At 46.6% G+C, this 142,339-nt stretch overlaps 1 protein-coding gene across 1 annotated transcript; it reads left to right on the forward strand.

Annotated features, from left to right (window-relative positions):
• The first annotated feature begins 15,957 nt into the window (after positions 1 to 15,957).
• Positions 15,958 to 121,631, forward strand: LOC142257602 (NACHT, LRR and PYD domains-containing protein 6-like). The gene is given in 10 exon segments (XM_075329739.1): positions 15,958 to 15,979; positions 27,605 to 27,777; positions 36,880 to 37,051; positions 40,546 to 40,611; positions 41,010 to 42,468; positions 42,470 to 42,700; positions 70,117 to 70,287; positions 87,694 to 87,864; positions 121,154 to 121,452; positions 121,594 to 121,631. Coding segments are annotated over 10 exon segments (2,802 nt in total).
• Positions 121,632 to 142,339: the final 20,708 nt, after the last annotated feature.

Below are 142,339 nucleotides of genomic sequence, written 5' to 3' on the forward strand. Positions count from 1 at the left end.
GGTCAAAATAGACCAGTATTTGGACAGTACTTCCGTCATCCTGCCCCAGTGCGAGTGATATTGAGTAATCATTCTTACAATATTGTCGGATATTTGCGTTTTCCCTCCGAACAGTAGAGCTACTCGTGAGGCTTTTCTTGCCCTATTATAGGCTTTCTTAATAGAGCGATTGCTATAGCCCCGATCTTGGAATCTTTTTTTCAATTCAAGAGCCCTCAGTTCAAAATCGGATTCCGATGAACAGATGCGACGAATACGCAAGAATTGCCCTACTGGAATAGCGTGCACAGTATGGGCAGGGTGAGCAGATGTAGCATGGAGAACAGAGTTAACCGAGGTGGATTTACGGTACAAATCTGTTGGTAACAGTCCGTTCTCGTCACGTGTAACCAACCCGTCGAGGAATTCAAGGGACTTCTCATGGAACATATATATTAGATGTAATTCATATTATTGTTGTTCAAGCCCTGAAAAAATAAACCTAAATCAGCGGGGTTCCCCTGCCAGATAAAGAAAATATCGTCGATGTACCGCGTCCAAAAAGGGACGCGATCCATCGACGGCACCGAATCTGACAGGAGAAGGTCCCTCTCCCACAGCCCCAGGAACAGATTTGCATAAGAGGGCGCAAATGCCGCCCCCATTGCTGTCCCCTGGAAATGAAAAAATGGCTGCACAGCAGCACCATACAGAAATGCCCACCAAACACCGCATATAGAGTTATATGTAAATAGCTGCCATAAGGCGTGCTCTAAAGACCATATGTCCAAGTAACAACAAAATATGCGGTGCCAGGGGACACATCAGCAGGCGCAAGTAAATGAGATAAACGCTCCTCAGCACAATAATAAATGAGTCATGTACCTGAGTTGTGGAATGAGGATCCAGGAAACCTCGACCTATAGGTTTCGATCTAATGCCTTCTTCCGGGGGTGGCCTCATGTTCAAAAAGAGAGCCTTTTTATATCAGAGTGCACCAATGAGAGAGCGGGAAGGGGATGCCAATCAGACCAGCCCTTGAATTAATAAGTATGTCAGATTATAGACCCATCTCCTGATTGGCACCTAGAGGGGCGTGCATTTCAAAGGGGCGTGCATAACAAATGACGTATTGTGTAGCTATGGTAGCAGCAAAACGTAAAGTTAAGCCACCTACACTTCTCCCTAACTGCAGACAACGTAAGCAGAAAAGGGAGTGTCACATATAATAGCCAATCGAAATCTCTAACAGGGACTAGGCTGCCATGATCAAACTACACACTCTTTTGAACGGTGCTTTGGATGATGGGACTATTGAGAAGACCTTATTTGATTCCCTGTTGGTTTTGGAGCCGACGGTACTGACACTGTACCTATTATCCAAGGTGCACAAAAACAGTAATACACCTCCGGGTAGACCTATAGTGTCTGGGGTGGGTAATTTCTTGGAGCGGATTTGTGTTTATATCGACTCTCTGCTTAAACCCCTGGTGGAAACTTTACCATCTTATATAAGGGACACTAGCAGTTTTTTGCAGAAAGTTCTTTGCACGTCAGCGGCGACTCCCTGCTGGTCTCTTGCGATGTCGAATCGCTATATACTAGCATTCGGCATTGCGACGGACTACGGGCAGTCTCATATTTTCTGTCCATGTCCAACTTGTCTGGGAAGGAAAGGGACTTCGTCATGGACCTTTTGGAATTCGCCCTGACCCACAATTTCTTCTTTTTTGGGGGGGTCCCTGTACCTACAGCTCCAGGGGACAGCAATGGGGGCGACATTTGCTCGCAGGCGCTGGCCCGTTGGATCTCTTGGCCCTTGGCGGTGGCCGTTATCCGGAATCGGGGGGCTGTTGCCTTCTTTTGGGACTTGGGTGGGAAAGGACCTAGAATCCAGACCTCAATCAGTTAATTAACAGGGTCCGGTAGATTCGGGACCGCATTTCAGGGTCTGAGTACCCCCACTTGTGCTCCGGTTTCCAGTCGGTTCCCTGGTTCGGTACCGGCGGGCCACTACCCTGTCCCGGCTACCTACGGTTCCACCAGGCTGTCTTCCCGGCTCTTGCAGATGGCCTCCACCGTCTGCCTCCTAGCTAAAGTGCCCGGGCGCCTACCCAGGACGCTGACAGACTTTACTCCTAACTCCTCTCTTAAAACTGGTCTCACGTCAACTGCACTGTTTTTCCTACCTCTGGGCATGTGAACTCCTGGGGGGACTGGCCAACCACCTGGCTCCTCCCCCATGGTGTGGACATAAAACTCAGAGGAAGGCGACTAGTTTTTAATAGGTTGGCTGCTGTCACCTTATTTGGGATGGGTGTAATGCAAGGGCCTAACTGTGACTACCTGGCTAGTCCATGGCGTCACAAGAGCAATGTCCAAAAAATGGTCCAGGACATTCAGCAACAACCGGCGACCTCACAGCAGGGGCCAGGTTGTTGCTGGATGTCACACACAATGACAGCGACGACGGCGTCGTGCTACATCAAAGAAAATGGTGACTTAGCAGCGACGTCGTCATCGCTGCCGTTGTGTGTGACATGACTCTAAGTATTGTAATGCTACCACCATGGGGCGCAGGTGCACAGGAGAGATGTCCTAGGTGTAATGCAGCGTTTGCCCACTAGATGTCATCAGTATCTAGACGGGGAGGTAACAGAATGGTCATACAAGCAGAGAGTCAGAGCCGGGAGATCACGTCAGTGCAAAGGAGGAAGAGGAGCTGAAGTCACATGGAATCCTAAGATCGGTACCCGGGAGGTAACATCGGATACAGATGGCGAGCAGAACCGTAGTCAGAGAGCAAGCCGGGGTCAGAAGCCAAAGGGGAATGTCAGGACAAAACAAGGAAGCAGGGCTGATTGAAACAAGACAAACGGAGGGTCCGGAAGTCAGGGAACACAGACAAGACGGACGGAGCGGTGGACAGAGAGGGAAGTCAGGATAGCGGAACAAGGATCAGAACAAACTCACAGGATCCAGAAGCGCGCACTGCAGAGCAGGAAATATCACTGAAGACGTTCCAGTGGAAACAGCCCAAAGATAAAGCAATTACCGGAATGAGGCACCAAACAAACCCCGCCCACCGTCAAGAATCCTGGGAATACAAACAATCGAGCAATAGACGAAACCCAATGGCTCTACAAGGAGCAGAGCCAAAGGTGAATCGTGACAATTGCAAATAATTATTTTCTGCAAATCAAAACTAATTGTGGAATAATAAATACTCCAATACCATAGCGATAAAATATTTTATATCTGAACTATATAGTGAGTACTTGTTGAGAAAATCTGTGCATGTGCTTGATTTATGTCCTCTATTATTGATTTTTGTCTGGTTTAGTCCCATGTGTTTGTTAATTAATTGATTTTGAGACTGATATAGCAGCGGTATTCTCCAACACAAATCAGGCAGTGACCAAGGATTACATAAGTCTGAAACGCATTGTTTGTTTTATTCCACATTATGCTTTGTAGCACTGTGCTGAAGAGATTTTTGGGGGATATTTAAATTGTATTTAACCCCTTGACGACCTTGAACATATATGTACGTCCTAGGTCTCCTCCCCACGGTTACCGCGGTCATCCCAGCACACATCTGCTGATCTGATAAGCTAAATCTCCGATCCACCAGTGCCTCTTAACCCCTTAGATCGTGCTGTCAAACTCTGATCTATCGCACTCCGGCGGGGATCGCCCCATCAGCGGCCCTGTGATGTGATCATAAGGCTCCAACATGTTGGCATGGCATCGCAGCCTCAGATGGTGACCCCTGTCACTGCCATGAGGTGTTTCCTGTGGATCCTGGCAGAGTGCCGACACTCACAGGACAGCAGCATTTCTCCTGATCAGAGCTCGGGTGATGAAGGAGTTCATCACTGGTGTTGTTTTCTTCCTTACAAAATATCTATGAGTCACCACTTACACGGGAAGCTGGACAGTCTGTGGAATTCCAGGTTACCAGGGCAGCAGCCACTTAGAGTTATCCCAAGGGTGGGGGCACTGAGTAAGGAAGAGAAACATAAACAGTTTTGACTTCAGAACGGTCTGAGATAGCGAAGGAACAACAGGTCCCCTGGGGGGAGTGCTACACTCGGCTCTTCTCAGTGGGACCGCCCGGGATGTGTGCTTAGGCGCAATCTCGGGGAAGGAGGAGAAAGTGCTAGAACACCATGGGACTTGTAGTACCACAGCTACTATAGAGAGTGCTTCACAGAGCTTCTATAGCTATGATTGGCCATACTGGAAGAGGGCGAGAGACGGAGGTGACCGGTGGAGATGGTGCAACAGAGGAGACATGGCAGCTGGATGGGAGCTTAACCGCTTTCACAGTGCCAGTACAGTCGGGGTGCAGAACCCTCGGTTGGGGACACCTTCATGGACTCTAACAAATCTGTAGAGGTTGGGGATTTTATGTCCCATCGCCCACCACCCACTTACCCAGAGCACAGTGAAATATAGGATCCTGGGTCGGGTTTACAGCCATACCCCACGGCGAGGACCCGCGTCACCTGCATACAGGACGGGACACTTAAGACGGACAGCGGAGTCCCCAAGTTGCATCAGGCCACGGGGAGCCGCGAGTCAGGGCAAGGAGGAAGGTCTAACACATTTCCACAGACATCGGTGATTGCCTCTTATTCACCCAGGACCAGTTGGAGTTCATCCATGGTGGAGAGAGGGCTACTGGTAGTGCCGCCTGAAAAACCACCTAGGGCCAGGAGGGCTGAGAGGTGGTGGAGTAAGGGGACTGCCTAGTAGACTCTGCCCACACGGGGTTACAGGTCCCCAGAGCAGGAACCTATTTACTAGGTCTGCTGAACCTGCTGCTGGGGGCACTCCATACACTTCACCAAACCACCACAGAGTCCAGAGCCACGTAGCAACGAGAGGGCCCATAGTTCACAGGAGGCAAGCAGCCGGAGTGACCTGGTCCAGGCTACAAGCAGACGTGCCGAAAAAGGGGAGAACAGCCAGAGAGCAACTTCCCTGGGTGACCCCGTAGGACTCCAAGTCTGGGTCACCACAAACAACCCACACTTGGGCCCTGGGGCCAGCCCTACTCTCGGGGGGCTATACCACCTAACTGCACCTACCACCAGCCCCAGGCGCTACCCAATCTGCAGTGGTGGTCCCCACTAACCGCAATACCGAGAGTGGCGTCACGGATCCCATAGAAATCAACGTACTCGTGACCAGAAGATCCAGCACTGTGGCGTCCCTGAACAGGATCACCGCTCCTGGGGCGTCACATCCAATTCTGGCGTCACGAACAGGATAAGGACTAGACCTGTTCAGACAGGTGACCATGTGCTTTGGCGGTCCGTTCGCAAAATTTGAAGCGCTGCCATATTGCCACCATGAAAAGCGCGCTAAGAAGCAGCAGCGCGTGAAAATAGAAGTTACCGCCCACGAAGAGGTGTGGCTACTGAGAGAACCCCTGCAGCGTTCTAACCTCGTGCGTGATGGAAGCAGAGTTGTCAGGAGACGGCGGGAAGAGTCACAAACCTGCAGCAGGCAGCGAAGCTGTAAGATCTTGCAGAGGAAATGGCGTCTACACGCAGCGATCCAGAGCTAGGCTCCACTGCCTGGTGAGGCTGGGAGCTCGATTAGTGGTGTGAACGACTGGAGGCTCGGGTGATGCAGCAGATCCGGGAAGGATGCGCAGAGCTCAGAGATGGCTGGAGTAGTCTGGGCCCACAAGAAGTGGATGGTGAGGCTAGCGACACGCCAAGCGGCGACCACTGAGACGCCGGTGATGCTGCCAATGGGTGAGTCATGTTGCCCCTGCTCGCACGAGTGCACCGATCCCCGCTGCGAAGCCCACAGTTCCCGCGGAGGCCCTAGAAGTAGCGACGCCCAGTCCGGCCCGTCAAGCCCTGGCCGTCGCCATGCCAGGCCCGGCCCACCAAGACCACGCCGCAGCAGCGACGCCCAGCCCGGCCTGTCAAGCCCAGGCCACCGCAATGCCAGGCCCGACCCGCCAAGACCACGCCGCAGCAGCGACGCCCAGCCCGGCCCGCCAAGACCACGCCGCAGCAGCGACGCCTATCTTGGCCCACCAAGACAAGGCCGCAAGGCCATCTACCCCGGCCTGCAAGGCCAGAGCAGACGCTGATCCCCAGTCCAAGGAACTGGGCCCCACATCCCCGCTGGGAGAAGACCCTGAGTACTTGAAGTTCAAGGCGGTTCTGGAGGCACAGTTCCCAAAGGAGATGGTGGATCATTACCTGCTCCCCAGACTCTTATCCAGAGCGACCCCAGTAACGTCTGCGGCAAGGAGCCCACCGCCCTGGCCTGCTGATAAAGAGATACCCCCAGCGTTGCAACAAGGGGAGTGCTCAGAAGAACTAAGGGGGAGGGGAGGCCTGGAGGCTGAGGAGGACGCAGCGCCATGTGTGATTGAAGGGGGCCCCGAGCCAGAAATGCTGCCGTACTCCCGCTGGGATGAGGAGAGACTGACACCCCCTGAAGACGAACCTCTGGCCATAACAATACCGCGCGTTTACGTGACCTGGGAACCTGCAGTACAGAAGAGCCCCACAAGCAGAGCACAGTGTCGCGCCTGAGCAAAACAGGCCACAATGCAGCAGTCTCCAGATCGGTATAGGGAAGATGTTATATTCAGAGATCTCGAAGACAAGCAGTACCTATGAAAGACTCGCCACCAGGAAAAAGGACCCCTTTGCCGTGGTGTTGTAGAAGACTTTAGTTTGAAATCAGGATACGGCTTTATCGTTGCACCTGGTGTCAGAGAAGGCATCTTTGTGTGCAGAAGAGATGTGAGAGCCCATTTGCCCAGAGGAAATCCTGGATGAAATCTGCATATGGGAGACTTGGTGGAATTCACAAAGCATCAGGGAGAATGTAGCTGGTTTGCACTCAATGTTACACCATGCCCCAGAAACCCGTCTTGCAGCTCAGCTGTTTCCACCCAACCTACCTCAAAGTCAACAGAAAAAAGTACAGACAGAGATACAGATGAACAAGAACAAGACAGAGACACAGATGAACAAGAACAAGGCAAAGACACAGATAATAAAGATAGAGATGCAGAAACTGACAGCACAGACGACGACAGAAATGTGGAGAATGACAGGTGCCACAGCCCTACAGGCCAAAGCCCTGGTAAAAAGGAAAAAGAAAGAGAAGAGTCCATGTAAAGCAAGAAAAAGTAAGAAGCAGTGTTACCAGTTTTTTTAAAAGTTTTGCAACGTTTGAAAAGTTTAAGTGATGTGCCCACATAGACTCATGTGAGAACCCTGTTTACAAAATTCTTTGCACCTGGCTTTGTGCACTTTGAAACTATGGACCATTAGGCTATGAACTGGCTATAGCCACAAACTCTCGCAGTGTTTATAGTTACCTTGAATGGTACCACCACCAGAGCCAGCATGTTTAGGGGCCTGGCTCATCTGCGACCAGAGAGCATGCCTGTTTACGGGGCTTGGCTCTCCACCACAACACAACAGCCTGACCGAGAAAGCCACCTCTACATCCTGCCAGAAGTGGCCGAAGACGCAGCGCAGCAGAGAGGGGCTTACTCTAACCACCAGCCCTAGGAGAGGAAGATTAGTGGAAAGGTCTGGGGAAACAGATGGCCAAGACCTGGTTGCTAAAAGGACCGGTGACCTGCCTCCTGAGAGGGTTTTGGCTGGGTTAACGGACTTGGGGGTGGAGGGTGGTGATGTATGGTACCTGGTATGTTTTACAGTGTTTTATAATGTTTTAAATGTTTTGCATTTTTAAAATGTTTTGTCTTGCAGCCCAGGGACGTGCTGATGATAACTAAGGGGGAATGTGGCACCCCTGACCTGGTCAGGCACCACTGAGTACAGCACTCAAGCTGAGTGAGTACAACACAGGTAAACCTGAAGGCTGACCAGGGTGTAGACACACAGGCACATAATAGCCAGGTCTCCCACATGGACCTTTTAAGGGACCCCTGGGAAATCCAGGAGGGGGCGTGGCCTCCATCTCCACTTCAAGGACTGTGGTTGAGAGGCTGGTTGCTAGGGTTGCGGAGGCAGGCACAGTGGGGAGAGGAGTAGTGAGCCAGTCTGAAGTGAAGCTGAGGGAGAGCGCGGTCGCAAGGAGGCTCCCTGCAGGCTGTCACTAGTCAGACACCGCAGGTGCAGTGACTGCTGGCAGGGGAGAGAGGGCTACTGGTAGTGCCGCCTGAAAAACCACCTAGGGCCAGGAGGGCTGAGAGGTGGTGGAGTAAGGGGACTGCCTAGTAGACTCTGCCCGCACGGGGTTACAGGTCCCCAGAGCAGGAACCTATTTACTAGGCCTGCTGAACCTGCTGCTGGGGGCACTCCATACCCTTCACCAAACCACCACAGAGTCTGGAGCCACGTAGCAACGAGAGGGCCCATAGTTCACAGGAGGCAAACAGCCAGAGTGACCTGGTCCAGGCTACAAGCAGATGGGCCGAAAAAGGGGAGAACAGCCAGAGAGCAACTTCCCTGGGTGACCCCGTAGGACTCCAAGTCTGGGTCACCACAAACAACAGAGGGCTAGGAAGGCGAGTCGGTAGTCATCTGTGTATCAGCCTGAAGGTACCTGGTTCCTCTGCAGCCTATCACAGCATCGCCCGGGTCAGCTCACCCTTGCCATCAATTGTGGTTAAAACCCCTGAAAGACATTACTGGACTGTGAGTGAATTAATCTGCGACCTGCTGCACTACACTCCCACACTTGGGCCTTGGGGCCAGCCCCACTCTCGGGGGGCTACCCCACCTAACTGCACCTACCACCAGCCCCAGGCGCTACCCAATCTGCAATGGCGGTCCCCACTGACCGCAATACCGAGAGTGGCGTCACGAATCCCATGGAAATCAACGTACCCATGACCAGAAGATCCAGCACTGTGGCGTCCCCGAACAGGATCACTGCTCCTGGGGCGACACATTAACGTCAGCCCCGGAGGAGAGCAACATCTCACAGCGGCGGCCGATTCCTGGATGCGCACCACGGGTGGCGCTGCAAAGCATCCCCCATTCCCATCTAACATGCTTCCCAGGGACCCTTCACCCTCCTTCCATCCTCCTTCCATCCTCCTTTTACACCTTGCACCTGATCGTGTGTGTATGTGGAGAGCTGTGGGGTCCAGTATGCTGTGTGTGTGTGCGTGTGTGTGTGTGTGTGTGTGTGTGTGTATATATGTGTGTGGAGCTATGGGGTCCAGTGTGTGTGTGTGTGTAGCTATGGGGTCCAGTATGGTGTGTGTTTGTGTGTGTGTGTGTGTGTGTGTGGAGCTATGGGGTCCAGTATGATGTGTGTGTGTGTGTGTGTGTGTGTGGAGCTATGGGGTCCAGTATGGTGTGTGTGTGTGTGTGTGTGTGTGTGTGTGTGTGTGTGTGTGTGTGTGGATGTGTGTGTGGAGCTATTGGGGTCCAGTATGGTGTGTGTGTGTGTGTGTGTGTGTGTGTGTGTGTGTGTGTGTGTGGAGCTATGGGGTCCAGTATGGTGTGTGTGTCTGTGTGTGTGTGGAGCTATGGGGTCCAGTATGCTGTGTGTATGTAGGAGCTTTATAAAGTTTGTAAAAATCAGTAGTGTCTGTTTTTTGATATGTTGCTCCAGCTAAGAAGGCTTGTTACAATAGACAGTCTGGTAACATACAGTATAGCAGTGAGGCAGCGTATCTGATTCTGCTCAGTTTTAAGCAATAAAAAGTAGTAATGATAATAATCAGAATTAGGTTCATCCTTTTGGTTTAGTCGCTCACGAGCTGTTGGAGTAATGCAGGGGTGGGGAACCTCCGGCCCGCGGGCCGTATGCGGCCCGCCATGACCTTTTCTGCGGCCCCCGGGCACATTCCACAGTCCACAGAGCTCGGGAGGCAGCAGCGTCTTGCTTGCTGCTGGCCCTTTAAACCCTGTATGGCTTACGTCCTCATGCTAGCGTGAGGACGTACTTTGTGGGTGGAGTAAGCGCTCAACTCGCTCTTTTTCCACAGAAGAGAAGCTACTACCTCAGCGTCCGACAGGTGTGTTTGTGCTCCCATGCCTGTGTGTGCCCCTGCACATCCCCACTGCAGCCTGTGCTCCGTGCAGCGTCTCATCCTCCTCACTCTCCCCCACGGCAGCCTGTGCTCCTCACTCTCCCCCACGGCAGCCTGTCCCCCTGTGGCCTCCCCACGGCAGCCTGTCCCCCTGTGGCCTCCCCACGGCAGCCTGTCCCCCTGTGGCCTCCCCACGGCAGCCTGTCCCCCTGTGGCCTCCCCACGGCAGCCTGTCCCCCTGTGGCCTCCCCACGGCAGCCTGTCCCCCTGTGGCCTCCCCACGGCAGCCTGTGCCCCTGTCGCCTCCACACTGCTGCCTATGCCCCTGCGGCCTCCACACTGCTGCCTGTGCCCCCCTGGTATGTCAGAACCCCTAGCAATGTCCTTATATTTCTCCCAGCCCTCCCAAGTGATATATAATCCTCCCCAGTGATATATAATCCTCGCCAGTGATATATAATCCTCCCCAGTGATATATAATCCTCCCCAGTGATATATAATCCTCCCCAGTGATATATAATCCTCCCCAGTGATATATAATCCTCCCCAGTGATATATAATCCTCCCCAGTGATGTCTAGTCCTCGCAGCCCTCCCCAGTGATGTCTAGTCCTCGCAGCCCTCCCCAGTGATGTCTAGTCCTCGCAGCCCTCCCCAGTGATGTCTAGTCCTCCCAGCCCTCCCCAGTGATGTCTAGTCCTCGCAGCCCTCCCCAGTGATGTCTAGTCCTCGCAGCCCTCCCCAGTGATGTCTAGTCCTCGCAGCCCTCCACAGTGATGTCTAGTCCTCGCAGCCCTCCACAGTGATGTCTAGTCCTCGCAGCCCTCCCCAGTGATGTCTAGTCCTCCTAGCCCTCCCCAGTGATGTCTAGTCCTCCCAGCCCTTCCCAGTGATGTCTAGTCCTCCCAGCCCTCCCCAGTGATGTCTAGTCCTCCTAGCCCTCCCCAGTGATGTCTAGTCCTCCCAGCCCTCCCCAGTGATGTCTAGTCCTCCCAGCAATGTATATTCCTTCCAGCCCTCCCCAGTGATGTATATGCCCTCAGCATCTCCTGTGATGTATATGCCCTCAGCATCTCCTGTGATGTATATGCCCTCAGCATCTCCTGTGATGTATATGCCCTCAGCATCTCCTGTGATGTATATGCCCTCAGCATCTCCTGTGATGTATATGCCCTCAGCATCTCCTGTGATGTATTTACAGCAGTCCCAGCTGACACAAACGTGGAAAAACAGTTGTGAGAAGCAATAAGATCAATATTGAATAATATAGCCGCACCAAAAACAAGAAGCTTCAGCCGCCATGATGAGTTAATTGTTTGACTAAGTATAGCAGGGTAATTTTAAGTTGATAGTTTTGTGCGGCCCCCGAAGGTTGGTAGAAAATTCCAAATGGCCCTCGGCATTAAAAAGGTTCCCCACCCCTGGAGTAATGATTACCCACTGCTGGTGTATGGAAAGTTCTGTACAACACTACTGAATGTCTTTATATAAACATACCTCCCAACATTTAAAGATGAGAAAGAGGGACAAAGTATGCGGCGCGCTACACGCGCCGCGGCAATTTTAAGCCACGCCCCTAACCACACCGATTTTGCAATCTGTCACGCCCACATCCAATCCTTTTCAGCACTGCTGATCACATTGTTTAGGCTGCGTGCCCACGATCAGTATTTGCAGCATTTTGGATGTAACATGTTTTTGCAGTGTCTAAAACGCTGCATTGTACAGTACAAGCAGAGTGGAGGGTTTCTAGAAATCCCGTGCTCACTGTGCTTGTTTTTTCTGCAGCAAACACTGACCTGCGGAGCGTCTTTCCAGACTGCAGCATATCAATTGTTTGCTGCAGTTGCATGCGTCCTCCATAGGGAGAACACAGCAGGAGACCGCAGCGCACTGAACGCTGATCGTGGGCACAGGCAGCTGCGTTCTCCTGCAGAGGAGACGTGCAGCCCCGCAGGTCAGGACCCGATGCCTCCAAGACACAGCGAGTCCTGATCGTGGGCACAGGCAGCTGCGTTCTCCTGCGGAGGAGACGTGCAGCCCCGCAGGTCAGGACGCGCTGCCTCCAGGACACAGTGAGTCCTGATTATGGGCACAGGCATACACACATATACAGTACATATTTGAACACAAATTCCCTAAAATACATATAAACAGACAAATCTATACACAGTCATCTGCACTGACAAACATAGATATATACATCATACATATACACACATTGGAGGTAATAATATGGGGAAGCCGGCAGCAGCCACACTCACCTACCCCTTCTTGTCTCTATCCAGCTCCTCCTCGGCATGTGATCACTTGGCATCACTTTAACAGACCTAGTAGCCACGCACAGTGCACACTGACACCACTGTGTATGTATCACAAAGGAGGATGGGGGGGTTTAGATAATAAATAATATATATATATATATATATATATATATATATATATATACATATACACAGTATATACAGCACAGGAGTGGCCGGGGGCTACAGTATATACAGCACAGTAGGGGCTGGGGGCTACAGTATATACAGCACAGGAGGGGCTGGGGCTACAGTATATACAGCACAGGAGGGGCTGGGGCTACATTATATACAGCACAGGAGGGGCTGGGGGCTATAGTATATACACATCACAGGAGGGGCTGGGGGCTACAGTATATACAGCACAGGAGGGGCTGGGGGCTACAGTATATACAGCACAGGAGGGGCTGGGGGCTACAGTATATACAGCACAGGAGGGGCTGGGGCTACTGTATACACAGCACAGGAGGGGCTGGGGGCTACTGTATACACAGCACAGGAGGGGCTGGGGGCTACAGTATATACAGCACAGGAGGGGCTGGGGGCTACAGTATATACAGCACAGGAGGGGCTGGAGGCTACAGTATACACAGCACAGGAGGGGCTGGGGGCTACAGGATATTCAGCACAGGAGGGGCTGGGGGCTACAGTATATACAGCACAGGAGGGGCTGGAGGCTACAGTATACACAGCACAGGAGGTGCTGGGGGCTACAGTATATTCAGCACAGGAGGGGCTGGGGGCTACAGCATATACATCACAGGAGGGGCTGGGGGCTACAGTATATACACATCACAGGAGGGGCTGGGGGCTACAGTATATACAGCACAGGAGGGGCTGGAGGCTACAGTATATTCAGCACAGGAGGGGCTGGGGGCTACAGTATATACAGCACAGGAGGGGCTGGGGGCATAGACAGTACTTGAGGGGGCATACATATTAGGCCTGTTTCAGATGTCAGTGATTTTGGTATGTATGTGCTACTTTTTATACGTACCAGAATCACTGACCTATGCAGACACATCATAATCAATGGGTCTGCACACACATCAGTGATTTTTCACTGACCGTGTCTCCGTGCGGCGTACATGCGTATCCATGACTGCCGCACAGAAACAAGTCTGGTTTTTTTCTGGCACCACTGATGTCCCACAAACCACACTATGGTGTGATCCGTGAAACACGTACCAGAAAAACATGAACATTTAAAATAAAAAGCTTTCTCGACTCACCTTCTCCAGTGATGCTGAGTTCGGCAGCTGCTCTCTGCTTCTTCCTGTCTGGTTCATTATGGCATGCATATTCATTTATGCACCCAGAGCCGACCCGGAAGTAGCTGCAGAGGTGACAGAGCGGTGGCTGGATGCTGAATCGCGGGACTCTTCAGCACCACAGGGAGCAGGAGCGGGGGCAGGTGAGTACATGTCCATGTGCAATCACGAAGTACGGATCCCGTATCACGGACTGCACATGGACAACCACTGTGTGCCGTGAATCACGGAGTATGAAGAGACATATGCGTGTTTAACACATCAGTGAAGAAAGTCTGTGTTTTTCACTGAGGGGCATACACGTTACTAAGGGGTACACACATTACTGGGGGAAATACACTTTACTGTGGGGCATACAAATTACTGGTAGCATAGATATTACTAAGGGGCATATAGCTCTGGTGTTGGGGCTTATACAGCTCTGGGGGCACATACAGCTCCGATGGGGGTGGTGGGGGGGTGGCTGGAGGCATATAGCTCTGGTGAGGAGAGGGCTGGGGAATACAGATCTGGTGAGGAGAGGGCTGGGATACATATCTGGTGGGAGGGGGCTGGAGGCATACAGAGCTGGTGGGTGCTGGGGGGCATATAGATCTGGTGGGGGGGCTGGGGGCATACAGATCTGGTGAGGGGGGGCTGGGATACATATCTGGTGGGAGGGGGCTGGAGGCATACAGAGCTGTGGGGTGCTGGGGGGCATACTAATCTGGAAAGGGGGCCAGTTATCCACATCAGACTGCTCAGAGTATATGGTGCTAGCAAGGAGTCCTCAAGTCTAGTCCATCTGGGTCTCCCATCACCCATCTCAATAGTAGAAATCTGCGCTAACATTGTGGCTTTATAATACAGGTCGAAGTTGAGTAGGGAGATACCGCACCAAGTTCTATGGCGAAATAAAGCTTGCTGGGCTATTCTGGCTCTTTTGTTATTCCATATGAACTTAGAGACTTGTCTATGGATTTTTTTAAATACGCTTTGTGGCAGCAATATGGGGAGGGCTGTGAATAAGTACAGGAAGCGGGAGAGGGTGTTCATCTTTATTGCGTGTGTTCTTCCCAGGAAAGAGCTGGTCGGTTGGGACCATTTGCTAAAGTCTTGTTGCATTTGTTGTATGAGGGGGGAGAGGTTCCATTTAAATAGAGAGGATCTATGGTCAGTGAGTTTCACTCCCAGGTAGGAGATGAAGTGGTCTTGTTTTTGAAATTAGAGAGTATATTAGTTTGTGTTGGTTTTGGTGTGTTAATGAAGAGCACTACCGTCTTCTCTACATTTACTTTAAGGCCTGAGACTGTTTCGAATTGGCGCAGTAGTGAGAATAGATTAGGTAAAGAGACATGGGGGTTTGTAAGCGTTAGCAGCAGGTCATCTGCGAAAAGGCTTAATTTGTATTCTTCGGTTCCAATTTTATAACCTTGTATGTCTGCATGTTCCCTGATTGCCTGGGCCAGTGGTTCCATTGGCAACTCGAAGAGGGCGGGCGAGAGTGGACATCCCTGCCTAGTGCCTCTTTTAATTTAATTTGATCTACAGTCCAAATGTCACAATGCCAAGTTAATTCCGAATGTGTAAACCTGCTAAATCTGCATGGGGTTGAATACTACTTGTAGGCACTGTAGCTCTGGTGAGGAGAGGGCTGGGGCATACAGATCTGGTGAGGAGAGGGCTGGGATACATATCTGGTGGGAGGGGGCTGGGGGCATACAGATCTGGGGGGTGCTGGGGGGGGCATATAGATCTGGTGGGGGAGCTGGGGGGGCATACAAATTTGGTGAGGGGGGCATACAGATGTGGTGAGGGGGGTGACTGGAGGCATATAGCTCTGGTGAGGAGGGGGTTGGGTAGGTGGGGGGGTCACATACAGCGTTGGTGCTGCAGCTCCTCTTCCTCCAGTCTCTGCATCTGTGGACAGAGCTCAGCATGTTGCTCGGTAGCTCCGCCCACAGATTTACTTCCGTATACAAGCAGTCCACAGTGAGCAGTGAGTGCACTGGGCTGAGCTGCAGGTGCCGATTTAAAGCGCCAGCATCCAGGAAAGTGCTGCTGCCGCCCACCCATATCAGCGGCAAAACACAGAGCCAAAGTCAGACAGGGAGAGAGCGGGTGGGCGGAGCCACGGGATAAAAGCCTCCCGATCGTGACACCGGGACACCAGCAGAAATCCGGTACAGTCCCGCTGTATCCGGGACAGTTGGGAGGTATGATATAAAGCACAGTAATAAGAAGTAATGAACCTTTGAAATCTCCTCTAATTTGTAGTGATGTGAGCGTTTCTTTTGACCAACACTGTGTAAGTGTAATCTTCATATTTGTTTTACCGTAAAATTAAAGGTTAACCTTGAATCTCATTTCCTGTGTGTGTCTGGACCTTAACTCCTTGAGACGTTACATAATAAGTGAAGATGGCTGAACGCAGGAAAACAGGTAAAGCTTTTTTTTAATAATAACCAAATCCTCTTGGGACCTCCTTGTCCTTCCTGTGTTGGGCATTTCCTTTGATCTTAAACACATTGGAAAATAGTCATTTTGGTCCCAAAACGTCATGCCTGTAGTGATGCCAGGAAAGTTAATGAGTGATCTGGTGTGGCGCGCACCTTGAGTATTTTCTCCTTGCAGATTTGGTGTAGAAAATAATCTGCAGCGTGTCAATTCCTTCAGTGTTTTTGCAGCGCTTTTTCATCCATTGACGTCAATTTAAAAAACATCAAGAACAGGGCGCGTTTTTGCAGCTGCGTTTTTCCTGCCAAGAGATGCAGAAATTTCTGCAACCAAATACTCATCATGTGCACGTAGCCTTAAGGTAAAGCTCCCTGAACACTTAGAAAGAATGAAAAATGTATACAAAATATATATTTAACCCCTTCCTGACGTGGCTACCTGTACCTTTTTGAATTTGTTTTTATTTTCCTCCCCTTCTTCCAAGAGTTAAGAAAAAATTAGGCTGCTCCTTACTGTCCCTGTATAGCCCTGCAGTTTTAATTAATTGCCAGAAATAATGACATAAAGGGGTACTTTTCACGTTGCGACAAAGCTAGCCAATGCTAGCGATGTGCGGCGCGATAGCACCCGCCCCGTCGCACATGCAATATGTGGTGATAGCTGCCGTAGTGAACATTATCGCTACGGCAGCGTCACACGCACATACCTGCTTGGCGACGTCGCTGTGACCGCCGAACAATCCCTCCTTCAAGGGGGAGGTGTGTTTGGCGTCACAGCGACGTCACTAAGCGACCGGCCAATAGAAGCGAAGGGGTGGAAATGAGCGGGACATAACATCCCGCCCACCTTCTCTCTTCCGAATTGGCGTCGGGACGCTCGTAAGGAGATGTTTGTCGCTCCTGCGGGTTTACACACAGTGATGTGTGCTGCCGCAGGCGCGACAAAGAACAACGTACCCGCGGTCGACCCGACATTATGAAAATGACTGATGCTACACAGATCACCGATTTACAACGCTTTTGCTATCATTTATCTGCGCATCTGGGATTTACACGTTGCGATGTTGTTACCGGCGCCGGATGTGCGTCACGAACAACGTGACCCCGACAATATAACGGTAGCGATGTCGCAACGTGCAAAGTACCCCTAACTCCTTCACCCCTGGGCAATTTTCCGTTTTTCATTTTTGTTTTTTCCTCCCCTTCTTCCGAGAGCCATAACTGTTCTTATTTTTTCGTCAATCTTGCCAAATGAGGGCTTCTTATTTTTTGTGGCACAAGTAGTACGTTGAAAGAAATCATTAGTTTTACCACATAGTGTACTAGAAGATAGAAAAAAAATTCCAAGTGCGGAAAAGTTGCAAAAAAAAAATTCACATTCACTATATGTTCAAACTGATACGTTAGTATGATTGCCCAGGTCAGTTTGAGTTCGTAGACACCAAACGTGCAGTTTTACTTTTATCGAAGTGGTGAAAAAAATTAAGAAGTTTGTCCAAAATAAAAATTGCGCATTTGTCACCATATTCTGAGACCCGTAGCGTTCTCAGTTTTTGGGATCTGGGGCTCAGTGATGGCTTATTTTTTGCAAAATAGTCGAAAAAAACTCCGGCACACTACAATAATGTTATGAAAAAATCCTAAATGGTGCTTAAAAAATAATATTTTATTCAATATTTTAGAGTGTAGATATAGTCCGTCCAATGTTTCGATCCTAGGGTGGATCTTTCTCAAGGACCGTGAGACTATTGACAGAATATAAAGAGATAAACATAATAATGTTACAGTAAAGAAAAAAAAATTCAATAAATAGACTTCTAATGAAGAATAATATGTTGCATGACATGAGAAATGCTTTGAGATATGGGAGTGTAATTTCACCCATATGTGTTATAAACACTATTGCAATATTTACAAAAACAGTACACATTATTATCATAAGCATCCTGTGTGTTAGTCATAGGAATCTCCTTAAGGGGGCTTTACACGGTAGCGATATGGATAGCAATTTCTAGCGATAGAGATCGTGTAAGTACCCGCCCCCGTCGCGCATGCGATTGTTTGTGATCGCTGCCATAGCGAACATTATCGCTACGCAGCGTCACACATACTTACCTGGTCGGCGTCGGCGCTGTGACTGCCGAACAATCCCTCCTTCAAAGGGGAGGGACGTTCGGCATCACAGTGACGTCACCGCAACGTCACTAAGCGGCCGGCCAATCAAAGCAGAGGGGGGGAGATGAGCAGGACGTAACATCCCGCCCACCTCCTTCCTTCCTCATTGGGGCCTGCGGCAGGTAAGGAGACGTTCCTCGCTCATATGGTATCACACATAGCGATGTGTGCTGCCGCATGAGCGATGAACCACAACGCTAAACAACCCTTACCAATTTTTGACTTTGGGACGACCTCTCCATGGTGAACGATTTGCACCATTTTTGAGGTCGCCTAAGGTCGCTGGTAAGTATTACACGCTGCAATATCGTTAATGACGCCGGATGTGCGTCACTAACAACTTGACCCCGGCGACCAAACATTAACGATATCGTAGCGTGTAAAGCCCCTTTTAGTGTTACATAAGATCTGTTGAGACATGTGTGACGCCCTGGCCTATCAGGTCGTCACAAGGGTGCCGTGCAATCTGCCCTTCTGCATGGTACCCGCTCCTCCTTGGTTACGGGTCCTGTCAATTTTGTGTTGCTACCAACAGGTGTACACAAATCCTGAGGAACACTCTGCACCACACCCACAAACCACCCATTGGGCAGCCTGAGGGGAATAGGGCCACCCAGATGGAGGGATGGAAGAGGGACGGCAGAGATGTCAGTAGAGAGTAGTAGTTGAGCAGTGAGACAGCAGTGACAGAACAGGTCACGCTGTGGAGCTGGGCTCCTGTACCCATCCCAGGTGCCAGACGTTGGTCTGGCCTAGAAGGAGCTGGGACCCCGGTCGCAGGGGGTAGTAACAGGGGGCACGGTGCTGCTACAGAGAGCAGGCTGGCTGCCTTGTGCTACAACCGGGCAGGGGCCAAGGCACGACGGGTTACGCGGACCATAGCCTGGGAAGATGCTTCACGCAGCTCAGTAATTCACCCGACAGGAACGGAGTCTTTAGGAACCGTTCCCCACTTGCTGCAGAATCGGGGTACTAGCGCAACGAGGGGGATAGGACTTCCCACAACCGTCCAGAAAATCCCAAGCGTGAACTCTGAGAGCAAGCTCACCCTGCTAGCCACGCAGGTGAGCGTGACCCGAGTCATTTCAAGTGAAAGGGATCCCTACGAGAGACACAGAGCCAAGGGACAAGGCTTCAGGCCAACGAGCAACACCAATGGGGCACGGACCAAGCGGGCTCCAACAAAGGAGACGGAACATTACAGAGTTTGGTTTACCTAGTGTCAGCATCAGTGACTTTGGACTGAGTACCTGATATCCCTTTACTCCCGACGGGTTCCCCACTCCATCCATCACCGAGTCCCGGGACACCATTCCGCCTGCCCATGGAGGGGCTAACATCTTGAGCTGCCACACCATCGTCACCGGGCTCTTCCCAAATGGCAGCGGTGGTCCCTCACGTTGCCACACACCGTGGGTGGTATCACGAACATTATCCCATTCACCACCCAAAACATCCACCCTTTTTATTCCGGGTAGCCGCGCGACCCCGCCTTGGATCCGGAGAACCCTTGAGCCACTGTGGATCCGGGTCCGAGCAGCCCGTCAGCTGTCGCGGGGGTGGCACACATGAACAATAAGACAATTAATGAACATGACTGGTCAAAAGAGTGGTACAAAGACATACCTAAAGCGGGCTTTACACACTACGATATAGTTAATGAATTATTGTCGGGGTCACGGTGTTTGTGACGCACATCCGGCGTCATTAACGATATCGCAGTGTGTGACACTTATGAGCGACCTTAAACGATTGCAAAAGCGGTCAAAATCGTTTGCCGCGGAGAGGTCGTCCTGAAACAAAAAATCGTTTTCTGCTTATTAGCGATGTTGTTCGTCGTTTTTTGCGGCAGCACACATTGCTATGTGTGACACCGCAGGAGCGACGAACATCTCCTTACCTGCCTCCATCGGCAATGCGGAAGGAAGGAGGTGGGCGGGATGTTTACGTCCTGCTCATCTCCGCCCCTCCGCTTCTATTGGACGCCTGCCGTGTGACGTCGCTGTGACGCCGCACGAACCGCTCTTTTAGAAAGGAAGCGGTTCGCCGGCCAGAGCGACGTCGCAGAGCAGGTAAGTGCGTGTGATGGGGTAAGCGAGGTTGTGCGGCACGGGCAGCGATTTGCCCGTGTCGCACAACCAACGGGGGCGGGTATGATCGCTTGCGATCTCTCTAACTAGATTGCAGCTTGTAAAGCCCGCTTTAGTATTATCAAAAAAAATCGTCAATTCACACCAAAGGAATTATAAACAGGCGTCTTTTTCTGGAATGACTATACAACCAGTCTGTGGTAGAAGGAGACGAGAACATATATCAGGAAAGAGTCATAGATTGAGTCTATCAGAATACGGTGTGATATGGGGTTAAAAGGCGTACCTTTGTGTATACCTTCATATGTATGATACAATATCTGAATAGCCAATGGTGCTTTAATATTAAACGTTCAACGTAGGAGCTTTCTTCTAATGGATTAGATATGGAATAATAAATGTTTGTATTAATATACATATGACTTTTAGGGGTTAATCACCAAATATTGCCCATTATATATGATCATATGAACATACCATGAATAATATTAATATACGAGTAATGTAGTAACTGTCTCTTCTTCTGTTAATCTGCAGTGGGGAAAAAGTATTTAGTCAGCCCCCAATTGTGCAAGTTCTCCCACTTATAAAGATGAGTTTTGCCTGTAATTGACATCATAGGTGACCACAACTATGAGAGACAACATGAGAAAACAAATCCAGAAAATCACATTCTGTTATATATCCTTTGTTGGCAATGACAGAGGTGAAACCTTTTCTGTATGCCTTCACAAGGTTGGCACACACTGTTGGTGGTATGTTGGCCCATTCCTTCATGCAGATCTTCTCTAGAGCAGTGATGTTTTGGGCCTGTCGCTGGACAACACGGACTTTCAACTCCCTCCAAAGGTTTTCTATGGGGTTGAGATCTGGAGACTGGCTTGGCCACTCCAGGACCTTCATATGCTTCTTACAAAGCCACTCATTTGTTGCCCTGGTGGTGTGCTTGGGATCATTATCATACTGAAAGACCCAGCCATGTTTCATCTTCAATGCCCTTGCTGATGGAAGGAGATTTGCACTCAAAATCTCATAATACATGGAGACATTCATTCTTTCATGTACATAGATCAGTAGTCCTGGTCACTTTGCAGAGAAACAGCCCCAAAGCATGATGTTGCCTCCCCCATATGTCACAGTAGGTATGGTGTTCTTAAGATGCAACTCAGCATTCTCTCTCCTCCAAACACGACGAGTTGTGTTTCTACTAAACAGTTCTACTTTGATTTCTTCAGACCGTATGACGTTCTCCCAATACTCTTCTGGATAATCCAAATGCTCTCTAGCAAACTTCAGACGGGCCCGGACATGTACTGGCTATAGCAGGGGGACACGTCTGGCACTGCAGGATCTGAGTCCCTGCCAGCGTAGGGTGTTACTGATGGTAGCCTTTTTTACGGTGGTCCCAGCTCTATTCAGGTCGTTCACTTGGTCCCCCCGTGTGGTTCTGGGATTTTTGGTCACCGTTCCTGTGATCATTTTGACCCCAGGGTGTGAGATCTTGTGTGGAGCCCCAGATCGAGGGAGATTATCAGTGGTCTTGTTTGTCTTCCATTTTCTTATTATTGCTCCCACAGTTGATTTCATCACACCAAGCTGCTTGCCTATTGCAGATTCAGTCTTCCCAGCCTGGTGCAGGGCTACAATTTTGATTTCTGGTGTCCTTCGACAGCTCTTCGGTCTTCACCATAGTGGAGTTTGGAGTGTGATTGTTTGAGGTTGTGGACAGGTGTCTTTTATACTGATAACAAGTTCAAACAGGTGCCATTAAGTGTGTGTGTGTGTGTGTGTGTGTGTGTGTGTGTGTGTGCACGCATGTGTTATTTGATTTTATTCTTGGTTCTATTGTTAAAACATTAAACCTAATTAATATATTTGAATTTGAAAAGCTTCACCACTCAAGATATTCATAACTGCATTCTCAAAAAGTTTAAGGTTTCAGGTGTTTCATAATAACTAAAATGCATCTATCAGTAGGATAAACCCTCCTTAGCTGTCTATATAGTCATTTAGGTCATAGAAAGCTGAATAAAATGATACCACGATACCTGTAACCTGATTCCAGAGAAACCCACATTTTGCTTAACAGGTTAATAAGCTGTTAACCATTGGTTCCCCATGATTGTGTTGTGTAGTACCAATGGGGTGACAGAGGGAGCAGTCTCCTTCTGGATGTTGAGATCACTACTAATTGCGGGATCTAGAGGGTTAAAGAGCCTGAGGTGGTGCTGGAACCAGCCCTGGCTGATTAAGCAATAACTCCTGATGGCGAGTGTGGCAGCACATCTCCTGGACCACATAATTGCCATAATGTATAACTGCATGCCTATTTGAAGGAACACCTTCCTGATCACAATATACAGCTACGTACTATGTCAGAAAGGGGTTAATATCCTCATTGATAGCAGTCAAGGCTGTAAGTGTCGGGATCTCTGCACATGGCTTAAACTTCATACTGAAGAAATAAGCCAATTTGAGTGAAAAAAGTAAATAGTTTATCTTCCACATCAACTTGTTCTTTTTCCTTGAAGTTCATAAACTATTTACTATAAGGAAAACATTGAGGAGAAACTGTCAGCTGATTCATGATGTCTCAACCATTTAAGAAACTATTTGAAAATCTGGCTGAGGACTATTGGTAAAGTCCTGACTAGTCCAAGTGAATTGAGAGTGGCCGGATAAGTCTAGCTGGAATGTGGCTGCAGGTATACAAATCCCAGTAGTACGGTACAAACCATCCAGTGAATAAAACAATTATCCTTTATTCCTTAAGTATAAAAACAATCTGTACTGATAAAACAAACAAAGGTGTTTTTGGTGCAAAATTTTAATGAAAATTAACATTTGCTGGGACATGACTCCCGGCATTGGTGACTCTTAGCAGTGCGCACTTTGCGCACTATGAGAATTCACAAGGCTTCAGTCAAATAGAGTGACTGTAGACTTGGACCCCAAGCCAGGACAACCGCTTTATTGAATTAAACAAATATTAATCCACCAGTTTCATTCATTAAGACTGGAGTTTACAATGTCCATGTTAATGAATCAGGCTATGTATTTGGCCCTCACTGAACGAAGTTGCACTTATTACACCAACACAATTAAAATAATGGAATGATTATTAGAAGGTTCCTAATATTTAGAGTGGCTAATCTTGTGGTCACATTTCCTATTGGTGACATAGTGATAGTTTAGACAATGTAGCAATACGGAAACACATTAATTCAATTGTCTGGATAGTAAACCATGAATATGACAATGTTCCTGATAATTTTGAGGCCCTGATAAACATTATTCTGACACATGCAAACAAGGAATTATGCATTACAATATTCATTCAAGATTACATTTTTAGCATGCCTTTCCTGCAGATTCTTGGCAAAATCTGAGGAAGAAGCAGGTTAAGGAATTAAAGGTGTTTATATCTTGCAGGTGATTTTCCTGTTTTTCACGGACCAGAAAAGAGTGAAACTGCCAGTGATGGTAAGTATTACTTCTCTTCTTCCTCCAGGATTCCTCCTCTTCTTCCTCCAGGATTCCTTCTCTTCTTCCTCCAGGATTCCTTCTCTTCTTCCTCCAGGATTCCTTCTCTTCTTCCTCCAGGATTCCTCCTCTTCTTCCTCCAGGATTCCTTCTCTTCTTCCTCCAGGATTCCTTCTCTTCTTCCAACAGGATTCCTTCTCTTCTTCCAACAGGATTCCTTCTCTTCTTCCTCCAGGATTCCTTCTCTTCTTCCTCCAGGATTCCTTCTCTTCTTCCAACAGGATTCCTTCTCTTCTTCCAACAGGATCCCTTCTCTTCTTCCTCCAGGATTCCTTTTCCTCTTCCACCAGTATTTCTTCTCTTCTTCCAACAGGATTCTTCCACTTCTTCCAACAGGATTCCTTCTTTTCTTCCTCCAGGATTCCTTCTCTTCTTCCTCCAGGATTCCTTCTCTTCTTCCTCCAGGATTCCTTTTCTTCTTCCAACAGGATTTCTTCTCTTCTTCCATCAGGATTCCTTCTCTTCTTCCAACAGGGTTCTTCCACTTCTTCCTCCATGATTCCTTCTCTTCTTCCAACGGGATTACTTCTCTTCTTCCTCCAGGATTCCTTCTCTTCTTCCTCCAGGATTCCTTCTTTTCTTCCAACTGGATTCCTTCTCTTCTTCCTCCCGGATTCCTCTTCTTCCATCAGGATTCCTTCTCTTCTTTCAACAGGATTCCTTCTCTTCTTCCTCCAGGATTCCTTCTCTTTTTCCTCCAGGATTCCTTTTCTTCTTCCACCAGGATTTCTTCTCTTCTTCCTCCAGGATTCTTCCACATCTTCCTCCATGATTCTTCCACTTCTTCCTCTAGGATTCCTTCTCTTCTTCCTCCAGGATTCCTTCTCTTCTTCCTCCAGGATTCCTTCTCTTCTTCCAACAGGATTCCTTCTCTTCTTCCAACAGGATTCCTTCTCTTCTTCCAACAGGATTCCTTCTCTTATTCAAACAGGATTACTTCTCTTCTTTCAACAGGATTCCTTCTCTTCTTCAAACAGGATTCTTTCTCTTCTTCCAACAGGATTCCTCCTCTTCTTCCTCCAGGATCCATTCTCTTCTTCCAACAGGATCCCTTCTCTTCTTCCAACGGGATTGCTTCTCTTCTTCTTCCAGGATTCCTTCTCTTCTTCCAACAGGATCCCTTCTCTTCTTCCAACAGGATCCCTTCTCTTCTTCCAACAGGATCGCTTCTCTTCTTCCAACAGGATCTATTCTTTTCTTCCAACAGGATTCCTTCCCTTCTTCCTCCAGGATTCCTTCTCTTCTTCCTCCAGGATTCCTTCTCTTCTTCCTCCAGGATTCCTTCTCTTCTTCCTCCATTATTCCTTCTCTTCTTCCTCCAGGATTCCTTCTCTTCTTCCTCCACGATTCCTTCTCTTCTTCCTCCAGGATTCCTTCTCTTCTTCCTCCAGGATTCCTTCTCTTCTTCCTCCAGGATTCCTTCTCTTCTTCCACCAGGATTCCTTCTCTTCTTCCACCAGGATTCCTTCTCTTCTTCCACCAGGATTCCTTCTCTTATTCCAACAGGATTGCGTCTCTTCTTCCAACAGGATTTCTTTTCTTCTTCCAACAGGATTCCTCCTCTTCTTCCTCCAGGATTCTTTCTCTTCTTCCAACAGGATTCCTCCTCTTCTTCCTCCAGGATTCTTTCTCTTTTTCCAACAGGATCCCTTCTCTTCTTCCAACAGGATTCCTTCTCTTCTTCCTCCAGGAATCCTTCTCTTCTTCCTCCAGGATCCATTCTCTTCTTCCTCCAGAATTCCTTCTCTTCTTCCTCCAGGATTCCTTCTCTTCTTCCTCCAGGATTCCTTCTCTTCTTCCTCCAGGATTCCTTCTCTTCTTCCTCCAGGATTCCTTTTCTTCTTCCTCCAGGATTCCTTTTCTTCTTTCACCAGGATTCCTTCTCTTCTACCAACAGGATTCCTTCTCTTCTTCCAACAGGATTCCTCCTCTTCTTCCTCCAGGATTCCTTCTCTTCTTCCTCCCGGATTCCTCTTATTCCAACAGGATTCCTTCTCTTATTCAAACAGGATTACTTCTCTTCTTTCAACAGGATTCCTTCTCTTCTTCAAACAGGATTCTTTCTCTTCTTCCAACAGGATTCCTCCTCTTCTTCCTCCAGGATCCATTCTCTTCTTCCAACAGGATCCCTTCTCTTCTTCCAACGGGATTGCTTCTCTTCTTCCTCCAGGATTCCTTCTCTTCTTCCTCCAGGATTCCTTCTTTTCTTCCAACTGGATTCCTTCTCTTCTTCCTCCCAGATTCCTCTTCTTCCATCAGGATTCCTTCTCTTCTTTCAACAGGATTCCTTCTCTTCTTCCTCCAGGATTCCTTCTCTTTTTCCTCCAGGATTCCTTTTCTTCTTCCACCAGGATTTCTTCTCTTCTTCCAACAGGATTCTTCCACTTCTTCCTCCAGGATTCCTTCTCTTCTTCCTCCAGGATTCCTTCTCTTCTTCCTCCAGGATTCCTTCTCTTCTTCCTCCAGGATTCCTTCTCTTCTTCCTCCAGGATTCCTTCTCTTCTTCCTCCAGGATTCCTTTTCTTCTTCCACCAGGATTCCTTCTCTTCTTCCTCCAGGATTCCTTCTCTTTTTCCTCCAGGATTCCTTTTCTTCTTCCACCAGGATTTCTATTCTTCTTCCTCCAGGATTCCTTCCACTTCTTCCTCCAGGATTCCTTCTCTTCTTCCTCCAGGATTCCTTCTCTTCTTCCTACAGGATTCCTTCTCTTCTTCCTCCAGGATTCCTTCTCTTCTTCCTCCAGGATTCCTTTTCTTCTTCCACCAGGATTCCTTCTCTTCTTCCTCCAGGATTCCTTCTCTTCTTCCAGCAGAATTTCTTCTCTTCTTCCACCAGGATTCTTCTTTCTCTTCCACCAAGATTCCTCCTGTTTTTCCAACAAGATTCCTCCTCTTCTTCTTTCTTGCAACAGTATTTTTTTGGTATTTGATAAAGGGTTCTACAACCTATATAGTTTTCTTTTCCAAATTTCTTATAAGATACTTAATCTTTTGCTTATATATTCTACTTTTTTCACTGATAGCACACATACCCATCTAAATATATAAAAGCCAATGTGATTACTCATGGCTACTCCCTTCACTCCATGTGACATCATCACAGCCAATCGTCCCACACATAAACTTCACAGCCTCCAGCACCATCACAACCAGCACAGCTGAATCCTGCATACTGTGAGGAGCTGATCATGTGATCCCTGACTCCTCCCCTCTACGTGACATTATCACAGGTCCTGTAAGCACAGAGACATCCTGTAACCAGCACAGCTGAATCCTGCATACAGTGAAGAGCTGATCATGTGATCCCTGACTCCTCCCCTCTATGTGACATCATCACAGGTCCTGTAAGCACAGAGACAAATCCTGTAACCAGCACAGCAGAGTCCTGCATACACTGAGGAACTGATCATGTGACCACCCCGACTCCTCCCCTCCATGTGACATCATCACAGGTCCTGTAAGCACAGGCACAAATCCTGTTGTGTACATTGCACACTCACACGTCTCAAGCTGAGCTGATTCAGCCAATGATAGACAAAGGCTGTGTAATACTAAATTGTAACTCCCAGCATTTTTCGTGTCACGTTTTCATTGCCAGTCAACAATCATCAACTTCCTTTACACGTAATTCAATCACTTCAACTCTACTGAATGTTGTCATTATTAACTTTAGTTGAATTAATCACCAGCAGCGTTAATTACATAGGAATGGGAGTGCCGAGCATTAGCTGGCTGGGAACAGCTAGTTATAATATATGAGGCTGTTCACATTTCTTTTTGTGAAGTCTTTCCTTTATTTCCTAGATGATGATGATGATGAGGCCCTGCAGTTTCAACAACAGCTTTGTCAGTATGAAGACCATGCAGTGAGGATGATTTATGAATATTTCCAGGATGATCTGCTACACATTGTAGAGAATGTGAATACTCAATCACTTCTCGGAGAGCTGCAGTCCAAAAATGTTCTTGATGTTGAGGTGAGAAACATGAATTGTCAGTGTTGTACACAAGTGTCTCATGTGATAAGGGTAGAGCTGAGCGGTCCTGTGGATGTTTGGGTTCACCGGGTTTGGCCAGACTTTAAAAAAAAAAGTTCAATTCGTGAACCAGACTTAACCTGATCTTGACCCTGAACGTAGAAACCCTTAAAAGTCAATGGAGACCCAACCTTCTGTTCCAAAAAATGGCTGTAAAATGAACGTAGTAAGTGCTAGGAGGAGTTCAAAAGGAAGCAACATGGAATTAAGAAAATGGCAATTGCCCTGCAAACAAATGTGGATAGCTAAATTACTTAAAGGGCTTCTGTTACCATAGCAATCATGGTTACTTAACAAGTAAAGCAAGAAACTAAACATTTTAACATTGACCCCACAGAAATGGATTTCAGCGTTTCTCCACAGATCAACAATTTTAAAAAAAAAAAAAAAAAGCCCTTAGGCCATGTGCGCACGTTGCGTTCAGTTACTTGCAGTTCTAAACGCATCCTGTGTCAAAATTTGCAATTGTCTACTTTGGTCATGGTCAAAAAAAACGCAATTAAAACGCATCCATTTTCTTTGCGTTTTTTATGCGCTTTAGATGCGTTTACGGTGCACTTTCATTGTATTAAACATGCATTTTTGATCCCTTTTGTTTCTTGCATTTTTGATCGAATGTCATGATAACATAAAGTTGAGAATGTTAAAAAAAAAGATTTCTACTTATGTCATTTCCTGCTCTCAATAAAGAAAACATTTAAGTAGATATGGTCCATATTCTCCTAAAATGTCTTCTACAATTGGAAAATTAAGGTTAAGAAGGACGCAGTGACATTGATTACTAATGATTTAGATGTTATTAAAGCGTGACATCTATGAAAAAGTAATAAAATTTAAAATTAAAAAGAAAACTAATTAAAATTACAAGTATCAAAGGAAAATCAGGCTCAACGTTTCTGGCCTCTGTTGTATCTTGCTGGTACACCCAATAATTTATGAAATTCTATGAAACATACATGTACAGATAAATTCAGGAGTATTGAATGGTGCCATACCATGCCAATACACAAGTGTTGTTGGTGCTTGACCACCTAACATGTTAGAATTTGAATTTTTAAACATATTATTCCAAATAAATTTAATAACAACAAATTAATTTCAAATTTCATTTCATTACATTCATAAGATGAAATAAACATATATGACATTGATCAACAAATGTTATAATTTTTAAAAAAAATAAAGAGCTTTGTATTGTATGGAATAATCTTCTTTTGAAAATATTGTTTTTCTCTTTTACAGTTTAATTAGAGATGTTGAAAATACTGACAATATAGCATAAAATTATATATATATATATATATATATATATATATATATATATATATATATATATATAACATACATGTATTTACTAACATTATTTGTTTTCATGTTTGCCAATAAAATAAAGAAAATTAAATATTACATTTTGTTGTCACAAGAAACACACACATCAGTGATTTAGAAAAAAGCTCCTGTGTAAAATAACCACCCATTTACTCAGGTTGTCTTGTTTGTACATTACTATTTTGTTGATAATTTTCATTTGGTTGGTGTCCATATTCCTGCATATTTTGTGACAGATAATATTTTTTTGTGATTGATGAACATATGTGGTTTGATACACTTGGTATGGGCCACTTCTTGATATTGTTTGTGACATTTTTTGTTGTGGCTGTATTGGTTGTTGTTTGTTTTTGTGTTAGAGAAAGTTTTTTCAATGATATTGACTATTTCTCCCCCCGATGGAAATGTCCCCTCCTCCTCAAAATAGGCTAATAACCCACAAATAGCTGTCATGCATGATGATTTTTTTTTTGCATTTTCTAAATTTTTAATTCTGTACCCCACACTCATGGCAAAAGTATTGAACTGGTCATCCTCAGTGGCCGATTTTAATATTTCTATTGTTTGGTTTGTTAATTGATCATGGATTTGTTGGTTTTCTTTAGTAGTAACATAAATCAAAGTATAATCATAATGTTAGGCTAATGAAATATGAAAAGTGTGATTATTTTTTTATCGAAAGTAGTTTAGATATTTATAAAAAATGTATATACAAAAAGTACCGATAATTGGTTTAAACATTATATAGGGAACCGCTATGGGTCCATTCTCACACACATTAAATTAAAACAATTGTCGGATTTATGTTTTTTAACATGCAATATGTGTGACCATGATATTGTGATGGTTTATTCGTATATGCCCACTTTAAATAATTTTAAAAATTTATTTATTTTTATAATAAAAAAAAAACATCACATAATTCCAGTTTCAAAAATAATTAGAAAAAAAAGGATCATCTACTAAAAATAAATAAATTACATTAACAAAATTAATGTTAAGAAAAAAATATATATACAGTCAGGGCCAGAAATATTTGGACAGTGACACAAGTTTTGTTATTTTAGCTGTTTACAAAAACATGTTCAGAAATATAATTATATATATAATATGGGCTGAAAGTGCACACTCCCAGCTGCAATATGAGAGTTTTCACATCCAAATCGGAGAAAGGGTTTAGGAATCATAGCTCTGTAATGAATAGCCTCCTCTTTTTCAAGGGACCAAAAGTAATTGGACAAGGGACTCCAAGGGCTGCAATTAACTCTGAAGGCGTCTCCCTCGTTAACCTGTAATCAATGAAGTAGTTAAAAGGTCTGGGGTTGATTACAGGTGTGTGGTTTTGCATTTGGAAGCTGTTGCTGTGACCAGACAACATGCGGTCTAAGGAACTCTCAATTGAGGTGAAGCAGAACATCCTGAGGCTGAAAAAAAAGAAAAAATCCATCAGAGAGATAGCAGACATGCTTGGAGTAGCAAAATCAACAGTCGCGTACATTCTGAGAAAAAAGGAATTGACTGGTGAGCTTAGGAACTCAAAAAGGCCTGGGCGTCCACGGATGACAACAGTGGTGGATGATCGCCGCATACTTTCTTTGGTGAAGAAGAACCCGTTCACAACATCAACTGAAGTCCAGAACACTCTCAGTGAAGTAGGTGTATCTGTCTCTAAGTAAACAGTAAAGAGAAGACTCCATGAAAGTAAATACAAAGGGTTCACTTCTAGATGCAAACCATTCATCAATTCCAAAAATAGACAGGCCAGAGTTAAATTTGCTGAAAAACACCTCATGAAGCCAGCTCAGTTCTGGAAAAGTATTCTATGGACAGATGAGACCAAGATCAACCTGTACCAGAATGATGGGAAGAAAAAAGTTTGGAGACGAAAGGGAACGGCACATGATCCAAGGCACACCACATCCTCTGTAAAACATGGTGGAGGCAACGTGATGGCATGGGCATGCATGGCTTTCAATGGCACTGGGTCACTTGTGTTTATTGATCACATAACAGCAGACAAGAGTAGCCGGATGAATACTGAAGTGTACCGGGATATACTTTCAGCCCAGATTCAGCCAAATGCCGCAAAGTTGATCGGATGGCGTTTCATAGTATAGATGGACAATGACCCCAAGCATACAGCCAAAGCTACCCAGGAGTTCATGAGTGCAAAAAAGTGGAACATTCTGCAATGGCCAAGTCAATCACCAGATCTTAACCCAATTGAGCATGCATTTCACTTGCTCAAATCCAGACTTAAGACGGAAAGACCCACAAACAAGCAAGACCTGAAGGCTGCGGCTGTAAAGGCCTGGCAAAGCATTAAGAAGGAGGAAACCCAGCGTTTGGTGATGTCCATGGGTTCCAGACTTAAGGCAGTGATTGCCTCCAAAGGATTCGCAACAAAATATTGAAAATAAAAATATTTTGTTTGGGTTTGGTTTATTTGTCCAATTACTTTTGACCTCCTAAAATGTGGAGTGTTTATAAAGAAATGTGTACAATTCCTACAATTTCTATCAGATATTTTTGTTCAAACCTTCAAATTAAACGTTACAATCTGCACTTGAATTCTGTTGTAGAGGTTTCATTTCAAATCCAATGTGGTGGCATGCAGAGCCCAACTCGCCAAAATTGTGTCACTGTCCAAATATTTCTGGACCTAACTGTATATTTACCAGGCTGATCAATTTAGGAACATCTATCTTGAGACGTTTGTACCATGCCATTTTTGAGCTGAAGGTGTGAGCAAAAATCACAAGCACTGTTTTGGAAATGGCAACAACTTCTAGGCACATGTCTCTATTTATTTACAAAAGGATGTGATGTAATTAGCCACGTTATTGAGGTCACTTCCATGCAAAAACAAATGCGTTTGTTTTGTCAAAAATGCATGCAGATCGCTTGTAAAAAGCAAGTGAAACGCATCTTTTCAAGATCAGTCTGTGTTTTGACATTTCACATTGACTTCAATGTTAGCAAAACACTGCCAAAATGGCAAAAACATTTGACATGTTGATTCTTCAAACGCTAAGATTTTGACAAATTTTACGCATATAAAACGCTGCGTTTTTAACTGCCTTGTGTGCACAAGAAATCCCAAAATACCGTAGACTTTGCTGCAAAATCAAAACGCATGCTATTTTGCATTAAAATGCTGTAGTTCAAAACGCTGCGGAAACGCTAAACAAAAAACGCAACGTGCGCACATAGCCTTATAGAGCCTGTATTCACACTTCACTCACACAGTCAAAATTGCCAGAGTTTAACCACAGAGCACAACATTTTAAAAAATGACCCTACCAAGCCTCTTTCGCTTTTGACCTTCATAGCCAAAATTACCTGAGATCCACCAGAGAGCACTCAATTTTTAAAAAGGCCCCTAAACAGCTTTTTTTCCCTGTTGACCTTCAAAGCTAACATTGCTCGAAATCCACCATACAGCACACAATTTTAACAGAAATCGGCAATGGAAACCCATCCAACATGCTCAAAATGCCAAAGTGACAGGTGCCTGACTTGTTGAGGTTCACATTGCTTTGCTCATTTTCAAGAAGGTGACGTTGATGAAAGATGACCAAGTTTTTCATGTGCCAATGTAGTGGCCCGGTCCAGATTGTGTCTGTTTCTTTAAGTACATTTACTTTTATGTAATATTATGCTATATGTTATAAGTAAAGCATTTTTCATTTCTTGTGTTCTAGCACCATCTACTGGTGAAAACTGTAAGAATCTGAAGTGTGCATTGGGTGTTATCCTATTGGCCAGTTCTTGGTCACATGGCTCAATAGGTGGAGCTATTCTCCAGCCTCTGTCTGGAAAGAACTGGAATGAGCTGGTTTTGGCTGAGTCTCCTCTGAGGGAAGACATTATGTGGAGTTTCTCTTCACCACAAGACTCCTGCTAGGCCCGAGGCCTAGAATTTCACCATTTACTGACTTTTACAGCCAATATGCTGAAGGCTTCCTATCCTGAATCCTCACTGGCCAGATGCATTTCTTCAGACAGTAGGGCATACTGAGTATATACCAGACCCTACTGCACGCAGATTGGGGGAGTTTGAGGGTCTCCCACCCCACTGCAATATTAGTTGCTTGCATGCCATTGTCCACGCACCAGCCGTCCGGTCCCCGTAGCGCGCTGGGCAACTTTCTACATTTGCTAATGTGGCGCCCTGGACAAGCCAGGTCGTCACAGGTACTGCAACAACACACCCCACACCCCGGCTAGGCACACCGAAGTCAGACAAAAATCCTTGTTGCCTCCCTCCAGGGGCTGATGTCCACACCAGGGGGTGGAGCCAGGCGGTTGGCCCCACCCACCGAGGAGTTCACAGTCCTGGAGGCGGGAAAAGGAAAACAGTTGAGAGTTCAGTTGTGGAGTTGAGAGAGTGAAGTGGTAAAGGAGCAGACTGACCGTGTCCGGGTGCATGGCCCGGGCACATACAGCAAGGTTGGTAGACGGTGGTGACCGTCTGCAGGAGGGGCTGATTGACGTGAACCATAAGGGAAGGGCGGTGGCCCGCCGGTACCGGATCGGGGAACGAAGAGAAGCCAGCACCATTCAGCAGGGCCTACGGACCCCGACCAGGCTTGGAGTCGCCGTAAAACCGGTCAAATCCGTCAGCAAAGAGAACCTCCGGGGTTTCCCAGCAGTCAAGACCCGTTTGAAGGCAACCGCTCAAACTGTGAAGGGAAATACAGTCACCGCCAAGGCTACAGTTCCCAGGGCCAGAGCCTGCAGGCAAAAGGGGCTCCCTCAGCATCCATCCAAGCTGGGGAGCGGGATACCGGTGGGAATCCATCAGAACCGAGTACATAACACAGGTGCAGGGAAAGGCAGTCACTGCCAACCTACCGGGAGGAAAAACACCGCAGCCGTCTGTGGGACCCGTCCATCCAGCCGTTTGTTTAACCGGAGACTTTGCATTCATCATTGGCTGAGTGAGTACCACTGTTCCGTGCGGCACCGCGCTGCCCCCGTGACCCTGCACCTCCCCAGGTCCCGTAACCCACCTGTCATCTCACCCTCAACGGGCCCCGGGACATCCAAACCCCCCTACCCACGGAAGGGAGAAACAACATCCAAGCTGCTCCCTGTCATCGCTCCCAGGATCCCCATCCAGAGCAGCGGTGGTGTCACAACCTCACCACAACCGTGGGTGGCGTCACGGACAATACACTCTAAATCCCCAAAACCATTCCCCTTTTCACTCACGGGCGAGGAGCGCCGCTCGAGTCTCTGGATCTGGCCCACCGCTCGAGCCACCGAGCAGCAAGCAAAGCAGTAGCAGTGCCGGACCCAAGCGTGGTGAGCGCAGCGTCCTCCTCCCCGCCCGCGACACTTACAAGTACTGCACGTGTCTGAACTAGCAGTGAAATCAACCCCAGGACTCCAGGTCTGTACAATCTTATTATCATATCTACCCTCTAAGCTCAAGAGACTCTAAACCTGCTAAAAGCATACCAGTATTACATCTGAAACAAATCGTGCTCTTAAAATCTCCAAAACCCTAATTGCACTTCAGAATTCAACACCAAGCTGTATTTGCTGTGGCCTACCCACAAAAGACTGAAACATACAGTATATTCCGTGTTGTTTTCCTTTGTTCCCGCTGTATTAAAGCAACAGTTATCCCCAAGACTGTGTCTGTGGATTGTCCATCAGCTGTGGATACTGTGTGGGGGTGGATAGCAGGGAACATCAGGGCCTTGTAGACCACCCAGGGATTACGGCCCCTGCAACCTCGTGCCAGAACAGCAACTGTGACATATAGAACATTTGAGGTCCTCTGTCCCTGGGCCCTTACACCAACTCTGATCTTTCAGCAGGACACCAATTGTGACTCCTTCACCAATTATGGCTCCTTCAGTTAAAAAGCTTGAAGCTGGATTTGTGGTCAATCTGGCAGTCCGCCACGTGACTTGGAAGAGTTTCCCCATAGAGCCACAATTTTAATTTCAATGGCCCTACAGTGCCTCTTTTACGACTTCACCTGCATAGCCAAAACTGACAGAGTTCCCTGACAAAGAAAACATTTAAAGAATGCACCTTACAGAGCCTGTTTTGACCCACAGAGCAACCAGAAACCCTTTTAACGAAGATCAAATAAACCCAAAAATAAAGTCTTGAACTAGGAAGCAGAGCTCCAAATGAATGAGGTGGACATGGCGGTGTAGCTGGAAAGAGGCAGAGGAGGAGATAGCCAATGTTTTTTTTGTTTTGTTTTATTTTGGGGATAGACCACAAAAACTTTGAAATCGCAAATAGAATATAGCAATGTTTGGTTCCAGGTGGAATAGTTGTCTAGTCAGCAAAAGGTACGGACAAGTCCGGTGTAATCTACAAATGATTAATTTTAAGAAAAGTGAGCTTGTCCATGTTAATGACAACAGGCGGATGCACCTATCTGTGTTTAACCCCCCCCCCCCCCCGCCTTCCTAAACACATGTTCAAACAGTACACTTGCAGAAGGGTAGGCCAGCACCTCCAAGGCTTAGGCCATGTGTCCAATTTCGAGACCAAGACATAAGCATGGATACAGTGGACACATACTCTTCCACCATGTTGGATAAATGTTGCCTCCTGCAATTACGCACCATAGCAGGTTGTGTTCCTAGATGGTGTGGCATGCTGCAGGTGAATTGGTGCCACTTTTCAACAATGGTAACCCTCCTTTCTGAGGTGCAGATACAAAAGCTGCTTTGGCCACTTCCTACTCCTTTTCTTCTTCCTCTACCTTATTCTTCCATTGAGCCCTCAATGTCCTGTGGGAATGACATAAGTAGAGCATCTACCAGCATGCACTTATTTTCATACATTTTACTATCCTTCTTCAATGTCTAAAGTAGCGATGCTACGTTGTCTTTGAAGCATGGATGCAGCATGGTAGCCACCCAGTAATCTGCAGTTGTCATAATCATGGCAACTTGCTGGTCGTTGTACAGGTACAACAGATTGCATTGGCTTATGTGTGCAAGGCTCACCAGAGGCAACGACAAGCTGTTCTCTATCGCAGGTGTGTGGCCTGGATCCTCTGTATTGTCCCAGCAGATGGTTCCTCCTCTTACTCCTCCTCCACCTGCTGTCAAGCCAGTGACCCAAACTTTGAGCTCTGTTTTGATGACAGCCCTGATAAAGGTGTCAATGTTACCTGTTTCTCATGCTTCTCTCCCTCCTGTCCTACCACCTCATCCATCATGGCATGAAGTGTTTTTTGAAGCAAGCATAGAAGTGGGATAGTAACACTGATGATTTTTTGGGTGAATATTTGAAGCAGTGCAACATGGCACATACTGTAGAGGGAATTAGTGAGAGAAAGTATGATGTTGTGGAGGGGGAAGCAATATTTGGAAGCCTGGATTAGACAGAAACTTACCCCAAAATGTGGACAATGTTGTTGCAGAAGATGAGTTGTCTTCATTAGTGATGAGTGAGCACTACTGCTCGGTACTCAAAACGAGTAGGTTGGACTCTCAAACAGGCTCGACTCAAGTATCGAGTATAATAAAAGTCAATGGGTAACTCAAACATATTTCCAGGAAATCTTCCAGAAAAATGCTCAAGTTTCCCATTGACTTTTATAATATTCGGCAAATGAGTCAAGCCCATTCTAGGCTCAAATTGCTTGTTATAAGTACCGAGGACCCAAGCATGGTGGTGCTTACTCATCGATAATTATGACCCTTGTGTGTGATATTTCTTGTGTTCTAGAAATACCTGAGTCTTGAAAATGAAAGAAAAAGATTGTCCTGGACTTTACTACAGGATATCTTCTCCAGAGGAAGAGAAGCCGTGATTGGATTGTGGGTCAGTCTTTATGCCTTATGGAGGAGTCATGGTTCCCTCAGTCTCCACGCTGTACTGGAGGAGCTCCGTCATAGAGGTAATCTTGTGTGGAAAACGTCCTTTATAAAATAGGTGATTTTCTAAATTAAGTTATCCTTAATAAGTATCTCTTCTCTAGGTCATTTATTGACATAGAAGACCTCTGTGAGAATTAGAACACCTTTACTCTTAACTCCAGAATACACAGCTCAGCCTGTGTTCTCTATGGGAGCCTCTGTTAGAGTCATTTGGCATGGCATGTCTGCCTGCAAAACAAAAGGCATGAGTGAGGAGGCCATCATCCAAATTGTCGGCTGATCCTGCCAAAATCAGTATCTTTTATCTAAGGTTTATGAAAGATTTTAAATTCATCTTATTACCATTTACATACTGAAAGTTAAACAACCAACAAATCTTATGCATTTTCTGACCAAGACTATAGTTCCTCTTGGTTGAGTCTTCTATCATCATAGGTCAGCCATGTTCTCTTGTTGGTGCTTCTTTCCTCACACACTGACAAGCACTTCTGTCCATATAGTGACTTCTCATGGAGGAGCATGTGATCCGATCAGTCCATCAGCCTACTGTAAGGGAGTGGATGATTCACATATCAAATATGCACAGTGGAACTTGTGTGATCAAATATCCCCATCTACTAGCCAGAGATACAAAAATAGGAACTAACGGTACCATGCAGGAACCAAAGTAGGAAAATTAATTTGCAGGGGGAAGAGAGTCCAGATGCACATAGCCATGGGATAAGCTGTGACGCAGTTAAAAAAAAAAAAATATAAAAAAACCCTCGAGGCCATGGAAGATCATGAGTCATCAGCCAGAAATTTCTCAGGAGAGCAATGGGACAAGGTCCTTAGAGCAGGCCAGGAAGGCCCAACGACAGAAGGAATTGCTCAGGAGAGCAATGGAACAAGGTCTAAGGACTAAGGTCCAGGGGTAAGAAGGCCCAACAACAGAGCAGAGGACACGCTCAGGAGAGGAGCATGACAAAGTATTTAACCCAGGCTAGGAAGCTCCAAAGACGCAATGGAAGAATCGCTCAGGAGAGCAGCAGGACAAAGTCTTTAGCCTTGGCCAGGAAGACCCAATAACGGAACAGAGGACTCGCTCAAGAAAACAGTAGGATGAGATCTTTAGTCCAGGCCAGGAAAACCCAACCACAGAATGGTGGAGCTGATTGGCCGGGAGACATACGTAAATGGATAATTGATCAGATGAGCTGAAGGGTCAGGAGGCCTATTTAAGGAGACAGTTAAGGAGACAGTAGGAGGCTAAGATAAGGATATGCAAGGAAATTGAGGTGCGCTCTAAGAGACGCATGCAGCTGGAATAGCTTATGCATGTAGGAAATTACCAGCGGACTGTAGTACAGGACTTGTGGCATAATGGTGAAACAGAGCTGGCTCCCATTAGGTCCTGTTGTGGTTACCACTAACGATAGTCCGAGGTGTTGGGTAAAGGCCGTTTCAATAATAGTATGTACTTTGATGGCCAACGAACAGTGTATACTTTCTAAATATTGTTTGGTGAATCATATAGCTAAAATGTATGATGTAGATTGTATTGTATAGTAATTTAACGTTCTGCGAGTTGTGAATTGCAAGCTACCTCATATTGCATATAATGCTGTTATCTGTAAGACACTTCTCCAATAGTAAAAGACCTCACATGGGAAAGCTGCCTTACTATTTGGGGAGGTTGATGGACTGGTCTGCTCACTACTCCTCCACCAAATATCCCCATCTACTATCCCCATTAGAATGGACAGAAGTGCTGTTCAGTGTGTGAGGAAAGCTGTGCCAAGAAGAGAACATAGTCATGCTTGTCATTCATATGAAGTGAAGGCCAAGGGACCACCGCTGTGAAGAGTTCACAAGACGAGATTGCAGAAACAAGGGAGCAGATTTATTTAACAGGCAGGAAGTCTATGTGGATGCAAGTTAACGAGGGAGTAAAGTATACAGTTATGGAATTTTAACAGACACTGTAGATTTTACCTGGGCCGCACAAACACCGTATTGCCCCAGCTACTACAAATATAAATAAAACAGTCAACTTTGCAGGCAGAATATAGCCACAACTACACTGCACTAACAATCTTCCTGGCCTCTGTTCTTTTGGTCTTTCGGATACCATGCTCTGGCTTCAGAGGCCCACACTAAAGGCCCATTTACACACAACGATATCGCTAACGAGATATCGTCGGGGTCACGGTGTTGGTGACGCACATCCGGCCTCGTTAGTGATGTCGTTGTGTGTGACACCTTTTTGCGATCAGTAACGATCGCAAAAAGGTGTCAAATCATTTGTCGTGTACACGTCGTTCATTTTTAAAAAATCGTTCCTTGTTTGGAACGCAGGTTGTTTGTCGTTCCTGCGGCAGCACACATCGCTATGTGTGACACCGCAGGAACAAGGAACAACATCGTACCTGCAGCCGCCTGCAATAAGGAAGGAAGGAGGTGGGCGGGATGCTCCGGCCGCTCATCTCCGCCCCTCTGCTTTTATTGGGCGACCGCTTAGTGACGCTGAACGAACCGCCCCCTTAAAGGAGAGATTGTTCGGTGGCCACAGCGACGTCGGTGAACAAGTAATTTCGTGTGACGCTGCCGTAGCTATATTGTTCGCTACCGCAGCGATCACCCCGTGATGCGCCACCGGCGTGGGTGGGTGCTATCGCTCGCGACATCGCTAGTGATGTCGCAACATGTAAAGCCCGCTTTAGCCCTATTAAGTACCGGTACGAGTCTTACGGTATTGTTGAGGCCTAGTCCACTCTCGGGAGCACAATGCAGTGATGCTTGTTGGTGCACACGTCTCTTTGCAGGACTGGGGGAACACTTCCCCTTCTTCCACAGAGCCCAGGGTCTCTTGGTTCCTCCAGATGACGTCTCTTCTTCTGTTTGGTATCGCCGACCTCAGGAGCTTCACAGTCCAATACTCAGTGGTTACCAGGGCTTCTCTATGTCCGGCTCGCAGTGTCTCTCGCAGCCAGCACCATGCCTCTTCTTAAACCATCGTTCTGGGACACATCTCAGGCAGTGTCTCTGTACCGCCCTTGCAGCAGTCGGACTGCTCTGATCCGGGGGTTGCTGTGGCTCTCGAGGGTCTCCAGACCCGGGGGCTCGCAGCCACTCGAAAATAAAAAGGGGACTATTTACAGGGGATTAGTGTTCGTGACGCCACCTGTGATTCGTGGTAAGGGGAGTACTGCCACTGCTGATGGAAGTACTCGGGGGGAGATGGAGTGGGCAGCCAGATGACGTTCCCTCCAGGGGTAGGGGAAGGCCTTGGGACTCTGGATGGTGGAGGTACAGGAAAGCGTGGTGCAGACTATGCAGCAGGCAGGACACAGGGGGGGAAGCAGGGTACTCACTCAGGTCATGTAGATGTTGGTGCGACCATTAAGTAGACTCTGACACAGGAGTAGACCAACTCTAGGTGTCCGGTACGAACGCCAAACTTTACCGCTCGGGTTCGCTTATCATTAGTGAGGACTACTGTAAAAAGTAACTTAAAAATTTAATTTCTTATTAGGTAACACTCTGGTGGAGCAAATGTTGCTGGACAATGAAGGGCACCAACTTTTCCAAGAACAAAAACGTAAGTGTGTATTATAAAAATGTATTATTGTCAAAACTATTCTGTTTTCATGAAAGAAGTTATCACTTTTCGGCAATTTCCCAGGATGCAGTTTGTTATGACTTTAACCCCTTTTCTGAAATGTAGCTACTGCAGACACTTAGCTAGGTTTTGGTGGTCTAGCTCCATGGAAACGAGCTGTTCACTATATAAGCTAAAAGCTCTTGCATAAAGACAATGGAAGAAGATAGAAAAAGCAAGTAATTTGAAAACTTGCTTATTTTCATTCCATCAACTAACTAAAGCAATTTAACAACTTGAGAATATCCCTTTTACTTATACATTTATTAATTAGTCTGTAAGAAACATACCATTTTGTTTTGACTTTTTAACTTGAATCTCCCCTTTTTTTCAAATAGAAGTCCAGAACAGTCACAAGAAATATTTGCTTGAAAAACACAAGAAACTTGAAGAGTTCATAGCTCCAGGATGTAACCAGAGAGAGGAAAGCTTCCCATTGTCTACACGTTATGTGAACCTCATTATTGTCTCCACTGAAAACTTTAGAGAACGCTGTGAGAATGAGCTCATACAGACTGGGGTAAAACATGAAAAATATTTAAGAAAAAAACAAAATGAATTACAATGCATTTTCCCCAACAAGTTATTCCGCTGGTGTCACCGTTCCACACTTGTGCCCCATATGGTAATGGTGAGTGGAGTGCCCGGTGTAGGGAAGACCACACTGATGCAGAAGTTTGTCTATGACTGGACGAGGGGAGTTCTCTATCAAAGATTCTCCTTTGTCTTTTTCTTTAAATTCCGGGAACTGAACAGACTGGATAATATTAGTCTGGAGACCCTCATCCTTCATCAGTACCCACATCTGGAGCCACAGCTCGGAAACATCTTACAGGATCCAGAGAAACTTCTCTTTATATTTGATGGCTTAGATGAAAGTCTTCATACAGTGGATTTCACATCCTGTCACTTGTGCTCTCATCCTAAACAGCCCGAATCTTGTGGTCAGATTGTGGTCAGTTTGGTGAGAAAGTCTCTTCTGAATGGTTGTTCTGTTCTGATGACCAGTCGCCCAACCAGCCTGACAACAATTCATTGTGGTATTTTCCAGCGAATAATAGAAATCATTGGATTTTTTCCAGAAGAACGACAGATGTACTTTGAAAATTTCTTTTCTACCCCTGAACAGGCAGAAAAGGCTTTTACTTACGTGAAGCAGAATGAGACGTTGTACACTTTCTGTTACCTCCCGTCCTACTGCTGGATCATCTGCACTGTGTTATCCAGGAGCTTCCAGTCCACAAGTAGTGATCAGCCGGTGTCATTATTACCCAAAACTGTGACACAACTCTTTGCCATATTTATCGCCAACATCCTGTCCAATCACAGCCTGCACAAAAGTGACACTCATCATCTCCTGCGCTCCATCGGGTGGATGGCAGAGCATGGAGTAATGAATCACAGGATTATATTTGATGATCGAGATCTGGATTCCTTTCTTGTGGACAAAAAGTCAAAGCTTTTATCAAGTTTTTTGATAGAATCAGAGGAACCTGTGACCTATTCTTTCTTACATCTCACCGTGCAGGAATTTTTCTCCGCCTTGGTTCATTACGTGGATTATTCTCCTGAGAAGCTACAGAAATCACTAAGAGACGCTAATTCTGATGGACGCGGTGAAATGTTCCTCCGGTTCCTGTGTGGTCTATCAGATAATTCCACCAGGTCAATACTAACTGGATATCTGGGCTCACAAGCAGCTCAGGCCTCCAGAGACGTCATCACTTGGGTGAAGACCCTCTTTCAAGAAGAACAGAGGATAAAGAAAGAAACAAACCAGAAGCAATATCTTCTCTATGTTTTACTATCTGTTTGAAACCCGAAATAAGGCTCTAGTAAGGGAATCATTAAGATCGCACAGACACTTGGATCTTTCATTTGTTCGCATATCAGCTTTAAACTGCACAGTGTTGGCATTTATCCTGGAAACCTGCACAATCATGGAAAGACTGAATCTATGCCAATGTTCTTTAGGTACCGAAGGATTAGAAAGACTTGCACCAGGATTATATAAACTGCCGAATCTGAGGTAAAATACTAATTATATTTTGATCTTTCTGAAGTATTACGGTTTAGACAAACATATGATCTGACATATTTAGTGAGTTGAAATCCAGATAAATATTTTTAGCTTTGTATATTCTATTGATAATCACTGTTGTAGTGGGCGCCTCTCACTCCCGGACTCTAGTTTCCGCACCACCTTCCGGAAAACTCATATCACAGTTATACCGCAAGCGCTCCTGCAGAGCCTGTCTTAAGTATGGATCACAGAGGTCCGTGACCAGCTGATCTCACAACACCTCATCCAACGGTCCTAGCTCCCAAAATTCTCCATGTGTCTTCTTAGTAATGTACTAAAGGATAACTGAAGTGAGCACCAATATGTATATATTTATATGTGCTGCCCCTGCAGCGGATCGCACCGCTCGGATCCGGGGATGGTGATTACTCAAGGCTCGAGGGTCTCCGGACCCGGGGACTTTGGGGGCCACACTCAAATGGACAAGGGGGTATTTACAGGGGATAGGTATATAGTTTGTGACGCTACCCGTGGTGTACGGTAATTGGGAGTACCGCCGCTGCCGTTGGGAGTACCCGGGGTGATGGCATGGGGCAGCAAGATGACGTTACCCTTCACGGGTAGGGGAAGGCCCCGGGACCCTGGGTGGTGCTATGGGATGCAGGGGGAGCGCAGGCTCACTGGTTGCAGCGGTCAGTCAGGTACTCAGTCAGCAATAAATCAGACGCTGACAACAGGGTAAACCAAGTCTCTGACTGACTAGAAAGTAGAAACGGAGGGCACTCACCATATATAAGCAGTAAAAAACTTTGAATTTATTGGTTTCAAGGAGCAGGCATAAAATACAGGACGGAGGGGATAGGGACTGACCCCACTCGGACGACAGCTGTTTCGCACCGGCAACTGGCGCTTTGACAAGTCCCTAGTGGATACTTCAGCTCCTCACTCTTTTAAGGGAGTGGACTAAGGAATGACGTCAGTGTATTAAAATCACATTAGTGAAATGCTAAACATGTCTAGAAAAATACAAAAATCAATTTACAAAATGCAACAATTAGCAGTATTGAAATTTTTTTTTCTTTTTCCACAATAAGGCCCGTTTCACACGTCAGTGAAAAACACAGACGTTCTTCACTGACGTGTAAAACACGCACGTGTCCCTCCGTGTGCCATGATTCACGGCACACGTGGGTTGTCTATGTACAATCCGGGCTCCGTTCTCCGTGATTGCACATAGAGATCAACTCACCTGTGCCCACTCCCGCTCTCCATGGTGCTGAACACTCCCGCTGTGCAGCATCCGGCCGGCGCTGACCCCCGCTGCAGCTGCTTCCGGGTCGGCTGTGTCGTGCATTCATGAATATGCACGACAGTAATTAGCGGGCTCAGAAGCAGCAGGCAGAACAGGCTGTAGAGAGCGTCGCTGGAGCCGGGTGAGTAAAAATGATTTTTATTTTATATGCATGTTTTTTTCTGGCACATGTTTCACGGATCACACCACTGCGTGGTCCGTGGGACATCAGTGATGCCAGAAAAAAATTGACATTTCTCTGTGCAGCAATCACGGACACACGTGTACGCCGCACGGAGACAAGGTCAGTGAAAAATCACTGACGTGTGAGCAGACCCATTGAATATAATGGGTCTGCATATGTCAGTGATTCTGGTACGTATAAAAAAAAGCACAAACGTACCAGAATCACTGACGTCTGAAACAAGCCTAACACAGCAGAAAAAATCATTACAAAAAGACAAGCATGTCATTTTTATCTCTAAGACCAAGTGGCCCCATTGCATCAGTTTTTATAATCCACCTTGATTCTCGCTGCAATAAAAATTTATGGGTGTCACCCCCTGCAGCTGCGGGCACAATTCTCTTCAGGCCAGCAAATGTCGCGGGCGGAGGGCACGCGCTCGCCGCGCTCGGGTCCGGGGCTTCTGCTGCTGCTCGGTGGCTCGAGCGGTGGGCCGGACCCGGGGACTCGAGCAGTGCTCCTCGTCCACGAGTGAAAAGGGGGTGGTTTGTTTTGGGAGATAGTTTGTGACGCCACCCACGGGTCGTGAGATAAAGGGCACCACCGCTGCTGATGACGGGGATCCCAGGAGCGATGGTAGGGAGCAGCTAGGATGTTGTCCCCTCCGTGGGTAGGGATTGGTGTTCCCGGGGCCCGGTGGTGTAACGGGGAGGCTGGATGGCTGGGGTGCAGGGTTGTGGGGGCAGCGCGGCGCGGTGCCGGATGGCACTGGTGTACTCACTCAGATAGTCAATGACAGAGTCTCTGGTAAACCAAACGGCTGGATGGACGGGTCCCGCAGCTGACTGCAGTGTTTGTGCTCTCCCCAGAAAGGGTGATGGTGGCTGTCTTTCCCTGCACCTGGTTAGGATGTTCTGACTCCTGTGGTTGCCCACCGGTAGTCCGCTCCCCGGCGTATAGGTACTGGAGGAGCTCGTTTTGCCCGCAGGCGCTGGCCCTTGGATCTCTAGCCTATGGCGGTGGCTGTATATCCGCACGGTGTAGACTGTTGCCTTCTGTCGGGTCTTGGTTGTTAGGAAACCCCTGGGGTTCCTGTCACACTCGAATTTGACCGTTGTCGGCGGCTCCAAGCCTAGTCGGGGTCCGATGGCCCTGCCTTTGTGGTTAGCTTCACTCCACTCCCCGGTTCCGTACCGGCGGGCCGCTGCCCGTCCCCGGTCCTACGGTTCTGCAGAGATCCACTAACTCCTGCAGACGGCCACCACCGTCTGCCAACCTTGCTGTCAGTGCCTGGGCCCCGACCCAGACACTTGCAGTTTTTCTGCTGTCACTTCTCAACTCTACTTCAAACTAACTCCAAACTGAACTGAACTGCTTTTCCCGCCTCCAGACCTGTGAACTCCTCAGTGGGTGGGGCCAACCGCCTGGCTCCGCCCCACCTGGTGTGGACATCAGACCCTGGAGGGAGGCAACAAGGGTTTTTGTTTGACTGGTGTTACTGTCCAGGGGAGGGGGTGTGTAAGGTGTTATGTCTGTGACTACCTGGCTAGTCCAGGGCGTCACACAAACATTAGAGAATTTTTATCTCCGGCGTGTTTTTCTTGCACATGTTCAATCAGCCTGGGAGCACCAGACCCTGAATTTAGGGAATTCAAATGCTCCCTAAACCTGATGAACAGGGGTCTAAGGCCTTGTGCGCACTAGGCGTTTTTGCCGCATTTTTAGCGGCGTTTTTTACCGCGTTTTTGTGCTGAAAACGCAGTGACATTGCTTCCCCAGCAATGTCAATGGGTTTTCAGAAGTGCTGTCCTCACACAGCATTTTTTTGTAGCTGCGTTTTTGTGGTGACCACAAAAATGCAGCATGTCAATTATTTCTGCGTTTTTCACTGCGTTTTTCACCCATTGAGTTCAATGAGATGTTCAACAACGCAATGAAAAACGCATATAGCCGCGTTTCTATGACTAAAAACGCAGCTATAAACGCAATGGGTGGGCAGTATAGTGACGTGTACAGGAAGAGGATTCCTTCTGTTGGTAAACACAGAAGCATGAATCCTCCCGGTACCGTCACCGCTGCGTCCACCTCCCGTCCTGTGCATGTCAGCTCCGTGCGGCGCCATGTCTGGGCGGGAGGTGGAGGCAGCGGTGAAAACAAAAGTGAACAGTAGAAAAAAAAAAATGTCATATATACTCACCTGTCTGCAGGGTCCCGGTGCCATGCCCGCTCCCATCTCCTCCCGGTACCGCCGCTCCGGGTGTGTGCAGTCTCCCTGGGGCATTACCTTGCTTGCAGGACCTGGCGGTGGATCACCTGATGCAGTCACCTGACGCATCAGCTGATCGTAGTCTCGCCGGCTTTTTCGCGCCTGGCCGGCTATCAGCTGATCCTGCCGTCAGGGGACTTCATCAGCTGATTACCGGCAGCTGCTGCAGCGATGGGACAGGATCAGACTCCCGCCCCATCGCTCCAGGAGCTGCCGGTAATCAGCACACAACATAAGTGAGTATTATTTTTTTTTTCTACTGATGCATCATCTGATTGTATAACCGGCTTTTATACAATCAGTTGATGTGTCATGTGATTCAGGCACTTGATCCTGACACATCATCTGATCGCTTTGCCTTCCAGCAAACCGATCAGATGATATTGGATCCGGATTGGACGGCGCGGGACCCTGACCCAGGATTACTGCGGAAGGGGGTTCTTTATTTCAATAAAGATGGAGTCACTAATTGTGTTGTGTTTTTATTTCTAATAAAAATATTTTTCTGTGTGTTGTTTTTTTTTTTTTTTATCATTACTAGAATTTCATGGTGGCCATGTCTAATATTGGCGTGACACCATGAATTTCGGGCTTAGGGCTAGCTGATAATATACAGCTAGCCCTAACTCCATTATTACCTAGCTAGCCACCCGGCATCGGCGCAGCTAGAAGAGTTGGATACAGCGCCAGAAGATGGCGCTTCTGTAAAAGCGCCATTTTTTGGGGTGGCTGCGGACTGCAATTCGCAGTGGGGGTGCCCAGAAAGCTTGGGCACCCTTCACTGTGGATTCCAATCCCCAGCTGCCTAGTTGTACCCGGCTGGACTCAAAAATTAGGCGAAGCTCACGTCATTTTTTTTTTTTTTTAATTATTTAATGAAATTCATGAAATAATTAAAAAAAAGGGCATCTCTATATTTTTGGTTCCCAGCCGGGTACAAATAGGCAGCTGGGGGTTGGGGGCAGCCCATACCTGCCTGCTGTACCCGGCTATCATACAAAAATATGGCGAAGCCCATGTCATTTTTTTTTCTTTTTGGGCAAAAAACTGCATACAGTCCTGGATGGAGGATGCTGAGCCTTGTAGTTCTGCAGCTGCTGTCTGCTCTCCTGCATACACTAGTGAATGGAGGATGCTGAGCCTTGTAGTTCTCCAGCTGCTGTCTGCTCTCCTGCATACACTAGTTCTGCAGCTGTCTGTCTGCTCTCCTGCATACAATGAACATTTTGAAGAAGGAAATGATATCAGACCTTTTTTTATTTTTTTTTTTCATCAACAATCTTTAATGGCATTGTGCACTGATTAAAAACGCAGTGAGCAAAAACGCAGCAAAAAACGCACCAAATCGCGGCAAAAACGCATGCGTTTTTGTCGCGTTTTTTAGCCGCGGGTGCGTTTTTTGAGACAAAAACGCACATAAAAACGCAGCGTGAAAAAAACGCCTAGTGCGCACATACCCTAATTGTTTTTCCAACATAAAAACGCCCGCACGTGCAGAATATTACATAAACAACAAAATCTGTCCTGCAAGAAATAAATTGTTTTACTGTATGTGTAATACCGCCTAGTTGAACAATCTTACTTTGTAAATGCTGTCTACAGAAAGAGCAGCTCCAGCATCTGTAATTGCCAACAAGGGTGGATTTTTGGAGCCAGTTAGTTTTGGGGGTAAATCTCTTGTGCACAACACATCTCCTAAATTTTTATTGCTCCTATTAATAGCAATTTGCAGATTGCAGATCGCGATCTTCCTGAATAAGATGCCAATTATTTAGGATTGCTGGACGTATTTGTCTATCCATTGAACTAAACTTAAAATTAAATCTAAAGTGATAAGACGCCTCCTTTTTTTCTTTCATATGTTCTATGGTCCCTGCAAACGTTTTATTATTATTTTTATTATTGAACTTGCTGGCTCTATCAAAAGCATTTTAATTAGATTAGGTGGATAATTTCTTTGTGCCAATCTCTTTCTAGCTCTTTTGATTGTTTCAGAAAGACTGTATGTTCACTATTTATGCGTTTCAATCTTAAAAACTGACTATAAGGGATGTCTCTGTTCACGTGCGGTGGGTGATGACTATCATAACGTAATAGCATATTCACAGCTGTATTTTTTCTGAATATTTCTCTATTAATTTTGTTGTCAACAATTTTGAATTTTACGTCTAAAAAATCGAATTCGTCCGCGCTAAAAACGCACATAAAAAACATCCCATGACAGTTTTTTTCATTCAAATAAGCAACAATTGAATTAAATTGATCTTCTGTGCCGCTCCAAATGAGTAGCATGTCATCCACATAACGAAGATTTTTTTTTTATATATGTTTTAAAAAAGGATTGGAATCGGCATAAATCAGGTCATTCTCTAATTTGGCTAGATATAGATTGGCGAAAGTACACGCTACAGGCGTCCCCATGGCAACTCCACCTTTTTGAAGAAACCAAGTTCCATTAAACATAAAAGCGTTGTGTTCCAATACAAAAGCTAAACCTTCACAGATAAAATTTATCAAGGATCCTGTTCAGATTCAGTCAGAATTTCCCTGATTGCCTCTACACCAGCATCCTGTGGGATGTGGGTGTAGCGGCTCTTGACATCAATCGAGGCCAAATGAAAACCGGGTTGCCAAGTAAAATCATCCAGTTGGCAAATTAGATCTTCTGTATCACGGACAAAAGAGGGGATTTTATTAAGGAGCGGATGAAAGAGCCAGTCAAAGTATTTAGACAAAGGCTCTGTCAATGCACCCACCCCCAAGACTATGGGTCTATCGGGGGGGGATGCAATTGACTTATGCACCTTAGGAAGAAAATCCCAATGGGGTTTGCATGGAAACGCAGGTAAAAGCTTTTCAGCTATTTTATTAGACAAAATGCCCATATCAACCTGCCTTTTCAAAAAAGATCGTAAAAGCATTTTATGTTTGTTAAGAGGATCTCCTTTTAACTGGCAATAAACTTCTGTATTTTTTAACTGCTTATCCACTTCACTTTACTCCCTAGTCATTAAGGCTAGGGACCCACTTTGCGTTTTTACCTGCGTTTTAGGTGCTTTTTAGGTCTGTTTTAGGAAGCACCTTTTTCATGCCAAAAGGCATGCGTTTTGATTTACTAGCAAAGTTTATGGAAAAAGTGGATTTTCCGACCCCACTTAGCGTTTCTAAACGCTGCGTTTAATTTGCATATTTTGTGGCAAAAACCATGCGTTCAAAGAAGCAGCATGTCAATTGATTTTGCCATTTTCGGTGCGTTTTGCTAACATTGGAGTCAATGAGAAATGGCAAAAACCAAGATTCCTTCAAAATTCTGCGTTTTACCTGCTTTTTCAGTGCTGAAAACATGCATTTTGGACTTCAAAATAATGATTTCATATGTCCCTTTACACACACACATAGTCCGACAATTTAAATAAAGGTAATTAATACTTTATTGCTATTTTTACATAAAATATCATATTACCGCAATAATTTAATGCACAAAATTTATTTTATTGATTTTTTTCTATTAACATAGATTTGATTCTTTTCTTCCCATTTTTTCAAAGAATTTGAGTATTTAAACTTTATTGTCTTTATGTTCAAAACGCAACTATCAGAACGCAGGTGAAAACGCAGATAAAAAGCGCTGAAAACGCAACAAATACGAGGCAAATACGCATGCGTTTTCAGCGCTAAATTTCTGAAAAAGACAACTTTGGTCAAATCAATTAAGCCCAAAATGTGCGTTCTAAACTGCCAGTAGGTGAACGCAAAATGGGTCCCTAGCCTAAGAATGTTGCACCGCCTTTATCAGCCTTACAAATTATAATGTCCTCATTAGATGTTAATCTTTTTAAGGCATCTCTTTCTGACCTAGTTAAGTTTTCTGTCATAGAGGGATATTTTAACACTTTTATTTCTTTCAAAACGTTCATTTGGAACTGGTCAATACAATTTCCTTGAATGACAGGGGGAAAAAAAAAGTAGATTTGACTACATCTGTAAAATGAGAAAAGTCAGTAGAAGAACTAGCAACATTACCATCAAGAAGTTTAGCTGTATCATCTGTGAGACTCAATGAGCATCTTCCCTCACGACTCCCATATTAGGGGTGAAGCCCAAAGGGCCAACCTGTATGGGGGACAACACAGATGAAGCAAATGAACCTGTATCAGACTTATTAGCATAATGTTTTTTTATATAAATATTCCGGCATGCTTTAAACAGGTCAATCTTGAAATCTATAAAACTAAACTGTTCAGGAACACAATAGTTAAGTCCTTTTTCCAAGACAGATAGAGTGTCCGTATCTAGAGGGAAAGGAGTTAAATTAAAGACTTTCTGCTGTTCTCCAGAATCAAATTCAGCCACGAAACCTGTTTTGGTCTTAATGCCATTTCTTTTTCTTTTTCCCCTTCTGGTCCGCTTCCTAAAGGGGGCGCTGTGGAAGTGGATTGTTCCTGATCCATACTTGGTCTCCGTTTTGGAGGAGGTATATCCTCAGGCCCACTGGAGTCGGACTCCGTTGTCCAGGCTGCTCTTTTTAGTTTTCCTGGATAAAAATTTTCTTTTTGTATCTGGGTCTGGAAGGAGATGATGACAAGTTGGTATTTTTTGACCATTTAAAAACAGAATTCGTCTCGTAATCTAATTTATCACGTAGAAATTTTTCCTTTTTTCTTTGTTTTATTATTGTTTGAAAAGGAATACGTTTTTTATTCAAAATTTTCAGAAAAAATTGCCAGTGATCTTTTGAAAGTCTTTTTTTTCTAATTCACTTCGCAGCATGATCAATTCTTGTGTAACAGAAAAATGTTCTTGAATATTTTTCTCTAAAACTAAAATTAGAAATTGCATCGAACAAGTCTGCTTGTTTTTTTTCCCATAAGGATTTAAAGTCCATGTCATCAAGGTAAAAGAAAATCTGTTTTAGAACACGTAGTCCTCTTGGCACTCTGTCACAACTTTTGTAGGATTTTAACGACTCAATGGTCCAAAACAGACCTATCTCTTTTTCTGCTAAGTTGGTAATTTTCAGTTCCAGACTTTTTGTACTTAAAATCTGAGTATCTGCTTTTGAGTTGCAGTCAGTGAGAAACGAGTGGGCGTCTTCTCTCCCCTCTTGTATGCCGATCACTGTTGCTACAGGATCATTCGTCTCCATTAAATCCATACTAGACAAAATGAAAAACTGCAATAAGCAGGAAAAAACACTGCAAAACCGGCTGTTCAATGAGGCGTGCTCCTGGTAATAAGCAGCAGAATATAAACCACATAGAAAAGGAGAAAAAAATGGGCACAAAGTCTCCAGCTGGTAATTAACAAAAAGAACCGCCTGTCAGCATAGGCAGTGAAGCTAATCTAGCATGTTACTGCTAACCGGGGTGCACCACACCAAAAAGCTGAAGGACCGTGTCAAACTAGAAAGTAGAAACGGAGGGCACTCACAAAAAAAATTGTTGACAACAAAATGAATAGAGAAATGCTGTGAATATGCTATTACGTTATGATAGTCATCACCCACCGCACGTGAACAGAGCCATCCCTTATAGTCAGTTTTTAAGATTGAAACGCATAAATAGTGAACATACAGTCTTTCTGAAACAATCAAAAGAGCTGTAAAGAGATTGGCGCAAAGAAATTATCCACCTAATCTAATTAAAATGCTTATGATAGAGCCAGCAAGTTCAATAATAAAATTAATAATAAAACTTTTGCAGGGACCATAGAACAAATGAAAGAAAAAAAGGAGGCGTCTCATCACTTTAGATTTAATTTCAAGTTTAGTTCAATGGATAGACAAATACGTCCAGCAATCCTAAATAATTGGCATCTTATTCAGGAAGATCGTGATCTGCAATCTTTTGTTATTAATAAGCCCTCTATCACCTATAGGCGCAATAAAAATGTAGGAGATGTGTTGGTCCACAAGAGATTTACCCCCAAAACTAACTGGCTCCAAAAATCCACCCTTGTTGGCCATTACAGATGCGGGAGCTGCTCTTTCTGTAGACAGCATTTACAAAGTAAGATTGTTCAACTAGGCGGTATTAAGCCAGCTTTACATGTTACGATTCTGCATACGATATCGTATGCGATCGTAACCGCCCCATCGTATGTGCGGCACGTTCAATTTTGTTGAATGTGCCGCACAAACGATTAACCCCCGTCACAAATACTTACCTTCCATACGACCTCGATGTGGGCTGCGAACGTCCACTTCCTGGAGTGGGAGGGACGTTTGGCGTCACATCGACGTCACGCGGCAGCCGGCCAATAGAAGCGGAGGGGCGGAGATGAGCGGGACGTAAACATCCCGCCCACCTCCTTCCTTCCGCATTGCTGGCCGCAGGACGTAGGTAAGATCTGTTCATTGTTCCCGGGGTGTCACACACTGCGATGTGTGCTACCCCGGGTACGATGAACAACCTGACGTTCAATCCATGAGGAATGAACGACGTGCGTGCGATGAACGTTTTACCGTTCATTCGCAATCGCACGGAGCTGTTAAACACTACAATGTACCTTACGATGCCGGATGTGCGTCACTTACGACGTGACCCCTCCGACACATCGTAAGATATATTGTAGTGTTTAAAGCGGGCTTTACACATACAGTAAAACTATTTATTTCTTGCAGGACAGATTTTGTTGTCTATGCAATATTCTGCACGTGCGGGCGTTTTTATGTTGGAAAAACAATTAGACCCCTGTTCATCAGGTTTAGGGAGCGTTTGAATTCCCTAAATACAGGGATCGGTGCTCCCAGGCTGATTGAACACATGTGGGAAAAACACGCCAGAGATAAAAATTCTTTAATGTTTGCTGGCCTGGAAAGAATTGTGCCCGCAGCTACTGGGGGTGACACCCATAAATTTTTATTGCGGCAAGAATCAAAGTGGATTATAAAAACTGATGCAATGGGGCCACTGTCTTAGCGATAAAAATGACATGCTTGTCTTTTTGTAATGATTTTTTCTGCTTTGTTATTGTGGAAAAAGAAAAAAAAATGAATACTGCTAATTGTTGCATTTTGTAAATTGTTTTTTTGTATTTTTCTAGACATGTTTAGAACAGGACACTGGACAGACTTTACTCCTCAAAGCAAGAAGGCCTGCGGAGACACCATCACATGTTTCTCAACGCTGGCAGGAAACTAGCCAGGTCTTTCACCGGGAAGGAACAACCACGGGAAGGGCAGTCTCCAGTCAAGGAGACCACCTATGCCAAACATGGTATCCATCCACAGACAGCCGTTTCGGGGTATTTGCCCCTCATCAGTGTGGAGTAGGAATCTGGCTAGTGGGACATTGCCTAGTAAAAGACTATGTGAGCAAGGATGGTTGACCTTAGGAAGATCAACATCCACCACTGCGGAGACACCATCACGTGTTTCTCAACGCAGTGATTCTAGAGCAATGCCCCCTGGGAAATATTCAAAGCAAGAAGGCCTGTGGAGACACCATCACATGTTTCTCAACGCTGGCAGGAAACTAGCCAGGTCTTTCACCGGGAAGGAACAACCACGGGAAGGGCAGTCTCCAGTCAAGGAGACCACCTATGCCAAACATGGTATCCATCCACAGACAGCCGTTTCGGGGTATTTGCCCCTCATCAGTGTGGAGTAGGAATCTGGCTAGTGGGACATTGCCTAGTAAAAGACTATGTGAGCAAGGATGGTTGACCTTAGGGAGATCAACATCCACCACTGCAGAGACACCATCACGTGTTTCTCAACGCAGTGAGAAACATGTGATGGTGTCTCCGCAGGCCCTTCTTGCTTTGAATATTTCCCAGGGGGCATTGCTCTAGAATCACTGCGTTGAGAAACACGTGATGGTGTCTCCGCAGTGGTGGATGTTGATCTCCCTAAGGTCAACCATCCTTGCTCACATAGACTTTACTCCTCACACTTTCCACTCCTAACCACTCTCCTCCTCTCCTCAAACTCATCTACTCTGGTTTTTCCTGCCTCTGGGTCTGTGAACTCCTAGGTGGGCGTGGCCAACCACCTCGCTCCGCCCCCTGGTGTGGACATCAAACCCAGAGGGAGGTGGCTAGGTTTTGTAGGTTGGCTGCTGTCACCTTATTAGGCTGGTTGGTGTTGTGCAAGGACCTGTCTGTGACTACCTGGCTAGTCCAGGGCGTCACATTCCCCCTTGGTTTAATGCAGTCCGTCTGCGGGCTGCCCATCCACCATCGGTTTATTTTGTTGTTTCAACTGAAAAAGATAAAACCTTTTACAATTATAATAACTTTTGTACAATTAAGCATTTTTTTTTTAATCTTCCCTTATGGGAGGCAAGTTACTTTAACCATTTCAAACAGTACAACATTTTTATTAAACGGGAGCGGGTCCTTTCTTGCCCACCCAAACAAACCTGCACCTTGATGCTGCCTCTAAAAACAGGCCAGCATCCCTCTTCCCTAGTCCAGGAAACAGGCCCAGGTACAGGTATTGCCCACAACGGGCCGGGTACAAAGTTCCATACCCGGCAGTCTCTCAGAGGTCCCACGACCAGGGGACCCCTGGCCCTGGAGGATCGCCACCGGTTGCAGTAGTGGCGGGCCTCGGCGTTCATTTTCCCGCAGGCCCATCCTCCAATTAGCCTCTCCGGAGAATGTGGAACAGGAAAGGTTGTTCCAAGGGGCTATTTACAAGGCCCAAAAGTTTATGGGTGGCCTGCAGGTTCTCAGCCGTGTCTCTAAGTTAAACGGGGCAGTAACAGGTGGTCAAAACAAAGTCCCAACGGGCAGTATGGTCCCAACTAGAGATGAGCGAACCGGTCCCGGTTCGGCTCGAGGTCGGTTCGCCGAACGGAGGTCCCGTTCGAGTTCGGCTCGTCGAACGTTCGACGAACCGAACTCGAACTGCATAGGAAACAATGGCAGGCAATCACAAACACAGAAAAACACCTAGAAAACACCCTCAAAGGTGTCCAAAAGGTGACAAACAACTCACAACACAACACAAACACATGGGAAAGTGACAAGGACAAATTCTCATGTGAAAACAAAACAGCGTTACGAGGAAAAAGAGGATGAGACACAGATATAGGCATGGCATGCTCTTCTAAAATCATGTAAAACACCGCAAGGTGACTCCAAGCGGAGTCTCCGTTTTTTTGCAAAAATTGTGCCCCACACACACCCACCCATTCAGTGGCAGCACTTGTGCCCTAGTTGTACACTTCACAGCTAGATTTGCATCAAGCACATTCCAAAATACGCCATTCTTATCCGTCCCCAGGATGACACCAGGGTAGGTAGCAAAGTCTTTCCTGATCCTAGCTCTGTTCATCTTGGCTTCTTTTAAAAACACATCAAGCAAGGGTTACTCCAAGCGGAGCCTCCCTTTTTTCCAAAAATTGTGCCCCACACACCCACCCATTCAGTGGCAGCACTTGTGCCCTAGTTGTACACTTCACAGCTAGATTTGCATCAAGCACATTCAAAAATACGCTATTCTTAACCGTCCCCAGGATGACACCGGGGTAGGTAGCAAAGTCTTTGCTGAACCATGACTTGTTCATCTTGGCTTCTTTTAAAAACAATGTAAGCAAGGGTTACTCCAAGCGAAGTCTCCCTTTTTTCCAAAAATTGTGCCCCACACACACCCACCCATTCAGTGGCAGCACTTGTGCCCTAGTTGTACACTTCACAGCTAGATTTGCATCAAGCACATTCAAAAATACGCTATTCTTAACCGTCCCCAGGATGACACCGGGGTAGGTAGCAAAGTCTTTGCTGAACCATGACTTGTTCATCTTGGCTTCTTTTAAAAACAATGTAAGCAAGGGTTACTCCAAGCGAAGTCTCCCTTTTTTCCAAAAATTGTGCCCCACACACACCCACCCATTCAGTGGCAGCACTTGTGCCCTAGTTGTACACTTCACAGCTAGATTTGCATCAAGCACATTCAAAAATACGCTATTCTTAACCGTCCCCAGGATGACACCGGGGTAGGTAGCAAAGTCTTTGCTGAACCATGACTTGTTCATCTTGGCTTCTTTTAAAAACAATGTAAGCAAGGGTTACTCCAAGCGAAGTCTCCCTTTTTTCCAAAAATTGTGCCCCACACACACCCACCCCTTCAGTGGCAGCACTTGTGCCCCAGTTGTACACTTCACAGCTAGATTTGCATCAAGCACATTCAAAAATACGCCATTCTTATCCGTCCCCAGGATGACACCGGGGTAGGTAGCAAAGTCTTTCCTGATCCCAGCTCTGTTCATCTTGGCTTCTTTTAAAAACAATGTAAGCAAGGGTTACTCCAAGCGAAGTCTCCCTTTTTTCCAAAAATTGTGCCCCACACACACCCACCCATTCAGTGGCAGCACTTGTGCCCTAGTTGTACACTTCACAGCTAGATTTGCATCAAGCACATTCCAAAATACGCCATTCTTATCCGTCCCCAGGATGACACCAGGGTAGGTAGCAAAGTCTTTCCTGATCCCAGCTCTGTTCATCTTGGCTTCTTTTAAAAACACATCAAGCAAGGGTTACTCCAAGTGGAGCCTCCCTTTTTTCCAAAAATTGTGCCCCACACACCCACCCATTCAGTGGCAGCACTTGTGCCCTAGTTCTACACTTCACAGCTAGATTTACATCAAGCACATTCAAAAATACGCTATTCTTAACCGTCCCCAGGATGACACCGGGGTAGGTAGCAAAGTCTTTGCTGAACCATGACTTGTTCATCTTGGCTTCTTTTAAAAACAATGTAAGCAAGGGTTAATCCAAGCGAAGTCTCCCTTTTTTCCAAAAATTGTGCCCCACACACCCACCCATTCAGTGGCAGCACTTGTGCCCTAGTTGTACACTTCACAGCTAGATTTGCATCAAGCACATTCAAAAATACGCTATTCTTAACCGTCCCCAGGATGACACCGGGGTAGGTAGCAAAGTCTTTGCTGAACCATGACTTGTTCATCTTGGCTTCTTTTAAAAACAATGTAAGCAAGGGTTACTCCAAGCGAAGTCTCCCTTTTTTCCAAAAATTGTGCCCCACACACACCCACCCATTCAGTGGCAGCACTTGTGCCCTAGTTGTACACTTCACAGCTAGACTTGCATCAAGCACATTCAAAAATACGCTATTCTTAACCGTCCCCAGGATGACACCGGGGTAGGTAGCAAAGTCTTTGCTGAACCATGACTTGTTCATCTTGGCTTCTTTTAAAAACAATGTAAGCAAGGGTTACTCCAAGCGAAGTCTCCCTTTTTTCCAAAAATTGTGCCCCACACACACCCACCCCTTCAGTGGCAGCACTTGTGCCCCAGTTGTACACTTCACAGCTAGATTTGCATCAAGCACATTCAAAAATACGCCATTCTTATCCGTCCCCAGGATGACACCGGGGTAGGTAGCAAAGTCTTTCCTGATCCCAGCTCTGTTCATCTTGGCTTCTTTTAAAAACAATGTAAGCAAGGGTTACTCCAAGCGAAGTCTCCCTTTTTTCCAAAAATTGTGCCCCACACACACCCACCCATTCAGTGGCAGCACTTGTGCCCTAGTTGTACACTTCACAGCTAGATTTGCATCAAGCACATTCCAAAATACGCCATTCTTATCCGTCCCCAGGATGACACCAGGGTAGGTAGCAAAGTCTTTCCTGATCCCAGCTCTGTTCATCTTGGCTTCTTTTAAAAACACATCAAGCAAGGGTTACTCCAAGTGGAGCCTCCCTTTTTTCCAAAAATTGTGCCCCACACACCCACCCATTCAGTGGCAGCACTTGTGCCCTAGTTCTACACTTCACAGCTAGATTTGCATCAAGCACATTCAAAAATACGCTATTCTTAACCGTCCCCAGGATGACACCGGGGTAGGTAGCAAAGTCTTTGCTGAACCATGACTTGTTCATCTTGGCTCCTTTTAAAAACAATGTAAGCAAGGGTTACTCCAAGCGGAGTCTCCCTTTTTTTCCAAAAATTGGGCCCCACACACACCCACCCATTCAGTGGCAGCACTTGTGCCCTAGTTGTACACTTCACAGCTAAATTTGCATCAAGCACATTCCAAATCCACAAGCATTTACTCTCCCCAGGATGACACAGGGGTAGTAAATTCCTTCTGGATCCATGTCTTGTTCATTTTGATGAACGTCAGTCTGTCCACATTGTCACTGGACAGACGCGTGCGCTTATCTGTCAGCACACACCCAGCAGCACTGAAGACACGTTCAGAGACAACGCTGGCAGTTGGACACGACAAAATCTCCAAGGCGTAACTGGATAGCTCTGGCCATTTTTCTAGATTTGAAGCCCAAAAGGAGCAAGGCTCCATTTGCAAAGTCATGGCATCGATGTTCATTTGTAGATACTCCTGTATCATCCTCTCCAGCCGTTGACTATGTGTCAGACTTGTTGTCTCTGGTGGCCTTGCAAAGGAGGGTCTAAAAAAATTATGAAAAGATTCCATAAAATTGCTGTTACCAGCACCAGATACGGTCCTACTGGTACGTGTAGACTGTTGAAGATGACGAGACCGTCCCATGTTTGTCAAGTTACAACTGGGAGATTCACTCCCTGCACCTGCACGGTTGTTTGGTGGAAAAGCGGATCTAAGATCGAGTAACCGCTTCTGCTGATACTCCTGCATACGTGCGTCCCTTTCTATGGCTGGAATTATGTCACAAAATTTGGACTTGTACCGGGGATCTAATAGTGTGGCAAGCCAGTAGTCATCATCACTTCTAATTTTGACAATACGAGGGTCATGTTGGAGGTAGTGCAACAAGAAGGCACTCATGTGTCTTGCGCAGCCATGCGGACCAAGTCCACGCTGTGTTTGTGGCATAGAGGTGCTAACCGTTCTTTCTTACTCTGACATCTCCCCCCAACCTCTTTCAACTGAAATTTGACCAAGGTCTCCCTCATCTGCTGAGTCTTCCATATCCATGGATAGTTCGTCCTCCATTTCTTCATGTCCTCCTGCACCTTCCTCAACATCTCGCCTGCTACCATGCGCCCTTGTTGATCCCTGTCCCCCATGCTCCCATGCCTGGCGCCTTGGTGAACGTCTGGACCTTGGTGATGTTGTTGTGTCTTGCGCTAATGAATCCTCCTGTAGTTCATCCCCTTCCTGTTCTCCCACCCCCTGACTCCGAATAGTGTTTAGCGTGTGCTCCAGCATGTAAATGACTGGAATCGTCATGCTGATAATGGCATTGTCAGCGCTAAACATATTCGTCGCCATGTCGAAACTGTGCAGAAGGGTGCATAGGTCCTTGATCTGAGACCACTCCATCAGGGTGATCTGCCCCACCTCTGCATCTCGTTGGCCCAGGCTATACGTCATGACGTATTGCACCAGGGCACGGCGGTGCTGCCACAGTCGCTGTAACATGTGGAGAGTTGAATTCCAGCGTGTCGCCACATCGCATTTCAGGCGATGAACCGGCAGGCCGAAAGACTTCTGGAGCGATGCAAGTCGCTCAGCTGCGGCGCTTGAACGGCGGAAGTGAGCAGACCGTTTTCGTGCTCTGTTCAGAAGGCCATCTAGGCCGGGATAGTGTGTTAAAAATTGCTGCACGACAAGGTTCAACACGTGAGCCATACAAGGTACGTGTGTCACCTTGCCCAGGCGAAGGGCCGCACTCAGGTTTGCAGCATTGTCGCACACGGCCTTACCAGGCTGCAGGTTGAGTGGAGACAACCATTTATTAAACTCGGACCGCAGAGCTGACCACAACTCCTCAGCTGTGTGACTCTTATTCCCAAGACATGTCAAGCTAAAGACCGCCTGATGCCGTTGCGCTCTGCTGCCAGCATAGTAATGATGGGTGCGTGATTCCTTCTGCGCAGTGAGAACGCTGGTGGCCTGACCAGGCAGGCTTGGGGCGGAGGTGGAGGACCCAGATGAGGTGGAGGATGCAGAAGCAGTGGCGGAACTTGGACAGACAGAGGATTGACACACAAGTCGTGGGGACGGCAAGACTTGTGCAGCAGACCCTTCACCATCTATTACCATAGTTACCCAGTGCCCAGTGAGCGACATGTAACGTCCCTGTCCATGCTTACTGGTCCAAGTATCGGTGGTGAAATGCACCCGTTCACACACAGAGTTTCTCAAGGAAGCGGTGATGTTGTGTGCGACATGCTGGTGTAGTGCGGGCACACCTTTCTTAGAGAAGTAGTGGCGACTAGGCATCTGGTACTGGGGCATAGCGACAGACATAAGGTCTCTAAAATCCTGTGTGTCCACTAGGCGGAAAGGCAGCATTTCGGTAGCCAACAGCTTACAGAGGGATAGAGTCAACCTCTTAGCTTTGCCATGGGTCGCAGGAAATGGCCTTTTATTTGTCCACATCTGAGGGACAGAGATCTGGCTGCTGTGTGTAGACGGTGTGGAGTAGGGTGTCCCTGGAAAAATGCAGGTTTGTGAGGAAAGTGCAGGCGGAGACATGATGTTGCCTTCATCCAAAGTTGGTGCTATCGATGTCTGAGAGAGCTGTACACACTCACTTGTTTCCCCTTCCAAAACAACTGACGACCTACCAAGCAAACTGCCTGTTGCGGTTACAGTGGTGGAAGTTGTGGGTGGAAAAACAGGTGTGACAGCTGTCCCCACAGTCCTAGAAGATGACGAGCGCGCGGATGCACTGGAAGGGGCAGGCGGTGGATGGTTCGCTCCGCTAGGCCGCATTGCAGCACGGTGAGCTTCCCACCGGGCCATATGATATTTATTCATGTGACGATTCATGGAAGAAGTTGTCAAACTGCTGAGGTTTTGACCTCTACTAAGAGAACCATGACAAATTTTACAGATCACATAATTTGGGCGATCTTTTTCTATGTCAAAAAAGGACCAGGCTAGGCAAGGCTTAGAGGACATGCGACCTGTTGATCCACCCCGAATAATGCTCAGAGGCAGAGTGGTGGCTGAGCATGCAGTTGTAGACGTGCTACCAGTACTCCGACTCTGTCCAGGAAGGCGCAAGGTAACTTCGTCATCAGTTGCATCCTCCTCCACCACCTCTGTTGACCTCCTCGAGTGCCTGACTGTGGGTTGACAGTAGGTGGGATCTAGAACTTCATCATCAATTGTTGTGTTTGCACTCCCCTCCCCCTCAGACCGAGCCTCTTCTTGCCCTGACCGAATATTTAAGTTGTCATCCCAATCGGGTATCTGAGTCTCATCTTCATCAGTATGTTCCTCATTGTCTATAACCACAGGTGTTACAGTTTGTGATAAAGGGTCAACATTATGCTCCGAAACTTGGTCCTCACGGCCTGAATCAGAGTCACAAAGGTTCTGGGCATCACTGCAGACCATTTCCTGTTCTGTACTCACTGTAGCTTGGGAGCAGACCTCTGATTCCCAGGCTATAGTGTGACTGAACAGCTCTGCAGACTCAGCCATCTCAGTTCCACCATACTGTGCAGGGCTGATGGAGACTTCAGAGCTGGGAGAAAGCAAGTTTGATTGGGATGACAACTCAGAGGACTGGTGTTTTTTGGATGCGGTACTTGAAGTGGCTGAGAGGGCACTTGTTGGACCACTTGAGATCCATTCAAGCATTTTCCTTTTTTGGCCATCATCTACCTTTTTTCCTGTTGTTCGTGTCCGTAAAAAAGGGAGCACATCGGATTGTCCACGGTAAGTAGTAGACATCTTACTTTTGCTCGTAGATGGTCTATCTTCAGCAGATGATAATGGAGCTTTGCCACCTTCCCCACGGACAAAACCTTTTTTGCCTTTTCCACCACGCCTCTTCCCCTTTCCACCAGCATCTGTCATTTTGCCACTCATGTTGATTGCGACAAGATTGTGGACTGATAATGTGGTAGTAAAAATTGAGAGGTGGTGTAGATTGCAGTGGTGGTCTAGCTTTATTAAGAGCTGAATAATAAAGAATAAATATCCCTGACAATGCAACTACGGCCCTTAAACTGGCAGCAAAAATTGCTAGTATAATGGCTTAGTTATAATGAGTTGGAGTGTGCAATGCAGGCAGAGGTGCTGCAAATGTCTTTGCACTAGTGGGACTATAGCAAAGTCCAATAGCCACGTTTAGGATGCCACTAGGTACACTGAGTGTTTGCTAGTATAATGGCTTAGTTATCATGAGTTGGAGTGTGCAATGCAGGCAGAGGTGCTGCAAATGTCTTTGCACTAGTGGGACTATAGCAAAGTCCAATAGCCATGTTTAGGATGCCACTAGGTACACTGAGTGTTTGCTAGTATAATGGCTTAGTTATCATGAGTTGGAGTGTGCAATGCAGGCAGAGGTGCTGCAAATGTCTTTGCACTAGTGGGACTATAGCAAAGTCCAATAGCCACGTTTAGGATGCCACTAGGTACACTGAGTGTTTGCTAGTATAATGGCTTAGTTATAATGAGTTGGAGTGTGCAATGCAGGCAGAGGTGCTGCAAATGTCTTTGCACTAGTGGGACTATAGCAAAGTCCAATAGCCATGTTTAGGATGCCACTAGGTACACTGAGTGTTTGCTAGTATAATGGCTTAGTTATAATGAGTTGGAGTGTGTAGAGGACAGGAGGGTACAGTGCCAGGATTGTGGGGCTCTGGGTAGAGGAAAGGAAGCCTGCCTTTCTATTCCCTCCTAATAGGGAAATGCAGGGAGGAAATCCCTGACCTTTGCTACACAGACGCTGTCGCTGTTTTCAGGACCTGTCACCTATGGCTCTGACCCTACCGGTTTGAGCCCTTAAAAGGACTGCTAGAAAGTGCTCTCCCTAAGCTGTCCAGCGCTGTGTATGGAGCGCATACAGCTGTATCAGCGATAGGACTCAGGACGGAGCTGCGACAGTGATGTCTGACACCAAAGACGCAGAAGAGATAATGGCGTCCTGGAGGAAAATGTCCGGTTTTATAATGCAGGGACATGTGACATGGACATCCTATCACACATGCCGTTGCTTCTCTGACTAAAAGTCCACTTAGCTGTGTGCGTGTCTGGGATTGGCTGACATGCTGGCCCGCCCCACTACACGCGCGCTCTTAGGGAAGGAAGACAAGGAAAAAAAAAAAAAATGGCGATCGCCATTATAGAAACAGCAGTGATCTGAATGCGCTGTTCCCGCACACTATACACTGAAATGTCATAATAGTGTGATTCACAGAGTGACTTACACTATTACAGCGGAAACCAAGCTAGGAATTAGCTGTTTTTTTGCTGCTAGAACCGTTCTCGAACGTTTCTAGAACTATCGAGCTTTTGCAAAAAGCTCGAGTTCTAGTTCGATCTAGAACAGGCCCCAAAATCACTCGAGCCTAGAACTGGAGAACCGCGAACCGCGCTCAACTCTAGTCCCAACGGACACTGTTCAGCTTGGTAGCCGGGATCCGCTACCCTTTACTCATCACCATACTCTTCTTCCACCGTGACTTTGGAACTGTATGGTGGGGGAGGGGACTGGGAGCGCCCTGAGCCTTCTTGGCGTGCTCTTCTCTGGACGCTGAGGGCAAACCAGCCCCTTTCCTCGCAATGACGGGTATAGGTGACCAGCTCACCGGGTATTAGGTCACGGTCCGGGTGACCCATGGGCAGGTGCGGGTACACATCCCGACGGGATACGAAGACTTCGGCCTTCAGGCCGGGCTCGTATACAAATCCCCATCCTCTGTTGGGGTCGAACCGCCGGACTTGGCCCTCGTACCTCGGGCCCCGCACCTGGTAGGTGGCGCTCCTCAAGTTCTCTTTTTCCCGGATGGTACGGGCTAGGATCTCCGCTCTCCGCTTCTCCCGGGCCTCGATCTCCCGGCCCAGCTGGTTTGGCCGCCGTTCCCAATACGGAGCGTCCGTCTGCTCCCTCTGCACAAGGGTTGGGCCCTGCCGGAGTTCCCCCATACCGGCGACGACCGGTACCTTTAGAGCTGGGGAACCCTGCAGTGACGTGGCCTGGGGTGCTGCCCTGCAGCAGCAACCCTGCGACGCCTCAGCCGAGGCCTGGGATTTGGGGGCAACTGGCCTCACCTGCTGGGCCTTCTTCCGGGTAGCGCCCACCTCCTTCTTGGCCGGGCGGACTGCCGGGGCCTTAGGCGGCTGGGGTGCGGTCACTTCCGGGACCGGCGGGATCACATCGGGTGCGGGCCTTCTCTGGGAACTGTCCTTCCACGGGAGCAGTAGTGGTGCGGGCCGAGTGTACAGCCGACCGCATGCTGCCTCCACAGGCGGATCCCCATGGGCGTCTGGAACGGGCTCCGCCACCGGTGACGGGGGTGGGGAACCGGGCGGAGAGGTAGCGGCAACCGCTACGGGCAGCCAGGGAGGCAGTATGGAGGGCAGGGGCAGACCGGGTTCCTCCGCCACAGCGGCCAGTCCCTCCAGGACATAGAGGCGTGGGTCGCATACCCTTTCCTCCAAAACTGCCGCCACTTCACGTGCCCGCACGACGGCGGCTATCCCTTCCATCTCGGCCGCTCATTGCTTCATGAGGAAGTGAGGAAGCACACCTGTGCTTGGAGACGGCAGCACATAAGGGTCGTCCGGGCTTCCACACACGCCGCTGTTTTGGGCGCGGGCTCTGGGAATTCAGGCTTTGCGGACGGGGCGGGCATGACGCACTCTCGGGATCCAGGAACCAGGCGAGTGGCAGAGTCCTGGAGTCCCTGCCCTTTATCCACTTTGTCACATGGAACAGGGTCTTCACCCGCCCCCTTGGTCTTTTCGGGGCACTCCACTCGCTTTCTGCAGCCGGCTCTTCTCTGGGGGCGGGGCTTCACTCTCCCGCTCTTTTCTTGGAGAAGACGGCATTGGCAGGAAACTTCGCGCCCAAAGATGGCGGCTTCTGCAATTGTTCAACGGGACTCCGCTGACTGTAGCTTCAAGGTGCACTTCCACCGGTAAGTGGATAGTTTCGATCCTGTTCGTGACGCCAGAAGATCCGATGTGTACCGCCCCGCGCTCGGCTGCAACCGAGCCACTCGGATCCGGGCTCGTGTGTCGGTGGCTCGAGCGTCTCCGGTCTGGGGGTCACGTCGCTCTGCAAGGGGGCTGGCGCTTTGAATGGGGTTTTTAGATTAAAGTTTGTGACGCCACCCACGGGTTGTGGTGAATGGATTGACACCACCGCTACCGTTGACTAGGCTCCCGGGGACGGTGTTACACAGCTTGGTGTTTAACCCTCCGTCGGTAGGGGGGTGATTTGTCCCGGGGGAGGTGCCGAGGCGAGGGGATGGGTGCGTGCTGGCGTGTCGGTGCGGTGCAGCGCGGTGCGCTGCCCGAGGGCATTGCTGTACTCACTATTACAGACACACTGGAGTCTCTGGTAAACCAAACAAGATGGTGGACGGTGCCAGTAGCCGGCTGCACTTCTCCCCTTTTCAGGTTGGTGGTCTTCGCCTTTATCCTGCACCTCACTTGTAATAAGAATTTGACTCCTATGCCTGAGCAACAGTAGTCCGCTCCCCAGCTTTGTATGTACCAGTAGAGCCCGCTTGCCCGCAGACGCTGGCCCGTGGGATCTCGATGCCTGGGTGTTGGCTTTCTATCCCTCTGGTTGGGCTGTTGTCTTCCTTCGGGTCTTGGGTGGGGAAAGGACCTAGAATCCACACCCCAATCAGTGAATTCGACTCGGTCCAGTGGCTTCTGGGCCTCGTACGGGGTCTGAGTACCCCTAAACTGGTGCTCCGGTTTCCAAGCGGTTCCCCAGTTCGGTACCGGCGAGCCACTACCCTGCCCCGGTCCCTTACGGTTCCACCTGCTGTAATCCCAGCTCCTTGCAGGTGGCCACCACCGTCTGCCTCCTAGCCAAAGTGCCCGGGGTCCTACCCAGGACACTGGACAGACTTTACTCCTCACACTTTCCACTCCTAACCGCTCTCCCCCTCTCCTCAAACTCATCTGCTCTGGTTTTTCCTGCCTCTTGGTCTGTGAACTCCTAGGTGGGCGTGGCCAACTGCCTGGCTCCGCCCCCCTGGTGTGGACATCAAACCCAGAGGGAGGTGACTAGGTTTTGTAGGTTGGCTGCTGTCACCTTATTAGGGGGGTTGGTGTTGTGCAAGGGCCTGTCTGTGACTACCTGGCTAGTCCAGGGCGTCACATATGTACCTGTGTGGGGACGTGTTGGTAGGACAAGGAGGAGAGAATCCTGCATCTGGAAGATAGATGCAGTCTCCTGTGACAACCTGATTTTGTCAGGGCGTCCTATTACCACTGCCGCTTTAATGGAGCGGCCAGAGATGAACAGTCCAATAGTGGTCTGCCACAACTTGAGGGCCACTACTTTGTGATTGCCCCCCAGGCTAAATTGTGCCAGCCAGCCCCTGGTTAGGAGAACCAGTTTGAATGAGTCAGTTTGAGTCAGAGAGAGAGTTTTTCAGTCAGAGCGAGTGACAGTTGGAGAGTTGATAGGGGTCCAGCGAGAAGGAAGGAGAGACTGTAGTTCAAGGTGAAGACCCTGGGGTCCTGCTTGACCCAGGTGACACTGAGTGAAGGGGTCCAGAGTGCCACGGATGTGCAAGAGGCCTCCGTGGGCTTGTTTCACCAAGAATATTGGGGTGGAGGAATCTGGCCGCATTAACGGGGACGGTCCCCAGGTGAAAGGAAGAAATACATTTCTTTTAGCAATCCGACAGCCCGGGTGCAAGGGAGGCTTCAAAAGGACCACGGTGAACCACCCTTCAGTCAGGGCTCGGTTACGGAGGCGCAGGAAAGTCAGCGCTAGAGAGACGGCCAAGAGAGACACATTGAGGGATGCACCGGTACTGACCCCAGTTCTGGATCGGCGGAGGCCCACAACAGTGAATCCTGGCATGCCACAGGGAAACCGGTTACCTGCAGTTTTTGGAACAGACTGTGAGTAAACATCTTGACTGCAACGCCTAGTTTCGTCTGCTTCTTCCTGCGCCGCATCCACTTCCATCATAGACTTTCCTAATGGTCGCTCCGAGGTCCCGCTCCACCTGTGGGGAGCAAGATCATCTCAGCTGCGCCATCACCAACTGCCCCGGGGAACCCGCAGCGCAATGGCTGCCCGCTGCCCACATAGCCGAAAAAAACACAGGTGGTGTCACAAACTTCATCTTATTTTATTTATTATATTATTGAGACACCACCGGACCCCCGCCACTGCTGATGTCCCCGGACTAGTCCGGCCCAGTTCCGAGTGCCCCCGGCCCTGGGGCGGGTGTGTCAGGTATAATGTGACGAGGCCCTAGCCTATCAGGTCGTCACAGGGTATTGTGCAATCTGCCCTTCTGTGCAATATCCACCTCCTCCTTGGTTACGGGTCCCTAACAATTGGTGTTGCCAAAACTAGCTAATCAAAATCCTAGGAACATTCTGCACCCCACCCACCAGACACACCAGTGGACGGCCTGAGTGGAATAGGGTCACCCACTGGGGAAGTTGGTTAAGGGGAGGTCAGGAGTGTCAGGAGTCAGTCAGAGAAAGGGAGAGTGTAGAGTTGGAGGTGAAAGTGAGGAGGTCAGGAGCTGGGTTCCTTGGAACTACTAGGTAGCAGACGTTGGTCAGGGCCTGGTAGGAGCTGGACCCCCGGTCACAGGGGATCGTGACAAGGGGCACGGCGTTGTCGTGGAGGACAGCCAGCGGCCTTGTACCATCACCGGGCTGGGACCAGGGCACGACGGGGTACGTGGACATTAGGTCAGGGAGTAGCTTCAGACAACCTGACAATTCGCCCGACGAGAACGGAGCCTTCAAGATCTGCTCTCCACCCGCTCCAATAAAAGGGGTACTAGCGCAACGAGAGGCATAGGACTTTCCACAAATACAGTCCAAGAAAATCCCAAGCGTGAACCCTGAGAGCAAGCTCCCTCAGTTAGCCATACTGGGGAGCGGGACCCGACTACTTTCAGGCTACATGGACCAACCAGAAAGAAACAAGGTGCCAAGGGAAAGGTCACAGATCAACAGGCAACACCAGCAGAGGCGGGACCCAAACGTGCTTCCCCTCAGCGGTAGCGGTGTCTATAACTTTGGTTTACTAAAGTTGTCGGTGTCAGCGTTATTGGACTGAGTGAGTACGCAAGTGACCCTTATCTCCCCAATGACATCTCCCTGTCACCATCACCGAGTCATGTGGCATCCCCCCTACCCATGGAGGGCTTAAACACCTGGCTGCCAACTCCATCGCCACCGGGTAATCCCAACCGCAGCGGTGGTACTCCACCTTACCACACACCACGGGTGAAATCACGAACTCTCAATATCCCATACTCCCTGTAAATACCCCCCTTCATTCGAGTGGCTGCGAGACCCCCGGGTCCGGACGCCCCTCGAGCCACCGCGGATCCGGATCCGAGCAGCTCGGCTGCTGACACGGGGGCGGTACATATGACATAAGCACAGGTTGTTTTAGTCACAAAGTAAAATGATTGTATAATAGAATTAGCATAAATAACAGGGGAGGGGATAACTATGAATTCCACCCCAGCTATCAGCTGATCGGCAGCTGCTGTCACTCAAAAAGCTGCTGATTTTACAAACTTTACTTGCTTGTGTTTCAAAACCTAAACATCCTAACTGACAACTAAATATATGTATAGAATCAGCCTGATAGTGCCAGTATAGCACTGGCTTTAGGTTATATAGTAAAATCCTGGTTATTAGTGCACTTTAATCTACATTATAAACTTAGGGGTACTTTGCACACTACGACATCGCAGCTGCGATGTCGGTGGGGTCAAATTGAAAGTGACGCACATCCGGCATCGCATGCGACATCGTAGTGTGTAAAGCCTAGATGATACGATTAATGAGCGCAAAAGCGTCGTAATCGTATCATCGGTGCAGCATCGGCGTAATCCATAATTACGCTGACGCGACGGTCCGATGTTGTTCCTCGCTCCTGCGGCAGCACACATCGCTGTGTGTGAAGTCGCAGGAGCGAGGAACATCTCCTACCGGGGTCACCGCGGCTTCCGTAGAATATGCGGAAGGAAGGAGGTGGGCGGGATGTTTACATCCCACTCATCTCCGCCCCTCTGCTCCGATTGGCCGCCTGTCGTGTGACGTTGCAGCGACACCGCACAACCCGCCCCCTTAACAAGGAGGTGGATCGCCGGCCAGAGCGACGGTCGCAGGGCAGGTGAGTGCATGTGAAGCTGGCGTAGCGATAATTTTCGCTACGCCAGCTATCACAAGATATCGTACCTGCAACGGGGGCGGGGACTATCGCGTGCGACATCACAGCATCGGCTTGCGATGTCGCAACGTGCAAAGCCCGCCTTAGAGGCAAAAAATTATCTACACATTATGATTATCCAATGTACACTACATGTAATTTCTCAACTGCTCGATGTAGACAACCGACTCTTCTACCCATATTTGTTGCTCTCCATTCATCACGATGGACATGTTCTGTAAAAATTTGTGTCCACATGGTGTTGCAGAGCTTCAGTCGATATGCTATTGTCTGGCCCCACTCTGAGTGTTTCTGTTACTTATATGATGCACGGTAACACAAGTTCTTCCATCTATATTTTTTTCACTATTATACAGTCATTGTGCTGCAGTAATCACAGGAGTATGAAATGCCATGAAGTGAGGACATTACTTAGGGGGTCTGTATTTCTAGAACACAGATGGTCAATGGACACATCATAGAGCTGCCGGCGGTCCAGGCACCCCGCACATGAGGTGCAACTTTTAGTACTGATGTTTATGGATTTTACTAAAAGTCGGAGACATTTTGTCTCCAATCTACAGATTTTATACTAACACCCTGTGGATGTGTCACCAACGTCTCATCTTCTCATTCTTACAGTTTGAGTAGTAATAATCTACCGCACACGGCCTGCATCCAGTTGGCATCTATAATAAGAAATAACCGGTCCCTGAAGATACTTGTCCTGTCTATTAACCGTCTGTATGGTACTCACTTCAGATATTTGATGGAGGCTCTGTCCAGTCCAGACTGCAAAATAGAGGAATTACAGTAAGTATGAGACGTGTACATGTACAGGACAGAGACGTGCAGGAATAAGAGACATGTACAGGACAGAGACGTGCAGGAATAAGAGACATGTACAGGACAGAGACGTGCAGGAATAAGAGACGTGTACAGGACAGAGACGTGCAGGAATAAGAGACGTGTACAGGACAGAGACGTGCAGGAATAAGAGACGTGTACAGGATGCAGACGTGCAGGAATAAGAGACGTGTACAGGGCAGAGACGTGCAGGAATAAGAGATATGTACAGGACATAGACGTGCAGGAATAAGAGACGTGATCAGGATAGAGACGTGCAGGAATAAGAGACGTGATCAGGATAGAGACGTGCAGGAATAAGAGACATGTACAGGACAGAGACGTGCAGGAATAAGGGATGTGTACAGGACAGAGACGTGCAGGAATAAGGGATGTGTACAGGACAGAGACGTGCAGGAATAAGAGACGTGTACAGGACAGAGACGTGCAGGAATAAGAGATGTGTACAGGATGGAGACGTGCAGGAATAAGAGACATGTACAGGACAGAGACGTGCAGGAATAAGAGACATGTACAGGACAGAGACGTGCAGGAATAAGAGACATGTACAGGATGGAGACATGCAGGAATAAGAGACGTGTACAGGACAGAGACGTGCAGGAATAAGAGATATGTACAGGACATAGACGTGCAGGAATAAGAGACGTGATCAGGATAGAGACGTGCAGGAATAAGAGACGTGATCAGGATAGAGACGTGCAGGAATAAGAGACATGTACAGGACAGAGACGTGCAGGAATAAGAGACATGTACAGGACAGAGACGTGCAGGAATAAGAGACATGTACAGGATGGAGACATGCAGGAATAAGAGACGTGTACAGGACAGAGACGTGCAGGAATAAGAGATGTGTACAGGATGGAGACATGCAGGAATAAGAGACATGTACAGGACAGAGACATGCAGGAATAAGAGACATGTACAGGACAGAGACATGCAGGAATAAGAGACATGTACAGGACAGAGACGTGCAGGAATAAGAGACATGTACAGGACAGAGACATGCAGGAATAAGAGACATGTACAGGACAGAGACGTGCAGGAATAAGAGACATGTACAGGACAGAGACGTGCAGGAATAAGAGACATGTACAGGATGGAGACATGCAGGAATAAGAGACGTGTACAGGACAGAGACGTGCAGGAATAAGAGATGTGTACAGGATGGAGACATGCAGGAATAAGAGACATGTACAGGACAGAGACGTGCAGGAATAAGAGACATGTACAGGACAGAGACGTGCAGGAATAAGAGACATGTACAGGACAGAGACGTGCAGGAATAAGAGACGTGTACAGGACAGAGACGTGCAGGAATAAGAGACGTGTACAGGATAGAGACGTGCAGGAATAAGAGACGTGTACAGGACAGAGACATGCAGGAATAAGAGACATGTACAGGACAGAGACGTGCAGGAATAAGAGACATGTACAGGACAGAGACGTGCAGGAATAAGAGACATGTACAGGACAGAGACGTGCAGGAATAAGAGACATGTACAGGACAGAGACGTGCAGGAATAAGAGACATGTACAGGACAGAGACGTGCAGGAATAAGAGACATGTACAGGACAGAGACGTGCAGGAATAAGAGACATGTACAGGACAGAGACGTGCAGGAATAAGAGACGTGTACAGGACAGAGACGTGCAGGAATAAGAGACGTGTACAGGACAGAGACATGCAGGAATAAGAGACATGTACAGGACAGAGACGTGCAGGAATAAGAGACATGTACAGGACAGAGACGTGCAGGAATAAGAGACATGTACAGGACAGAGACGTGCAGGAATAAGAGACATGTACAGGACAGAGACGTGCAGGAATAAGAGACATGTACAGGACAGAGACGTGCAGGAATAAGAGACATGTACAGGACAGAGACGTGCAGGAATAAGAGACATGTACAGGACAGAGACGTGCAGGAATAAGAGACATGTACAGGACAGAGACGTGCAGGAATAAGAGACATGTACAGGACAGAGATGTGCAGGAATAAGAGACATGTACAGGACAGAGATGTGCAGGAATAAGAGACGTGTACAGGACAGAGACGTGCAGGAATAAGAGACGTGTACAGGACATAGACGAGCAGGAATAAGAGATGTGTACAGGACAGAGAAGTGCAGGAATAAGAGACGTGAACAGGACAGAGACGTGCAGGCATAAGAGACGTGTACAGGACAGAGACGTGTAGGAATAAGAGACGTGTACAGGACATAGACGTGCAGGAATAAGAGACGTGTACAGGACAGAGACGTGCAGGAATAAGAGACGTGTACAGGACAGAGACGTGCAGGAATAAGAGACATGTACAGGACAGAGACGTGCAGGAATAAGGGATGTGTACAGGACAGAGACTGCAGGAATAAGAGACGTGTACAGGACAGAGACGTGCAGGAATAAACGACATGTACAGGACAGAGACATGCAGGAATAAGAGACGTGTACAGGACATAGACGTGCAGGAATAAGAGACGTGTACAGGACAGAGACGTGCAGGAATAAGAGACGTGTACAGGACAGAGACGTGCAGGAATAAGAGACGTGTACAGGACATAGACGTGCAGGAATAAGAGACGTGAACAGGACATAGACGTGCAGGAATAAGAGATGTGTACAGGACAGAGACGTGCAGGAATAAGAGACGTGTACAGGACAGAGACGTGCAGGAATAACAGATATGTACAGGACAGAGACGTGTAGGAATAAGAGACGTGTACAGGACAGAGACGTGCAGGAATAAACGACATGTACAGGACAGAGACATGCAGGAATAAGAGACGTGTACAGGACATAGACGAGCAGGAATAAGAGATGTGTACAGGACAGAGACATGCAGGAATAAGAGATGTGTACAGGACAGAGACGTGCAGGAATAAGAGACGTGAACAGGACAGAGACGTGCAGGAATAAGAGACGTGTACAGGACAGAGACGTGCAGGAATAAGAGACGTGAACAGGACAGAGACATGCAGGAATAAGAGACGTGAACAGGACAGAGACGTGCAGGAATAAAAGATGTGTACAGGACAGAGACGTGTAGGAATAAGAGACGTGTACAGGACAGAGACGTGCAGGAATAAGAGACGTGTACAGGACATAGACGAGCAGGAATAAGAGATGTGTACAGGACAGAGAAGTGCAGGAATAAGAGACGTGAACAGGACAGAGACGTGCAGGCATAAGAGACGTGTACAGGACAGAGACGTGTAGGAATAAGAGACGTGTACAGGACAGAGACGTGCAGGAATAAACGACATGTACAGGACAGAGACATGCAGGAATAAGAGACGTGTACAGGACATAGACGTACAGGAATAAGAGACGTGTACAGGACAGAGACGTGCAGGAATAAGAGACGTGTACAGGACAGAGACGTGCAGGAATAAGAGACGTGTACAGGACATAGACGTGCAGGAATAAGAGACGTGAACAGGACATAGACGTGCAGGAATAAGAGATGTGTACAAGACAGAGACGTGCAGGAATAAGAGACGTGTACAGGACAGAGACGTGCAGGAATAACAGATATGTACAGGACAGAGACGTGTAGGAATAAGAGACGTGTACAGGACAGAGACGTGCAGGAATAAACGACATGTACAGGACAGAGACATGCAGGAATAAGAGACGTGTACAGGACATAGACGAGCAGGAATAAGAGATGTGTACAGGACAGAGACATGCAGGAATAAGAGATGTGTACAGGACAGAGACGTGCAGGAATAAGAGACGTGTACAGGACAGAGACGTGCAGGAATAAGAGACGTGTACAGGACAGAGACGTGCAGGAATAAGAGACGTGTACAGGACAGAGACATGCAGGAATAAGAGACGTGTACAGGACAGAGACGTGCAGGAATAAGAGACATGTACAGGACAGAGACGTGCAGGAATAAGAGACATGTACAGGACAGAGACGTGCAGGAATAAGAGACATGTACAGGATGGAGACATGCAGGAATAAGAGACGTGTACAGGACAGAGACGTGCAGGAATAAGAGATGTGTACAGGATGGAGACATGCAGGAATAAGAGACATGTACAGGACAGAGACATGCAGGAATAAGAGACATGTACAGGACAGAGACATGCAGGAATAAGAGACATGTACAGGACAGAGACGTGCAGGAATAAGAGACATGTACAGGACAGAGACATGCAGGAATAAGAGACATGTACAGGACAGAGACGTGCAGGAATAAGAGACATGTACAGGACAGAGACGTGCAGGAATAAGAGACATGTACAGGATGGAGACATGCAGGAATAAGAGACGTGTACAGGACAGAGACGTGCAGGAATAAGAGATGTGTACAGGATGGAGACATGCAGGAATAAGAGACATGTACAGGACAGAGACGTGCAGGAATAAGAGACATGTACAGGACAGAGACGTGCAGGAATAAGAGACATGTACAGGACAGAGACGTGCAGGAATAAGAGACGTGTACAGGACAGAGACGTGCAGGAATAAGAGACGTGTACAGGATAGAGACGTGCAGGAATAAGAGACGTGTACAGGACAGAGACATGCAGGAATAAGAGACATGTACAGGACAGAGACGTGCAGGAATAAGAGACATGTACAGGACAGAGACGTGCAGGAATAAGAGACATGTACAGGACAGAGACGTGCAGGAATAAGAGACATGTACAGGACAGAGACGTGCAGGAATAAGAGACATGTACAGGACAGAGACGTGCAGGAATAAGAGACATGTACAGGACAGAGACGTGCAGGAATAAGAGACATGTACAGGACAGAGACGTGCAGGAATAAGAGACGTGTACAGGACAGAGACGTGCAGGAATAAGAGACGTGTACAGGACAGAGACATGCAGGAATAAGAGACATGTACAGGACAGAGACGTGCAGGAATAAGAGACATGTACAGGACAGAGACGTGCAGGAATAAGAGACATGTACAGGACAGAGACGTGCAGGAATAAGAGACATGTACAGGACAGAGACGTGCAGGAATAAGAGACATGTACAGGACAGAGACGTGCAGGAATAAGAGACATGTACAGGACAGAGACGTGCAGGAATAAGAGACATGTACAGGACAGAGACGTGCAGGAATAAGAGACATGTACAGGACAGAGACGTGCAGGAATAAGAGACATGTACAGGACAGAGATGTGCAGGAATAAGAGACATGTACAGGACAGAGATGTGCAGGAATAAGAGACGTGTACAGGACAGAGACGTGCAGGAATAAGAGACGTGTACAGGACATAGACGAGCAGGAATAAGAGATGTGTACAGGACAGAGAAGTGCAGGAATAAGAGACGTGAACAGGACAGAGACGTGCAGGCATAAGAGACGTGTACAGGACAGAGACGTGTAGGAATAAGAGACGTGTACAGGACATAGACGTGCAGGAATAAGAGACGTGTACAGGACAGAGACGTGCAGGAATAAGAGACGTGTACAGGACAGAGACGTGCAGGAATAAGAGACATGTACAGGACAGAGACGTGCAGGAATAAGGGATGTGTACAGGACAGAGACTGCAGGAATAAGAGACGTGTACAGGACAGAGACGTGCAGGAATAAACGACATGTACAGGACAGAGACATGCAGGAATAAGAGACGTGTACAGGACATAGACGTGCAGGAATAAGAGACGTGTACAGGACAGAGACGTGCAGGAATAAGAGACGTGTACAGGACAGAGACGTGCAGGAATAAGAGACGTGTACAGGACATAGACGTGCAGGAATAAGAGACGTGAACAGGACATAGACGTGCAGGAATAAGAGATGTGTACAGGACAGAGACGTGCAGGAATAAGAGACGTGTACAGGACAGAGACGTGCAGGAATAACAGATATGTACAGGACAGAGACGTGTAGGAATAAGAGACGTGTACAGGACAGAGACGTGCAGGAATAAACGACATGTACAGGACAGAGACATGCAGGAATAAGAGACGTGTACAGGACATAGACGAGCAGGAATAAGAGATGTGTACAGGACAGAGACATGCAGGAATAAGAGATGTGTACAGGACAGAGACGTGCAGGAATAAGAGACGTGAACAGGACAGAGACGTGCAGGAATAAGAGACGTGTACAGGACAGAGACGTGCAGGAATAAGAGACGTGAACAGGACAGAGACATGCAGGAATAAGAGACGTGAACAGGACAGAGACGTGCAGGAATAAAAGATGTGTACAGGACAGAGACGTGTAGGAATAAGAGACGTGTACAGGACAGAGACGTGCAGGAATAAGAGACGTGTACAGGACATAGACGAGCAGGAATAAGAGATGTGTACAGGACAGAGAAGTGCAGGAATAAGAGACGTGAACAGGACAGAGACGTGCAGGCATAAGAGACGTGTACAGGACAGAGACGTGTAGGAATAAGAGACGTGTACAGGACAGAGACGTGCAGGAATAAACGACATGTACAGGACAGAGACATGCAGGAATAAGAGACGTGTACAGGACATAGACGTACAGGAATAAGAGACGTGTACAGGACAGAGACGTGCAGGAATAAGAGACGTGTACAGGACAGAGACGTGCAGGAATAAGAGACGTGTACAGGACATAGACGTGCAGGAATAAGAGACGTGAACAGGACATAGACGTGCAGGAATAAGAGATGTGTACAAGACAGAGACGTGCAGGAATAAGAGACGTGTACAGGACAGAGACGTGCAGGAATAACAGATATGTACAGGACAGAGACGTGTAGGAATAAGAGACGTGTACAGGACAGAGACGTGCAGGAATAAACGACATGTACAGGACAGAGACATGCAGGAATAAGAGACGTGTACAGGACATAGACGAGCAGGAATAAGAGATGTGTACAGGACAGAGACATGCAGGAATAAGAGATGTGTACAGGACAGAGACGTGCAGGAATAAGAGACGTGTACAGGACAGAGACGTGCAGGAATAAGAGACGTGTACAGGACAGAGACGTGCAGGAATAAGAGACGTGTACAGGACAGAGACATGCAGGAATAAGAGACGTGTACAGGACAGAGACGTGCAGGAATAAGAGACATGTACAGGACAGAGACGTGCAGGAATAAGAGACGTGTACAGGACAGAGACATGCAGGAATAAGAGACGTGTACAGGACAGAGACGTGCAGGAATAAGAGACGTGTACAGGACAGAGACGTGCAGGAATAAAAGATGTTTACAGGACAGAGACGTGTAGGAATAAGAGACGTGTACAGGACAGAGACGTGCAGGAATAAGAGACGTGTACAGGACAGAGACATGCAGGAATAAGAGACGTGTACAGGACATAGACGAGCAGGAATAAGAGATGTGTACAGGACAGAGACATGCAGGAATAAGAGATGTGTACAGGACAGAGACGTGCAGGAATAAGAGACGTGTACAGGACAGAGACATGCAGGAATAAGAGACGTGTACAGGACAGAGACGTGCAGGAATAAGAGACGTGTACAGGACAGAGACGTGCAGGAATAAAAGATGTTTACAGGACAGAGACGTGTAGGAATAAGAGACGTGTACAGGACAGAGACGTGCAGGAATAAGAGACGTGTACAGGACAGAGACATGCAGGAATAAGAGACGTGTACAGGACAGAGACGTGCAGGAATAAACGACATGTACAGGACAGAGACGTGCAGGAATAAGAGACGTGTACAGGTCATAGACGAGCAGGAATAAGAGATGTGTACAGGACAGAGACGTGCAGGAATAAGAGACGTGAACAGGACAGAGACGTGCAGGAATAAGAGACGTGTACAGGACAGAGACATGCAGGAATAAGAGACGTGTACAGGACAGAGACGTGCAGGAATAAGAGATGTGTACAGGACAGAGACGTGTAGGAATAAGAGACGTGAACAGGGCAGAGACGTGCAGGAATAAAAGATGTTTACAGGACAGAGACGTGTAGGAATAAGAGACGTGTACAGGACAGAGACGTGCAGGAATAAGAGATGTGTACAGGACAGAGACGTGCAGGAATAAGAGACGTGAACAGGACAGAGACGTGCAGGAATAAGAGATATGTACAGGACAGAGACGTGTAGGAATAAGAGACGTGTACAGGACAGAGACGTGCAGGAATAAACGACATGTACAGGACAGAGACATGCAGGAATAAGAGACGTGTACAGGACATAGACGAGCAGGAATAACAGATGTGTACAGGACAGAGACGTACAGGAATAAGAGACGTGTACAGGTCAGAGACGTGCAGGAATAAGAGATGTGTACAGGACATAGACGAGCAGGAATAAGAGACGTGTACAGGACAGAGACGTGCAGGAATAAGAGACGTGTACAGGACAGAGACGTGCAGGAATAAGAGACGTGTACAGGACAGAGACGTGCAGGAATAAGAGACATGTACAGGACAGAGACGTGCAGGAATAAGAGATGTGTACAGGACAGAGACGAGCAGGAATAAACGACATGTACAGGACAGAGACGTGCAGGAATAAGAGACGTGTACAGGACAGAGACGTGCAGGAATAAGAGACGTGTACAGGTCACAGACGAGCAGCAATAAGAGATGTGTACAGGACAGAGACGTGCAGGAATAAGAGACGTGAACAGGACAGAGACATGCAGGAATAAGAGATGTGTACAGGACAGAGACGTGTAGGAATAAGAGAGCTGTACAGGACAGAGACGAGCAGGAATAAAAGATGTGTACAGGACAGAGACGTGCAGGAATAAACGACATGTACAGGACAGAGACATGCAGAAATAAGAGATGTGTACAGAACAGAGACGTGCAGGAATAAGAGACATGTACAGGACAGAGACGTGCAGGAATAAGAGATGTGTACAGGACAAAGACATGCAGGAATAAGAGACATGTACAGGACAGAGACGTGCAGGAATAAGAGACGTGTACAGGATAGAGACGTGCAGGAATAAGAGACGTGTACAGAACAGAGACGTGCAGGAATAAGAGATGTGTACAGGACAGAGACGTGCAGGAATAAGAGACGTGTACAGGACAGAGACGTGCAGGAATAAGAGATGTGTACAGGACAGAGATGTGCAGGAATAAGAGGCATGTACAGGATGCAGACGTGCAGGAATAAGAGACGTGTACAGGACAGAGACGTGCAGGAATAAGAGACGTGTACAGGACATAGACGAGCAGGAATAAGAGACGTGTACAGGACAGAGACGTGCAGGAATAAGAGACGTGTACAGAACAGAGACGTGCAGGAATAAGAGGCGTGTACAGAACAGAGACGTGCAGGAATAAGAGATGTGTACAGCACAGAGACGTGCAGGAATAAGAGATGTGCACAGGACAGAGACGTGCAGGAATAAGAGGCATGTACAGGACAGAGACGTGCAGGAATAAGAGACGTGTACAGGACAGAGACGTGCAGGAAAAAGAGATGTGTACAGGACAGAGACGTGCAGGAATAAGACGTGTCCAGGACAGAAACGTGCAGGAATAAGACGTGTCCAGGACAGAAACGTGCAGGAATAAGAGACATGTATAGGACAGAGACATGCAGGAAAAGAGACGTGTACAGGTCAGAGATGTGCGAGCATAAGAGACGTGTACAGGACAGAGACAAGCAGGATTAAGAGACATGTCCAGGACAGAGATGTGCAGGAATAAGAGACGTGTACAGGACGGAGATGTGCGAGTGTGAGACGTGTACAAGACGGAGATGAGCAAGTATAAGAGACAGGACAGGAGTGTACAGGACAGAGACGTGCACGAATAAAAGTCATTTACAGGATGCAGACGTGCAGGAATAAGAGATGTGTCCAGGACAGAGACGTGCAGGAATAAGAGATATGTACAGTACAGAGACATACCGGAATAAGAGACATGTACAGGACAGAGATGTGCAGGAATAAGAGATATGTACAGGTCAGAGATGTGCGAGTATAAGAGACGTGTACAGGACAGAGACGTGCAGGAATACGAGACGTGTGCAGGACAGAGACGTGCAGGAATAAGAGACGTGTACAGGACAGAGACGTGCAGGAATAAGAGACGTGTACAGGACAGAGACGTGCAGGAATAAGAGACTTGTACAGGACAGAGACATGCAGGAATAAGAGACGTGTACAGGACAGAGATGTGCAGGAATAAGAGACGTGTACAGGACGGAGACATGCAGGACTAAGAGATGTGTACAGGACAGAGACGTGCAGGAATAAGAGGCATGTACAGGTCAGAGATGTGCGATTATAAGAGACGTGCAGGACAGAGACGTGCAGGAATAAGAGACGTGTACAGGACAGAGACGTGCAGGAATAAGAGACGTGTACAGGACAGAGAAGTGCAGGAATAAGAGACGTGTACAGGACAGAGACGTGCAGGAATAAGAGACGTGTACAGGACAGAGACGTGCAGGAATAAGAGACGTGTACAGGACAGAGACGTGCAGGAATAAGAGACGTGTACAGGACAGAGACGTGCAGGAATAAGAGACTTGTACAGGACAGAGACATGCAGGAATAAGAGACGTGTACAGGACAGAGACATGCAGGAATAAGAGACGTGTACAGGACAGAGACGTGCAGGAATAAGAGGCATGTACAGGTCAGAGATGTGCGAGTATAAGAGACGTGTACAGGACAGAGACGTGCAGGAATAAGAGATGTGTACAGGACAGAGACGTGCAGGAATAAGAGGCATGTACAGGTCAGAGATGTGCGAGTATAAGAGACGTGTACAGGACAGAGACGTGCAGGAATAAGAGGCATGTACAGGTCAGAGATGTGCAGGAATAAGAGATGTGTACAGGACAGAGACGTGCAGGAATAAGAGATGTGTACAGGACAGAGACGTGCAGGAATAAGAGGCATGTACAGGACAGAGATGTGCGAGTATAAGAGACGTGTACAGGACAGAGACGTGCAGGAATAAGAGACGTGCAGGACGGAGATGTGCAAGTATTAGAGATGTGTACAGGATGAAGATGTGCTAGTTTGAGATGATCGAACACTAACATGTAAGAGAAATCAATACTTGTAACGAGCAGTCTGATACTCGGACAAACTTAATGGTAAACGCCAGCATTTTTCTGGAAGATCTTGCAGAAAAATACTTAAGTTCCCCTATGACTTCCATTATACTCAGTGGATGCGTTGGACCTGTCCAAGCAACAACTGCTTGTTATGATTTTCGGGCCCCCTTACATGATAGTGCTCGCTCATCACTATTGCTAATATAAAAGGTATCTATAGGACTAAGATGATGGGGCTCACAATCTAAATTTCCTACCTGTATGTCTTTGTCAGGGTTCTCCAATTTCCTCCCATACTCCAAACGTGGGGAGAACATACAACTCCTTGCAGAGTGATGGGATTTGAGACTAGGACTCCATTGCTGCAAAGCAATAGAGCTGCTAACCTTTGAGCCATATAGTAGCCATAATAGTGACTCTCTATGAATAAACAACTAAAGAAAATGTCATTTTAAACAAATTCTTAAATATTTTTAATATGCAAATAACAGTAGTTTAAAAAACAAAGCATGTCTTACTTAATATGATGGAGAAGATGAAGAAAGTAAGCTGGCTCACCATTGTATAGTTGTGTGACACACGACCTGTATGACAGCAAATATTATCTGCCACAAGGACCACGAGCTCTCAGGCTGAAGAAACAGATAGGAACTTGGCAAATGTGACTCAAATTTGGACCATCATCTAATTTACAGCAGCGCAGATTGAGCCACTTTTGCCAATTTCCTAGTAGTTTTGTCTAGGCAATTTATATAGATTAGAGATTTTTTCTTTTTATAAAATCTCACAAACCAGCGCTGAGTAATAGTGAAAGTTATTTTATTACTATCCTTATTCCTAGTCCTTAACAAAATGCACGAGAATTAACCCTACAAGTAGGTTACTTACAAGGGACAAACCACATATAACTTGTAGGTACAGTAACACCTAAAAGATCATGGGGCCCCGGCCGGTGGCAACCACGATCTGATAAAAAATTAATATCTTTAATCCAAATATAAAAAGACGATTCTCTCAAGAAATTTTAGTGCAGTAACTGCAAAACAGCTTTTACAAGGAAGCACTGTAACAGTGCCAGCCCGTATATCAGAGCGACCTTCTTGCTTAAAGGTACCTGCACAGAGGTTAAATCTTTACCGCTTGTTAAACTCTCACTGACAGCCACGCTGCACTTATTCACGATCCCTGGTTGTGACTAGGTATACCGCGCTCAGGGCAGGGAGTCTAGCGGTAATTGAATCAGTGCGCCGGGGGCCCGTTACAGATCCCCAGTGTAGGTTACCTGACACCGATGCTAACCAGAGGGACTCCGTAAAGTGTGGTCCTTGCGTGGTGTGGTTTTTTCTCCTGTCTGGAGAGGATAAGTTTGGTGCTAGGTTCCTGTGCACAAGATCTTCAATTCCAATAAGCAGGAAGCCGACAAAACGTTGTTGAATATTACAAAGGGCTGTATACTCCTGGATTGTAGATTTCTCCATATAACTGCTTGGGCGTTCACCTGCTAGGTCCTAGGAGTATACAGCCCTTTGTAATATTCAACAACGTTTTGTCGGCTTCCTGCTTCTTGGATTTGAAGATCTTGTGCACAGGAACCTAGCACCAAACTTATCCTCTCCAGACAGGAGAAAAAACTGCACCACGCAAGGACCACACTTCACAGAGTCCCTCTGGTTAGCATCGGTGTCAGGTAACTGTGGCGCCCTGGCCTAGCCAGGTCGTCACAGATAACATCCAAACACCCCACCCCCATTAGACAGGGACACCAGCCAAACACAAATCCCTTGTTGCCTCCCTCCAGGGTCTGATGTCCACACCAGGTGGGGCGGGACTAAGCGGTTGGCTCCACCCACTGAGGAGTTCACAGGCCTGGAGGTGGGAAAAGTGTCAGTTGAGTGGAGGAGTTTAGTCTTGGAGGTTGAAGTGAGAGGAGTGAACACTTGGGTGTCTGGGTTTGTAGCCCAGGCACTAACAGCAAGGTCGGCAGACGGTGGAGGCCGTCTGCAGGAGAGGTGGAGCAACGCGGAACCGTAGGACCGGGGTCGGGCGATGGCCCGCCGGTACCGACCGGGGAGCGAAGTGAAGCCAGCACACACAGGCAGGGCCATCGGACCCCGACCAGGCTTGGAGCCGCCGACAATAGTCAGATCTGAATGTGACTGGAACCCCAGGGGTTTCACAACAGCAAAAGTCCCGATTGAAGGCAACCGCCCACACCGTGAGGGTATACAGCTACCGCCTAAGGCTAGAGACCCAAGGGCCAGCGCCTGCGGGCAAACGGGCTCCTCTGGTACCCATACACCGGGGAGTGGACTACCGTTGGGAATCCATAGTAGTCAGAAGAAGAACATCAAGGTGCAGGGAAAGACAGCCGCCATCACCTGTCCGGGGAGAGACACTGCAGCCGGCTGCGGGACCCGTCCATCCAGCCGTTTGGTTTACCGAGGACTTTGTACATTTCTTACTGAGTGAGTACACCCGTGCCACCCGGCACCGCGCCGCGCTGCCCCTGCAACCCTGCACCTCACCGACCCTGCCTCCCCGTCACATCATTGGGCCCCGGGACCACCGACCCCTACCCACAGAGGGGGAAAACAACATCCCAGCTGCTCCCTACCATCGCTCCCGGGATCCCCGTCATCAGCAGCGGTGGTGCCCATCTTCACCACGACCCGTGAGTGGCGTCACGGACTAAATCCCCCAAACCAACCACCCCTTTCACTCACGGGCGAGGAGCGCCACTCGAGTCCCCGGATCCAGCCCACCGCTCGAGCCACCGAGCAGCCATCACAGCAGCGCCGGACCCGAGCGATAGTGAGCGCAGCAGCGACAGCGTCCTCCCCGCCCGCGACATAACCTACACTGGGGATCTGTAACGGGCCCCCGGCGCACTGATTCAATTACCGCTAGACTCCCTGCCAGGAGCGCGGTATACCTAGTCACAACCAGGGATCGTGAATAAGTGCAGCGTGGCTGTCAGTGAGAGTTTAACAAGCGGTAAAAACGTAACCTCTGTGCAGGTACCTTTAAGCAAGAAGATCGCTCTGATATACGGGCTGGCACAAGAAAATATATTTGAGTGGAGGTTGTTTTTATGCTGTTTTTTCTTGTTATATAGGGTCCCAGTTGGTTCTCATCTTGCAGTGCACCTCATGTTTATTTTTCCATCTGTCCTGATTTTTGGCGGTTGGTGGCTGTTCACACTGGCCATCCAACCCCGTCCACTGGCTATTTATTCTAAGCAGCATGTGCTCGGGCCTGTCCCGCCCACAACCATGAATCAGTCATGGAGACGGTGACTGAAAAGCACAAGGTACGTGCTGTGCAGTCCTAATTTTGCATATGTGAGGCCACATGGCACACTTTAAATAAAAATATTTTAGTGTTAGGACTGCCCCAGGAGATTTGCCGTGACGTTGGCGGGGTGGCTCGAAAAATTGCAATTTTTTGCCAAAAATCTCATTTTTTCAATAGTACAGCTTGGAATGTTGGTACTGTGCACACTTTGCAATACATAATATTTTTGAGTGGAGGTTGTTTTTATGCTGTTTTTTCTTGTTATATAGGGTCCCAGTTGGTTCTCATCTTGCAGTGCACCTCATGTTTATTTTTCCATCTGTCCTGATTTTTGGCGGTTGGTGGCACTTCACACTGGCCATCCAACCCCGTCCACTGGCTATTTATTCTAAGCAGCATGTGCTCGGGCCTGTCCCGCCCACAACCATGAATCAGTCATGGAGACGGTGACTGAAAAGCACAAGGTACGTGCTGTGCAGTCCTAATTTTGCATATGTGAGGCCACATGGCACACTTTAAATAAAAATATTTTAGTGTTAGGACTGCCCCAGGAGATTTGCCGTGACGTTGGCGGGGTGGCTCGAAAAATTGCAATTTTTTGCCAAAAATCTCATTTTTTCAATAGTACAGCTTGGAATGTTGGTACTGTGCACACTTTGCAATACATAATATTTTTGAGTGGAGGTTGTTTTTATGCTGTTTTTTCTTGTTATATAGGGTCCCAGTTGGTTCTCATCTTGCAGTGCACCTCATGTTTATTTTTCCATCTGTCCTGATTTTTGGCGGTTGGTGGCTGTTCACACTGGCCATCCAACCCCGTCCACTGGCTATTTATTCTAAGCAGCATGTGCTCGGGCCTGTCCCGCCCACAACCATGAATCAGTCATGGAGACGGTGACTGAAAAGCACAAGGTACGTGCTGTGCAGTCCTAATTTTGCATATGTGAGGCCACATGGCACACTTTAAATAAAAATATTTTAGTGTTAGGACTGCCCCAGGAGATTTGCCGTGACGTTGGCGGGGTGGCTCGAAAAATTGCAATTTTTTGCCAAAAATCTCATTTTTTCAATAGTACAGCTTGGAATGTTGGTACTGTGCACACTTTGCAATACATAATATTTTTGAGTGGAGGTTGTTTATATAGGAGATAGTGCTGAGGTAAGAAGAGGGTGCTCTTATTGCTATCTGCTTTAATACTTGATACCAAGGGTGCTGTGGTAAGAAGAGGCTGCTGTCACGTCCTCACCGGAGTCCACTCCTGCGACTTCTGCTTCGGTCACCAGGCACCGCTGTATTCCCGCCATGGACTGTGCTTGTGATAGGAGAGGAGTCTGTGTCAGTGGCTCTGGTGGGCGCAGGCTCCGCTCATCCACTAAGGTGGGCTTCCCTGGGATCTGCAGTACCGCTGGCTGACTGTAGGTGGTATGTGTCTTCCAGCTGAAGTTGCCACTATTCAGCTACAGCCAATAGGAAGACACCACACCCTTCTAATTCCGCCTCTTGTCTGCTGGTCACTGCAAGATACAGTTTTGAATTCCTTCTAGTGTCTGGTTCCTGTTCAGTTCTGAATATTGATCCCTGTGTTTTGACCTCTGCCTGCTCATTAACTACTCTCCTGCCTCCCGTTTTTGTACCTCGCTGCCATCTCCGGTTTTTGACCTCTGTCTGATTTCCTGACTATACTCCTGCCTGCAGATTTTGTCCCTTTTTGTGCCTCCTGGTTTGGACCCTGATTGATGACCACTCTTTCCTGGATTGCAGCCTTCCAGAGGCAGCAATCTCTTGGACCGTGTGTAATTCCAAATCCCTGTACAGGGATTAAAGGGTTTCAGGGTTCTTGAGATCCTGCTGACTTTGTGGCTATCCCTAGTCTGTCCGTGACAGTCATTTTGAGTCTGTGATCAATGGCAGACATTACAGCTGCTCACACTGCTGTCCACCCCATCTGTCTGATCTACTTTTCGAGATACCAGGGGAGCTGAGGTAAGAAGAGACTGCTCACACTGCTGTCCACCCCATCTTGTCTGATCTAATATTCAAGACTCCAGGGAAGCCGAGGTAAGAAGAGGCTGCTCACACTGCTGTCCACCCCATCTGTCTGATCTAATATTCGAGATACCAGAGGAGCTGAGGTAAGAAGAGGCTGTTCATACTGCTGTCCACCCCAACCTTTAGATCTAATATTTGAGATTCCAGGGGAGCTGAGGAATGAAAAGGCTGCTCACACTGCTCTCCACTCCATCTTTCTGATCTAATCGAGAATCCAGTGGAGCTGAGTTAAGAAGAGGCTGTTCACACTGCTGTCCACCCTGTCTTTCTGATGAGCAGTAAATAGCATAGTTATCACAAGGTCACAGCAGAGACACTACCTACTTACTGCACATCCTTGAAGCATCTGTTCCAGAAACATTCTGCGACAGATTTTTGTAATAAAGCAGTAATCTTTATTCTATAAATGATTACCTCCCGAATCACAAATTGATATTTCTCAATTAAAGGGAACCAATCACTAGGTTTCTGCCCTACAAACTAGAGGCAGTGCTATAATGGTGCTAGGATGCTGAGTATATGAAATTTGAGGCTTGATTGCACAATAATCATTGTTCAAACCTTCAGAAATTACGTCATTTGTGCAGTGGCTTGAGCATTGGTCTGGGACTTTGTGGGATGGGTCCTCCGGAATAATCCCTAATTTTGCACTGGCACCGCCATTACCCTGTTGGCAGTGTGTGCGCGTTGGTATTGTGACATTGTCTTCAATAAACTGGGTCCGGAATAACCGCATGTGTGTACCGCTATTCCCAGCTCCACTTTATTGTAAACACTGTAGAGACAGATATGACGGAGCATACGCAAATTGAATTTGGTAATTGGTTCCCTTTAAAAGTATTTAGGAATTTATTCATAATGACATTTTCGTTAGTTATCGTTTTTCTATTCCTATACATTTCCAAAGAATGTAAGAACTGTTTTTGTTGTTTTTCTTATCTTATATAATATTAATAAAAATCATTAAAAAGTTAGAGGTACCCAAAAACTATACAAACATGGCTGTCCCTCACAGCTTATCTTCTTATTTTCACAGTTTGGATAGTAATAATCTACCAGACACGGCCTGTACTCAGTTTGCAACTGTAATAAAGAATAACCGGTCCTTGAAGAAACTTAATCTGTCTAGCAACCATCTGTCCGGTCCTCACTTCTTAGACTTGTTGTCGCCTCTGTCCAGTCCGTTTTGCTGGTTACAAGAATTAAAGTGAGTATACAAGATGTTTACAGGGTGGAGTCGTGTGGGAACATGTTATTAGTATTAACAGGTTCCATATAAAAACAGATTTGTGTTTGAATCCAAGCATACAGCTTATAAAAGCTCTTGGAGAAAAGACTGCGAAAATCACCAATCACCACCAACCACCAAAATATATCTTAAAGGAGTACTCTCAAGTTGTCTTTTGAGAAGCTTGAATGTCTGCTGTCTCCTCACTTCCTTTCTGCTTGGGTGTTCCTCCTTGTTATCCATTATACTTGCCTATAGAAATAACGTGGCATTTGAGCAAAAACTAAATGGGGCTTTACACGCAACGATATCTCTAGCGAGCGTACCCGCCCCCGTCATTTGTGCGTCACGGGCAAATCGCTGCCTGTGGTGCACAATATCGTTAGGAGCCGTCACACGGACTTACCTGCCTAGCGACTTCGCTGTGGCCGGCGAACAGCCTCCTTTCTAAGGGGGTGATTCGTGCGGCGTCACAGCGGCATCACTAAGCGGCCGCCCAATAGAAGCGGAGGGGTGGAGAAGAGAGGCCAAACATCCCGCCCACCTCTTTCCTTCCTCATTGCTGGCGGCCGCAAGTAAGCTGTAGTTCGTCGTTCCCGAGGTGTCACACATGACGAGAGTGGTCAGGATCTGGTGGCAGAGCTTCTTGGAAATCATCTGTTTTCATATATTTTTATTAAGATAAGGTTAACAGAATAACATATCTGTTACGCTCACCGAGGAGCGGCGAGCGTCCGGAGGTGGACCCACTGGACCGTGCACCGGACTCCCCTGCGAAGGCGACCAGCAGCGAACCCCTATACAGGGACTGTGCGGCGCCTCCCCAGAAGGCCTAAATGCACGGCAGCCAGGAACCGGTAGTAGGAGTCTCAGTAAGGCCAGGTGTAACAAGGTTGTGACGTCTGCAGCCGGCAACACGGGAATGGCACCAGAGATGTTCACAGCAGGTGGCGTCCACAGTAGGTACGGCACAGATAATGTCCATGGCAGGTAGGGCACGGTGACGTCCACTGTAGGTATGAGCGGTGATGTCCACAGCCGGAATGGTACGGATGGCACTACGGTGAGACAAGGGATTAGAACCAGGTATCAAATGCACAGATAACAGATTACAGCACAAAAGGGTCTGGACACTGACAAAGCTCTAAGGGAAGCGTTGCTCGGGCGCCTGCTGCCGGGAGAGGTGAACCTAAATACCCATTAGGTAACAGGTGACCTCTGAGGTCACTTCCAGAAAACGGGGCATACCGCTTTAAGAAAGGGGGCGTGGCCTCACGCAGAGCCTAGAGTCACTTACTGCAATTCTGTGTGAGGACGGGAGACAGGAAGAGGCTGCAGCAGGCAACACGGGAATGGCACCAGAGATGTTCACAGCAGGTGGCGTCCACAGTAGGTACGGCACAGATAATGTCCATGGCAGGTAGGGCACGGTGACGTCCACTGTAGGTATGAGCGGTGATGTCCACAGCCGGAATGGTACGGATGGCACTACGGTGAGACAAGGGATTAGAACCAGGTATCAAATGCACAGATAACAGATTACAGCACAAAAGGGTCTGGACACTGACAAAGCTCTAAGGGAAGCGTTGCTCGGGCGCCTGCTGCCGGGAGAGGTGAACCTAAATACCCATTAGGTAACAGGTGACCTCTGAGGTCACTTCCAGAAAACGGGGCATACCGCTTTAAGAAAGGGGGCGTGGCCTCACGCAGAGCCTAGAGTCACTTACTGCAATTCTGTGTGAGGACGGGAGACAGGAAGAGGCTGCAGCAGGCCTGGGAGCAGGATGTACAGCAGGACCCGGACCAGGGGCAGCGCCTGCAGAGCCATGGAACCGGTAAGAGAAAGGCCGTCGCTGCCTGGGGCTTGGACCGGGAGTGCACGTGGGAGCCATGCTGGGACTGGGCAAATGTGAGGGAGCGCGCCCCCCACGGGGTTTGGTGGGACCAGGCGCTACAGTATCAAATCCACACAATCAAGATATAATGCGTAGTGTACCGCCCCGCTCTCAGCAGTCAAGCTGCTCGGATCCGGCCCTTCTGTGGGTGGCTCGAGGGTCTCCGGACCCGGGGGCCTCACGGTCACTTCAAATGAAAAGGGGTAGTGATGTATGGGATTTTGGAAAGTTTGTACGTGACGCCACCCACGGTGCGTGGTGATATTGGACACCACCGCTGCAGTTACAGGGCACCTGGGGGAGATGTTGTGCAGCAAATTGTTAACCCCTCCGTGGGTAGGGATGGTGACCCCGGGACCCGTTGGGGAGGCTGGCGATGCAGGGAGATGGGCGACCACAGGGTGCTGATGTACTCACTATTAGAAACACACACGAGTCTCTAGTAAACCAAGGTGATGGTGGTCGGTGCCTGCAGCTGGCTGCATTCGGGTTCCCCCATTCGGCTAGTGGTCTCTGTCTTTCTCCTGCACCTGTGTAAGGTGGTGGACTGCCTGTGCTTGCAACTTCAGGAGTCCGCTCAAGGCTTGTGGTTGCCTAAGGAGCCCTTTGCCCGCAGACGCTGGCCCGTGGGATCTCTGAGCCATGGCGGTGGCCTTTTATCCCCCTCGGTGGGCTGTTGCCTTCAGTCAGGACTTTGGGTGGGACAGGACCTCTAGTCTTGGCCGCAATCAGTTAATTAGCTAGCCCACAGTCGCTTCTGGACCTAGCTTCAGGGTCTGAGTACCCCCCTTTGTGCTCCGGTTTCCGAGTCGGTTCCCCGGGTCGGTACCGGCGGGCCACTACCTTGTCCCAGTCCACCTCGGTTCCACCGAACCGTCTTCCCAGCTCCTGCAGACAGAGGCCTCCGTCTGCCTCCTAGCCAAAGGTACCAGGGCTCATACCCTGGCACCTGTCAAATTGGGGTATTCGCCCCTGCTGGAGCTGCACACAGCTCCAGCCCACACTCCTCTCCAACTTGAACTTCAAAACTCAACTCTTTACTTTTCCCGCCCCAGGCTGTCAAGTCTCCTCGGTTGGCGTCTTCCAACCACCTGGTTCCGCCCCCTGGTGTGTCTATCAGGCCCTGGGGGTGGTGACTAGGTTACAATGTGCGGCTGTGTGTTACCTGTGAGGGAAAGGTGTAATGTGGGGCCCTATCTGTGACTACCTGGCTGGCCAGGGCGTTACACGTAGCATACCATTATTTGAATACAAGTGGGGATCTATTGTATGAATAAAACTTTTTTATCTGGGGGGATAGGTATACGAAAAGAGAAAGGACAGGGAAGGGGAGGTAAAGTAATTACTTTATTGGGGATAAAAAAGGGGAGGAGGGTGGAGGCAAGGAAAAACAAGGTGAAGAGGGAGTGGGTAAAAGGGAGAACAATGAACATATACAAATCTCAACCATGTTAACAGGCTTCCATTCAAGGAATATAAGCATATTGTCAAGAAAGCATGACTGAAGGTTTGAATAAAAGGATTCATGTTATATTTTTTTGGTTTTTAAGTTGTTATAAATATTTATTTATGTAATATCTTGTATAAAACTATTCCAGTGATCCCATCTTCGTTAATAGGAGGCAAAGGCATTGTTAATGGTAGCAAAGTACTTCTCGAAGTTGTCGTGAAGAGAAGTAGTCTCTATGACCTCAGAGACAGTGGGCACCGCAGGTTTCTTCCAATTAGAAGCTATAAGATTTCTTGTAACTAGAAATAAATGAGTTAGGGTAGGTTGATATATAGGGTCAAATTTTTCCAAATTAAGTGAAAGCAGGGCCATTTGGGGAGTTACCTGAATTGTGGAGTTAGTAATCTGATTAATCAGACTAGAAATATTTTCCCAGAGACTCTTTAATTTGGGACAACTCCAGAAAATGTGGAGTAAAGTACCTCTCTCGTCGCAATCCCTCCAACATAAAGGGGACGTCTCTCTATTAAATTTAGCAAGTCTGGATGGAGTGAGATACCAACGCGAGAGAATTTTGAAGTGAGATTGATGGAGAGAGGCACATGCATTTGAAGAATAGGTTAGTGAAATGGCTTTCTGCCATTCCTCATCCGTAAAGCTCTTACCCAAATCTTTTTCCCAATCTAGCATATATTTGCTTTTGTGGAATGTTAGATCGTTATTGAAGTAGTTATAGATATTTTTACAACACCATAGGGACATTTTGGTTGGGTTACAAAATAACATGCAGGTTATTTCAGAAAGGGGGTTTGTAAATAATAATTTTGTCTTTAAAATTTCCCTAAATTTGATGAGGGCCTTAAGGCCACTTTACACACTGCGATATCGTGACCGATATCGCTAGCGTGTGTACCTGCCCCCATCGGTGGTGCGACACTGGCAAATCGCTGCCCGTGGCGCACAACATCGCGCTACCCGTCACACTACTTACCTGCCTAGCGACGTCGCTGTGACCGGCGAACCGCCTCCTTTCTAAGGGGGCGGTTCGTTCAGCGTCACAGCGACGTCACAGCTGCGTCACTGAACCGCCGCCCAATAGAAGCGGAGGGGCAGAGATGAGCGGGATGAACATCCCGCCCACCTCTTTCCTTCCTCATAGCCGGTGGAGGCAGGTAAGGTGAGGTTCCTCGTTCCTGCGGTGCCACACGTACCGATGTGTGCTGCCGCAGGAACGAGGAACAACTTCGTTACTGCTGAAGCAACGATATTTGAGAATGGACCCCCATGTCACCGATGAGCGATTTTGCATGCTTTTGCAACAATGCAATATCGCTCATAGGTGTCACACGAAACGGCATCGCTACGACGACCGGATGTGCGTCACAAATTCCGTGACCCCAACAAGATCGCTGTAGCGATGTCGTAGCGTGTAAAGCCTGCTTTAAAGTCAGAGTCTGGGAGCTTGTGTTTGATCTTTATATCCAGGAAGTTTATAAAGTCTTTTCCGTTGAAGATGTTTCCAACCATTTTTAGATGTGACTCCTGCCATGTTGAGGGAATTTCTGAGTTATCCAGAATCGCCAAAATTTTTAGGGGAGTATTTATAAGAAGATGATTTTTATTAAGATTAGTCGGAGTTTTGTCCAAAGTTTTCCATGCTCTTATTGTAGCATATAAAGTAGGGGAGTTTGGAGGTGGGATAGAAGGGTTGATTAGGTGAGTTAAAATTAAAGATTTTATGGGTTGGAAATTAACAGAGGACATCTCTAAATCCATCGAAGGAAATAAATTGCTTCTCTCTATTAATTTCTGACTCTGTTTAATTAAGTTAGAAAGATGATAGTTTTTAATATTGGGGAGCCCTATGCCTCCCATTTTTTCTTTTTGAGTAAATATTTTTATTCACTTTTGACCTTTAATAGTTCCAAATAAAGTCACTAAGTACTTTTTGGAGTTTGTTTAATTGATTTGCCGGGATCATTAAAGGTATAGATCTAAGGATATATAAAATTTTTGGTAATGTCATCATCTTTAAGAATACCACTCTACCTATCCACGACAAATCTTTATTTGCGGTGCGTGTCAAATCTTTTTGAATATTTTCAATCAGAAGACTAATGTTATTGGCAACCATTTTTGTTAAATATTTATTGAGGAGCACTCCAAGATAAGGCATAGATTCATTCTCCCATGAGAAAGAAGTGGAAGTACTTATCTGTTCGATAATACTATTATTGAGGTTGAAGTGCATCATTTTAGGTTTTTTTTTTTGTTTAACTTGTAATACGATATTTGAGAGAACTTTCCTAGTATCCTAATAACTTCAGCAGCTGAGGTAATGGGTTCTGACAGGGATAATATCACATCATCTGCGAAGAGCCCTATCTTATGATGGGTGTTTCTAGTGTGAATACCCGTAATGTCTGGGTCACTTCTTATGTGCTCAGCAAGAGGTTCAATGGATAAGGCGAACAGCAGAGGAGAGAGGAGACACCTTTGCCGTGTACCATTAGAGATGGAGAAGACACTAGACATCTGATTGTTTGCAAATATCCTGGCAGTTGGATCTACATATAAGGCCATAACTCTATTGATGAACTTATCACCAAAACCAAATTTTCTTAGAGCTGCTTTCAGATAAGACCAATTTACACGATCAAACTCCTTTTCTGCATCTAGAGAGAGGAGAATTGCTGGTAAACCCTTGCCCTCTATATCAGGGGTGGGCAATTAATTTTCCCATGGGGCCGCATGAGAAATTGGGATTGGTTTAGAGGGCCGGACTAATATAATTACCTCAGTTCTACCCAATATACTACATCACTACACCCCCTCCATATACTACACCTGTAATAAACTACATCACTACACCCCCCATATACTACACCTGTATTATACTACATCACTACACCCCCTCCATATACTACACCTGTAATAAACTACATCACTACACCCCCCATATACTACACCTGTATTATACTACATCACTACACCCCCTCCATATACTACACCTGTAATAAACTACACCACTACACCCCCCATATACTACACCTGTATTATACTAAATCACTACACCCCCTCCATATACTACACCTGTAATAAACTACATCACTACACCCCTATATACTATACCTGTATTATACTACACTCCCTCCATATACCTGTAATATACTACACCCCCATATACACCTGTATTATACTACACCACTATATAATACACCTCCGATATACTACATCATTACACCCCATATACTACACCTGTAATATACTACACCTCCATATAGCACACCTGTAATATACTACACCTCCATATAGCACACCTGTAATATACTACATCACTACACCCCATATACTACACCTGTAATATAGTACATCACTACACCCCTATATACACCTGTAATATACTACATCACTACACCCCTATATACACCTGTAATATACTACATCACTACACCCCTATATACACCTGTAATATACTACATCACTACACCCCTATATACACCTGTAATATACTACATCACTACACCCCTATATACACCTGTAATATACTACATCACTACACCCCATATACTACACCTGTAATATACTACACCTCCATATAGTACACCTGTAATATACTACACCTCAATATAGCACACCTGTAATATACTACACCTCCATATAGCACACCTGTAATATACTACATCACTACACCCCTATATAGCACACCTGTAATATACTACACCTCCATATAGCACACCTGTAATATACTACATCACTACACCCCTATATAGCACACCTGTAATATACTACACCTCCATATAGCACACCTGTAATATACTACATCACTACACCCCTATATAGCACACCTGTAATATACTACACCTCCATATAGCACACCTGTAATATACTACACCTCCATAGAGCACACCTGTAATATACTACACCTCCATAGAGCACACCTGTAATATACACCTCCATATAGCACACCTGTAATATACTACACCTCCATATAGCACACCTGTAATATACTACACCTCCATAGAGCACACCTGTAATATACACCTCCATATAGCACACCTGTAATATACTACACCTCCATATAGTACACCTGTAATATACTACACCTCCATATAGCACACCTGTAATATACTACACCTCCATATAGCACACCTGTAATATACTACACCTCCATATAGCACACCTGTAATATACTACACCTCCATATAGCACACCTGTAATATACTACACCTCCATATAGCACACCTGTAATATACTACACCTCCATATAGCACACCTGTAATATACTACACCTCCATAGAGCACACCTGTAATATACACCTCCATATAGCACACCTGTAATATACTACACCTCCATATAGTACACCTGTAATATACTACACCTCCATATAGTACACCTGTAATATACTACACCTCCATATAGCACACATGTAATATACTACATCACTATACCCCCATATACTACACCACTATATACACCTCCATATAGCACACCTGTAATATACTACACCTGCACCCCCATATCACACACACTACACCCCATACAGCCTGCACCCCCGTATCACACACACTACACCCCATACAGCCTGCACCCCCATATCACACACACTACACCCCCATATGTCACACACCCTGCCCACATATCTCACCCTGCCTGTACCCCCAACTTACCCCTCTCAAACACTCTGCACCCCTTCACATCCTTTTGTCAGTCTGCAGCCCTCATATGCCACTCACCCTGTAGCTCCATCTTCCCTCATATGCACTCACCCTGCAGCCCCCCTCCCCCTCATGTCCCCTCTTTTCTTATTACCAGTCATCATGTGTCCACATCTCCTTCAGCATTCAGCATGTCTTGCTTTCTCCCCGGCAATCCTGTCTCCTCCCACACAGTCACATGGGCGTGACATCATCGCAGGTCCTGGAAGATGAATTATTCCGTCTGCTCTGCTGTGCTGCTCCTTCTCCTGCACTGACTGTGCGGACCTGCACAGGATCTCTCCCTACTCGGCATGCTGCAGCCCGGCTCCACTGCACCGGCTGAAGACGGGCGGGCCGGTCACAGAGAGCAGGCGGGCCGGATGTGGCCCGCGGGCCGCCCGTTGCCCAGGTCTGCTCTATATGATGGATTAAATTAATTTTTCTTCTTGTGCCATCTCATGTTTGACGTCCTTCAACAAAACCTAGTTGATCTTTCTGAATTATAGTTGGAAGTAATGATTTTAGTCTATTGGCGATTATCTTTGCATATAGTTTTACATCAGAGTTGATAAGTGATATGGGTCTGTAATTACCCACAGCTTCCCCATCACCTCCCGGTTTATGAATTAGTGTGATAGTCGCCTGGAGCATCTCTTTGGGAAATTTCTTGGAAACCATCTGTTCACTATGTTAGATAAAAGCTCTTGTCACGGGCGGAGGAGGGGACGCTGCACTCTGCCACTGCTCGGGTCCGGCTGCTGCGGCTGCTGCTCGGTGGTGGCTCGAGCGGTGGGCCGGATCCCGGGGATTCGAGCGGCGTTCCTCGCCCGTGAGTGAAAAGGGGGTTTTGATTGTGGGGATTGGATATATTGTCCGTGACGCCACCCACGGTTGTGGTGAGATTCGTGACACCACCGCTGCTCTGGACGGGGATCCCGGGAGCGATGACAGGGAGCAGCCTGGATGTTAGTTCTCCCCTCCGTGGGTAGGGGGTTGGTTGTCCCGGGGCCCGGTGATGGGGTAGGTAGGGATGGATGTCAGGCGGGTTGCGGGGCCTGGTGAGGTGCAGGGTCGCAGGGGCAGCGCTGTGCCGCACGGCACGGTGGTACTCACTCAGCCAATGAAGAAGACACAGTTCTCGGTAAAACACACGGCTGGATGGACGGGTCCCACAGACGGCTGCGGTGTTTCTGCTCCCGGCAGGTTGATGGTGACTGCCTTTCCCTGCACCTCTGTAGTGTTTAGTTCCGATGGGTTCCCACCGGTAACCCGCTCCCCGGCTTGGATATGGGCCGGAGGAGCCCCTTTTGCCCGCAGGCTCTGGCCCTGGGAACGGTAGCCTTGGCGGTGGCTGTGTTTCCCTCTCTCGGTTGGACTGTTGCCTTCTGTCAGGACTTGGCTGCTGGGAAATCCAGGAGGTTCCCTTCGCTAACGGATTTGACAAATTCATGGCGACTCCTAGCCTTGTCGGGGTCCGCAAGCCCCTGCCAGTTGGTGCTGGCTTCTCTTTGCGTACCGATCTGGTACCGCCGGGCCACCGCCCGCCCACGGTCCTTACGGTCTGCTCCAATCGGCCTCTCCTGCAGACGGTCACCACCGTCTGCCAACCTTGCTGTTCCGTCCGAGCCACACACCCGGACCAACTTCAGTCTGCTCAACTACCACTTTCCTCTTCTCACTTTCACCTCTCCAACTAAACTGACTGTTTTCCCGCCTCCAGGACTGTGAACTCCTCGGTGGGCGGAGACCAATCACCTGGCTCCACCCCCTGGTGTGGACATCAGCCCCTGGAGGAAGGCAACAAGGGTTTTTGTCTGACTTCGGTGTGCCTGACCGGGAGTGTTGGGGTGTGTTGGTGTTGTTCTCTGTGGCTTGTCCAGGGTGCCACACTCTCACAACAGGACAATTTACAGCAAGTAGCATCATTTAATGCTGTCTAAATAAATGTATTAACATGAAGATACCCCTTAATGCAACTTAATGAAATGCTGTTTTGGAACCAAACCATCAGAGTAAAGCAATTCCTAATCCCGTTTTAAAAAATGCTTGACTCTGTTGTCACTAAAGAGGGCTATGTAATTATCTAAATGTTGCTATGCATTCACAATTTTCATTTATTTTTTCCAAATAAATTTAAGTTGTTTACAGTTTACTAAATGCAAAGATTGTAAAATGGTAAAAGGCTCATCTTACCCTACTGGTAGGAAGTAGTGATGGGTAAACCCGAACTGTAAATTTTGGGGTCCGTACTAGACACCTAGTGGTGGTGTATGCATCCAGACCTTCTCAAGGAAGTCTTTATTACAGTTTGCGTTCGGTCACTCAAAAATAAATTGAAAAAAAATAACTAAAAGGAAGCAAAATGCTGATTAGATTAGGAGCGTTACACTTACCGAGTCTCCGTGCGGCAGTCAAACTATGTTCGGGTCCGATCATTAACTCCCATGCATATTCACTGCCTCCCCTGCCCACCTGCTGTGACCGCATTTGTGATTGGTTGCAGTCAAACTGATGGCGTCTGTGATCCCCCGTATTTTGATACCCAGCAGATCAAGCAGACGCTTAGAGGCTGCAGCACCCAGCTGTGTGCGCTATTTTGGCAGTGTATCAAAATACGAGGGACACCATGCAGCTTTTTTTTTCATTATTTAAATTTTTAAAAAATGGCTTGTGGTTATCCCCAATTTTGATACCCAGCCAAGATAAAGCGGACATATTGGAGCTGGTATTCTCAGGCTGGGGATGCCCATGGTTATTGAGCCCCTGCAGCCTAAAAATAGCAGCCTGCAGTTGCCCCAGAATTGGACATTGCACAATGAGGTGGATTTTATTAGCAACATACCATAGAAAATACATGTGAAAAACTACAAATTTTACCCCAGCATCTCCCAGTGTAGGCTGGGGGCTAGGATCCTTATTACTATTCAGTAAATTGTGAAAAGCTCCCATGAAAGCATTAGACCTATAAAGATATGGAGCCAAAAAATCACCAAGTAAGATAAAAATATATACTTTATTAAACAATTATGCAAAAAGACAAACATTACATGCAAAGTGAAAGTGCATGATGCGGAGTACAAACTAGATAAGGTGCCACTAGCCAAAGTACAAAGGGGAGGAAAATACCTCCAATGGGGCATGCATAGACACAGTGCTTCACTTATAATGTCAGATATAGTTCACTGATTAAGATCATATATTGCACAAGAATACATCACAGCACTCACCCATAATGCTCCCTGTTGGCAAATGTCACCCCTGTAACCCCTGTAATCTATTAGATGGGACAATCCCTGAACTTTACTCAGCTCTTTCTGATTGCCCTGGTGCAGTGTCAATCAAGGTAAGATAAGGGGCTAATTACAGCCCACAACTGCCACTATGCCCTAAATTAGTAATGGGAGGCATCTATGAGACTCGCTATTACTAATCTGTAAGTGAAAAGTAATAAACACAAACACCCAAAAAGTCTTTTACTTGAAATAAAATACTAAAAAACCCACCCTCCAGAAGTCAATAGGCGAATAGCTATGGGAAAATCAACAATGGTCACTGGACAAAGTCCTCAAATCGAAGAACATTTCACTGGTGATGAAGACACGACTCCTACATAGTCTGGTCTTTTTTGTGGTAACATATGGATGTAAAACCTGGACTATAAAGAAACAAGACAGAAGAATCAACACCTTTGAAATGTGATGCTGGAGAAAGATGTTATCAATACCATGGATGGCAAGTAGAACAAACAAATCAATTTTGGATCAATTTAAGCCAGACATGTCACTCGAAGCAAGGATCACCAAGCTATGACTTACCTACTTTGGACACCTCATACGAAGAGAGCCATCACTGAAGAAGGACGTCATGGTGGGAAGAATAGAAGAAACAAAGTGAAGAGGAATACCAGCAACCCAAGAAGAACCTGTTGAACTTTTCTGGGCTGCATAAAATCGATCTTACAGAGCGTTCATCCATCAAGCCATGGCTCAAGGTGAAGCTGAAGGCTGTTAAATAATAATTATGTATTTAGCACAGTTGAATATTAATAATAATATATTTACAGATGCGCAGTTTGAGAAAGAAAATATTACCTTCCACTCAACATAATACAAACAAGATTAAGCAAAAAAAAATAAATGTGTAAACAAAACAATGATGTAGGAAAAAAAGATGCCACTGGGACTGAAAATACAGTCGTGTGAACTTGTACTTACAGTGACGTAAAAAAAAATGTATGAGACCCCTCATAGATCTTTTATTACATCTTAGTTGCATGTTACGGGACAAATGAACTGTTACGAATCGGTGGCGCCATAGCCGCAAGCAGCCTGCTGTGGTTCTTATTGTGCCCAGGCGCCAGCTGCCGTTTTTGGCTGTGCCTCGGGTCGTCCAGCTGGCTGCTTCCTCTTCCACGTTTAAGTGTGGAGAGGCGGTTAGTGCGCATGCACGCGCGTGCCAATTTGCCCCAGAGCCTAAGGCTGGTTTCACACTACGTCTTTTTAACATCCGTTGAAAACGTTATTTTAGCGGAAGTACGGATCCAGTGCAAATGCGTTTTCATTTCAATGCATTTGCAATGGACTCGCGTCCACCTGCGTTCACCTGCGTTTGCGTGCGTTATAGTGCGGATCCGGTGACTTGCAGTTTTTTAACATGTTTCAAAAACGCTACTTGTAGCGTTTTTGAGCTGCGTCAAAATACTGCAAGTCACCGGATCCGCACTATAACGCACGCGAACGCAGGTGAACGCTGGCGTGCTGATAGACAGGATCCTGCTTTTGTACTGAGCATGCCCAGAAAGTACTGAGCATGCCCAGAACCAGTCTCGCGTGATCTGTCTCTCTCTCCTCCTCCCTCCCTCACCCTCTCTCTCTCTATCTCTGTCTTTCCCCCTTCCTCCCCTCCCTCTCCCCCACCTGAGAGCTGCGGACACTCGTAACCAAGGTAAATATCGCGTAACCACTTCTCTTAGTTACCCGATGTTTACGTTGGTTACGCGTGCAGGCAGCCCTGCTCCTAGCAGCTGCAGACACTCGTAACCAAGATAAATATCGGGTATCCAAGCCCGATGTTTACCTTGGTTACCAGCGTCTGCAGCTGTCAGAAGCCGGCTCCCAGTCTAGTTCCCCTCACTCCCGATCACATGACTCCAGTGCCCGCCCCTAAACATCCAGTGCAGGATCCTGCAAAATAACATATGCGTTTGCATACGTTATTTGCTGTAAAAGCAGGATCCGTACTTCCGCTAAAAAAACGTTTTCAACGGATGTTAAAAAGACGTAGTGTGAAACCAGCCTTAGTCCAGTGTTTCGCCTAGTGAGCATGCTCAGCCTGATAGGGCCAGTTCTGAGGCTAAGTTCTCGGTTCAGGCTACAGGGCATGCTCCCACACTTAATGCGAAAAGCCTCTTTGCACAGATACGTGGACTTTGTGCTGTCTCGAAGTCCTGTGTTGTGCCTACTGAGCATGCTCGGGCAGATAGACTGATTCCGAGACTGTTGTTCAGGCTACTGAGCATAATCAGGCACTTAGTGCATCAGAGGCCAGGTCCGGTAAGGACCTTATTAGGCATGTCCGTGAGGTGGCAGGCTCTGATAGGCCGACACACATCAGATGTCCTGATGATGTGGCACTCCGGACTGGCTTGTGGAGGCCCGCCCCTATGACACGGCACCTCATCATTAGTAGTCAGACAATGACTGGTGAGGTGTTTGGGGCGTGGCAGCCATGAGGTCATCAGTAACGTGGTGGTTCCAAATAGGCCGCTGGTGATGTCGCTGATGACATGGCACTCCGCTATTGGACCCTAGAGGTGCCATTGTGGTCCACCCTGGGTTTGGGGCGGATCCAGGTTATAAAAGGGGCTGGAGACAACAAGGAGGTGTGCAGTCTTCTCATATGCTTGCTCTGAGCACACCTCCATGTATAGAGCCTATTGCGGCATATGCCTTTGTTTGGAAGCAGTAGGGTAGGGTTAGGCGTCCGGTGCTTGTCACGCCAAGACACCCGTGGCTCAGCACGTTAGAGTCAAGCGCCGGGCTTCCACCTCCTACCGTTCAGTTCTGCTTGTGCAGCCCAGTAGAGTTAACTGGGCTGCAGCTGCTGCGCCACCTGTCTGGTTGTGCCCCCGACGCACACAGACAGCGTACCCCAGGATCCCTGTGACGTTAACAGGGAGTTCCTGGGTTGGGTGTGTGGACCCTGTTCCCCTCGTATCAGCTTCCCAGTCAACGCTACTGGTGTCAGCACCTGGCCTGATGTGTCCTGTACACACGTGGCCAGTTGAGAGCCCTGGTGGCCAGAAACGCTAATCGGGTGACCGCTCGGTCTTACGTGTCATACACACGTGACCAACAGGGCGCTTTCGCTGCGGTCTTCCAGTCAACGCTACCTGGTCACCACCCGGCCTGATGTGTTCCCTGCACACGTGGTCGGTGTAGCGCCACAGGTACACCAAAACGCTAACTAGGTTGTCGTCCGGTCTGATGTGTCCCTACACACGTGACCAGTTCCCAGGTCTCTAGTGTTATTTTAGAGCCACCAAGCTCGGTATTCACCGCCTAACGTTTGGGTTGCCAGCAGCTCCTTTGTCATCTGGGAGCACGGTGGACCCCGACTGGCGATTGGGAATACACCACCTTATCCTAATCTGTCAATCCCCCCGGAACATGAACGTTTGTGTATATTTGAAAAAATACATAAGTATTAAAAAAAATGTGAAGGAAAAAATACAAACGAAATTCTTAGATTAATCAAGTCATTACATGATCTAAGATATATCGGAAAATCATGACAATACAGTCACTAATGCTTAAGTTTCTGTTCCTGTTGTAGCTTGTGGGACAATAAATTGACTGAAGAGGAAAAGAAGGAAGTAAGAAAACTAAGAAGTCGCAATTTGCATATTTGGATAGTCTTATGAAGAAACAAGAAGATGAATTTTATCTACCTGTGATTACAGACTTGTTAACCCAAACATGTACTCTATACACTCCAACCCCATATATCATTTGAATAACAAAAATCTTTCCCTTTACATCCTCTGCATATTAACCCCTTTATGACCTGGCGAGTTTCCGTTTTTTGCTCCCCTTTTCTGAGAGCCGTAAGTTATTTATTTTTACGTCACTCTTGCCATATAAATCACAGAAGGTATCTAATCAAAGTTTATTGGTTTTACGGACATACATTTTACATATACACACAGACTAACATCTACATGAGGTGCCCAGCATCGGACTGGCTACTGGAGGAATCTCCAGTAATGCCAGGCCTGGATTCAGGTACCTGCATTGCACTCCGGAGCTCTCACCTGAGCTCTGGAGTGCAGCCTAGACTGTACCGCGAGCGCCGAGTGATTGATTCCCCGGCACTTGCGGTTCAGTTCATGACAGCTGAAGACAGGCCGGGCTGATCTCCGGAGTTCAGGTGAGAGCACCGCAGATCACCCCGCTCCTGTCTGCAGCTGACATGAACTGAACCGCAAGTGCCGGGGAATCAATCACTCGACGCTCGCGGTACAGTCTAGGCTGCACTCCGGAGCTCAGGTGAGAGCTCCAGAGTGCAATGCATGTGCTCAATCTCAGCGCGGCTGTAGTCACACTGCAGCTTTGCTTTCATGCTTTTCTTTATTATTGTTGTATTGCAGGCAAGTGTCCCTATATACACACTCATTAAGCCATTTTCCTGTGAGGGTCTATAATACATGTTCCATGGTGCTATTTATCTGAAATAAGGGTTTTTTTTTGGGGGGGGTTATCATGCTTTATTATGTGCAAGCCCCATTGTTTGTGTTTTTTTTCACTTTTTTGAGTGCTTTAAATGTTTTTAATAGAATTTTGGTGTTTCATGTAAATAAAGATAATTTGTAATTTCTGCATAACGTTTGGTGATCCCATTTGTTGCACACCACCTTTCTCTGTTTTTTGGATTATATCATATAGGTGTGTGCCTTTGGCTTGATCCCGTTTACCTCAGCCGTGGTGCCCTTGTTGTATACCCCTCTCTTTCAATGCAGGTACCTGAATCCAGGCGTGGCATTACTGGAGATTTCTCCGGTAGCCAGTCCGACGCTGGGTATACCCCTCTAGCTAAAATTACTCCTATTCTTTCCCTATTTTTCTGTTTTTGCCTGTCTTGTGGGGGTCGGCACCCTATGGGGTCGTTGACAATTGGTGCACCCACTCCACGGCGGCTCACCCTGCCTATTAACACCCTCTTACTACCTAATGAGAGTTATAGAGGAATAGAATATAGGCACCTGTGCAAAAATGATCAGAAAATTGGTGATTAAAAGTTGTAAGATAGAGATATATCTTTCCACCAGTTTGAGACAAATTATAGGATATTGCTAATCAAATTAAAAGGTGTTGGCCCACTAGTGCAGACTGACCCAAATACGATTGTCGCGGGCGGAGGAGGGGACGCTGCGCTCTCCCACTGCTCGGGTCCGGCCGCTGCTGCTGCGGCTGCTGCTGCTCGGTGGTGGCTCGAGCGGTGGGCCGGATCCCGGGGACTCGAGCGGCGCTCCTCGCCCGTGAGTGAAAAGGGTGGGGATTGATTGTGGGGATTTGTTATTGTCCGTGACGCCACCCACGGTTGTGGTGAGATTGGTGACACCACCGCTGCTCTGGACGGGGATCCTGGGAGCGATGACAGGGAGCAGCCTGGATGTTAGTTCTCCCCTCCGTGGGTAGGGGGTTGGTTGTCCCGGTGCCCGGTGATGGGGTAGGGATGGATGGCAGGCGGGTTACGGGGCCTGGCGAGGTGCAGGGTCGCGGGGGGCAGCGCTGTGCCGCGCGGCACGGTGGTACTCACTCAGCCAATGATGTACACAGAGTCTCCAGTAAAACAAACGGCTGGATGGACGGGTCCCACAGACGGCTGCGGTGTTTCTCCTCCCGGCAGGTTGATGGTGACTGCCTTTCCCTGCACCTGTGTAACGTGTACTGTTCCAATGGGTTCCCACCGGTAACCCGCTCCCCAGCTTGGATGGGTGCTGAAGGAGCCCCTTTTGCCCGCAGGCTCTGGCCCTGGGAACTTTAGCCTTGGCGGTGACTGTATTTCCCTCTCTCGGTTGGACTGTTGCCTTCTGTCGGGACTTGGCTGCTGGGAAATCCAGGAGGTTCCCTTCGCTAACGGATTTGACAAATTCACGGCGACTCCTAGCCTTGTCGGGGTCCGTAAGCCCCTGCCAGATGGTGCTGGCTTCTCTTTGCGTACCGGTCCGGTACTGCCGGGCCACCGCCCGTCCACGGTCCTTACGGTTAGCTCCAATAGGCCACTCCTGCAGACGGTCACCACCGTCTGTCAACCTTGCTGATCCGTCCGGGCCACACACCTGGACCACTTTCTGTCTGCTCAACTGCAATTTCACTCCTTCCACTTCAAACTCCACAACTAAACTAACTGCTTTTCCCGCCTCCAGGACTGTGAACTCCTCGGTGGGCGGGACCAACCGCCTGGCCCACCCCCTGGTGTGAACATCAGCCCTTGAGGAAGGCAACAAGGGTTTTTGTCTAACTTCGGTGTGCCTGACCGGGAGTGTGGGGTGTGTTGGTGTAGTGCTTGTGACGTCCTGACTTGTCCAGGGCGCCACACGATGACCCGACGTGTTTCTCCCAACATTCTTGGGGTTCATCAGGGGTCTTAAAAACAAAGGCAACACAGTATATCTTAAGGGGGGAGATGTCCTTTTCTCTAGAGAATGTTTTTTTTCAGATCCTAATATTGGTAGAGGTCTCATTTGCTCCTCTTCTCTCCTTTGTGATCGCAGGTTATCTCTTTTAATGTGAAAAGTGTAATGTTTATGTGGCGCCCTGGACAAGCCAGGTTGTCAGAGGTACTACAACAACACACCCCACACCCCGGCTAGGCACACCGAAGTCAAACAAAAATCCTTGTTGCCTCCCTCCAGGGGCTGATGTCCATACCAGGGGGTGGAGCCAGGCAGTTGGCCCCACCCGCCGAGGAGTTCACAGTCCTGGAGGCGGGAAAAGGAAGTCAGATCAGTTTTGGAGTTGGAGAGTGAAGTAGTAGAAGAGCAGACTGACCGTGTCCGGGTGCGTGGCCCGGGCACATACAGCAAGGTTGGCAGACGGTGGTGACCGTCTGCAGGCGAGGCCGATTGGAGTGAACCGTAAGGACCGGGGACGGGCGGTGGCCCGCCGGTACCGGACCAGGGAACGAAGAGAAGCCAGCACCATTCGGCAGGGCCTACGGACCCCGACCAGGCTTGGAGTCGCCGTAAAACAGGTCAAATCCGTTTGCAAAGGGAACCTCCTGGGTTTCCCAGCAGTCAAGACCCGATAGAAGGCAACAGCTCAGACCGTGAAGGGAAACACAGTCACCGCCAAGGCTACAGTTCCCAGGGCCAGAACCTGCGGGCAAAAGGGGCTCCCTCAGCATCCATCTAAGTTGGGGAGCGGGTTACCGAGCCATCAGTACCAAGAACATACTAAAGGTGCAGGGAAAGACAGTTACCGCCAACCTACCGGGAGCAGAAACCACCGCAGCCAGACCCGTCCATCCAGCCGTGTATTTTACCAAGGACTTTGCATTCATCATTGGCTGAGTGAGTACCACTGTGCCGTGCGGCACCGCGCTGCCCCACGACCCTGCACCTCACCAGGTCCCGTAACCCACCTGCCACACATCCCTCCCTCACCGGGCCCCGGGACAACCAACCCCCCTACTCACGGAGGGGAAGAACAACATCCAAGCTGCTCCCTGTCATCGCTCCCGGGATCCCCGTCCAGAGCAGCGGTGGTGTCACAACCTCACCACAACCGTGGGTGGCGTCACGGACAATATCCCCAAACCAAACCACCCCTTTCACTCACGGGCGAGGAGCGCCACTCGAGTCCCCGGGATCCGGCCCACCGCTCGAGCCACCGACCGAGCGAGTAGCAGCAGCAGCCGGACCCAAGCAGTGGGTGAGCGCAGCGTCCCCTCCTCCGCCCGCGACATTTATATAGCTGCAGAATTCAGCTTTTTGGTTTTTTCATTTTTCAATATATATCCCTCTCATCCCAATTGTTCTAAGGGTTATCCCTTCTTGGTTAAGGGTCCTTAAAGACTTGTGTATATTATTTCTACAGTAGGGGCTGTGGTTTGTAGCTCCTCCTTTTGTAAGTTGCTTCCAAGGGTTAGGATTATTCAGTAACACTCTTTTGTGTCACACTGTGTCGTTCTGGTTAGATTTCACAGCCACACATCCACTCTAGATTGTTTAGGAGTCCTTTAGTTTACAGAGCCGTGTTGTCCTGCCGTTTCCTTTCTCCTCTCTTTCTTGATGTTGCCCGCTACTGTAGTGTACTACTCTTGCCATATGAGGGCTTATTTTTTGTGGAACGAGTTGTACTTTTAAATGACACCATAAGTTTTACCATATAGTGTACAGGAAAACGGGAAAAAAATTCCAAGTGCTAAAAAATTGCAACAAAAGTACGATTGCACTATTGTTTTGGGATATTTTATTCACAGTGTTCACTATATGGTAAAACTGAGGTGTTGTTGTGATGCCTGAGGTCAGTGCAAGTTTGTAGACAACAAACATGTATAAGTTTACTTTTATCTAAGGATTTAAAACAATTCAGAAATTTGTCCAAATAAAGTAGCACACATTTTGCGGTATTTTCCACCACCCGTAGCATTCTCATTTTTTTGGCTCTATGGCTCAATCACAGCTTATTTTTTTGTAACTCAAGCTGATGTTTTAACAGATGTTACGTTTTGATCGCCTGTTATTGCATTTTGTGCAAAATATGCTGCGGTGACCATAAAATGTCATTTTGGAGTTTGGAATTTTTTTGCTGCTACGCCATTTACCGATCAGGTTAATTTATTTTATATTTTGATAGATCAAGCGCTTCTGAACGCAGCGATACCAAATGTGTATGTGTATATATATATATATATATATATATATATATATATATATATATATATATACATATATTTTATATATTTAACCCTTTAATTTTCAATGGGATAAATAGGGAGCGATTTGAAATTTCAAGTTTTTTATTTTTTTTCAAAGTTTTTTTCTTTACTTTTTTTATTTTACTAGTCCCCCTAGGGTACTATAACAATCAGCAGTCTGATCGCTGATTCATTTCAGTTGATCAGAGCTGCACAGCTCTAATCAACAGAAATGCTGCTCTCCTGTTAGAGCCAGCTCTTTGCCAGCTCTAACAAGAACTACATCATGATAGCGACAGGAGTCATCACATGACCCTGTGTTACCATGATAACCACCGTGTCCACTTGATTGCATTGAGGCCTGCGATGGCGGTGGGGAAAGGCGCGTTCCCTGCTGTGGCATTTTAAAATGTGCTGTCACATTTTGACAGCACGATTTAAGGGGTTAACAGGCGCTGGTGGATCACGGATCCACCTGCGCCTGCGAGGTACACATGTCTGCTGTACAAATCAGCAGACATCTGTGGAGATCACCACCAGTTCACTGCAGCAGTTGGTGGGGATCACCCCTTCATGATTTAGGAAGTACCGTTACGTCCTCGGTCATGAAGAGGTTAATATATATATATAAAGAGTGGTTTTGTATCGCAATTAAGTAACCCATTAAAGACCAGCAATATTCTTTTTTACAACCCTGGATTAGGCATCTTGTGTGGGTGTCCAGTGCTGGGTATGAATGGTTGCATTCTGACAGACATGCTCAAATACCTGGGATTAAAGCAATCTCTGATTCTTGTCACTAATCCTATAGATGCCGTGGTTAATAGCTCATTGTTGTCCCTTCTGGTAACCCGACAGAGCTGGCATTAGGGTGGTGGGCAAACTGGGCCCCCACTCCCTTGAAAACCACAGCAGGAGCTACACTGATAATAGCATACATTTTTTATTTTATTTTTTTTAATTTTTTTAAAAACACAAATATTTTGGTATCGCTGCATTTGTAAATGTCCGATCTATCAAAATATGAAGTAAATTAATCCAAATCATAAACAGCGTAATAATAAGAAAAAAATTCTAAACGCCAGAATTATTCTTTTTTTTTTTTTGGCTACCGCAACATTGCAATGAAATGCAATAAGAGGCGATCAAAACATTATCAATGGCATCAGGAAAAACATCAGCTCAGGGCGCAAATAATAAACCCCCACACAGCCCCACATCTCGAAAAATGTAAAAGTTACTGCTCTCGAAAAGGAAATATTTTTTATTTTTTTTTTAAATTTCTGATTTTTTTTTTCCCTACTTAAAAAAAACATAGACATGTTTGGTATCTACGAACTCGTACCAACCTGGGGAATCATACTGCCAGGTCAGTTTTACCATATAGTGAACATGGTAAATAAAACTTTCAAATAATATTGTGAATTTTTTTTTTTGCTCCATTTTCCAGTACAATAAGGGGCAGATTGAATCATTTCATTCAAGAGTACGACTCGTCCCGCAAAAACAAGCCCTTATACTGAAAACTAAAAAATGGATGGATCCTGGGAGAAGGGAAGGAAAAAACAAAAAGGGTTAAAATACGGCTTCATTCTTCAGATGTTTATGATGGGTTTACTAACAAACATAAATAATATTCATATCTATAAAATCTAATTAGGGTTAGAGTGCCTCCTGAATTCCTAAATTTGTAGACTGGCAGAATGTACAAGGCAATAAGCTTAGCATTTGCACCAGTGACCCCACAAGTGACCCCATAATAACATGACAGGAAGTGTTGTCATAGGGATTTTGGAACACGGGGATAGTGCTTAATAAGTCAAATTTAACTTTTTTGATGTAAAAGTAGACTTTAGTATGAAGTATGGAGGTGCTCTTCATTAAAGATTACATTTAACCCCTTTATCACCCGGCAATTTTATGTTTTTCAATTTTGTTTTTTCTTCCCCTTCTTCTAAGAGCCATAACGTTTTTACTTTTCTGTTAATATACCCATATGATGATATGAGGGGTTTTTTTTCCTGGACGAATTGTACTTTTGAATGACACTATTCATTCTGCCCCATATTTTACTGGAAAACAGGAAAAAAGTGCAGTGAAATTGCAAAAATTCCATTATTGTTTTTTATCTACCATGTGCACTATATGGTAAAACTGACCTGGCAATATGATTCCCCAGATTGGTATGAGTTTGTAGACACCAAACATGTATAGTTTTACTTTTATCAAAGGAGTGAAAAACAAATTAATAAGTTTGTAAATAAAAAAAAAATAAAAATAAATTTGGTGCCATTTTCCGAGACCCATAACTTTCTCATTTTTTGGGATCTGGGGCTTAACAATGGGTTATTTGTTGCATCTTGAGCTGACGTTTGTAAGCAGATTATTTTTGGGTAGATACATATTGTGAATTTTGACGTGTGTTTAGGATCATTATTTTCCATTTGTAGAAGCCATTCTCTTTTCAACTTCAGCTTTGTTACAGAAGGTGTTTTGTTTGCATCAAGAATGAAATTTCAATTAATCCATTCTTTCCTCTAACCATGAAATGTTCCATTGGCTGCAACACAACCCCAAAGCATGATTGACACCCCCATGCTTAATGGTTGGCAAGTTTCTTTTTCTGAAATTCTGTGCCCTTTGCTTTCCACACATCCTTTGTTCATTGTGGCCAAAGAGTTCTATTTCAACCTCATTGGTCGACAGGACTGGTTTCCAAAATGCATCAGGCTTATGAAGATGCTCTTTTGCATACTTCTGTTACTGAATTTTATGATGAGGAGGCAGGAAAGGTTTTTTCTGATGACTCTTCCATGAAAGCCATATTTGTGCAGGTGTCTCTGAACAGTAGAACAATGTACCACAACTCCAGAGTCTGCTAAATCTTCCTGAAGATCTTTTGCAGTCAGCGTAGGTTCTGATTTACTCTCTAGCAATTCTACGAGCAGCTCTCACAGAAATTTTGCTTGGTTTTCCAGACCTTATCTTGACCTCCACTGTTCCTGGTAACATCCATTTCTTAATTATATTTTGAACTGAGGAAAGTGCAATTTAAAAAGTCTTTGCCATCTTCTTTTACCCTTCTCCTGCTTTGTTTGTCTCCACATTTTCATTTTCAGAGTGCTAGGCAGCTGCTTAGAAGAACCCATGGCTGCTGTTGTTTGTCAGAAGGTTAGAGGAGGCTGGGTTTTTATAAAGCTGTGACATTTACATCACCCGGCCTTTCCCAACAATGATAGTGATCAAATCATAACCCTAACAAACTAATTAAGATCTCAAACCTTGGTCAAAGTTTTGTGAGCACACATCTTCATGGGTGTTTAAACTTTTGTATTGGTTCATTTTCCTTTTTGTAATTTTTAAAATGTAAAAGATGAAAATATATTTTTTTTTTTGCCTAAAATACAAAGTAAATGTGTCATCTTTAACTTTATGCCTTTAAAAGATAATGTTATCTTTAATTTGCTTAATAATAATAATAACCGTAATTTTTACAAGGGATGCCCAAACATTTGCATGTCACTGAAGATGAAGACATGTGTGTGTATATATGTGTGCACTCGGGTATACGTGTGTGCGTGTACATATGTGTATGTGTGCTTGGTGTATACATGTGTCTGCTATGTGTCTGTGTATGTATATAAGTATGTATACATGTGCTTGGTGTATGTATGTGTATATTTATTCATGTGTGTGTGTGTGTGTGTGTGTGTGTGTGTGTGTGTGAGCTTGCTGTATATATGTGTTTATTCATGTGCTCGGTGTACATTTGTGTTTGTGTGCTACTGTATATGTGTACATATAGTCATGGCCAAAAGTGTTTGGCATCATTGAAATTGTTTCAGAAAGTGAAGTATTGCTCACAGAAAATTATTGCAATTACACATATTTTGTCATACACATGTTTATTTCCTTTGTGTATATTGGAACAACACAAAAAAAAGAGTAAAAAAAAAAAGGGGCAAATTGGATGTAATTTCACGCAAAACTCCCAAAATTGGCTGGACAAGATTTTTGGCACTTTACCAAAATTGTCATTAAACAACTCTTTGTTTCACGCATGTGATTATTGTTCAAACTCACCTGTGGCAAGTAATACCGTGTTTTTCCAAAAATAAGACACTGTCTTATATTTTTTTTGCCCCCCCAAAAAGCGCTAGGGCTAATTTTTGGAGGAGGTCTTATTCTTGGAGAAACACGGTTGGGGGTAAGTTTACCCCCCAAAAAAGCAGACCACCCCCCCCACTTCCCAGGAGACTCATACTCACCAGACAAGGACGTCTGCGTGGTTCCCAGGTCCTCCTGTGATCTCCGGTGGGTGCTGCACGCCATCCTACCCTGCTGCTAGCTGACACACTGACACACACAGAAGATCCCAGACACACACAGCAGATCACACACACACACACAGCAGATCACAGATATACACAGCAGACCACAGATATACACAGCAGACCACAGATATACACAGCAGACCACAGATATACACAGCAGACCACAGATATACACAGCAGACCACAGATATACACAGCAGACCACAGATATACACAGCAGATCACAGATATACACAGCAGATCACACACAGCAGATCGCAGGCACACACAGCCGATCACAGATACACACAGCCGATCACAGATACACACAGCCGATCACAGATATACACAGCAGATCACACACAGCCATCACAGATACACACATCCGATCGCAGACACACACAGCCGATCACAGATACACACAGCAGATCGCAGGCACACACAGCCATCACAGATAGACACATCCGATCGCAGGCACACACAGCCGATCACAGATACACACATCCGATCACAGGCACACATAGCCGATCGCAGAAAAACACAGCCGATCGCAGACACACACACACACACACACACACACACACACACACCACATCACATCCAGCACTTACGGCAGCAGGGAATGAGAGCAAGTCACGTGTCCGGTCAGGTCCTGTTCGTCGCGCTGCACTGCACTACATCTCAGGATTCTCCCAGCGAGAAGAGATCGGTGTCACTGGATGAGGTGAGTGTGTATGCGATCCGATGTGTGTGCGATCCGATGTTTGTGTGTGTGTGTGTGATTTGTTGTTTGCGTGTGAGCTGATGTTTGTGTATGCGATCTGATTATGTGTACGATCTGATTGTGTGTACGATCCGATGTTTGTGTGTGAGATCTGGTGTGTGTGTGTGTGTGTGAGAGCTGCTGTGTGTGGGTGTGTGAGAGCTGCAGGTCCTCTGCTCGGCGTCTGGTGAGTGTGATTGCCGGGTGCCGCTGTGTATAATGAAGTGTCCTGCAGTATCTGTTTTTTTTTTAGCTGCACGGACACTTCATTATTGATCCGGGACTAGGGCTTATTTTCGGGGGAGGGCTTATATTTAAGCCTTTCTCCGAAAATGCTGAAAATCCCTGCTAGGGCTTATTTTTGGGGGAGGTCTTATTTTTGGAAAAATACGTTAGGTGTGGGCAATATGAAAATCACACCAGAAACCAGATAAAAAGGGGAGAAGTTGACTCAATCTTTGCATCTCCCCAAAAAACTAAATAAAAAGTTCCATGTAGCCCGAAACTGTACATAGTAACACTATAATATGCAATATATACATGTCTACCCTTAAAAGACAGGACACATGATATTTATGTTGATCATTGTGATCATTTTTGCATTGTATAGTTAATACACTTTATTGATGCTATTGATTGCATAACATGATTACGCTTAGATGATGTCACAATACCATCATCAATAAAAAATCATAAATAGGAAAAAACTAAGCCCTAGATTAGTAATGGGAGGTGTCTGACATCCCCCACTACTAATCTGTAAGTGAAAGGAAGTAAATTCAAACACCGAAAAAATCCTTTATTTGAAATAAAATACAAAAAAACCCTCTTTCACTACTTTATTAACCCCCAAAACACCCAGGTCCAGCGTAATCCACACGAGGTTCTACGACAATTCCAGCTTTGTTACATCTAAACTGACAGCGTACGGCCATAGAACATGACCGCCCTCTGTGAGCTTCGGGCAGAGAATGAGTTGCAGTGATCAGTGGTAACTTAACTCATGTAAGTTGAGGTCACAGCTGGAGGTTCCCACAGTCCTCAACCTGCGACCACAGGTAACCTGACCTCAGGGAATCTCAATGAACTCAGTGAACACTGTGAACACTGAGTTCACAGACCTGCATCTCCTGGCAGAAAACATTTTTTTCCAAGAGATACAGATTTCATGCTGAAATTTCTATAACATATTCCTGCACCCAATCTACACCTCATGACAAAAAGAACCATCAAGACATCATGCCGTTTTGATGCGATAGTGCTGAGAATTTTTTTCACAGGAGGTGTAGATTTGGTGCAGGAACATCGTGTAGAAATTTAAAAAAAATCAGCATCTCTTGACAAAAAATGCTCAAAAATGGTTTTCACGCTGTTTCAGTGCAGTTTTCTGCCAATAGGTGCAAATTTGGTGCTGAAATGTCCGCACCATTTTTCAGCACCAAATTTTCACCACCTCACATAAAACTGCACCGAAACGGCATCAAAACCATTTTTTGTACATTTTTTGCCAAGAGATGCAGATTTGGTGCTGAAAATTGTATACCATATTCCTGCACCCAATCTACACTTCCTGGCAAAAAATTCCATCACTACTGCATCATACCGCATGTAGTAGGAATGCATTTTTTATCAGGAGGTGTAGATTGATTGGGCGTAGGAATATGTTATAGTAACTTCAGCACCAAATCTGCATCTCTTAGCAAAAAAAAAGCCGTTTTCTGCCAGGATATGCAGGTTTGTGAACTCTGTGACTTCACATGAGGTGAGGTCACCTGAGTTCATTGAGGTCCCCTGAGATCAGGTTACCTGGGATCACAGGCCGATGACCATGGAAACCTCTTGCTGTGACCACAACTAACCTGAGTGACGTCACCACTCATGCAGCTCATTCTCTGTCTGAAGTTACAGCAGGTGGTCATGATGAATGGCCACACGCTGTCAGTTCAGATGTAGCAGAGCCATATTGTTTGTGGGACCTTTTGTGGATTACGTCAGACCTGAGTGTTTTAGGGTTAATAATTTGTTGAAAGAGGTTTTTTGTATTTTATTTCAAATAAAGGATTTTTCCGGTATTTGTGTTTAATTTTTTTCACTTACAGATTAATGATGGGGGATGTCTCATAGACAGCGAAGAAAAAGGAAGTTGGACCCAGCACCGATTTCAAAAATAGGATAAAAATTTACTTTTCTTTATTGGTACATTGTTAAAATTCTCATATGAAGACCGTATATGGAGGGTTTAATACATAGGTGAGCTTAACGCGTTTCGGACTTCATAATAATAAAAAAAAGCAGTCCTTAATCATAAGTTGATTAAGGACTGCTTTGTTTTTAGTATTATGAAGTCCGAAACGCTGTTTATCACAAGCTGGTATGGACTTTCCAGTGGACTTCGTGCATCCGTGAGATTCTGCGGCATTGGGGGACAGGTGAGCTGGAAACACTTTTTTCATATGATGTCTCATAGACGCCTGCCATTACTAATCTAGGGCTTACTAGCAGCTGTGGGCTGCGATTTACCGCATATTACCCAGATTTCCACCACACCATGGCAATCTGAAAGAGTCAGGTAAAATTCTGGGATTGTCACATCTAATGGGTGCAGCAATCCTGGGTGGCTGCAGGCTGCTAATTTTAGGCTGATGGGCCCAATAAGCATGGATCTCCCCAGCCTGAGAATCCAACCCGCAGCTGTCCGGCTTTATCTTAGGTGGGTATCAAAATTGAGGGAGACTGCATGCCATTTTTTTTAGATTATTTTTTTAAAAGCTGCATGCGATTCCTCTTATTTTGATACATAGCAAAGATAAGCACATGGCTGTCGGCTGCAGACTGTAGCCGTGGGCTCTATCTGTGCTGGTATCAATAGACGGGAGACCCTACACCAATTTATATATTTATTTAATTTACACCAGTATAAGGTCGCAGACCGCGTCTGTGATTCCAACCAATCACAGACACTGTCCGGGGGTGGGGTCTGACTGCAGCCAATCAGAGACGCTGATGGCCGGGGAAAGCTGTGAATATGTATGAGGGATAATGAGTGGCCCTGGAAGTGGCGTTTCAGCCACGGGGAGAATCGTTAAGTATGTCATGCTCTAACTCTTTTGCTTCCTTTTTTTTTTACAGTGATTTCCCTGGCTAATCACAGCCATCCCAATACTTGACATGGCTGTGATGGGGCAAGGACTGGGTATTCTGCAAATGAACAGTCACCGAATATTATTGCCAACTTTTGTTCAAAGTGTTCGGGTAGCCGAGGCGGAGCCGAACTGGCCAAGTTTTATATTGAATCTGAAATTCGCGAACTCGAACCAAATAGGTTTGCTCATCTCTACTAATAAACTGCATTGTAAAAAAAGTTATCAAGCTGTAAACTTATTGATCTGAAACCAGGGAGAGGAAGATAATCAACGAGATGATCTCAAGTCTCTGCCATGAACTTTTCTGCTCTTTTTTAAAAAAAAAAAAACCTCAAGGTGTTAGATGTTCAGTACACTCAGTTCTGCCACTTCCTTTACCGCCCCAGCTCTGACATAGTCTTAGGTGGTCATTACTGATGAGCAACACTGCTAAGGCAGGTGGCATGTTTCTGTATAGTAGGCGCAGGGGGACTCAGATGAAGGAAATTTGACCGGTTGTGGACTTCTAGTGTGGACATCTGGAAGAGCTTCCAGTTGACCATGGAGTTGTAGATTTTCGTTATGGCTACGAAAATGGAAAATGTGAAGGGGTTACAGCTCATATATCTTGTCGGTGGTCAGAAAGTGGAAGTGACCACTTCCTTCCTGGCTATTAATTACAGTCTATAGTAGGAGGTTTTTATTAATCATCCTCAGTGCAGAGTAAGCAAGATGCTGCCATTAATATTAGCCCTACTGACTGCTCCAGGTAAGAAGTCATTTGTTCCAAGGGGTTTTGAGTGAGTTTGACAAACGTTTCGCAAGTCTATGTGGCATCTTTTTCTGGTAGATGTTCCTAGAGTAGGTATAAAGCTGTGGATGATGATGAGCTGGTCCGTGTTTTGCAGTGATTAGTTTTTCAATGGTCCTCTATCAGCCGGTGGATGTCATCTATGTGGATGTAGAAGCCACAGCCAAGATCTCGTGTGTGTCCAGTGAACTGTTAGAAGCTGGAACCAAGATCTCCTGGTACCGAAGAAGTTGGAGTACTGGAGGAAACCTTTTACTAGTAAAATCGTGTGCTGGGAATAAAGACCAGAATAAATATGTCTGTAATAATAGCCGTTACATGGCTTCACTGGAGATACGAAACACACAGATCAATGACTCCGGAGATTACTTCTGTACATATTACAGTGAAAATGTGATTGGAAATGGAACCACCTTGGTCATAGGAGGTAAGACTTCTAAGAATATCAGGTACCAGAAGGGGCGCTCTTTTACAAAATGTTCTTTTCTTGGGTTTCAAAATGCACTTTATCCTATAAGAATCCAACTAACTTTTTATTTTTAGTCCTTTTAGATTTTCCTCCTCATTTTTTGTTCTTTTAGTCTTTCCTTCCCGCCTTTAAAACAATAACCACGTGTATTTTTCTGCTAGTAGAGCTGTATATTTTTTTTTTTTTGCAACTGTTTTTTGTTTTACTTTTTTTTGAGGTATTCATTTTGCAATAAAAATAACTATTGATCAAGTCATTATATTGGTCAGAAGGACTAGAATTAGGAGGGTCTATTCGTGGGACTACGGACCTTCAAGTGGGTCAATAGTCTTTGGACGCTGGAGTTCTGTGAATCTTTAATCTTACGGGATTCCCAACATAGCTTTTAATTAGCCGGTCAAACTAGTCAAAACTTTCACCAACATAGAGTCCACCAAATCGATCTACTCAACTGTAGTCAGAATTGTTAAGTTGATACTATATTTATATTGTTTTTTTGTTTTTGTTTTTTTTAGATTTTATTACTTTTTTAAAATTGAAACTTTTACAAAAATTAAAAGGTGTACCGTCCCTGAGCCTGTGTATGTATGCTGCCTCTGGGGGTTTAGGTCTCATGGGAGGTTCCTATTCGTTCTAGCCTCATTACAGGGGACACTCCACCATATCTTGGTGCTGCTACCTCCAAGACACCACCAGTAATAGTTCATGCTCTGCAGTGTGTGCAACTGGTTCCCGTGAGTCTAACTTTGATCCATCCCACTACCCAGTTACTTCTCCCTGACCTGTGTCCTCCTTGTACTGTCTGCCCGCCCTGTCTGCCTGACCCCGGTCCTGTCCCGTTTCTTCGTCACCCTGTCTGCTTGACCCTCGTCTCATCCAGTGTCTCCATCTCCTTTCTCGTCTCTGTACATACTTGATTTCCCAGCTTCTGACCTTGCATATGATTCTTGAGTTCAGTTCTGTTTTTCCCTGTTGGCTTTTTACGTTTCTTCCTGACTTCTGACCCCCTTGCTTCCACTTGTTTACGGCTTGCTGATTTCCCAGTACTGACGAGACATCCTGGTTTAGACTATCGCTTGCTGATAACTCTCTCACTTGTGCTATCACCCTCTTGTGGGTTTTTTGCTAACTGCACTTTGGAGTTGAATTTCCAATCCGTTTCAGTGCTCCTACAAGTGGAGCGTGACAAAAGGTTAGCGTGCTTACCCATATTATGAAGAAAAAACAAAAAGCCAGCACCAAATGTGCACTTCAGCACTAAACATTCCAAACTGTACTTATTATAAAAAAATTTGAGATTTTTGGCAAAAAATTGCAATTTCTTGAGCTGCCTCGCCACGTCACGGCAAATCTCATTTGAGGCAGTCCTACACTAAAATATTTTTATAAAATGTGCCATACGGCCTCACATATGAATAGTAGAACTGCTCTTAGCAGCACTCACCTGGTCTATTTCAATCCCGTACCCATGACTGAGTCATGGCTGTGGGCGGGACAGGTCCAAGCAAATGCTGCATGAAGTAAATAGCCTGTGGACAAAGCCTGATGACTTAATGTGAACAGTCACCAACCGCCAAAATCTAGACAGATGGAATACATCCCAAATTGGGGTGCATAGCAAGGTGGAGGTCAACCACCGACCAATTCAATGAAGAAAAAACAAAAAGCCAGCACCAAATGTGCACTTCAGCACTAAACATTCCAAACTGTACTTATTATAAAAATTTTTGAGATTTTTGGCAAAAAATTGCAATTTCTTGAGCTGCCTCGCCACGAAGGTTCCCTACCTGTGACCAGACCGTCCCGTGGAGTCCCTGAAGGTAACGCACCAGACCGCTGCAGCAGCCCTGGGCTCCACAGAGCAATTACAGGGCTTTGGGTTTCTTTTTGGCAAAGTGAGCTATAGTTTGTATTTGCACCTCTTTCCTTATGAATTTTTAATTCCTATTTTTTCGCAGAAGGTGGAGACAAAGTAAAAAACAACACTTTTGGGTTTTTTTTAGGATTTTATGTGACAAAATTAATTTAATATTACATTTGTTTGGACTTCTGCGGAAGTGGGCAAAACCAAATGTGGGTGAAGCTTTAATATTTGTGCTCATTTTTTTATTTATTTTTTTGGCACATTAAAATTTTAGAGAGAATCCAGTGGTAAAAGCACTAAAAAAGCCAGAGCTTTTGCATTTTTTTAAAATTCACCCACTAGCCCCAAAATATCACTATAAAAATTCTACAAAATGAAAAAAAAAACATCGATTTTGTGGATAATATAATTCACTGTAAACTTTTATCCTCTTTTCTTTTTTGTGTTTTTATTTTTTCCACCCACACTTTTTTATTCTCCCAACCCCATAGCCATATATGAGGGCTTATTTTTTGCAGAACAAGTTGTAGTATTGAATTACTATACATTTTACCAACTAATTTACTGAAAAAATAGGGAGACAAAAATGGACTGGACCTTATTTTGGTTGTTGCCAGTTATTCAGACCTGCAATTTTTCTAAAAAAAACCCCATTTTTTTACAGTGTGAGGGATTATTTTTTGCATGTTAACCTGTTGTTTTTATTGTTACGATTTAGGGGTACATGTGATAAATTGATCACTTGTTATTGCATTTCATGTGAAATGTCCATCAAACAAAAACAGCAATTCTGGTATTCTGATTTTTTTGCTTAACAATTTTTATAAAAACAGATTAAGTAATTTTATATTTACATGGATCGGACTATTTCGAAGACTATATCAAATATGGGTTTTTTTATTATTCCAAGATGCATTTTTTAATTGGAAGAGAGGATGACTTACATTTTTATATTTATTGTTTAATATTTTTTTAAACATTTTTTGTAGATTTTTACTTTATTACTTAGGCTGATTGTATGTTTACATATTGCAATATTATCGTTTTGCAAAATAACACTCCGCCTGTGAAGCCCACTCACCAAGATAGTGACAACAGCAGCCTTCAGTAGGCCCCCGATTACTATGGCAAACCATTACCATCCTACAATTGTGTCATGGGTTGGACCACAAAATAAAAAACATGAAAAAATGTCCAAAACATCTTTCAAGGCCACTTTACACGCAACGACATCGCTAACGAGATGTCGTTGGGGTCACGGAATGCGTCACGCACATCCGGCCTCGTTAGCAAAGTCGTTGCGTGTAAAACGCAACGTGATCGTTGACATGTCATTCATTTTCCAAATATCGCTGATGTTTTGGGACGCAGATTGTTCGTCGTTCCTGAGGCAGCACACATCGCTACGTGCGACACCCCAAGAACGACAAACAACTGCGTTCCTGCATCCTCCGGCAACGAGGTGGGAGTGTACTTCATGCGGATGCTCTCCGCTTCTATTGGTGGCCATCTGTGTGACATTGCTGTGATGCTGCACTAACTGCCCCCTTAGTAAAGAGGCTGTTCGCTGGCCACAGCGACGTTGTTAGGAAGGTAAGCACGTGTGACGCGTACTAGGGATTTTGTTCGCCACGGACAGCGATTTGCCCATGACGCACAAACGACGAGGGCGGGTGCGATGGCTAGCGATATTGCTAGCGATGTCGCAGCGGGTAAAGCGCTCTTCACTGCCAAAGGTTTTGGGACATTGTGAAACTTGGTTAATAACTAAAGTACAACATTTACAATCATTGGCGTCATCTGGCAATTTTGCAGCATAATTTTTCTGGTTGACCAAGGAACAGACAGTTAAGAAACAACTCTTTTCCATTTGTCCATATGGAATAGTTGATCTACTGTATACTATAGTATATATTCTGAACAGTCTATAGTTGTTTTCTCCATGTATTTCCAAAAAGCTCTACATGTAAAGCTTCAATCCATCTTCTGGCCCACATCCAGCAAGCTCTTCCTGTTATGACGGTGCAGTTTGCTTGTGTTGTGCAAGGGGTTCACCATCCAGTCTACATAACCTGGAACATTTCTGGGATATATCCGAAACGGAAGATCACCTCAATTCAGAGATCTGATGGAACATGGATTTTCATGAATATCATCTCATCTCCCATTGAAAGATGGAGTCACCGAGACTGGGTGATGTGTAAAGTCTGGTCCAGTCCCATCCAAGTCCTTGTCCATTGGGAACTACCAGTTGAAGGTAATGTTCTACACCTTGATTTAGTTTCTAACTCTATGAAAACAATAAAATCTTCACATTATGTGATTTCCAGGAAAATAATTGGATTACAGAATCCTTCTATAGTATAATTTTTATTTACAACTGATCTTTGATTTGCAGTTCCTAATCTGGCCTACAACTTTACTGCTTTAGACTAGTTTTGAGTTTAAACCCCTGGATAACATCTAGAGTGGGTGAAACCAGAATACATAGGGAAAATTTTGGAGATCTGGTTCAGTGAAGGGAGGTTGGTGAACTTGAGTGCTGGATTAAAGCAGGTGAAAAAGGCTAGTCAATGTTGGTAGCAGAGGTCAAGCAGATCATAACTGTAGTGCCAGATAGGTAGTCAATAGTGATGAGCAAGCAATACCATGCTCAGGTGCTCGGTACTTGTTAAGATCAGTTGGTGATCGGATGAGATCGACTCAAGTGCCAGAGTATAATGGAAGTCAAAGGGTAACTTGAGCATGTTTCTGGAAGAGTTACCAAAAAAATGCTTGAGTTCCCTATTGACTTTCGTTATACTCTGGTGCTTGAGTCATGTCCATCTGAGCATCACACTGCTCTTAATAAGTACTGAGCACCCAAGCATGGTAATGTTCGGTCATCAATAGTAATCAATAATTTAAAAATGAAATAGGAAATCTGCTTTGACTGGCAGAATGGCCATAGAGATGCTGCTGTAGGGCGCGGTCGAATAGCGGTATGACTCATCCGAGGATTGGACTTGCCGGCAGCTCTCCTGAGCCAAGTGTGAGAGCTGCATATAAATAAGCACTGTCCCGCTCAGGTCAGGATAGCCACTGGCCTGTCCAGGCACTGCGATGTGATCCTCATAAAAGTCATACGCCCATCTGACTGTATCCATGAAGCGTAACTGCACTTACAGGAAACATTTATCATAGACATGTCAGAACTTTTTTATCAGTGGAGATTTGGATGCTAAGATCCCAAGCAATCAATTAATTGAAGAAGCAGAAGATCACCTAGCACTAGTCTTTTCCAAGACTAAAGTCAGACTCTCTTTTCTTGAGCTTCTTGAGGAGAGCAGCAGTTGCCTAAACTCTTCTGCTCCTTCTTTTAGTCATTTTGATCCCATTTACTGTATTTTCATGAAAAAAAAAATGGTTTCTGGATGTCTTCAGATAAGGTTTGGGAATAGCGGGTAACCTGTGCTGCTGTTGTAGTATCAATAAAGGAGGCCAATTTACTGTTTAATTAAGAGTTTTAACATATTCTTACTTCTTCAGGAGAACTACAGAGCGATCTGAAGACTTCATAATTATAAGAGTGGATATGGTCAGAGCCTGACAATGTTGGACAATGTGCTCTGATGAAGATCCACTCTCATTGAGAACAAGTGTTGGTGCTTTGTTCTTATATGGTCTTCAAGAATTATTGTAAAAGATGTTCAGTACCCATCACTAGGTTTTAATATTGGTATAATTCTGTAATCAAAAGTTTGAAAGGATATTGGCGAAACCCATTGACTTGACTCTAGATTTTCTTTGAGGACCTTCTCTTTCCACAAAGGCAAAGCCAATATCAAGGGAAAGTACCATGGTCATAAAAACATATTACAGTGGGTGTCTTAAGGCCCTGTTATACGCTACGATTTATCTGCCAATATGGTTTCTGTGACGCACTTCCGTCATCGTTAGCGACATCGTTGCGTGTGACACCTACGTGCGACTCAGAACGATCGCAAATAGGTTGAAAATCGTTGATCGTTGACACATCGTTCAGTTTCAAAATATTGTTTGACGTTTGGAACGCAGCAGACTTATTGCTATGTCTGACACCTGCCAATGACGAACAACATCCACATGACCGCCTTGGTCAAACAATATATCGCTGAACGATGTAGCGTCGTTTGTGAGATGTGTACGTGTGACCGCTACAAAACGACCTATGAGCGATCTCGGCAAATCGTTGCAACGATCTGGGCGTGTCACATCGCTAACGAGATCGCTAGCGATATCGTGTGTAAAGCAGCCTTTATCTGATGACAACCACCACCATACTCTATCCATCTGGAACCCCTCTCATTTGTATGATCCTTGCCTTAATATCTCAGATATGTTTTTGCCTATATGCTAAGAGTTTTGGAAAAGAGACTTCTGAACTAATTTACTACCCATTGAGTTAAAAGGTGTAGCTAACAAATGTTGTATAGGCTTCATAGGCTGACTACTGGATACCTTTACCTTGGGGAACATTTAAGCATCTCCAATTGGTCTCCCCAAGAATTTCAAGCACTTAGTTCGCATGTAAAAATTTGCAAATCTTTTAAAATGTTACTGCTCTAGCTTTGTAAAATGTTCCCAGTTAATTCCAAAGACGGCAGTTGCCCTGAAAAATGTGCATGACTCTGTTCTCTTTTTGTCACACACTAATCATCTCCTTTATCTGTACAGTTTCTTTAGTGTTGCATGTCTTTCTCTCCCTATCTCCCTCCCACTTGCTATTTCCATGGCTAAATTGTTATGTCTTTTCACTATCAAGATTGAGCACCAACTGGCTGCTGCATTCCTCATCTCAGCTTTTATACTGGCTATAATAGCCCTCCTGATAGGCTGTGCTTTGTTGTTTGTTTTGTGGGTTTTTTTTTACAACATTTACCATTTATATTTACTGTATATATTTGTGTCTTCTAGATACACAAAAGATGTTTGTCTCTACGTGTTCTTTGTGCTTGAGGTCTATCCTAATCGCCATTGTTCTGCTGATCTGCATGGTAGCCATATATCTGTCTCACACTTGCATATGACTAGGTGAGTCTGGAAGATCTTCACATGTAAAGCCTTTGTTCTGTACTACATCTATTAAGTTACTGCAGCTGCGTCCCCCTCCTCCTCATCTCCGTCTTTTATTTATTATTATATATTAAATTATTTTGGTGGGGGAGGAGTTTTGATCTTTGCTATTTATGACTCAGGGCATAACTGTTCTCAGCTAAAGTGTTATATCCACAGTAAACTGCAGCTGCATCCCCCTCCTCCCTCTCCTTTGTGTCTTCTATTTATTGTTTTACACAAGATGGATTTTGGTGGTGGAAGAGATTTGGTCTTTGTTATTTATGACCCAAGTAGATGTAAAGGATACATTTCTTCTCAGATAAAGAGGTATGTGCCAGGATGACTTGTGCCTCTGGACACCTCGTGGGGATGGCTCCATATTGGTTTTTCTGGTACAAGCCAATTTAATCTCTACATACAGAGAATTTTCCATTTCTAAGCATCTATTTCTGACACATTGAGTTGATTGCGTATGATGAGAATTTTCAGGATATAAATTTGGGGTGCTAAAAATGATCTTAGACTATGACCTATATATTGTTCTTGGCAGGTCTCCTCCATGTTTGACTGTCGGGGGCAAACTGACATTTTGAGAAATCGTTTTAATAAGCAAAGAAAGGAGGAAATTCACACAAATTGGGAAGATAATTGGAGGATAGATTTCAAGTCCGATTTATTGCTTTTGACAGTTTTTTCCAGAAGTAAAAAATTGTTCTCTTGGGGACTTTTTTTTTATTCCGACATTATTTTTTTTTTCTTCTTTTAAGGTTGTGTTTGCTTCATTTGTGAATATAATCAAAAATAAATATATTGCGGTCCAGGATATAAATATAGTGCGGTCCACCAAGGGTCCATTTCTGCCAGATCAGATTCCTAAAAATATCCTATCTGCAGAGGCACCTTATTCATTAATTCACTTTTCAAAGCGATTTATTCCAAAATTCTGATGAATCGGGGCTGAAGTCTTTAGGTTTATATGCATACAGATATGTTTGGAGTGGATCCTCTCCAAAGTCCTTTTCAGAAACTCTTCTGATTAATATATATGGCAATTTCACTTTGCTGTTATCGGCCATGTACACAAGGTGTCTTTTTCAGGCAGATTCTGCAAGGAAACCTACTGAAAAAGCATTGCGAAACCACCACAAAAATACACATAATGCACAGCAATGTAAAAGCGACATGTGCCCCCTGTACAGTTGTTTTTGGAAAGCCTGGAGTGGTTAAATGATGTAACATGATCATTCTAAATGTGACATTCACTTGGAAGCTACCTGTTCTTTCTCTAAAAAGTAAGAACTGTCAAATCAATAGGCTGCAAAAAAAGGCATAGGTAAAAAACTCTTCCAAAATTATTCTAACCTGTATCAGGAAACTCTTCAAAAAAAGAAAAACTAATTTTTGACTTAAAAACTCATTGTATTTTTGAATACCACGAAACGCCGAAGAAGTGCACTAGAGGGCGCAATTCACCTAGTATTGTAGGTACATCTGACAGCTATGGTTTTACTTAAGAAAAAGCAAAATTTGAGTGGTATGTGCATAAAATGATAATACTGGTCAAACTGGTCACCCTCTATTAAAGATTTAACCACAATGTGGTGCTAGAGAGCATATGTTTATTAAAGGAATTGTCCATATTTAAAAAAAAAAAATAAAAAAATCTAAACTGAGGAAATAAGTTAAAAAAAATACTAGCCAGTGTCAACTCTCCGAAAATGTCCTGAAAAAAAAAAAGGTAATCTCCCACTTTTCAAATGGTAGGCAGAGCTGGCATGAGTCTCAAATGTGCAAAAATTAGTAATTTGCAACTATTTTATTTCTAGTTTTTTAGTCTAATTTGATTAAGTATTTTTAAAGGGAGCAAAATTCATTTTACTCTGATTGTGAGTTTACATTAAAAGGTTAAACAGAGATGACAGTTGGTGCTCTTAATATTCTATGGAGAGGGAGGATCTGGAGGTGGAGTCAGACTGCAAGTTCCATAGAACTTTATGGGCACCAACTCTCATCTCCTAGCTTCCCATTACTAGAGATAAAACTGTCATCTCCTAGCTTCCCATTGCTGAGTTAGAAGATGAGAGTTGGTGCTCTTAATAGTCTATGGAGGGGGAGGAGCTGGAGGCGGAGATAGACATTCTACTGCAAGTTCCATAGAACTTTATGGGCACCAACTGTCATCTTCTATCTGAATAATGGGAATATCTGTATTCAGTATTCACTGAAGATACAAGGCAAGTGATTAACCATGATGTGGTACCATGTATTGCAGCTCGCATTGGATTGATCCTGCAGAACAGGACCCTATATATACAGTGCCAGATAAATTTATATCCCCCAAAACAGACAGTCATATACAGGTCTTGAGTAGAGATGAGCGAACCGGTCGTGGTTCGGCTCGAGTTCGGTTCGTCGAACGGAGGTCTCGTTCGAGTTCATTTCGGCGAACGTTCGACGAACCGAACTCGAACCGCATAGGAAACAATGGCAGGCATTCACAAACACATAAAAACACCTAGAAAACACCCTCAAAGGTGTCCAAAAGGTGACAAACAACTCACAACACAACACAAACACATGGGGAAGTGACAAGGACATATACTCATGCGAAAACAAAAGAGCTGGACAAGGAAAAAGAGGAGACACACAGATATATGAGTATATGCAAGGAAACATCGATGCCATTACTGTGCAACTTGAGCCCTGCTCATTTTAGGCTTCCAATCTGGATAAATTGCCAGTGCTCGCCACGTACGCCTTGGGGATCTTGTCGTGTCCTGCAGCCAGCGTTCTCTCGGAACCTGTCTTCAGTGCTGCTGGGGGTCTGCTGGCAGATAAGCACACGTGTCTGTCCACTGACAATATGGACATGGCTCTCAGAGGACTTTTCTTCCCCTGGCTCAGCCAGGGGAGCTGAAAGGCACGCGTATTTTTGAGAGTGCTTCATGCAAAGCATCTTTTTCTTTTTCAAAAGGGGGGTCAAGTGATGCCAGTCAAGTGGGGTGTGTGTGGCCCAATTAGTGGAAACGAGGGAGACTGTGGTTGGAGTCCCCTCGCTATATTTTACATGCTTTTCGAAGGGTATGACATGCCTAAGAGGTTGAGTTTCAGCATCTGCAACTTGTTGGCTACAGAAAGGCTGCCTTTACACCCTTTTGAGACCGAGGATTTTTGAGACCTTATGCCCATTGCAGTGCCCCAAGAGCCAATGGCCAGTCGTCACTCCTTCTCCAAGTAAGGCGTGCCCGCGCTACCACAGCAGGTCGCACACAACATCACCGATTCATCGAGAAACTCTGTGTGTGACAGGGTGCATTTCACCACAGATACTTGGCCCAGTAAGCATGGACAGGGGAGTTACATGTCGTTGACTGGGCAATGGGTTACTGTGGGGAGAGATGGAGAAGGGTCTGCTGTACAAGTCTTGCTGTCCCCACGAGTTGTATCAATCCTTCCTCTGTATGTAGAAGTTAATACACTGCTTCTGCCTCCTCAACCTCGTGTGGGTCCTTCACCTCGGCCCAAACCCTGTGTGGTCAGGCCACCCTTCCTTGTAACTGTGCACAAGGAAAACCACACACCTCCTCCTTACTATGCTGGCAGCAGAGCTCAATGCCATCATGCGGTCAAATTTTTACTTTGAAATGTATGGGAAATGTGAGTCACACCGCTGAGAAGTTGTGGATGGTTAGCTCTGGAGACCAAGTTTCATCAATGCGTGTCTCCACTCAACCAGCAGCCAGGGAAGGCCGGGTGCGACAATGATGCAAACATGGGTGCGGCCCTTCACCGTGACAATGTGACACACGTGCCTTGTGTGGCTCACGTGTTGAATCTAATTCTCCAGCAATTTTTAAAACACCATCCCGGCCTACATGGCCTTGTGCAGCGGGCACGCTGCTATGTGCTCACTTCCATCGTTCGCACACAGCAGCTCAACAACTTTCGTCGCTCCAGAAGTCTTTAGGTCTGGTGGTTAAACGCCTGAAATGCGATGTGCCGACACGCAGGAAATTGAATCTGCACATGTTGCACCGCCGAACCCTGCTGCAATACGTTATGACATATAGCCTGGGATAACTTGATCCAGAGGTGGTGCAGATCACGCTGCTGGAGTGGTGTCAGATCAAGGACCTATGCACCCTGCTACACAGTTTACAAATGTCGACAAAGATGTTTAGCACTGGCGATGTCATTCTCAGCGTGACAATTCTGGTCATCTACATGATGGAGCACACTGTATGCATTATTCGGAGTCAGGTGTTGGGACTAGAGGAAGGGGAGGAAGTACAGGAGGAGTCATATGCAGAAGGGATAATAAGATCTACGAGGTCCAGATGGTCAGCGGCACCTAGGCGGCAGTCATGGTGGGGGAGAGGGATTAACAAGGGCGCATAGTATCAGCAAAAAGTGTTGAGGAAGGTGCAGGAGCCCATGAAGAAATGGAGGACGAACTGGCGATGGGCATGGAAGCTTAGCAGATGAGTGAGAGCTTGCTCACATTTCGGTTGTGCGAGGTTGAGGGGAGAGAGCAGAGGAAGGAAGCATGATTCTCACCTTTCCGCCACCAACACACCAAGGACTTGGTCCTTCTAGATGCACAAGACACATGAGCGCCTTCTTGCTGCACTACCTACAACATGACCCTCGGATTGTACTAATTCAAAGTAATGCGAACTACTGGGTTGCCACACTGTTAGATCCCCGGTACAAGACAAAATTTGGCGAAATAATTCCTGCCATAGAAAGGGACGCACGTGTACAGGAGTATCTTCAGAAGGTGGTACGCAATCTTAGATCTGCTTTTCCAGTAAACACCAGTGCTGCACAGAGTGAATCTCAACGCTTTGTCATGGATAGGAGGAAATGGTCTTTTACTTGTCCACATCTGAGGGACCGAGGGATGGCTGCTGTGCTGAGATGGCGTTGAGTACGGTGTCCCTGCAGAGTTGCACTTTTGGTCATATACAAAATGAGTTGAAAAAGGACAAATGCTGGTGGAAAGGGGAACAGGTGTGTTTGAAAGGGGAAAAAAGTTTTTGTCCGTGGGTTTGGTGGTTAAGGAAAAGTAACATTTGATGAAGAAACACCATCTGTTACAGTGGGACTGGCAGATTTGGATAAAGTGGTATATACTATGTTACCGCTATATAACGAAAATTAATAAGAAAAGAAAGAGAAAGGTATATATCCCCATCAGCAGTCAGTGTCCACCGTGCTCCCAGTTGGAAAAGGAGAGGTTGGCAACTGGAAGGTTTGGTGGAGGATACAGAGCTGTGTGGCTATGAAACTAATAGTTGCCTGAACCGAGTTAGACGCCATTCGGATCTGGAGACTGGGAGCCCTGTTAGCGTCACAGGGTCCACACGCCCACCCAGCCCAGGAACTCCCTGTTAACATCACAGGGGCCATTCAGTACGCTGACCGTGTGCGTAGGGGCCACACCTGTGGACAGCAGGCGCATCAGCAGCAGCAGGCCTGTTAATGCCACTGGGCTGCACAAGCAGGACTTGTAGGACAGGAGCTGGTCTTAACCGTTCTGCGTTACCAACTGTGGTGGCGGCCTGCATCGACGCCCTATCCCTGCCTACCTCTGGCCTAAAGCCGCAATGGGTTCAACACATGGAGGTGTGCTCTTTCGGAGCATAATAGAAGACTGTGCACCTCCTTGTTGGCTCCAGCCCGTTTTATAACCTGGGTTCGCCCCAAACCAGGGTGGACCACAATGCACCTCCTGGAGACAAAAGCAGAGTGACACGTCATGAGTGGCATAACTAGCGTCCTATTTGGAACCGCAACTTCAATAATGACCTCATGGCTGCCACGACAAAAACACCTCACCAGTCATCGTCTGACCATCAATAATGAGGTGACAAGTCATAGGGGCGGGCCTCTGCAAGCCATTTGGGAGTGGCCTGGCCACATTGTCAGGACACCTGATGCCCTGTGGTCTATATGGGCCCCATCAGGGGCAGGGCCAAAGAGTTCATTACCGGACCTAGTCTCTGATGCAGTAAGTGCCTGAGCATGCTCAGTAGCATGAAATACAGTCTCTGATAAAAGACTATCATCTTTAGCATGGTGTCTAGGCACAAATCAGGACTTAGACCCGGCACGGACTTGGAGATGCTGTCTATGAACAGAAGGAAAAGCTAAAGGTGTGTGTTACAGCAAGGAGCCACCGCGGAAACACTTCGTTCAATTGTGAGGGGAGTCATTTTGGAGTTTGGTGAGGAGTACCGTAACGCCAGTGAGCAGCATCCTGTGCCACAGACCAACATTCTTATGGTGCTGTCTATACTGCTTACCGTGAGAGGAGCGTAAAGTCTGTATTTCTGGCAACTGGACATCACAGTACCCGGGTACGGTAGGCTGTGCCCAGACAATAATGCGGGCACGCAACACTTTGTTTTATTAGCAAAACACATATCTGTTCTGGGTAGGCCGACTATATAGACAATAAGACTTGCTGCCTCTGCACTGTCAAATTGTCACGTACAGTTTAAATCATAGAGGGACAGCGACACATGTTTGCATTGACTGTTGATTTTCAAGATTTCCATGACTGTGTTGCAGAGCTGTGTGGTTTGCATTCACACTGTTATCATCTGCCTTATCTGTGAGGCTTCAGCTAACAAGGGTATTCAGGGGGGGTCATGTGTTTTGTCTATGTTGAGGTAGATAACTGGGAAGCTCTTGTGATGCGCCACTGGTAAGTCGTGTTCGCACACACACACACACACACGCACAAACACACAATTACTGCTACGCAGAGGGATTAGCAGGTAGTAGGCAACAGAATAGATTGTTCAATTATTTAAATTGTATGCATGGTTCTTATTGTTTGTTTTGGTAAAGTTAAACAATCATTTATCAACCCAACTGCCTAGAGTCCTTTTCCTGTTGCCTGGTTTTGCTGCATACTGGGGAGCCCACCCTGTACACGACTTAAAATGAAGCATAAGTCGCAATGTGAATTTCACTGTGCTACAATGCGGCCTAGCGTGCCTGTGCAACCACCGCCTGCCCCATCAAGTGCATCTGCGTACGTTTCATCCTCTGTGACTGTGGGGACAGCAGTCTCACATGGTTTTTCACACTGAACTTCCACCCCTTTACACGCAACAGGGAGTGTGATTGGCAGGTCATCACTTGTTTTGGAAGTGGAAACAGAAGGTATTGTTGAGCTGTCAGACATCGAGAAAAACAACATTGGATGCAGGCTACATTATATCCACGCCTGCACCTTCGTCACAGATTGGCTGGACTACCTGCAGTTAATAATTGCATTCCAGAAATGGAAAGGAGTGTAGAATGCACATGTGTTGTACCTTGCTTGGCAGCAAAGGAACACTAACTTAGTATTCCAGACAATTTTAGGAAGGCAGAAAAAGAGTCAGCTCTTTGGGCAAATTAAATAGCGTGGCAAAAGTGGACAGGTGGGTACAGTGGCCGTGTTCTGTGTGTACCAGGACAGTAAAGGAAGCCTCACTTTCTATCCCTCTGAATGATCAAATGCCGCAAGGAATTCCCTGAGTTTGCTATAAAATTAGCGTAGCAAAATGTGCATGAGGGTGTCATGCAGAGGTGCTGCAAATAGATTTGCACCAGTGGGGCACTAATGGAATACAACAGCCACTTTTAGGATGCCACTAAGTTTACTCAGTGTTTGGTATTATTATAATGTCTTAGTAACAATGAGTTTGAGTGTGCAATGCAGGCAGACGTGCTGCAAATATCTTTGCACTAGTGGGACAATACAGAAGTCCAACAGCCAGTTCTTGTATGCCACTAAATGGCAGCATTTTTTGCTATCATTATAGCTTATTAAAAACAGAGCAGGAGGGTGTCATGCAGAGGTGCTGCACATAGATTTGCACCAGTGGGGCACTAATGGAGTACAACAGCCACTTCTTGTATGCCACTAAGTTTACTCAATTTTTGGTATTATAATGTCTTAGTAACAATGAGTTTGAGTGTGCAATGCAGGCAGACGTGCTGCAAATATCTTTGCACTAGTGGGACTATACAGAAGTCCAATAGCCACGTTTAGGATGCCACTAAGTTTCCTCAGTGTTTGCTAGTAAAATGGCTTAGTATTTAGTAACAATGAGTTGGAGTGTGCAAAGGGCAGGAGGGTACAGTGGCAGGGTTGTGGGTCTGGGTAGAGGAAAGGAAGCCTGCCTTTCTATCCCTCCTAATGGGGAAATGCAGCGAGGAAATCCCTGACCTTAGCTACACAGACGCTGTCATCTTGTGTAGCTGTTAAACTCTGTTTTCACGGACCTGTCACCTATGGCTCTGACCCTGCCGGTATTAGCCCTTAAAAGGACTGATAGAAAGTGCTATCCCTAAGCTGTCCAGCGCTGTGTATGTGAAGCCCCACAGGTGTTGTGTCGGTGCATTACCTTCAGGGACTCCACTCGGCTGGATCTGTCACAGGTAGGAGATCTTCTTCTTGTCGTGACGCCACTCTCAGTATTGCGGTCAGTGGGGACTGCCACTGCAGGTTGAGGGACGCCTGGGGCTGATGGTGAGTGCAGTTAGTTGGAATAGCCTCCTGAGAGTGAGGCAAGCCCCAGGGCCCTGTGTAGGTGCGTAGTACCACAAGGCGCAGAATAACTCCACACAGGCAGAATGTCTTTCAGGGTTTTTACTCACTTCAGGTGGCAGGGTGAGTAACCCGGGCGTAGCTGGGATGAACCAGGCGGGAACCAGGTATCCTTCAGGCTGACTTCTGGTGGTGACTACCAACTCGCCTTCCTTAGCCCTTGGTGGTTTGGGGTGACCCCGACTTTTAGTCCCTATGGGGGTCACCCAGGAAAGTTGCTGAAGCCTCTCTCCCCTTCGGTTGCCGTTTGCTTGTAGCCTGGGCCAGGACACTCCAGCTGCTTGCCTCCTGTGAACTATGGGCCCTAACTGTGGCTACGTGGCTGCGGCTTTTAGGTGTTGTGGTGTGGGCTTTGAGGGCCCCACACCGGCAGGTTTAGCAGGGAAAGGTGGATCTATCCCCGCTCCGGGATCTGCCGCCCGTTTGGGCCTGGTTCTCCCTAACAGTCTCCTTACTTCCCACTCTGTGCTCTCTCTCTAGCTGGAGATGGGTTTCGGGTAGCACTCCTAGGTGACCGTTCTCCCCCGTCGGTAGCCACTGCGCGGACGCTGTCAGACTACAGCAGCCCAGGGGAAGGGGTCAGCTCTCCTCGGAGCTCCCTGGACTCTGCTCTGAACCGGCTCACATCTGGGACCTTCACTGCTGCTCCTGTCAGAGCTTCACTTTCCTGCTCCTCACTCCTCCACACTCTGCTGCAGACTGTTTACTCCTCCTTCTCTTTTCCCTTTTGTGCCTGCCTACGCCACCTAGCAACCAGACTCTCTTACCACACCCCTTGAGAGGAGATGGAGGCTTTTGGCCCCCTCCACTATTCCAGTGGAGGTGAAGGCTTTTCCCCCTCCTGGGATCCCCAGGGGTCCTCTCATAGGTACATGTGTGAGACCTGATCACTATGCGCCTGTGTAGTCACACCTCGGTCAGCCTTCTGGATTACCTGTATTGTACTGTCCCCAGCATGGGTGCAGTACTCAGTGGTGCCTGACCAGGTCAGGGGCGCCACATGTATAGAGCGTACACAGCAGTATCGGCGATAGGAGCTGCGCCAGTGATGTCTGACACCCAGACGCAGAAGGCAGATAATGGCGTGCTGGAGGAAAATGTCCGTTTTTATAATGCAGGGACATGTGACATGGACATCCTATCACACATGCCGTTGCTTCTCTGGCTAAAAGTCCACTTAGCTGTGTGTGTGTCTGGGATTGGCTGACATAATGGCCCTCCCCACTACACGCGCGCGCTTAGGGAAGGAAGACAAGGAAAAAAAAAAAAATGGCGATCACCATTATCCATACAGCAGTGATCTGCATGCGCTGTTCCCGCACACTATACACTGAAATGTCATAATAGTGTGAGTCACAGAGTGACTTACACTATTACAGCGGAAATCCAGCTAGGAATTAGCTGGTCTTTTTGCTGCTAGAACCGTTCTCGAACGTATCTAGAACTATCGAGCTTTAGCAAAAAGCTCGAGTTCTAGTTCTATCTAGAACAGCCCCCAAAATCACTCGAGCCGCTAACTGGAGAACCTGGAACCGCGAACCGCGCTCAACTCTAGTCTTGAGTACTGTTCACTTGGGACAACACCATGGGTAGAATGGTGTCAAAGTTATATGGGATATCCAAGACCTTTTGATCTTTTTCCTGTAGGGTGGAAAAATTCCTGTAAAGGTGTTATCTAGAACCTTGTTTTTTTCCCTATATGGGCCTAATATTTTAGTTGATAGCTACCTGCCTGTTCTCGCCTATGACGATCTCTCCCGGCTCAGGCAGCCATTGTCCTGCATCCTGTGATGTTACATGACAGAGCAGCTCCTTCTCTTCAGCTCTGCTCTATTGAATGCAGATGTCATGTTGATTGACAGCCAGTTCCCCCCTGTCTGACTTAAGGAGCAAGCTGTCAATAGCCTCATGTCAGCAGTGACGCCCCATCAACAGAGTAGAGTAGAAGAGAAGGAGCTGCTCTGTCATGTAACATCACAGGAAGCAGGAGAATTGGTTGTCGAAGCGCAGAATAGGTAGATAGTTAAAAACAAAATTTTTAGGCCCATAGAAAAAAAACAAGGTCCCAGAGAACAGTTTTGAAGGTTTTTTTCTAACCCTTATTCGAGTATACATTTGAAAATAAAGAAATTGAATTGTACACACCTATTGACCCCATGCCATTCTTCAGTCATGCTGACCACAACTTCTTCCTATTTACTTTTCTTCTCCTCGAAACTGGTAGGCATGTGACCACTTCAGCCAATCAATAATCACAGTAATTGGAGTGGGGGTCACACACTGATGAAACCAAAAAGGAGGAGAGGAAACAGGCAGGGCACATAGAGGAGCAGTGAGGGACCAATAAGTGTCTGCTACGGCAGTCATACTTTGTTTAATGCACTCGGGCCAAATATAAAGTTAAAAAAGGAGCAGAACACCCATTAAGGCGAAGTGTTTTTGCAGAGTATTCAGAGCAGGAATGGAGCAGAACATCCAGTCTGTAACCACTGTAGAGTAAACTTTGAACTATCTCCTGTGATCTCCTTAGTGATGAACAGCTGGCTGGTCTATGATTTGGGTGGCATTTCCAGCTCCTGCTTTAATTTGAGTAAGGGTTTAGGAATTACAGTACTTTAATATGTAGCTGCCTCCTTTTGAAGGGTCCAAAATGGGACAATTATCTCAAAACCTCTCAAATAGTCTTTAATGGGCTGCATTGGCTATTCCCTCATCAAATAAGCAGGTAAAAGGTCTCGAGCTGATTCCAGGTGAAGCATTTGCATTTGGAAGCTGTTCCTGTGAATATAAATGACAAGTGCACTGGTGAACTGAGAACTCAAAAAGACCTGGATGTTCACGGAAGACAACCCCTTCGCAACATCCACCCAAGTGAAGGATGCACTCCAGGAACTACTGTATTTTTCATTTTTTAAGACACACTGGATTATAAGACGCTCCCCAAATTTAGAGATGAAAATAAGGTAAAAAAAAATATGGGGTCCGTTTTATAATCCGGTGGTGTCTTACCTGGGAGGTGGGGTGGCAGTGGTGGTGGAAAGGGGTCACAGGAGGTAGGAGAGGTGCTGGAGTATGGCAATGCTGCAGGCGGTGCAGAGGGGGCCCCAGATGCTCACTGCGGGCTGTGGCGCTGGGGCAGCAGGCGCTGTTCTGGGCTGGTACTCACTGTGGGTGGTGAAGCACTGGCCATTCTGAAGATGTCGGCGGTAAGGGCTTTAAAAAAATAGTGGCCGGAGTTGACGCGTGCACAGATGAGAGCTTGAGCCGAGAGCTCCATCTGCGCATGCACCGTCTCTGGGCGCCATTATTTGAAGCCCTTACCGCCGATGTCTTAAGAATGGCCCGTGCCTTGACGCACAGAGCTTCGCCACCCACCACACAGTGCCGCATATATCAGCGCTACCCGCCACACAGAGTAGCGCCGCCAGCCGCACAGAGCAGAGCCGCACAGAGCAGCGCCGGCAGCTTCATGACTTCATGATAAGAAATACAGAGGCTTCACCAAATTGTGCAAACCATTAATTAGCCTGAAAAATAGGCCAGATTAGATGTTACAAGAAGACGCTGCAGAATTCTGGAAAAGTAGCAGAGGACAGAAGAGATGAAGATCAGCCTGTACCAGAATGATGATATGGAGAAAGTATGGAGAAGGCTTGGAATGGCTCCTGATGCAAAGCACAGCACATCCTCTAACACATGGCAGAGTTGGTGTGATGGCCGAGCATGCATCCCTTCCAATGGCCCTGGGGCAATAGTGTTTACTGATGATGTGACTGAAGACAGAAGCAGCCAGATGAATTCTGAAGTGTACAGGGCGAGATTTTCTGCTCAAATTCTACCAAATGCAGCAAGATTGATTGGATGGCACTTCACAGAAAAAATAGACAATGACCCAAAACATCCTGGAAAAGCAAGGAAGTGGAATATTCTACAATGGCAGAGTCATCACCAGATCTCAGCCCTATCGAGTTGCATTTCACATGATAAAACGAATCTAAAGGCATAAAGATCTGCAAATGAGTAACAACTGGGGTCAGCTGAAGGTAAGGCCAGCAAAGCATCACAATGGAGGAAATTGATGATGCCCATGGCTTGTAGACATCAGGCCATCATTTTGTTGAGAACCTGTAAAGGGCTCTCAACAAAGTATTAAAATGAACATGTTAGTTTTGGTAAAGTAAATTTGTCTAATTATATTTGTTAAGGTTTGAGTTGTAGTGACCATTACAGCTGAGGAGGGGGTGTAGACTCACTGGACCAAGGATCACACTTGAGGGGCGTGACTAAGCGGCTACCTGGTCTTCTCTAGAGCCTCTGGTGGTAAGTTATCTCCAGGTAGCACTTCAAAGCAGTCCCTGAGTCCGCAGTTGCTGACCCGAACTTCAACAGGCAAGACATAGTCTGAACCACAGGCTGAAGTCTGAACTAGTTGCTGAAGTCTGGACTGGTAGCAGGTGAGATGGAGTCAGAGCTACAAGCGGGACAGGTTTGGATAGAAGTGCAGGTTCAGGCATAAGCAGATCAGGTGCAGACAGGACAGCAGGTACAGACGGAATAAGTTTTTATTCAGGTTCTGGCAAATACAGGATAACAGGAACCTGACAACACAATAGCAGGGACAAAACACACTAGATACTGAAGTTCCTCAGGCACCTCTCTACTGGGGAGGGTGCCTTTAATACCTAGTGCCTATCAGCCATGGGATGACCCTTGCAAAGTACGTGTGCTGCTTCTTTAAGAAGCGGATCTAGGGGGGCGTGGCCGGAGCTTCATGGAGTAGGACGCCTGAGGGTTGAGCTCCTCTGCCCGGGAGAAAAATAAGCACTTTTATACTAGCTTGAGGTGCCCAGGATGGGGAAGAGGAAGCCCCTTAAGACCACCAGGGACCCGGTAACCCCAGCACCGCTTACCATGGACTCCTTCCTGACGAGAGAGGTGTCCGAGGAACAAGACCAGGAGGACGCCCAGGCAGCCGAAGAAATATGTCTCCGGCCTACACAGACGGCGGCAGTGCAAGGAGGTATGGAAGGCAGAGGACATGGAGCGCCGGTCCACGTCGCGGACGGGAGGAGAGGTGAGGGGCCAGAGGAGACTGGCGGCGCAGAGGGAGGAAGAGCCGGAGATCTCGCGGGCGCCGGCGGGAGGGGAGCTAGCCTCGTGGTCAAGATGGCGGCGGAGGAGAAGACGCGATGCGACCTACCTTCTCGCGGGCGGGAGCGAGACTGCAGCGACCTGGCCGGGAGTGTGAGCCCAGGGACTGCAGGATCAGACACGAGGTACATGTTCTCCCTGGACGCGAGCTCCAGCAGTCACATAGAGATAGTGGAGATGCCGGCCCTCCCCCCTCTGGAGATCATGGAGAGCGGCGGCGGTTGGAGCCCGTCGGCCCCTATGGAACATTCACAGGGGGAGTCTGGTGCCATGACCCGGTGCGGCGAGAGTGGAGAATGGGGGAGCTCAGATAGTGGGATGTTGGATGGCGGAGGGGGGGACTGGGGAGAGGCACAGGAGGGGGCTCGAATGGCCAGAAATGAGGCCCTACAGCCTGCTATAATCTCCCAGCCTGTGTGGGAAGACCCTGAGTCTCCTAGAGGTGCCCCCCTGACCTCCCCACTGGGACCACCAATATTACAGAATGAGTCTCTCCCCCCCAGACCCCAAAGAAACCAGAACCTGTCTGGAGATACAGGGTCAGGGAGCCCAGCTCCAGTAGCACAGCTTGCACAGCTTAAAGAGACCTCCGGGACCCCGCTGAACTCGCCTGCTAGAGAGGCTCCCAGGAAGAGAGCTCCAGAAACCCCGATAGCTGCACCCACACAGCCTCCATGTCCTCCAGCAGATTGGTGGGAATTTGTGCGTCAGCTTCCTACAAAAAAGGACTTCCAAGCACTTATTTCCGAAGTAAAAGACACCTGCAGGTCTGAAATAGCGGCAGTCCGCCAGGATGTAGTCTCTATCTCCAAAAGAATAAACCAGCTGGAGACCGACCATAATGATGCTAGAACAGCCATTCGCCACCTCCAGTCCCATGCCTCCTCCCAAGCCGACGTCATAAGAGAGTTACAATGTCATATTGAAGATCTTGACAACAGAGGCAGACGCCACAATATAAGGGTCAGAGGTGTCTCTGAGGCCCAAATAAAGGAGGACGTTACAAAAATCCTGCAGACCATATTTAACTCACTCCTCCAGCGTCCTCCTGATAGCCCAATTCCTATGGACAGAGCGCACAGGGCCTTGCGCCCCAAAAATTTAACAGGGAACCTGAGAGACATTATCTGTCATATCGTGGACTTCCAACTTAAGGAGGAAATAATGTTCAGAGCACGACCGCCGAAACAAGTGATGTACCGAGATACTAAGGTTCAACTGTTTCAGGATCTCTCATGGTTGACACTACAGCAACGGAGGGCCCTCCGACCATTACTGTTATCCCTAAAGCCTAATAATATCCTCTATAGATGGGGGTTCCCGTTCAGCCTTTCTGCACGGCGGGGGAGACGTCGTCCAGTCTTCGGACCCCTGCGGACTTGGAGTCCTTTTGCCGGGCATTTGACCTTCCTGTTCCGGATCTGCCAGACTGGACTTTACCCCAACAGATACCGCAGCTTCCTCAGACCTGGCAACCAGCCACAGCAGCACGGAAACGGCGACCTAGAGGCCCAGGATCGGAAAGACCTACCTGATTGCTTATTCCTGAGATTTTAAAGTCATTTTTTGATCTCATATGGGAATCCCAAGGGGTCAACTGGTCTGCCTATACTGCTTCCCTTTTTTTTTCCTGGGACTTTCTCCTTCTAAAAAAATCCCGGGGGGGGGGAGGTTTGGACCCCTAGTCCGGTTTGTGAGGTTCCGCCACTCACCCTTCTGCAGAGTCGTACCAATTGATTCACACTTAGGTTTATAGTGCAGGTTATATTTAGTTAGATACCTTTAACTTTGTAGAAAAAAGTAAGTCGACTCTGCTGGTGGGGTAGTGGACGGTCGGGGTTAAGTCCATACCCCTATTGCATAATTGAAGAGTTTCTATTTTGTAGTAGAACATAGGTATGTTTTGGTTTATTTTTTATTGTTCTGGTTGTCCACACAGGTATGCAACTTACTATAGTAGAAGCGCTCTGTCTCAGAAGGGCCCAAGGAGTATGTCTACCTTACATATTAAGCGACAGTTTCAAACATTAGTCCTTACACTAGCTTACTTTAAGACACCGGGATGGCTACGTTGATGAGCCTTAACGTGAAGGGGTTGAATTCCGATGTTAAAAGGAGGCTGGTTCTTCAGGAGATGAGAAAATCAAGGGCGGATGTGGTGTTTCTGCAAGAGACACACTTCACGGAAAAAAGCTCTTTTAACTTTGCCCGCCATTGGTTTCCTCAATCCTTTTCGGCCACAAACACAAAGAAGAAAGCTGGGGTGGCTATATTAATTTCTCGCACTTGCCCGCTTCAAGTGAGTAAGTGGGAAGCAGATCCCTCAGGCCGTTACCTGATCATCCAGGGCACGCTGAATGGGATGAAATTAATTCTTTGTAACCTCTATGCCCCAAACTCTAATCAGAATAGATTTGTTTCCTCGGTCCTTTCACGCCTCTCGTCAGACCGGGGGGTCATGCACATTATAGGGGGGGACTTTAATATGGTGTTTTCACATAGAGCTGATAAAATGTTAGCAACCTCACACTCCACAAGCCCAGGTAAATCTTCTCCTCTGTCTACAGGATTTCGCAAACTGATCCATAAATACCAACTATTTGATTTGTGGAGAATTGATAACCCGACAGCGAGACAATACACCTTCTTCTCACACCCTCATAATTCCCATAGCCGAATCGATTATTTCTTTGGTAATGTTCTCACTCTTAGAACACTCCGACAAGCACAAATAGGCAGTATCACGTGGTCAGACCATGCCCCTTTACTACTACACCTTAATTTAACAAATGTTCCCTCAAAAAGAACCCACTGGATACTAAATGAATCCCTACTCGCCAACCCTACTTCTCGAGAATCTATCCGTAAGGCCATACAGAATTACTTTGAGGAGAATTCTCAGACCCTTCCATCTTTCCCAGTGATATGGGAAGCCCATAAGGCGGTTATTAGAGGGGAGTGCATAGCCATTTCTTCCAAGCTCAAAAAGGACTCACAGCAACTTTACCATCAATGTGAAACAGACCTCCGAGCAGCGGAGGAACGCCTTCGCACCCACCCCTCTAAGACTCGCCTGAAAGCGGTAATAGACCTTAGAACTAAATTAAAAGAGATATCACACGGGAAAGTAGAAAAGCTCCTACTTTACTCACGCCAGAAGTACTATGAGTATGGCAATAAACCACATACGATGCTGGCCAGAAGGCTTCGGGACCAAACGATAACTTCCGCCCCCTGCGCCATAAAGGATACTTTGGGCACCCCTCATTATGATCCCACGAAAATCGCACAACTCTTCCATGCATACTACACATCCTTGTACTCTATCCCTCCGTCATTATCAATGTCCCACCCAGATAGAACAACAATATTGAATGATTATTTGGCAGACTGTCACCTTCCAAAACTGTCCCGGGAGGCTCTGGAGGATCTTAACCGAGAAATAGTCCCGGATGAGATCCACCAGACCATTAAAGACCTCCCAAACCACAAAGCTCCGGGCCAGGATGGGTTTACTTACCTATATTATAAAACCTTCCTGGGAGAACTGTCACCTGATTTGATCCATCTTTTCAATCTTTTTATGAAGGGTGAGGACATCCCAAATACTTTTCTACACTCTTACATAACTGTCATCCCTAAAGCAGGTAGGGACCCCATGGAATGTGCGAGCTATCGCCCTATTAGCCTTTTAAATTCTGATCTCAAAATATTCACCAAATTGTTGGCGGACCGCCTAAATAATTGGCTTCCACAGCTGGTCCATAAAGACCAAGTAGGTTTCGTTCGCTATCGACAGGCGGGGGACAACACCCGAAGGATCTTAGATCTGGTAGAGGTGGTGAATAGGGAAGGAGTGGAAGCACTTCTTCTGGGACTAGACGCGGAGAAGGCTTTCGATAGGCTGGATTGGTCCTTCATGTTTTCTATGTTGGGCCACTTCGGCCTGTCGGGGCCATTTGTCTCAGCCCTGCGGGGCTTGTATTCTCTCCCTGCGGCGACAATTCGCCTCCATCATGCACACTCAAATCCCCTGCCCATCCGAAATGGAACTAGGCAGGGCTGTCCTCTGTCCCCTTTGCTATATGTCCTAAGCATTGAACCACTGGCAGCACATATTCGACTCAATCCGGACATTATGGGCGTCAAGGTGCGGGATAAATCCTTTAAAGTAGCCCTATTTGCAGACGACGTCCTGTTGTCCCTGACTAATCCCATCATTTCCCTATCAAACTTACACGCAGTACTAAATCAATACGCTAGACTCTCGGGTTATAAACTTAACTCCGACAAAACAGAGGCCTTG

The sequence above is a fragment of the Anomaloglossus baeobatrachus genome, chromosome 12 (assembly GCF_048569485.1).
Source record: "Anomaloglossus baeobatrachus isolate aAnoBae1 chromosome 12, aAnoBae1.hap1, whole genome shotgun sequence".
In the NCBI taxonomy this organism is placed as follows: domain Eukaryota; kingdom Metazoa; phylum Chordata; class Amphibia; order Anura; family Aromobatidae; genus Anomaloglossus; species Anomaloglossus baeobatrachus.